This window comes from Pelophylax lessonae, assembly GCF_965119305.1.
Source record: "Pelophylax lessonae genome assembly, chromosome: 2".
Lineage (NCBI taxonomy): Eukaryota > Metazoa > Chordata > Amphibia > Anura > Ranidae > Pelophylax > Pelophylax lessonae.
This window is the reverse complement of record NC_138769.1, coordinates 115,824,531-115,959,923: the sequence shown is the minus strand read 5'-3', so window position 1 is coordinate 115,959,923 and position 135,393 is coordinate 115,824,531. Positions and strand designations below refer to the sequence as shown.

The window sequence follows — 135,393 nt, the reverse complement described above, 5'->3', positions numbered from 1 at the left end:
TTAGCTCTATCTCATCTTTACTCTGTTTCATCCCCCGCTTCTATATGTAGTGTGCGTGTGTGTGTGTATATATATATATATATATATATATATATATATTTTTTCTTTTTTTTTTTGTGTAGGGGGACTCATTTTTTTTATTAACATTAGGTGGGGGGTCTCCTCTAAGAATGCACGTGTATTCAGCAGTGATAATTTACCACTGCTTAATAAATGGGCACCAGTGATTTCTCTATCGTTCATTGACAGACGCAGCTCCATTTTCATTACTAGTAGGGTTATGCTCCTCCCATCAGGAATAGACACTAGGCAGGCAAAAAGCTTAACCACACCTAGTGGGGCTGTCCCTGCAGACATAACCCCTCACACTCTGCTATCATTAATCAATTTGTTCTGCCTAGTGTTAGGAATAGGACCTAGCCCTGGTGGGATTTCGGTCTTAGCTGTAACAGGCAGTTTGTGATTTTTTTGGATCAAGATCCAGAGGAACTACAAGCAACAGCCGGCTGTGGTTTTCGCACTGGATAATCTAGAGGTCTCCCAGCCTGGCCATTGAGCCTGAGCAGGTTATAGTCTAGAACTAGGCCTTGCCACGACAGTGCCCTGATGGATGGGGACGAGTCTGCGAGTGGACAGTCTCGCTGGGACGCTCACGACCTGGAACGCCCTGAGTCGCAAGTTCCCCTTGGCTGACTGCACCACCTGGTCAGGGACTTTTAGATGCCTATTGTTTTGGGACCCCTTTTGGGGGTCCTGGAGACCGCATGGCGCTCCATTTTGCTGGGGTTCATGACTTCTGTATTCCATTAGGATTGCATGGGCAGCCATTTTCTATAATTCCCCATTGAGAATGTATGAGGGGCCATTTTCTTGAGGTCCATGGGCTGGACAGGCATGCGGCATGGTGTTATACAGATAGAGGCAGATTTCTCTTCCTCCTCCTGTGCAGTTTCAGTTTCTTTTTTGCAGATCGTGCTGGCAGCTCCCCTCTGGTCTGGTAATGTTTTTTCTGGGGTTCCTGTTGGTTATCTCTTTCTGCTCTGCTATTATTATATATATTATCAGGATTTGAGAGCCTGCACTGTGATGTTGGGACCGCGGTTTTCGCTGTCTTAAAGGGACATACCCTGAAAAGTTGTATTACAGTAACATGGAGTCCCAGGACAGAATTTCACCTGCAGACCCCCTGGGAGCGACTGCAGGACCCTCCGGTTCCCAGTCTCAGCCAGAGATTGCGTTTTTTTTAGGTGCTGCCAGCCACAAACGCCCTCCACCCTCACCTCCATCATCAGGGTCTTAGGACTCTGAGATAGATATGGTTGCTGCGGACGCAGACCACCTTGAGGGGTCGGTGTCTTTGCATTCTGACGGTGAAGAGGACCTGTCCTTATTAAACTGCAGCACGGGAACGCGCATTGGGTGAAGGGCTGATAGTTTCGATGTGGGAAACTCTAAAATTGGCTGATGAACCTACAGCGTCAGGTGCGCAGGTGCTTTGGTTCCCGTAAATCCCCTAAGTCAGGGAAAGTGTTTCCTTGCCCAGAATTTTTTCACTCCATTGTAGATGAACAATAGAGATGCAAAAAGCACATGTTGGTGGTGCCTAAATGTTTTGCACGCCGTTACCCCTTTGTGGAGGTGGTGTCCAATAGGTGGACTGTTCCACCACAAGTAGATTCTCCGGTGGCCAGGTTGAATAAGGAGACTCTGGTACGGGTGGAAGAATCGCCAACTTTTCTTGATCCCGTGGATAGATGGGTGGAATCTTTGTCCCATCATTTACATGTGGTGGCAGGTCACATGTTAAAGACTACCTTTTGTGAATGTTCTGGTAGCGCAGACTGCTACTGAATGGGTGAAGTTACTTAAAAGTAACTTGGAAACTGCACGGCTTCCCCCTGTGGTGCTAGAATTACTCGACCAGTTGGCTCAAGCTCTGGTATTTGTGTGATACGTCCCTGGATTCAGCTCAGTTAGTGGCCAGGACTTCAGCAGTGGGGATTGCGATTAGGCGCTTGGTATGGCTGAAATGCTGGTCGGCTGACCAGGCCTCCAAAAAGGCTGCAGCTGATCTTCCGTTTACAGGGGAGAGGCTTTTTGGATCCTCTCTGGACGAGTTGATCAAAGGTATCACGGGGGATGGGTAAGAGCACTAATCTGCCCCAATCTTTTAAAGGTAAGGTGTCACATCCTAGGCGGGGGTCTTCCTTTAATGCTCATAAATTTATTTTCCGTGCCTCTGGGTCGCAAGAGAAAGAATGCGGGCCTGAGGTCTGATGCTATTGACCTTCGAGGCGGTCCCCCTCTAAGTCTTTGGATTCTATGATTCGGTTGAGCCACAGCACGAAGTCTGCTCTGTTGTGGTGGATTCAGTCTCCAGCTCTGTGCCAGGGCAAGGCCTTCCTTCTGTTGTTTTGGACAGTAATAACCACGGACGCCAGCCTTTCGGGCTGGGGCAGGGTGCTGGGGAAGTTCTGTGCCCACGATACCTGGACAATGAAAGAGTTAAGACTTCCGATAAATGTTTTGGAGCTCAGAGAAAAAAAGCTATGTCTGCGTCATTGCGACGACTCGTCTGCAAGATTGTCCGGTTCAGATTCAATCAGACAACGCAACAGCTGTGGCTTACATCAATCACCAGGGGGCACCAAGAGTGTCTTGGCAGCCAAGGAGGTGGCCGAGATTCTGCCCTGCGTGGAAAGCTTTGTTCCAGCCTTCTCTGCTGTACACATTTCACGTGTGGAAAACTGACGGGCAGATTACCTGAGTTGTCTGGTGTTGGATCAAGAGGAGTGGTCCCTGTACCCGGAGGTGTTTCATCTCCTGTGTGTTCGGTGGGGGACTCGTGAGGTCGATCTCTTTGCTTCTCGCCTCAACAAGAAGGTTCAGAGGTTCGTAGCCAGGTCTCGAGATCCTCTGGCCGACGCCACAGACGCACTGGTGGCTCCTTGGGGTAGGTATCGGCTGATTTATGCATTTCCCCCATTAAAAACTTCTGCCATGGCTTCTGCGCAGGATAGAGGTAGAATGCATTTCGGTCATTCTTGTGGCTCCGGACTGACTTCGCCGGTCTTGGAACGTGGACTTAATAAGGCTGGTTGCCTATACTCCTTGGAGAATCCCTCTCAGGGAAGATCTGCTGTCTCAAGGTCTGATCTTCCATCCTGCTTTACAGTCGCTGGCTTTAATGGCATGGCTGTTGAAAGCCAGGTGTTGAGGGATAGGGGTCTTTCTGACTCTGTGATTCCTACGCTCTTGAAAGCTAGGAAGTCGACTTCCAATAAGATTTATCATCGTACATGGAAGTCATACATCTCATGGTGTGAATCACTGAAGGTGCATCCTCGCTGGTTTTCTATAGCTTGGATTTTGGCCTTTCTGCAGAAAGGAGTTGAACAGCGATTGGCTTTGGGCACAATCAAAGGCCAAGCCTCGGCTTTGGCTATATATTTCCAACGCCAATTAGCTACGCATGCATTGATTCGTACTTTCATCCAGGGAGTGCGCCATATGGCTCCTTCGAGACAATCCCAGCTGACTCCGTGGGATCTCAATTTGGTATTATCTGTTCTTCAAAAGCCTCCTTTTGAAAAAATTTGGGAGATTTCTGCCTTTGTTGTATCAGAAGGTTTCCTTCTTGGTGGCTATCACTTCTGCTCGCAGAGTATCTGAATTGGCGGCTTTGCCTTGCCGCTCACCTTATCTGTTGGTACACAGAGATAAAGTGGTACTTCTTCCTAATCAGTAATTTCTCCCTAAGGTGGTTTCTGATTTTCATTTAAATTAAGACTGTGTTGCCTTCACTCTGTCCTAAGTCCATGCATCCTAAGGAATATGCTTTGCATTCTTTGGACGTGGTTTGGGCGGTCAAGGTTTATTTGGAGGCAACCAAATCTTTTTGAAAATCAGACGCTCTTTTTGTCCTTTCTGTTGGACCTCGTAAGGCATTGGCTGTGTCTGCTGTGACCATTTCCAGATGGATCAGGACGACGGTGGTACAAGCTTATTCACTAAAGGGTCAGGTTCCTCCTGAAGGCACATTCTACGAGAGCGCTGAGTGCCTTTTGGGCTTTTTGCCATCAGGCGTCGGTGCTGTAAGTGTGCAAGGCTGCAACTTGGTTGTCTGTGCATAAGTTTACAAAACTCTACAAAAAAGACATGTTGGCATCTGCGAATGCTTCTTTTGGCCGCAAGGTTTTGCAGGCTGCAGTTTGAAAGAGAACTCTTTTTTAGTTTCTATTTGAGGGTGTGATTTTGTTCTGGGAGAGCTCTGGTTGTTCCTGGTTGAGCTCCATGTTACTTGATTGGCTACGTTTAGCCTTTGGGGGACTTAGGTTCGTTCTTTGTGTTGTCTTCCCACCCCTCATATATATACTGCTTAGGGACATCTCTACTAGTAATAAAGATGGAGCTGCGTCTGTCCATGAACGATAGAGAAAACTGTATTTTTGTAGGAACTTACCATAAAATCCTTTTCTCTGAAGTTCATCAACAGACACAGCACCCACCCCTCTACTTCTGAATTGTATGGGTTTTTTTGTCTTCTAAACACTGCTTGCAACTAAACTATTTAATGATAGCAGAGTGTGAGGAGTTATGCCTGCAGGGATAGCCCCCATAGGTGTGGTTAAGCTTTTTGCCTGCCTAGTTCCTATTGGGAGGAGCATAACCCTACTAGTAATGAAGATAGAGCTGCGTCTGTCAATGAACTTCAGAGAAAAGGATTTTACAGTAAATTCTGTAAATCCAGTTTTTCTCGTACTGTAATCTTGCTATGTCTCACGAGATTACAGGCATCCCATTCACTTTTACACAGATCTTGGCTGTTTTCAGAGGAAAAACGTATTTCCCTGTTCTCCCTGTGAGGAGTGAAGTTCTCCACTTCATAAACAGGGTGCCAGAGGAGATCATTTTCCTCTGAGAACTGCCGAGAAGTGAACTGAGAAAAAATTCTCAGTTTCATAAACGTACAGTGAGCACTTCTCCTTTGCCAAGATAATCCATCCACCTCACAGGTGTGACATATCAAGATACTGATTAGACAGCATGATTATTGCACAGGGGTGCCTTAGGCTGGCCACAATAAAGGCCACTCTAAAACGTGCAGTTTTACTGTATGGGGGGGGGGGGGGGGGGTCCGAAAACCAGTCAGTATTTGGTGTTTCCACCGTTTGCCTCACGCAGTGCAACACATCTGCTTCACATAGAGTTGATCAGGTTGTTGATTGTGGCCTGTGGAATGTTGGTCCACACCTCTTCAATGGCTGTGCGAAGTTGCTGGATATTGGCAGTGTAAAGCTCTCCAGAGGTATAAAAAAGTTGTTAATGATAGGCAAGTTTGAAAGGTAATGATGGTTAAAATGCACAAGTTTATTTAAAAAAGCCTGTACAATGACAATAGTAGCTTTAGTAGAGACGACAGTATAGCCAACATACTGGTCACCCAATCACCAGGCATGTGTCAGTCACACAAAACAGACACAAAGAACACAAGATGAAAACAAGAAACAAAAAAAAGTCACTGTGTAGCATCCAGATGCAGTGGAATATGTGCAGTGGAATATGTGCAGTATAATAGTCAGCACGGGAAGACCGTGTTGTGGTTTAGAAAGATGAAATCTCTCAGATCTAGGCCGACTATATATTGCACTTAGCCCATGGATAACCTAAGGCTCCATGTACACGGGACGCTGAAAATGGCCGTTTAGGAGCAGTTGGGCGTTTTTTTTCAGAAGCCCCTGAACCCATCTACATTTTATCTTATCTGTCCATGTACACATGGTCATTTACAGTCATTTGCAGGCAGTTGCGTTCAGGGACTGTTTTTAGAACGCAATTATTTGCGTTCGAACGTGTGTTTCCCGGCGTTTCAAACGCACAAACGCGTCCGAACGCGTCTGAACGCGATGACCCGCGTTTAGCGTTCGCGGTTTTCCATTTTAAAGGGGAATAATTTTTATGACCTCTAGGAACGCTTCTAAACGCAAACGCCCGCAAACGCTGCTAAACGCCCGCTAAACGCGGGTACAAACGCGACTGAACGGACGTTTCAAACGTCCTAAAAATTCCAGCATTCAAAGGGACTTTTAACAACGTCCCGTGTACATGGAGCCTAACTGTTGAGCTGTTTGATGGTATCTGATCCTTATTGTCTAAAGCTTTCACTTTCACTCCCGTAGTCTATCAGGCTACTCCTCTCAATCCCAGCATGAAATTCCTATACAAATCCCTTCCCGCCAAGTTGCTGATCAACTCGGGCTTTCACTGACACAATCCATGATGCGTGGGTCATGTCAACTTGTTTTGCTACATGCTTGTGTAGCTTCTTCAGGATAACGTGTACTTATGTAAAATGGAAACACACAAAGAATGGAAGTGATTGGAATGAATCAACACTACGTATGAGTGATTGTACGTCCAGTCTATACAGAAAAGATTTTTGAGGCAATATTACTTTAAAAAGAATGGGTGGTCCCTTTTTGGGTAAAACGCTATTTAGGAGAGTAAGGAGGAGGACACGCTATCCTGAAGAAGCTACGCAAGCACATAGCAAAATTCGTTGATGTCACCCACGCATCATGGTCTTGTGTCAGTGGAAGCCCGAGCTGATCCGTGGCTTGGCGCGAAGGGATGTGTACAGGATTTCCATGCTGGAATTGAGAGGAGTAGCCTGACAGACTATGGGACGGCTGCGGACACTACAAGCGATTGAACCCCCCATGAAGAGTACGGTGTCTTGTTTACACCAAGGTGATTATTCAATAGCAATGGTCTGTGTGACCTGGAGCCTATGGACCATCAGTAACCTCTCATGTGGACAATTGGAATTACCCTGGTTCGGGTTGAGGTGTGGTAAGACTCTTCTGTTTGTTTTATATGGACTTCCACTACTACTTACATGCATGTTAGGTCCACCACACCTTTTTGGCTACATCCTTGAAGAATATAATTCCAACTTTTCCACAACCCCTATGTCACCCTTCACATGCAGAATGCTGTAGAATCAGCCTGCGACCCTGAGTATCAGCTACCTAGCTAGCGAGATGACTTGCAATGAACTTTTACATGATCACCAAGGAATTTACCTCCATAGATGAACTTCTACACCAGAGTTTCTCAACCAGTGTGCCGTGAAGAGTCCCCAGGTGTGTCGCGGCAAAATGATCCCCACGTAGCACCCATAGGAGTGACAGAGTTGTTGGTAAGCTGTCTAAGTTCACTTCCGGCTGCCACAAGTGTTTGGGAAGCTGTGCCAGCCTCCCGACCGTGTCTTGCCAACCAATGAAGTCATCGGTTGCTATGGTGGGCAGGTCGGGCATACGAAGAGCTTGCTGGGATGTGCGAGGTGCGAGTTGTGGGTCCCGGAAGGTGCTGGCTGGCGCGCTTTTGCCCGAGGGAGTGTGTGAGGAGAGGAGGAATACCGTAGGAGGCTCCTCTGAGCTCCATGAGGTACATGAACTATACATGTCATTTACCTGGTAAATGGTTATTGCATTTTTTTTTCTTAATGTGATTTAAGTATACATAAGATATGTGGGGTTTAATTGCTGAATTATTGATAATGGTAACTGCACTTCTTTTTTATATAGTATTCCGCTTGCACTTTTTTTTCTTTTTATATTGTATTCTGCTTGCACATCTGATGCAGTTTGGCCGCAGCGCAGCTGTAGCGCATGATACCCGCGGTTTTCATGTGTGTTTCCTGTGGTTTCCCATAGACTTCTATTATGTCCCTAATTTTTGGTGTGCTTTCATAAAATTCACCAAACATGTAGGACATAGTAGAAGTTTATGAGAAACCACAGGAAACGCATATGAAAACCGTGGGTATCCTGCGGCCAAACTGCAGCAGATGTGCAAGCAGAATACAATATAAAAAGAAAGAAATGTGCAAGCGAAATACAATATAAAAAAAAGAAGCACATTTACCTTTATCAATAATACAGTAAATAGAACCCACATATCTTAAGTATATTTATATTACATATTAAAAAAAAAAATAATAAATTGATGTTTTTTTTTTTGCTTTTAAAGGTAAAGGAGAGATTTGGGGTCTTTTTGACCCCAGATGTCTCCATAAAGAGGACCTGTCATCCTTATTTCTATTACATGGGATGTTTGGGGGACAGCTGGAGGCATAGCAGGCTTGCAACCACTCCTGGAGATTTCAGATGCACAGGCCACAGGGTCAGCTCCAAGTGAAGCCAGCATCAGCCATTCCAAGGTAAGGAGAAACCTTGGGTGCTGTTCCCTTACTTTCCCCTACTACCTCCATGGTGTAGTTCCCCCCTTGGTGGTCTGAAGGGGGAGGGGGGGGTGATCTTTGGCGGTGGTTCTGGGACCCTGGTGGTGGTCGGTCCTAGGCACACTCCTGGGGGGGCATGCTGTGCTTGCGTGTACTGGGGGGGGGGGGCAGTATGGGTGCTTTAGTCTTTGTCCATTTCTTTTGTGCTACAGGGTAAGGCCTCAGACAAGTTTAAATCACCACATAGCTCAAAGAGATGATGCCCATCATGCAAGGCTACTATGGGGGAATTCTGGACCAAGGTGCTTTGTAAAGAATGTGTTGGGGGCCTAGTTAGGGAACATTAGGCGGAGCAATGTACTGGTCTGACTGCATCTGTCAAGGAGCTATCCAGCACCTTTCAATCGTTTAAAGATTTTTTTTCGAAATTACAGTTTCCTCAGCCTCAGACCCCCCCCCCCCCCCCAGCCAGTACAGTTGGAGATTGCTCAACCCCCATCGGCGGTACCATCCACTAGTGGAGGAACAACAGGGAGGGGCACTGAAAAAGAGTTTGAAAAGCTCGATAGTACACTTTCAGGCTCCCAGGGGGAGTCAGAGGGAGAAGTGGTGGATGGTAAATACACTAGAGCTTCTAGGTACAAATTAACCCTGGAAGAGGTGGAGAATCTTTTGGGAGCTATGTACACCACTTTGGGAATCCAGCAAGAGAAGACAACTTTATCTCTTAATGACCAGATGTACCAGGGCCTGGGCGAATTAAAAAAGAGGGCCTTTTCAGTACATGGAGTCCTGGTGAAAGTGGTCAAAAAGGAATGGCAGGATTCAGGGAGAAAGCCTTTCTTTTCTAGGGCCCTAAAACAGAGATTTCCCTTTTCTGAGGAAGACGCATCAGTGTAGAACAAATCACTTAAATTGGACGCGGCCTTCCCTCAGGTCTCGATGCAGACAGACCTAGCCTTTGAGGATATGGGCTCTCTTTTTTATCCCATGGATAAAAGGATGGATTCTCTCCTAAAAAAAGACCTGGGATTCCTCTTTGGGGATTTTTAAACCCGCCATGGCTATGACGGTGGTTGCCCATAATCTGGAGTACTGGCTAACCCAGATTAAGGCACACTTTGAGGCTGGCACCTTGAAGGAAACAATTCTGTCTTCCTTTCCTACGCCTCTACGGGGCGTGGCTTATATTGCGGAAGCGTCAGCCGAATCTGTACGCATGTCCATTAGATCTTCAGCCCTGGCCAATTCGGCAAGGAGGGCTCTTTGACTTAAGACTTGGCAGGGTGATAGCGGGTCCAAGGCTAAATTTAGCGGTATTCCTCTTACAGGGGACCACCTGTTCGGGCCAGGCTTGGAAACTGTCCTGGATTGGACGACGGACAGGGAAAAATCCTTTCCTGCCAAGCGTGGATGCAATGAACAATCTAAACCCTCAGAAAAGTTTTCTGCCCGAGAACCGAGGGGCACAAGAAATATTTGGGCCAAAGGGGCAGTGGCCGAGGGGGAGCAATTTTTCACCCTCCTGAACAGCCCAAGAAAACTCAATGACGAGCTGACCACAGTGGGAGGAAGATTGGGGACATTCCTCCCACAGTGGGAAGCGGTCACCTCCAGTCAGTTCATTTTGGGGATCGTAAGGAGGGGTTATCATTGTTTTCCATCCCTTCTCCGCGCAGGATGTTCATCACGGAATTACCAAGATGCATGGAAAAGGCGTCAGCTTTACCTTCCTCCCTGGAAGAGCTGGAGGAGCAGAGGATCGTGGTAAAGATACCACCAAAGGAGATAGACGGAGGGTATTATTCCCACATTTTCTTCGTATGGAAACCTTCAGACAAGTTCAGGCTTATCCTGAACCTAAAACCCTTAAACACCTCAGTTGCTTACAAAATATTCAGGATGGATTTGATCTTCTTGATAAGGGCTATCCTTTCCCAAACTGCATCATGGCCTTAATAGTCCTGAGAGACGCCTACCTGCACATTCCAATATCAGAAGGTTGTCAGAAGTTTCTCAGGCTGGCCATAAGGACGGCAGAGGGTACATTACATCTGCAATTTTGGGCCTTTCTCTTCAGCCTGTCCTGTTCCCCTTGCATCTTCACCAAGGTCATGGCAGAGGCCTTGGTTTACTTGCGGCTCAGGGGCGTTTCGGTTATTGCCTACCTGGATGATCTGCTCCTGTTTGCCCCTTCTCAGGAACAGTTGTCCATGGACCTACTTGTTTCAAGATGATAGCCTGGGGTGGCTCCTGAATCTGGAAAAGTCCAGTCTAGTGCTCACACAAAAGGTCACCTTTCTGGGCTACGAGTTAGATTACACACTTCAGAAAGTCTTTCTTCTTTTGAGAGTCAGAAGATAGATAGAGCTATGAGCTTATATCAGAGCAGTCAGCCTATATCAGTAAGAAAGGCCATGTCGGCACTGGGGTTGCTAACGGCCGCAATTCCGGTGGTACAGTGGGCGGGACCTCACTTCCGCCCTCTACAACTGTTCATCTTGGGGGTGTGGGACCACACTCAGCGCTCTCTGAATTCCCTGGTGCATGTACCTGTGTGGATAAAAAGATCCCTCTGGTGGTGAAGGGTCTCAAACCTGTCTCAGGGTCTCTCATTGGTCCCGTCCGTGTCCAGAGTCATCAGTACGGACGCAAATGGCTCAGGTTGGGGAGTACACATGGACTCCCGACTGGTGCAAGGGTCCTGGAAGAACGAAGATTTAAGGTGATCTTCAAACTGGAGAGAACTGAGAGCATTCGAGCTGGCTCTCAGAGCCTTCCAGACAGAACTACAGGGACAACAATGTGCAGGTCTGCTCAGACAATTCTGCAGCAGTTGCTTATGTCAACCGACAAGGGGGGACAAGGAACAGGCCTCTGTGGGCTCTGGCAGAAGGAATTCTTCAGCGGGCAGAAGGAATTCTTCAGTGGGCCGAAGCACAGGTGCTCTCCCTTTCGACGGTTCACTTAAAATGAGAATTGAACCAAATGGCCTATTTCCTGAGCAGAAAAACCTTAAAGGAAGGGGACGGGACCCTCAACCAGGATGTCTTCAGGTTGATCACTCAGAGATATGGGTGCCGTGCGTGGATCTGTTTGCTCTCAGCAGAATATGAAAACGCGGCTCTTCTTCTCCCTGAACAGGTGGAGCGGAGCACTTGGAGTGGATGCGCTTGCTCAGAGCTGGTATTTCTCCAGATGGTATGCCTTTCCCCGTCTGTACTAATACCAGTGGTCCTGAGGAAGTTTCAGAAGGAAGCTTCTCCTCATTACGCAATGAAGATTTTTCGACCTTCACCAAGCACTACAGACTGAATCTGTTGCCTGCTAAAGATCGGGCTTTTGTGTGAAAAGTCCTTCAAGCGGTTGTCCCACCCTGGGGGAAAGTACTCGCTTATCCTCTCAGAGGTGGCTGTCCTGAAACACAAGGGGGGAAAACAGAGTTACGCTTACCAGTAACATCTTTTCTAGGAGTCCTTCAGGACAGCACCATTACTCACCCGAAGAAGTTCTGGACATAAGACGATCAGAAGAATGGAAGTTGGTATGATATGTCTTTGTGTCTCCCCAGCTGGCCGGAGGTACCCTTGTAGAACTGAAGGGCACTGGCTGACAGGGGCTTTAATTCTACATAGTTGCGTTTTTAATGCATTTTACAATGTACAGTACAGTCCAGTGCAGAAAAAATGCAGCATGTTCTACTTTTTTTGTGGAACTGGAATGCACTGGAACTTCAAGCACTGGTGTAAACTATGTCATTGGAAACCATACAGTATAACCTACTTTCCATGCTTTTTTGATGCAAAAAAAAAAAATGAATAAAATCAAGGGGGATATCCTGCGCTTAATGATGAATAAAAAAGTATATGATAAATTAACATAAAACAAGGTAGCAGCTAGAACACTGGATTCATAGTAATCCCATTCATATTGTGTGTCAAGTAGTGCAGCGCTATGAACAGCAAAATTAATTGTGCTTAAAAAGTTGATAAATTGATATACAATTGATAACAATGCAATATAATAAAATGAATCAATTGCGCTAAATCATAAGTCCATTCGGCATATATAGATGGTGGAGAGTCCACTAGAGGGTGAAGATCCCAAGATGTAAAAAGCAATGGAAATAAAACAGTCACCCGTGCGGATAGGCAAGATGGCAGCTTACCGCAATGAGTGGGCCTCCAAATTAATGGATGGGCCACTAAGAGCATAAAGTAATAACTCCTATGGACTGGGTTCTCTCCTCTGCGTGAACGGACCAAGTATCACTAGACTGCATCAAACCCTCACTCGCTCATAGATCCAGACACGACTCCGATATGTATGTATTTTGTGAGATACTGTATATATAATCCATGCTTGGCACACAATTGATACATTAACTATGGCATAGACTTTATACTTTTGGAATGTATGTGAGACCTGGGAAAGCTGAGCAATGTCCTCTAGGTCCAAGAAAGTCAGGAGGTAGAGTATCAATGACTCAGAAAGGCGCTCCAAGAAATCATACTGACCCCGGCATAGATTAATGATGTAACTCAAAACCTTCTGGCCAAATACCATGCCAATCTGAGCTTGCAGAGTTGGATCATCCACAAAGTCCTCATGAGACTCTTTTAGTTCTCCAGGTCTTGCTTCACGAAATTCAGTTCGGAGAGAGATTTTCCACCATCTCAAAATAACCTCGCTGCGAGTGACCTGCAGCTGATAGAAGTCCTTGCTCGGAGCCGGAGCTTGTCCGTCACACTGGAACGTGTGACGGACAAGCTCCGGCTCCGAGCAAGGACTTCTATCAGCTGCAGGTCACTCGCAGCGAGGTTATTTTGAGATGGTGGAAAATCTCTCTCCGAACTGAATTTCGTGAAGCAAGACCTGGAGAACTAAAAGAGTCTCATGAGGACTTTGTGGATGATCCAACTCTGCAAGCTCAGATTGGCATGGTATTTGGCCAGAAGGTTTTGAGTTACATCATTAATCTATGCCGGGGTCAGTATGATTTCTTGGAGCGCCTTTCTGAGTCATTGATACTCTACCTCCTGACTTTCTTGGACCTAGAGGACATTGCTCAGCTTTCCCAGGTCTCACATACATTCCAAAAGTATAAAGTCTATGCCATAGTTAATGTATCAATTGTGTGCCAAGCATGGATTATATATACAGTATCTCACAAAATACATACATATCGGAGTCGTGTCTGGATCTATGAGCGAGTGAGGGTTTGATGCAGTCTAGTGATACTTGGTCCGTTCACGCAGAGGAGAGAACCCAGTCCATAGGAGTTATTACTTTATGCTCTTAGTGGCCCATCCATTAATTTGGAGGCCCACTCATTGCGGTAAGCTGCCATCTTGCCTATCCGCACGGGTGACTGTTTTATTTCCATTGCTTTTTACATCTTGGGATCTTCACCCTCTAGTGGACTCTCCACCATCTATATATGCCGAATGGACTTATGATTTAGCGCAATTGATTCATTTTATTATATTGCATTGTTATCAATTGTATATCAATTTATCAACTTTTTAAGCACAATTAATTTTGCTGTTCATAGCGCTGCACTACTTGACACACAAAAAAAAAAAATGCACTTGACTGCATGTGGTGTGAACTGGCCCTTATGGTTAAGAGGGGGAAAAATGCACTGAACTGCATCAAAAACGCACCAAAAACACACAAACGCATCAAAAAATGCATCAAAAGTGCGCATGCAGAAAAGCACCTGGAACGCATCCGGACTGCGTTTCTTTGGTGTGAACTGGCCCTAAAAGATAAAGAAGCTGCATAGTCAGTATCAGTAAGTGATGGATGTTGTTTAAGATGCCTAAACTATGTGTAATATTCAGAGGTGGGGGACTCGAGTCACATGACTTGACTTAAATCAGACTTAAGTCACCAGTTTGAGGACTTGAGACTTGCTTGACTAAAATTAATAAAAGACTCGACTTGACTTTGACTTGGTATTCATGACTTGAGACTTGACTTTGACTTGAGACATATGACTCAAAATTACTTTACCTTTTTAAGTTATTAAATATTTGCATTTTCTCAAGATGTGTTAAAGCAAAATTAATGTGCCTGTTATGTTTCTGACACCACAGTCACTTAAAACACCTCAGTGTGTTCTGATTTTTAGGACACTGGTTGTTTAACAATGGAAATACTTAACATGTTTTTAGTGACTGTGGTGTTGAAACATGATCAGACGAAGGATTTTGAGCTGTTTGGGCATTCAAAAAAAAGCACTAAGCAGTTTTGTTAATGTTGAAAATAAAACAAAACCTTTCCTGACCACTGACTTAACTGATTTAAAGGTGAAAATTGGGGTAGATCAGTATTTTGACTTGATTTGTGACTTGACCAAAATAAATGACTTGACTTGCTTGACTTCTAGCAGGGACTCGACTTGACTTGCTTGCTTTTCGCCACAGTAACTTGGGACTTGCTTGAGACTTGAAGGTTAAGACGAGACTTGCTTGTGACTTGCACATGTGTGACTAAAGCTGGATACACACTATCCAACTAAAGGGGTTAGATTTCCTTCAGATTTACCTTTTCTATGTAGTGCAAGTGCCTGCCAGATTGCATACAAATTGTATACATATTATATGGTTTTGGTAAGTCTAAAGGAAAAAGTCTTCAGAAAATCTTATAGTGTGTATGGCCCATTACTCCTATGTCTGGTAATATTACTTTAACAATGGCAGCTCCCAATTTCTTTCTATACCATTTTCAAAGTATGAAATCCAGGAGAAAAAATGGAAAGGAGGTGAGACAAATCATAAACATCATCAAACAGCTGTCAATGTTTATTGCCCGTGGTTACACTAGTACAACACATACAGAAACACTAGTCATACTTTCAACACATTTACTGTGTAGTGTAAATGCTAAAGGTTTAAAAAAAAGAAAAATTTGCAATTATTTTGCAATAGAAAAAGGCAGACATAAATTCTAACCTATAGTTGATCTACGTAGGTAACATTTTTTGGCAAGTTTTGTCCACCTGCTTTCATGGCAGCTGTATAGCGTGCATCTGTTCGTCGTTTTATTACTTCGGATAGTCTCTTTGATATGTTTGTTCTTTTGGGTTCTTCTATGTAATCTAGCTCATTTAATTCTAGCTCACGGCCAAATAGTTCAATCTAAAATCAGAAAACATTGATTATTTCATTGCTTCGCTTAACATAAGAGGTGAAAACAAAGTAAACAAAATCAAACGTTTTATATCAGTAGACCTATCCTTAAATTTTAAAGTAACAGGTATTCATTACACAACCTAACGTGACAAAGCAATCGACAAAAAGACACCTTTCAGTGCCGGTTCACACTTCTGCGGATGCGCTGATCGCATGTAATTCGGAGCGCACTGCTCCTTCATTACATGCGAACTCCTGTGCAGATACGAATTCAGCCATACACTGTGGTTAAACTGCATTTTTGCCAAAGATGAGAATGTAAGGCAATTTGTTTCGGTGAGTTAATTTCCTATGGGGAAGAGGCGATTGGTGCACAAATGGTGTGGTGTGGTATGAAGAACTCTACATATTTGGAGGACTTTTTATTGCACTGTGGCATACTGTTTAGTTCTATCTATGTTCTATTTACTGTAGTTCTATAGATTTGTATTATACTACTTTTTTCCTTTTTTTCACCTTTTATGTTTATCATCACTTGCGTGATTTCATAACTTTTGTCACTTATCACACTATTACTGTGTATTTATCATTATTATCAGTGCTTGTGTGTATAGCATGCACTGAAATTTCTTGTGTTTTTTTTTTTTGTATATTGATTATGCACTTTAGCACCGCTGTTTACCTAGAGAGAACTGTATATTTCAGTTTTATAGCCTAAAAAAAGCAGTGGAGTTCACTTATCTTTATTGACCAAAACTTTATTCCAGTCTAGCAATATTTGACAAAACAATAGAATGGAAAAGAGGACTATCATGTCTATGCTTTAGTGAACTGCTGCCAACAACTAGTGGTAGGGCCACCACTTATACATCTAATTACGCGATCCAGATCGAATGCTTGTGTGTAACTACACATATTTATCCTCAGGTTTAGGACCCATTGTGGTAAAGATAAGCACAGGGAGCACGGATACAAAAACCCCTGAGAAGAGGCCCAGAGATGACAGCAGTTGATCACTCTACACGTGGCTTGAGCCAGGTGTATATAATAGAAAGGGTATATTACAAAAGTATCACAAATAGCTTTATTCACATATTATAATGAAAAAATTCCAAAATAATACAAATTATCCCCATCCCTCCCAATACATCAAACCCTTCACCATAGACCAATTAAAAAAAGAGACCACGTTCTCTTGCTTTAACAAACTGATCAGTGGTGAGTGCCCCATAACTGTTGGTGGTCAGTGGTATTTTTCTCCCATAACATTGGTGGTCAGGTTGCCCCCTGGCTGCTCTGTGTGCCCCCTTTATGGTCAATATGCCCCTTGCTGCTCTGTTCGCCCCCGTTTGATTGGTGGTCATTGAGAGCAGCATTACTTTCATTTCGGCAAAGAAGCAATAGGACACTAGGAGGAAGGTTTTGTTGATAATTTTTGGTTACATTTTTGATCACTGTGACTGGTTCACAGTGATCACAAGGTATGAAGCCACTCTCATTGGCTTGCACGCCAGGCACATGCACAAGCTGTAAAAAGAAGGCTGTTAATAAAATGCACTCCAGAAAAAAACTTCCCTCTACCCACCTTTTTTTTTTTTCAATACAGTGGTAGTAAAATAAGAACCTGCGGCTCTCCTGACTTTATCCCTCCTCCTCTAGGCAGATTAATAGCAGCAGGAGCCATTGGCTTGTGCTTCTATCAATCAAATCCAGTGACAAGGGAGCTGGGGGCGGGGCAGAGTCTTGCTGTCTGTGTAAATGTCTTGGGAGTGACCCCATGGGAATCCGCTTCCTATTGGGGGCACCAGTGAGAAAAGGAGGATCAGGGCTACTCTGTGCAATTCTTTTGCAACAGAGCAGGTAAGTATAGACATGTTTGGTATTAAAAACAAAAACATTTTTTATTTCCTTTACAACCAACTAAAGCCTCCAACTGCTATGTGGTCACAATGTCATAGTTGGACATAGGAGAAGTAACACAGTTAAAGTTGTTGTAAACCCCTTTCATGACATTTGATCTAGGTACTGTATATCTGTAGTGTTAACTTATCTCTCTTCAAAGCTCTAAGTGCCATGTCTTTCTGCTTCTCCTTTCCTCTGTTATCAGCAGAGTCACTTCTGACAAGTCCTCTGACACATGAGATAACAGCAGGTGAAAATTTGTGTCGGCGAGGGAACTTAGAGATAGATAAGCACACAGCTTGTCTATTCACAGTAAAGCTCTGCAAGTTCTTTCATTCCTCTGCCTATGTGGAAGGGGGGTTCCTTTCCTCCAATCAGCTCACACACAGTGTAAGCCCAGACTCCACACCCACTGCTAAAACAGGAAGAAAGATTTAACACGATGTGCACTTTCTAGAGAGCGTAGAAAGGGAAAGACAGCAGATATACTTAAAAAATAATATAGGAGTATTTGTTTAATCTCTTGATTGTAACCTTGTATAATCATTTCTAAAGTTAGTGGACAAGTCAAAAGCTAACAAAAAATGTGATTCTACAACTTTTTTTTTTTTTTTTTTTAATATTAAGCGTCATACTCCAGCCTTAGTCTGTAGGGTTCAATATTGAGTTGGGCCACCCTTTGCAGCTATAACAGCTTCAACTCTTCTGAGAAGGCTGTCCACAAGGTTTAGGAGTGTATCTATGGGAATGTTGGACCATTCTTCCAGAAGCGCATTTGTGAGGTCAGGCGCTGATGTGGACGAGAAGGCTTGACTCACAGCCTCTGCTCTAATTCATCCCAAAGGTGTTCTATCAGGTTGAGGTCAGGACTCTATGCAGGCCAGTCAAGTTCCTCCACCCCAAATTCGCTCATCCATGTCCTTATGGACCTTGCTTTGTGCACTTGTGTGGGGTTGTTTTTCAGGAGTTGGGCTTGGCCCCTTAGTTCCACTGAAGGGAACTCTTAAGGCATCAGCTTATCAAGACATTTTGGATAATTGCATACTCCCAACTATGTGGGAACAGTTTGGGGATAGCCCATTCCTGTTCCAACATGACTGTGCACCAGTGTACAAAGCAAGGTCCATAAAGACATGGATGAAGGAGTTTGGGGTGGAGGAACTTGACTGGCCTGCAGAGAGTCCTAATCTCAATCCAATAGAATACCTTTCTGATGAATTAGAGCAGAAACTGCAAGCCAGGCCTTCTCGTCCACATCAGTGCCTGACCTCACAAATGCGCTCCTGGAAGAATGGTCAAACACTCCCATAGACACACTCCTAAACCTCGTGGACAGCTGAGTTGAGGCTTTTATAGCTGCAAATGGTGGGCAAACTCAATATTGAACCCTACGGACTAAAGCCCCGTACACACGTAGCGATTGTCGGCCGAACGATCGGCCGTCTTTTGTTCGGTGCTGTCCTGTTGGTTAAAAAGTGCTAAAGACTGCACACGAATTTTGTCGGCCAACAACAGCCGACTGCAGAGGTGATGTCATGTGATGGTTAACTTTCCGTGTGTTTTTTCTTCTCTGAGCATGTCCAGTCTTGCTCATCTGCTGTTTGTTGGCCGAAATCTGTACTGACTGAGGAACAATCGGCCGTTCTGGTGTTGGCCAACAAAAATTTTAAAGCCTTCACATCAGATTCTGTTCGGCCGAAAAGTCGCAGTCGGTTGTCAGAAGCATCATACTAACAAGCCGACAATCGGCCGATTGGACGTTGGCCGAATATTTACGGCCGACAATCGCTACGTGTATACGGGCCTTAAGACTGGGATGCCATTAAAGTTCATGTGTGTGTAAAGGCAGGCGTCCCAATACAATTTACAATACAGTGTAGATCTGTTTGCATCCATGCGCCATAATCTCCACTCCTATATCCATTCACTTATGGCCTGTCTTTAGGTCGTCGCCACTTGGCCTCTCCTAAAGAGGACACCCTGAAAATTGTGACGCAACCAAACCCCAACTGTTTTGTGGTAATTGTGAAGGCAACTTACATTCTGGGTCTTGGTGAGAGACTGGTGAATGGCCTGAGCCAAACTATATTCTGTTGAACTCTGTATGTAGGCATACCTTGGTAAAAGGGATTCTCACAATGCTTTTTTTGGAGGTTGTGTGATTACAGTTGGATTGGTTTTTGGACAAAGTAGAAAAGCAGAAGGAAGGCTAGGCCTTACATTTGGCCAATTGAGCAAATAGGCACATCTGGGATGAATCTTGATTCTGGCAGACCAATTTTCTTTTCTTTATTTGGCACCTATACTATCATACCCCATATCTAACATGTACAGCAGTTTTTAGTATATGCATCAATTCAGTCCATAAACATAAATTACCTCTGCATTCTTAACATCCTCTTTGTAGTTCTTTTGGTGTTTTCTTGTAATTCCATTCAATGTATCTTTTTCTGCTACAGTTCGTCCATTAATGACTATGAAAATAAAATTAAAATTACAAAAAAAGTTTAAAATAATAAAAAAAAACTTTTTGGAAATAAACATTAAAATGTGAAGTATTTTTCCTAAATATTTGAAGGTGAGCCCCAACCAAGCAACTAATTACACAGATTAAATACATATAGGTTAGCTGTTTTACCTGTCAAAAGATTTGTATTTTTGTCCATTCAGTCCTTGGATTTACACAGCTCAGTTACACAGCAGAGTCCTGCCTAGGAGACCTAATTTTTTCTGCTGTAGTTTCAACACACACACACACACACACACACACACACACACACACACACACACACACACACACACACACACACACACACACACACACACACACACACACACACACACACACACACACACACACACACACACACACACACACACACACACACACACACACACACACACACACACACACACACACACACACACACACACACACACACACACACACACACACACACACACACACACACACACACACACACACACACACACACACACACACACACACACACACACACACACACACACACACACACACACACACACACACACACACACACACACACACACACACACACACACACACACACACACACACACACACACACACACACACACACACACACACACACACACACACACACACACACACACACACACACACACACACACACACACACACACACACACACACACACACACACACACACACACACACACACACACACACACACACACACACACACACACACACACACACACACACACACACACACACACACACACCGCTTGCTTTAAATTAATCTCTATAAAATGAATATACTAAACTTCATAAATCTATTACAAGTAAATTGTGTAGAATAATAAATTAGTAGATCATATCCCATATAACATTAATAAAATTTGTAAAAGTCCAAAAATGTCCAATAAATATGTATTATAAAGTGAATCTTTGTGCAGACTTCCAAAAATAAAATTCCAATAAATGTGCAAATATAAAGTGAGTCCGTTGTGCAATCTTCCAAACAAAAAGTGCAAGTGCTCAGTGCGCTGATTACTCTTCAGTAGTAATCCTAATACTTGTGATTTCACTGTGACAAAGGTAAGATTCAATCACTCACCAAACGTTGTGGGTCATGTGTGCCTTATAGCACCACGACCATTCAGGCTTGTGTAGCCGTCCAGGCTAAAAGGTCTTTTGGCTTGCTTCAGATGGATAAGGTGATAGGATCTCCCTCTGTCTCCTCTCCCCTCGTGCCAAAACAGATATGGAAAAAAAGGAGCTCCAGATAGTGTAATATCTTTTTAGTTGGCTTAGGTCAGCTCCTTATTACACTATCTGGAGCTCCTTTTTTTCCATATCTGTTTTGGCACGAGGGGAGAGGAGACAGAGGGAGATCCTATCACCTTATCCATCTGAAGCAAGCCAAAAGACCTTTTAGCCTGGACTGCTACACAAGCCTGAATGGTCGTGGTGCTATAAGGCACACATGACCCACAACGTTTGGTGAGTGATTGAATCTTACCTTTGTCACAGTGAAATCACAAGTATTAGGATTACTACTGAAGAGTAATCATCGCGCTGAGCACTTGCACTTTTTGTTTGGAAGATTGCACAACGGACTCACTTTATATTTGCACATTTATTGGAATTTTATTTTTGGAAGTCTGCACAAAGATTCACTTTATAATACATATTTATTGGACATTTTTGGACTTTTACAAATTTTATTAATGTTATATGGGATATGATCTACTAATTTATTATTCTACACAATTTACTTGTAATAGATTTATGAAGTTTAGTATATTCATTTTATAGAGATTAATTTAAAGCAAGCGCTATAGGTAGCCTTTTGACTACTTACCTACACATCACTTTCTAATTTCTATAACAGCTGCTTAAATTACACACATATTTATACATCTATTTATTCATTTATTTATTCACCAATTTTACTCACAAAAATATATATATATTATCTATTTCACATATTTAAAAATTAAACACGTGGCGCGGGGCATATACACCAGTATATTCCTTACACACACACATACACTGTGACTTGACAGTGAAAGGAATAGCAGCACACTAATAAGCTTACTCATCATTATGTTCTATTTTCCAATCAGCATGCATCTTGCACTGCAACATCTCTGGTATGTTCATTGTGCTGCTTCTCCCTTCTCCGATCACAGAATGCCTTGTATTCATTTAAAATAATTATTTTTAGGCATACTTCAGCTTTAAATTAAACAATAGGATGTTGCTGCATTTTTCCAGTTACCCCATTGTGAGAGGTATGTGTCTGTTGCATCCAATATATTCTAATTTTTAGATAATCATGTGCTTTTATTGTCTGTGTTTGTTATAATACCAAATGTACACTCTGTATATAAAGAAACTACACTTAGTCTGATTTAATGCCCTGTATAAACGCATAGGGTCGTATGCTGCATGCTACATATAATACAAAACACCATGAAGAATGCTGCTATACATTTACAGTTTACAGTAGACTGTCCTATTAGTTGTAGATCAAGGCCAGGATCAGAAATTCTCCTTAAAGCTAGAACAAATGCAACAAACACAATGACCACTAGGTGTCACTGTTTCTCCAAAGTCAGTTTTTCCTTCTAAAATAGATACTTATTTCTAGGTGGTAACAAGCTGCTTGTATCCTAATTGCTCCTGTAAAATGTGATAAAATTCAGTCTTACACATATCTGCAGAATCCATCATGTGCTTTAACAGATCAAGTACCACAGTGCTCGCTGTTTTCCCATCAACTTCTTTAATAGTGGGAAGTGTCCCTGGAAAAAAAAACAAAGCCGACATCATATATCACATCATGCGGACATCATATATCACAAAAGTCTCCATAAAAAAATGACTAGAGACAAATTGAATTAACATTTTCAACAAACCAGCGTCCTGTCCAGGAGACAATGGAGTGGCAGTTAACCTTCTCTCTGGAGGGGTCTGTGAACTCACTGACGGTGGCGGAGCCATTACACTGGAACAGAACACATTACAAAGGCGTATTACACCTATGAGTATTGGAACAGTTAGCACTCCAAATCCATACACACACTGCAAGTTTAGTTCTTCATACTTACCTTATTAATAAATTTAATAAACATGCAGTGCTACTAATTCACAAAGGTATTTGCATGTAGTGAAAAGTGTATCACAATTAATATACAGAATCAGTGTAACAATTTAATATTAAATCAATATTTAATAGTCCAACAAGAAAATAGTGTAACTGCTGTGACGTAAAACAATAAGTATCTTCCACTTTGATTATTCTTCAACCTCTTTCCAATCACCTCAGTGCTCACAGTACCATCACCTTATTGGTGGAATATACATGCATGTATAATACTACCCAGGTCGTTCTCTCACATCCGATTGGTATTCCAGGGTCCCAGGTAACTCTTTAGTATGGCCTCCTGTTCGCTAGGGTGCTCCTTTCCACCTAAAACATCCTCCTTGATAATGGGGTTGCGGTCCCTTTAAAAGCGTATGGCCCATGTGCTAGAACGTACTCGTATACCATGTGGGGATAGAGAGGCTAGCCCAATAGTGTAATAGGCTTTAAAACCACTTTATTAAATGTAGCACTACCCCCTAGAGGATTTCTGAGAATTACACTTTCTGGATTCCCCTGGGTTACCCTTAGCAACTGATAGCAGACAAACAGCATTGAAAGTCCTTGGCTCAGTCAATAATCAATCCAGGGGATTATTTTTTTTTTTTTTTGTGTTGTTATTGAGCACTGGGATAGGAAAAGGGATGAGTGGGATACTCCAACTGTGAACTATGCACAATCTTGAGGACAACTAGCTGTAGTGTGCAGCAAGGCCGCTGCTTCACCTTGCCACTGAAGTGAAGATAGTTTTAAAGGTTCCTGTTTTAGTTATTCTCTTCAGGGTTCTGTAACTGGCATCCCCTTTCCTCTCAACACCGGTGTGCTATCGCCTGTCCACTGACCCTAGCTTCTGGAGCGGTCCCCTTCTTAGCAGACCCCTGGGCAAGTTCCTCTGTACTCACGGACACTGTTTTTCCAGAGTCACCGTTGCCTCCAAACTCCACTTGTCAGCATCCACTGGACCTCTGTGTCCAGCAACACCTTTAGGGTCACCAGGCCGACTGCCTGTGACCACCTTTCCCAGTTGCAGAAGGAGAAACAGCCATACTCTCCCAAATACCCCCTGCCACATATGCCCTTGGCTTTTATATCCTATCCTAGGATGCACCACTGTCTGTGCCAACCCACTGAGACAGCCACAAAAGCCTGTGTGTCACTGGCTGGGTTTCCTCCACTGTCCAACAGGCCTCCCTATTGGATACAGTGGGGACATCCCTCAGCCCAGATGAATCACACCCTGGACACATGTTACAGGCCTGACTAGAAATCCTGCTCCCGGATAAGCAGAAAGAGCCACTAGTTTTTACCTGTCACTCTCCTGATAAGCAGGCAGAGCAAATATACACTACCTACCTAGCACCTATCTAGGAGGGTGTTTACATAGATAACATTTAAACAAGCACAATAGGGGTCATGTGACTTTATCATTCCCCTGATAAAGTCACGTGACGTGAGATGTAATGCGTAGGGCGGAGCGTGGACCAAAAGTGACCTCATACCAGGAAGATTGGTACCCTTGATATGCTTGTTTAATTTTTATCTATGTAAACAGCATTTCTCTATTGTCCATTGACAGATGCAGCTCCTATGCTTCTTATACCATAGGGTTATGCTGCCCCCTACAGGAGTAGTACTAGGCAGTGAAAAAATTCACTGACACGCCTACAGGGGCTGTCCTCCACGGCATAACCCCACACACACTCTGTAACAAGCCAGTTTTTTGCTGCCTAGTGAAGGAGTAGGTGTAATGTTCTGGTACCTTTGGGTACCCTAATTACTCTTTCATAAGTGTATGCGCCCCACCATTCTCTTTTGGTAAGGTGCGCATACACCTTTAAGACTGATTTATTTAGATGGCTATTTAGATCGCCGGCTCTCACTCACATGTGTTCGTTCAAACTGCTTTGTGCCTTGATGCTAACCTGTCTTGAAGCTCTCATGCTTGCAAGCATACCTCGCTGTCGGAACCACGCTGTGCTGATCCCTGTATCCCCCTACCGGATCATCCGCTCTTGCCGAACCTCTCCTCTGCTACATTGCTATTAGTGATAAGTACCCCACAGGGGAAACCTCTATAACCTTTATACTAAAGCTTACACTATCTAGCTCTGCATACTAAGGACTATTACTACATCTGCATTATCTAAGATTGCTAGCTCTTGAGCCTACTACCACCTGTTCTTGCACTGGGTTGATCTCTCTTGTATGTCCACCTGCTACTCTGTCATCTGCTACCATACATGATTGCTAAACCTATCTGCATCCCATCTGCTACTATCTTACTTTCAAGAACATTTCCTTTCAAGTGTCTGTCACCTACCATCTCTACCCAACCTGTCTCTTCAGCCTATCATCACTGTGTTACTATATACATAAGTCACTCTAGGAAACATCTTATTGAGTGTGTGTATTTACTTGCTGAATTGAGATCATCCACACATGATGAGTCATTGAGAGTTGGGATTGGTGTCTCAGCGTTTCTCTACATGACTACTGAAGTGGAATATTTCTGTAGCTGAAAATCCACATCATACGTAAAACGCAGGAGCGTTACAGATTGAACGAACACATGTGAGTGAGAGCCGGCGATCTAAATAGCCATCCAGTCCGGCGCTCAGTGATGACAGCATCAGTCTTAAAGGTGTATGCGCACCTTACCAAAAGAGAATGGTGGGGCGCATACACTTATGAAAGAGTAATTAGGGTACCCAAAGGTACCAGAACATTACAGTGGGACCAGAACAGGATTACTACTAAGGCCATGATTGACACAGGATCTTGTGGAAATTATATTGACATACGTTTTGCTGCTTTAAATAAAGTTCCTATTATTTCTAAACTTAAACCTGTCTCAGTGAGTCTTATTAACGGTGTTCCTTTATCCTCTGGTCCGATCACTGATCAGACACAGGCACTCCTAGTCACTACTAACGGGTCTCATATGGAGACCACTACCTTCGATCTAATACCTTCACCCCACTTTCCCATTGTTTTGGGACTTCCCTGGTTGCACACACATCAACCAACCATAGATTGGAAGGAACGGACCCTGACCTTCCTCTCTTGCTATTGCGAGGGTACGTGTAACCTCCCGTCTTTCGGGAAGATCCTGTCTGTGGTGACAGATGAGATTGCACCACTATGTTATCAGGATCTCTCTGAGGTTTTTCTTGAGAAAAATGCTCAAGCACTACCTCCCCATCGAGACTATGATTGTAGCATTGATCTACTCCCAAATAGCAAATTGCCGTTCGGTCATGTTTATCCTCTTTCACAGGATGAACTTTCCCATCTCAAAGACTATTTGGATGAGAATTTGGAAAAAGGTTTTATTAGACCTTCCACTTCTTCCACAGCAGCAGGACTCTTTTTTGTCCGCAATAAGGACTCAAGTCTCAGGCCTATCATCGACTATAGGCAATTGAATGCTATTACAATAAAAGATCGCTATCCTCTACCGCTTATCCCTGAGCTCATTGAGCAGGTGCGTGGAGCTATCCATTTTTCAAAATTGGACCTGAAAGGAGCATACAATCTCATTCGAATTCGTGATGGACACGAGTGGAAGACTGCATTCAGAACCAGATACGGATTGTTTGAATATCTTGTAATGCCATTCGGGCTATGCAACGCCCCTGCAGTTTTTCAACGATTTATAAACGATATTTTCAGAGACTTACTAGATGTCTGTGTTGTGGTATATCTGGGCGATATACTTATATATTCACGATCCCTGTCTGAACACATAAGACATGTAAGACTAGTATTATCGAGATTGCTTGCACACAACCTTTATGTGAAACTGGAAAAATGCTTGTTTCATAAAGAAGAGGTACTGTTTCTAGGCTACATCATATCCAAAACAGGAATCGAGATGGACATGAGTAAGATATCCTGCATTCAGGATTGGCCTACACCAACCACACGCAAGGCGCTACAGCGATTCCTTGGATTTTCGAATTTCTACAGGAAGTTCATTAGAAACTTCTCTGCCATTGTGAGACCCCTCACACAGCTCACTAGCATTAAAAAACCATTCAAATGGTCAGATGAAGCAAATAAAGCTTTTCACCTGTTAAAGACAAGGTTTACTTCTGCTCCCATACTACGCCATCCAGACCCATCCCTCCAATACATTCTGGAAGTAGATGCGTCAAACATGGCAGTAGGAGCAATACTCTCCCAACGACCAACTCACACTTCACCACTTCATCCAGTCGCCTTTTTTTTCTAAATCCCTAAGAAGTCCAGAGATAAATTACCCCGTGGGTGAAAAGGAACTGCTTGCTATAAAATTGGCTCTGGAGAATTGGCGACATCTACTCGAAGGCACCCAATTACCAATACTTATATAGACGGACCATAAAAATCTCCAATATCTTCAGACTAACAAAACTCTCTCGCACCGACAGGTACGATGGTCACTATTCTTTCTAAGGTTTAACTTCCTAGTGACCTACACACCTGCAGATAAGAACAAAAAGGCGGATGCACTATCATGACTAACTGAAGAAAACTACTTCGAAATCCCTTCCGTTCCTATAATACCTCACAAACGCATTATTGGAGTTGTCCGTTCCTTGAAGGAAGAGGTTTTGCATGGTATAAGTTTGGATTCACCCCCACCACAACTAAATACTGATGCAGAAGGCTTCCTCTACTACAACGACAAACTTTACATACCACCTACCATACGCACCAAGATCTTGGAATTATCGCATGATGTGCCTATGGCAGGACATATGGGTATGACAAAGACTCTTAATCTGATTACCAGGCAATTCTGGTGGCCTGACATGAAAACATCTATACAAAAATTCGTCTCTTCATGCAATGTCTGTGCCAGGTCCAAAATTGACACTACGAGACCATCCGGTCTACTATGCAGTCTACCAATACCCCAAACTCCATGGGAAGTTGTGTCCTTGGACTTTATAGTGGAATTGCCTCCTTCCAAAGGATTTAATACCATCTTAGTGTCAGTGGACCATCTGACAAAAATGGCACATTTCATTGCTATTCGCAGACTCCCTTCGTCCAAACAAACGGCAGAACTCTTGATGAAACATGTCTTTAAGTTACATGGTATCCCAAAAACTCTTCTGTCTGACCGTGGATCACAATTTATTTCCAAGTTCTGGCAAGAACTATGTCAGATACTACGGATCGAGCGGAAGCTCACTTCTCCTTACCATCCGCAGACCAACGGACAGACTAAAAGAGTCAACCAATGCATCGAGCAATATTTACGTTGTTACACTTCTTACCAACAGGATGATTGGGTGGATCTTCTCCCTCTGGCAGAATTTGCCTACAACAACGCAACCCACAGTACGACCAAGCAGAGTCCATTCTACTTGAACTATGGGTTTCATCCCTCTATTCTTCCACCACGCATCCTTCCTTCAAATAACCCAGTAGCTTCAGACTATCTTACCCAAATAAAGGACTCTCTGGGTTTGCTTAATACTACCATTGCACACGCTCATAGTCAACAAAAGAAGTACTATGATCTTCGCAGAAGACCTTCTCCTCAGTACGCTATCGGGGACCTCGTTTGGCTCTCAACAAAAAATTTAAGACTGAAAATCCCTAGCAATAAGCTTGGACCTCTGTTCTTGGGACCTTTCCCAATCAAGAAACTTATTGGAAAAGCAGCAGTACAGCTTACATTGCCAATAGACCTCAAAATACATCCCATTTTCCATGTGTCGCTACTGAAGCCCCATGTTCCTGACCAAGGAATAAGGCCTACTATCCCACCTCCTCCTCCTGTACAAGTTGAAGGTGGAGAAGAATATGAGATAAAAGAGATTCTGGATTCTCGTATCCACAGAGGAAGACTTCAGTACTTGGTTCGATGGAAGAACTATGGGCCCCAAGACGACACCTGGCTAAACACCTCTGACATACATGCCTCTAGATTAATTCGCAATTTTCATGCGAAGTACCCAGACAAACCAGCTCCAGAGGCCTTCAGGAGCCGGCCTTAAGGGGGGGGGGGTACTGTAATGTTCTGGTACCTTTGGGTACCCTAATTACTCTTTCATAACTGTATGCGCCCCACCATTCTCTTTTGGTAAGGTGCGCATACACCTTTAAGACTGATGCTGTCATCACTGAGCGCCGGACTGGATGGCTATTTAGATCGCTGGCTCTCACATGTGTTCGTTCAAACTGCTTTGTGCCTTGATGCTAACCTGTCTTGAAGCTCTCATGCTTGCAAGCATACCTCGCTGTCGGAACCACGCTGCGCTGATCCCTGTATCCCGCTACCGGATCATCCGCTCTTGCCGAACCTCTCCTCTGCTACATTGCTATTAGTGATAAGTACCCCACAGGGGAAACCTCTATAACCTTTATACTAAAGCTTACACTATCTAGCTCTGCATACTAAGGACTATTACTACATCTGCATTATCTAAGATTGCTAGCTCTTGAGCCTACTACCACCTGTTCTTGCACTGGGTTGATCTCTCTTGTATGTCCACCTGCTACTCTGTCATCTGCTACCATACATGATTGCTAAACCTATCTGCATCCCATCTGCTACTATCTTACTTTCAAGAACATTTCCTTTCAAGTGTCTGTCATCTACCATCTCTACCCAACCTGTCTCTTCAGCCTATCATCACTGTGTTACTATATACATAAGTCACTCTAGGAAACATCTTATTGAGTGTGTGTATTTACTTGCTGAATTGAGATCATCCACACATGATGAGTCATTGAGAGTTGGGATTGGTGTCTCAGCGTTTCTCTACATGACTACTGAAGTGGAATATTTCTGCAGCTGAAAATCCACATTATACGTAAAACGCAGGAGCGTTACAGTAGGTTTCCTTCTGGGACTTTGGTCTAACGTTTTTTGTTCTTTTAAGGATATTTCTGTTTATTTCTCTTTACTCACTAATGCTAGCTAGTGTCAGGGGGATCCTCCTGGTGAACTACAAGCGACAGCCAGCTGAGGTTTTGCACTGGATAATATAGATCCTTATGGTCTCCCATCCTGGCAGGTTATAGTCCCGCACTAGGCCTCGCCACGACAGAGCCTGTGAGTGGATGTCTCGCCGGGACGCAATGACCTGGAATGCCCCTAGTTGTAGCGTACCCCTCGGCTGGCAGCTCCCTCACTCAGGGTGGGAGGTGTTCTGTCTGGAGTGGAGCCCACCCGGTCCATGGTATGATGAGTAAACTGAGCCCCCCATGTCCCTAGTGGCCTCTGGGGGGGGATGTGGGCCCACTCCTGGAGATAATAGGTCCAGTTTTCCTAAAAGATCCCCCTGACCTATCAGGATTCTGGCCCTGCCCTCCCCTCCCCAAGGGGGCGCTACAATTGGCGCTACAATCGGCGCCTGGGGGGGTATACAGAGGTACCTTATCCTGTGGGGTCTTTTTAGGTAGATCCCTGGTGTGGCCTTGTACCTGGGTCCTGACCGCATGGCAGTGTTCTTAGGTGTGGGCATCAGCTCCCTGTGTGTGAGGTGATGTGGCCATTTTCCCTGGGCTTCCTATACAGTTGTATTGGCGCCATTTTTTTGTAGCATAGGAGCTACACGGGCAGTTCGGTCTCTTGTGGATTGATGTCACTTCCTGTGACGTTGCTTCCGGTGCTCAGTTCCTCTGTGAGGTGATACAGTATGGGGGTCATTTCTGAGCATTTCCTGTGCACTCTGCTACCTGCCGCTGTTTAAAGGGTAACTCCGAGTACAGCGTGATCGGGCGGTGCAGACCGCGATAGCAAATTTAAAGAGGCAGCACATTTTTTTTTCTCATATTGCAAAATGGAGTGCCAGGAGGTAAATTCTCCATCAGACCCCCTCAGTGCGATTGCCAACACATCCGGCTCGCAGTCCATGGTGTCTTTTTCTGCAGCATTGGAGTGTCTGGTATCAAAGGTTGATCTTGTCATGAAACATGTTGTTAACCAAAAACGGCCGCTGCCTTCTCTGTCTTCTGACTCAGAGACTGATATGGTCGCCACGGACAACCCCCTCCCTGAGGGATCCCTGTCCTTGCATTCAGATGGCGAAGAGGATCTGTCCTCCTCAGCCGCAGCGCAGAAACGCGCTATGGTGGAAGCACTGATTTGTTCAGTAAGGGAAACGCTACAATTGACTGATGAGCCCACACAGTCAGGAACTCGGGTCGTTTTGGCTCCCTCAAAGCCCAGAAATGGGGTCAGGTATTTCCTTGTCCTGAGGAATTTCACGATATAGTGAATAAACAACGGCGGGGTGCCTAAGCGCTTTGTACGCCGTTATCCCTTTGCTGACTCGAACCGCTGGAGGTGCCACCCAGGGTGGACCACCCTGTTTCCAGGTTTAACAAATCTACTGTGGTACCCGTGGAAGATTCCCCAGCCTTCAAGGCCCTGGCGGACAGACGGGTGGAATCCCTTTTCCGCCACCTCCATGTTTTGGCGGGTACGGTTCAAAAAAACGATCTTGGTGTCCGTTCTGGTTTCACAGACGGTAACGGTATGGGTTTAAGTGCTTAGGGGTAACTTGAACACTGGGATAGTTCCCCCAACCTTGATTGGACTCACGGACCAGATGGCCAGGCCCTGGTGTTTCTGTGTGATGCGTCCAGAGGCCTGCCAAGATAGGCTCCAAGTCTAATTTATGAAGGGGCGCCCCCACTCAGATGAGGGGAGGGGGGGGGTAGGCTTCTACAATTCTCAGAGGCTTTGGAAAAGGTAGTACAGGACAGGTGGGTCATATCCACAGTGGCTCAGGTCTACAAGATAGAGTTTCGGGAGTTCCTTCTCTCTCGGTTTCTAGGTTCAAATGTTCCCACAAGTCCAGTGAAAGGAAAATCCCTGTTCCAGGCCCTAGAAAGCTTGTGGGTACAGGGCGTGATTATGGAGGTTCCTGCCAGCGAAAGGTTCCCAGGTTTTTACCCAAATCTTTTTACAGTGCCAAAACCAAATGGCGAGGTGAGACCCATTCTGGATCTCAAAGCTCTGAACCAGTTCTTGAACGTTCAGTCCTTTCTTATGTAATCAATTTCTTTGGTGGTAGCTTCTCTGGAGGAAGGAGAATTCTTGGCATCTGTAGATATCAAGGATGCATACCTGCATGTGCCAATTGTCAGGCCTCATTAAAAGTTTCTGCGTTTCGCAGTGGGACATTGTCATTTTGAGTTTGTGGCCCTGCCATTCTGCCTAGCCACAGCCCCCGGTTGTTTACAAATGTCTTTCGAGGCAATCCCTTATGCGCAGTTTCATTCCAGGCCATTCCAGAACAGCATTCTGTCCACTTGGAACAAGAAGCTCCAAGCTTTGGATTATCCAATAGTTCTGGCCTCAAGGGTGAGGCTGGATCTCACGTGGTGGTTGATGCACAACAATTTAGGGAAAGGGAAGTCTTTGCTGCCAGTAATCTGGAAAGGTATGACCACGGACGCCAGCCTATCAGCCTGGGGTGCTATTCTGGAAGAAGCATCTGTCCAGGGAAAGTTGTCTTGGTTGGAAAAGCTCTTACCCATCAATATCTTGGAGATCCGGGCAGCTCGGTTAGCTCTAGTTTTCTGGACTACCAGGCTGCAGGATTGTCCTGTCATGATTCAGTCCGACAATGCCACTGTAGTGGCTTATATCAACCATCAGGGGGGCACCAGGAGCCAGGCAGGTCAGAAAGAGGTGAACTACAATAGATCATAATAAGTATCTCTAAAACTCAGGCTCACAAATATAAACTGGATGCATATATCGGTATAAATATATTAATAAATGCATAACAAATTAAAATAGAGTACTAATATAATGTATAAAAATTATGTATGAAAATTGTGTATATAAAAAGTGGAGAACGACTAAAAATGGATATTTAACAATTATTAATGTGGGCATCGATGTCTCATTCTATATTGAGACCTAATGGTCGGTAGCACTTAAGAAGATGTATACAAAAGGTCTCCCTTTTTGATATTGTTCTCCTAAGGTTACTGCCTCTCCAGTGTGGAGTATATTTTTCAATAGCAACCACTTGAATTTTGGCAGAATTACGATGGTGGAATTTAGCGTAATGTTGAGATACGCTATGACCTACAAAACCTTTTTTAATATTGGATATGTGTTCTCCGACCCAAATGCTCAAAGTGCGAATGGTCCTACCCACATATTGGAAACCGCAACTACAACTCAGAAGGTAAACTACGCCTTTCATGTGGCATGAGATGAAATCTTTATATGTATATAATAGGTTTTTCCAGTGATATTGGATGAGAACGTTTGGGTCCTGATTGTCTTAGACTCCATGCAAGTATTGCATTTTTTACAAGGAAAGAAACCTTTCATATTCCCAAACATTACCGAAACTGAAGGTTTTTCAATAGGGTTCTGTGCAACCAAATCCTTCAGATTCTGGGATCTTTTAAAGATTCAATCACTGACAACATAAAAGAGCAAATGGTGATGGTGCGGCTTACCCCCCAATCCCAGTGGACGCCTTCGTAAGGGGAAATGCGTCGGGTGGAGAAGCCGCGCTATCACTATTTGTGGACCGCGCTGCAGAGCGGCCGCGAACATCTGTCACTTGTCCAAATTTTTTCCATTCATGTAAGTGTGATTCCTTTAATAAATTCCTTATCAAGAAGATAATGCTCTATTGCCTGCTTATATTTTCTTGTCATATGGGGAGCTATCCTGCGGGCACCTTTGGGAGGCTATTCTAAGGAAGAGGTCCCTATGCTCAATATAAAGAGGCAGGATTGTTTAAGGAACACCAATTCCTGGACAGCGGGGGATTCTAGACGTCCATCTTTAACCCTTCATCCAAACGATTGTTCATGTGACATCTGGTAAGACTGCATTTACATTTCTTGCACTGGGTGAAGGATTTTGGTCTGAAGATTCCTTGCTGTATCCCATGGGTTCATCATGACATCTTTCATGCATGCTCAAACTGTCAGTTGGTAAGGGTACCTCTTCCTCCTTCATATTTGGGTGATATGAGAGATCTGTGTATTCAGCATCTGCGCCTTGGTTTATGAGCACTTCAACACTAAGAATATTTATCTGCACCAGTTTATTTGTGAGTCTTGCATTTGCCACTCTCCCTTTTTCACAAGAGACTTTTTATTTATGCCACTGTACATGTCACATCTGGTTATTTATTTGTGTTTATTTTTGTGGATAGTTACACATCTTTAGAGTGTACTTTAGTTACTACACACTTCATATCAAGCGCACCTTATTCTTTTTTCCATTTTAAATGATTTGCCAACGTTGGGGTGCCCAGGACATTGGTATCCAGGTTCAACAACAAGCTGGATAAGTTTGTATCCAGAACCAGGGATCCAATTGCTATCGGAACAGATGCGTTAGTGATTCCTTGGGATTGGTTCTCCCTGATCTATGCCTTTCCTCCGGTCCAACTTCTGCCATGGCTGCTGTGCAGAATACAGGAGGAGGGGATACTGATGATCCTGGTGGCTCTGGCCTGGCCCAGGAGACCTTGGTATGCAGAAATTGTGAAAATAGCAGTAGGGGAGCCATGGTCACTTCCATGCCGTCCAGATCTACTTTCCCAAGGTCCCATATTCCATCCTGCTTTGTGGTCACTGAATTTGGCTATCTAGTTAATGAGATCAGAATCTTGAAGGATGAAGGAATTTCGGGTCCAATTCTAGCTACGTTGAGTCTGGAAATCTTAGATCTCCTGGTGTGAGTCCAAAAGATGGCATCCTCGCAAGTATGTTATTGGAAGAATTCTTGCTTTTCTGCAATTAGGAGTGGAACTTAAGCTAGCAAGGGGCAGATCTCAGCCTTATCTATTTTCTTTCAGAGACTGGTAGAGACACACTGGTTGGTGCAAGCATTTTTTCAAGGGGTGATTTGCATGGTTTCGCCAGTCAAGCTGCCCTTATGCCCCTGGGACTTAAATCTTGTGCTCTCTGTCTTACAGAAGCAACCGTTTGAGCCTATCAGGCATATTCCTTTGATTATTTTGGTAAGGAAATTGGCTTTTTTGGTCGCCGTAACCTCGGCCAGAAGGGTGTCAGAATTAGCGGCCCTTTCTTGCAAGGAGCCATTTTTGGTCCTGCACCAGGACAGAGTAGTCTTCCCCATCCAGCCTTTTTGCCCAGAGTGGTTTCCAGTTTCCATCTACTGTAAACCAGGATATCACTTTGCCTTCCTTTTTCCCGAATCCTCGGACCACAGAAGAGAAATTATTCCATTCACTTGACGTAGTATGAGCAGTCAAGGTTTATTTGAAAATGTCAGCGTTAATTCGTAGCACTGATGCTTTTTTCGTCCTGCCAGAAGGGCCTAAGAGAGGCCAGACAGCGACAAGTCTGACTATTTCTAAGTGGATTCGTCAGGTCATTGTTCAGGCGTATGGTTTAAAGGGTAAGGTCCCACCCTATAGATTAAAGTCATACTCTAGCAGGAGGGTAAGTGCTTCATGGACAGTGCATCATCAAGTATCTATGGCTCAAATTTGCAAGGCTGCTACTTGGCCTTCAGTGCATACATTCACTAGGTTCTACCAGGTGGATGGTAGAGCTCGAGAGGGGGCTGCATTTGGATATAGAGTGCAGTCTTTGGATTACTGTGTTCCCTCCCCTCAAGGGCATTGCTTTAGGACATCCCAGATAGTCATTGTTGTGGCCTGCTCTGTGTCCCATAATGTAGGATAAAGAAAATTGGATTTCTCCTACAACTTACCTCTAAAATCCTTTTCTTGGAGTACATCATGGGACACAGAGGTCCCTCCCCTTTTTTCTGTGATCTTCATTGCTTGCTACAAAAACTGTGGTTCTTCATTTGTGGGAGGGGTTATACAGGGGTAACTTCCTGTCTATTGGTTTGCCAGTGTCTGTTCACTTATAGGTGGCGTATAACCCAGATAGTCATGATTATGGCCTGCTCTGTGTCCCATGGTGTTCTCCAAGATAAGGATTTTACAGGTAAATTGTAGGAAAAATTAAAATTTTCTATGTTCTGTTATCCGCAAGCTTGCTTTTGAAGACAAAGATCTCTGTAGTGATTATAACTAAGCAACAGATTAACAGTATGCTCTTTTCACTGATCATCACTGTCCATTATATGTCATTACCTTTCTATGGAGTGTCCACCAAAAGATATCTAAAACAGAAAGAGAAATATGTGAATTACCGTACTTTTTAGATAACCTAGGTCTATTCTGCACAGATACAATGATTAAAGACACATTAAAGTTAAAAGTTTAAACTTCTATCATGCAAAATCTAGTAAATGTGTGACATTTAAAAATATGCAGCACAGCTACAGTATATTGTATGACACTATGTAATAAGTCAGTAACTGAAAGGAGACATGTCTTTCATCTCAGAATATAATTATAATCAACTTTCATTTAAAGGGAACCCCCAGTTGTTTTTGTTGTTTTTTAAACATCACAAGGATTTTAGAAGCAGATTCTTACTTGCTCCTGTTTTGTAGATATTGAGACAGGCAATGCCAGGACACTTGACAAAAGCCAGCCTGCCTACCATAGTCACATGAACAGCAATCGTATATTGCAGTGGAACTTAAAATATGACATATAAAAACAAATCTTGATATATTTTTCCCATTAAAATTTGGAATAATAAAACAAACACCAGCAGTTTTGCTTTTTTGAGGCTCCCAATTGTGCTCAGGATTCCAAATTAAATAAGACATTGCTACCTCTAGGCCTCTGCGGGTGTTTGGAAGTTAAAGAAAATATTGAAAAGGGGAGAATAAGATTTAACCTTCACCGGGGGCTACAAATCCAAAAAGATCAGAGTAAGTTGTATTTAACTAGTAATTCTAAGGTTCAAAGGTTCTAAAAGTTCTCATAGTTCTCAAAATTCACTGTATTTCTTTACAGTTTTGTTTACTCCGGGTGTAGGCACTACATTAGATTATGCTTTTAATCACTTAGGGATTGGAAGGTTTTATCCCCTTAATGACCAGGCCATTTTTTGCGATACGGCACTGCGTTATCTTAACTGACAATTGCGCAGTCGTGCGACGCTGTAACCAAATAAAATTGATGTTCTTTCTGCTATAAAACATATCCGATAAAAAAAAATTAAAAATCTTGAATTTTTTTATCAATTTAGGCCAATTTGTATTCTGCTACATCTTTTGGTAAAAATAATCCCAATAAGTGTATATTGATTGGTTTGCGCAAATGTTATCTACAAACTAGGGGATAGATTAATGTAATTTTTATTGATTTATATATTTATTTTTACTAATAATGGCGACGATCAGCGATTTTTAGCCGGACCGTAATATTGCGGCGGACAGATCGGACATCTAACTGACACTTTTGAGGGGACCAGTGGCATTACTACAGTAATCAGTGCACAATATATGCACTGTTGCTGTACTAATGACACTGGCAAGAAAGGGGTTAACACCAGGGGCGATTAAAGGGTTTGGTATGCTTCTAGGGAGTGCTTTCTAACTGTGTGGAGGGTGGACTCACTAGATGAACACAGAGACCTGTGTTTCTAAATAGTAGGAACACAGGATCCCTGTGTTCATCTGTGACAGCGGTCTACCTTGTTTACATAGGCAGACAGCCTTTCTGTCTCCATGGGGAGCGATCGCAGGTGGCCAGTGGACATTTCATCTGCTGGAGCCACTGATTGGCTCCCCCACTGGCCAATCGGCACATGTGCGCACAACCGGCAGTACAGGTACGTTGTTTCGCATTATAGAGCTGACCTGCCGCAGTAAAACTTTGGTGGCTGGTTGGCAAGTGGTTAATTCTAGAATATGAATCTAGCATGGACTGAACGAGGGAGAGGATTAGGTGTGCTTCCAATGTAAAGCAATGAAGTTGCAGGATAACTCCAAATGTGGGTCAGTCTGCTGTTTTGGACAAGTCATTCAATGGTAAATCCAGCAGATACACTGTAGAGTGTAGAGGGATATCCATAAAACAAAATTAGACTTTATTTATTGTTTGGATAAGAGTTTTTAATTGGCATGACTAGTAAATATCCTCTTGACATCTCCAACAAATATTGGTATTCCTGGTATTTAACATGTAAATTCTCAACAAGATATTGAATTAATTTTCCTTGTAAAGTATTCATGTAGACCTCTTGCTTGTGTCCAGGAAGGTTGTCAGAAGATACAAGTGTGGGAGGGGGTGATCTTCCCTAGTAATTATTTCCCATGCCCATATGTAAGGGTGCTTAGTGAATGGATCAGAAGATAGTAGGGTTAAGGACTTGCTATATGTCAGAGGTAAGGTCCTTTTGAGTAGAACCCTGCCTACATAGCTCTTCAAAGGGGTGATTTAAAAGCCCAACTTCATGTTTCAGACTTTAAAGAAGGCCTTGAAAGAAGCAGAGACACCAACTTTAAATAAAAAATGTATCACTATAAAGCTAGCTATGATAAACTAGAACTTGTTTTTACAGTGCCTTCACTCATATTTAGTGATGATCATAGAATTTTGAATAGTTTCACTTGTGCTTTAAAGCACTGGGCTTGGATGGATGGATGAAGCAATCCAAATGTTCTCTACTCCAACAGTTAATGCTATAAAACAGGGATTTGCATTTGGATTTTTGTAACATCATTCAGGGGCCGTACAAAATGCATGCATAAATGTAATAGGCATTGCTTTGCGGCAAAAAACGCTGTAAAAAATTGCATGACTTTGAGGTCACAAAAGTGTGAAAGGGGCCTTCAGTAATCAAGGTATAGGGTGTCCCCTTTCAATGCAGACTGACTACAGCGTGCCCCCTTTTAATGCAGACTGACCACTGCGTGCCCCCTTTCAATGCAGACTGACCACTGCGTGCCCCCTTTCAATGCAGAGTGACCACAGCGTGCCCCCATCAATGCAGATTGACCACAGCGTGCTCCCATCAATGCAGAGTGACCACAGCGTGCTCCCATCAATGCAGAGTGACCACAGCGTGCCCCCTTTCAATGCAGACTGACCACAGCGTGCCCCCTTTTAATGCAGACTGACCACAGCGTGCCCAATTTTAATGCAGACTGACCACAGCGTGCCCCCTTTCAATGCGGGGAAACCACAGCGTGCCCCCTTTCAATGCGGAGAGACCATAGCGCGCCCCCTTTAAATGCGGAGAGACCACAGCGTGCCCCCTTTCAATGCGGAGTGACCACAGCGTGCCCCCATCAATGCAGAGTGACCACAGCGTGCCCCCATCAATGCAGAGTGACCACAGCGTGCCCCCATCAATGCAAAGTGACCACAGCGTGCCCCCATAAATGCAGACTGACCACAGCGTGCCCCCTTTCAATGCAGACTGACCACTGCGTGCCCCCTTTCAATGCAGGCTGACCACTGCGTGCCCCCTTTCAATGCAGGCTGACCACTGCGTGCCCCCTTTCAATGCAGACTGACCACTGCGTGCCCCCTTTCAATGCAGACTGACCACTGCCTGCCCCCTTTCAATGCAGACTGACCACTGCCTGCCCCCTTTCAATGCAGAGTGACCACAGCGTGCCCCCTTTCAATGCAGAGTGACCACAGCGTGCCCCCTTTCAATGCAGACTGACCACAGCGTGCCCCCTTTCAATGCAGACTGACCACAGCGTGCCCCCTTTCAATGCAGAGGGACCACAGCGTGCCCCCTATCAATGCAGACTGACCACAGCGTGCCCCCTTTCAATGCAGAGGGACCACAGCGTGCCCCCTTTCAATGCAGACTGACCACAGCGTGCCCCCTTTCAATGCAGACTGACCACAGCGTGCCCCCTTTCAATGCAGACTGACCACAGCGTGCCCCCTTTCAATGCAGACTGACCACAGTGTGCCCCCTTTCAATGCAGACTGACCACAGCGTGCCCCCTTTTAATGCAGACTGACCACAGCGTGCCCCCTTTCAATTTGGAGAGACCACAGCGTGCCCCCTTTCAATGCGGAAAGACCACAGCGTGCCCCCTTTTAATGCAGACTGACCACAGCGTGCCCCCTTTCAATGCAGACTGACCACAGTGTGCCCCCTTTCAATGCAGACTGACCACAGTGTGCCCCCTTTTAATGCAGACTGACCACAGCGTGCCCAATTTGAATGCAGACTGACCACAGTGTGCCCCCTTTCAATGCGGAGAGACCACAGCGTGCCCAATTTTAATGCAGACTGACCACAGCGTGCTCCCTTTCAATGCAGACTGACCACAGCGTGCCCCCTTTTAACTCAGACTGACCACAGCGTGCCCAATTTTAATGCAGACTGATTGACCACAATGCATAGTGAACAGCGTGCCAAGCCCCAGTGCACTTGACTTACCTGTTGTAGGGGCGGCTTCCTCTCTTCAGTCCCCACGTCTCTTCGAGTCCTCCCGCGTCCCACGTCCCGCCTCCTCCTCGGCCAATGGCATTGGCCAAGGAGGAGGAGGATCTGTGAGACAGTAGCGAATTTTCATTCACTATTGTCACACAAATGGGCGGGCTCGAGGCGCACTGCTCTGTGCCTCGGGTCCACCTTTTTCGGAGATTCACAGTGTCAGAACGGAGCCATCGGCTCCTTCTGACACAGCGGAACGGGGGGCATATCGCAACGATTGTGCGGGCCGGATAGAACGATCGTGTGGGCCGCATGCGGCCCTCGGGCCGGAGGTTCCCCACCCCTGCTATGAAAGCATAGAATGGGATTCTAGATGCCTAAAATAAGCTGTAATATAATACTTTGTACAGTCCAGGAAAGCTATTCCACCTTGGACGGGTTATACCAGGTCCAGCTGAGTGACTCATTAAGTGGTGAAGCAAAAATAACTTTGAAATCATAGGAGTGTGCACCTTTAACAGCAGGTGAACAATGGCAGCTTCCATATCTTTGCATTAATAGGTTCCCTTTGATTCAGTTAAATAAAGCATTCTTTGAAAAAACAAAATCTGATGTAACTTCAAAATGGGAATAGGAATGGGTTAATATTCCCTGAAAAATATATATGAAACACTTTTTCCCTTTCTTTCTTCTACAATTGGACCCATTTCCTGCGTTTATTGCAGTGTAGAGTGATTTAATAAGGATTGATTTTTTACCCTTCTTTGCTGTAACAGCCTTCTGATTTCACTTTGTAAGTCATTTATCTGCTTAGTTGCCCTCTTCTCTAATTCATAGTTCTGCTGCTGTTCCTGGTAGAAAAGAACAAAATGAACACAAAATGACATATAAAATAAAGAAAATTAGCATCTTCAGTTTTTATTAGGCACATCGCAAGTCATATTCACAACAGGAGTAGGTGTGAATGGGCCCTCTATAATTTCCCTTTAAAAACACAATAAACTCCAGTATATAGGTGTGAACAAACCACATAAGATGGAGTTTTTTTAAAAAAAATTTTTACATGCAGTAAAAATTAATTTACTACAGGAAAATGGACAAAAGCGCATAGGCACTAACAATGGTTCAAGAGAAAAAAATGCATGCCTTGTGTTCCTTTGTGGTTCTTTTAGCCACCTACAGAAGTAAGAGAATGTTAACCCAGTCCCAGTTCCTCTGTTTATGGTCGAAACAGGACATAATAGCAAATCTATGAGACTTTCTGATCATATGGGATGTATTTTTCTGACCAGTTGCTAGTTTTCTCTCCATAGATAAACTGGTTCTTGAGTGCTGTTGTGTCCCAGCTCCATTGGAACAAATGTGGACATATTTAAAGTGATAATTCATATTTGTACAACAATAATTTGTGAACAAATTTTACAGTGACCAAATAATGTATGCATGGGCATAATGTATGCATGGGCTTTTAAGTGTCTTTTAGCACCTTCAAACCTTCACCACTATTGCCTTTTAATCTTTCATTTCCCTCTGCTTATCTTTATTCAAATACTGGGATTCTCCATTCCTGCACAATGCGAGAATACATTGCACCTCATAATACTGGGCTGCTGACAGTGTCTGGTGAATGGACAGGCTGTCTTTACTGTATTAATCAAAAAACTCATTGCGTTCAACCCAAAACATCCCATTTAGACTGCAGAAGAAGTTGGCACTGCAGCTGAGGCTCCTGTAGCTAACAAAGTCCAGGTATATTTTGAAGCCCACTCTAGACCACAAGTAATTGTGGTAAAATAAAAGTTTATTAGCACACAGAGTAAAGGTCTATGAATGTAGCACTGCTAACGCGTTTTAACCTGGGGTGTTCCTAATCACATGAATAAAGCGTTTGTTACTCCAACACTTCATTTTCCTGATATATGCCTGCTGTACCATGTACTTGTGTAAGAAAGTATCCTGTTTTCTTTGAATTGCTTCCTTTATGTGAAGTCCCTGATGTTCCTGCCAGTCCCTCTGCTTTCCTAAAAAAAACCTGTCCACACCAAGCAGGAGAGCACACCGTGGTAGGTTCTCTAATGGCGCTTTTCCACTGCATGGAACCGAACGGTTCGGCTCGCTTTTGTGCTTTTTCACTGCTGGTACCGCATGGTACGGTGTAGGAACGGTTCGGTGCGGTACGGTACGGCGGCACTTTTCCACTGCATGGAACCGAACGGTACGGCTCTCTAAAACAGTATCACCTCGATTGTGGTTCCAAGAGGTACCATACCCGGTACCATATCCCACAATCCTTTGCATGCAGTCACTACTAGCCACTGATTGGTCAGAGAATCGTTGTTATCCCACCCACTTAACTTTAGTACTACTTTAGTGGAAAAGCAAACCATACCAAACTGTACCGAACCGTTCCAACACCGTACCATGCAGTACCAGCAGTGGAAAAGCAAACCGGGCCAAGCAGGGCCGAGTAGAGCCGAGGCGCTACTTGCAGTGTAAAAGTGCCATAGCTGTGCTGGGAACTCAGTGTACTCTCCTCTAATGATCAGACTTGTCCTGACAATCCCCTGCTGCACAGCCATTTACTGGCCAGCTCAGTGTGCTGCTGATTTCCTCCCCCCAGCTCTTATGAAGGTCAGAATAGAGGGAATGTGATCATTTATGAAAAAGGAAAAAAGGTTTTTTTTTTAATGTTTTTTTTTAATATCTATACAAAGATGTTTTGCTTTTCATTTCTGTTTTAAACTGAATGCGTTGTTTTAAAAGGTGATCGTTTCCAAACACTTTAAGGCCGCTCTACGATGAAACGCGTTGGGGTGCTACATTTATAGATTTTTTACCTGTATGCTACCAAACTTATATATATATATATATATTTTGAAACTTGAATTTTTTTCTTTTTTTTGTCAATTCAGTAGCATGTTACAACTGAGTATAACAAGTGGTCAACATGACCGCACAGAATAATCACATAGTATGTCCAACAAAGAACATGTACAACAACAATTGAGTAATGACATACAGTGGCAAATGTGTTACTTTAAACTAGAAAACAGAGAAAAAAAAAATGAATAATTATGGTCTCAGCGGTGGGTGTAATTGAGGAATCACTTATGAGTTCCATTCAAACATGTTAGAGCATTTCCAGATGGGGGTATCCTTTGCGTGTTATGAGTAAATCTTAGGCAGAAGCTTCGCTGCAAACTTGGGATATTCTCAGTACATTTGGTATCATCTACAGAGGGACGGTAGGTGGAATCGATTATTTCAGGTGCCTGCCGTTCATGGGACCGAGGAGGATAGCTGTAGAGTTCATGTGATATGTAGACTGCTATCGGTATTTCCAAGCCAATGTTTCCACAGTGTGAAGAATTTTGTTAGTCTGTAGTGAGCCTTTGCAAACATGTATTCCATATGCATGTTTTGGTTCGGAATGTTTATACATTGTCGAGAGGTAGGTGTGTCGGGATTTCCAGTTTCTGGCTATCGTTAATCGTGCCGCTATCAATTTGTGTGATGACAGAGTGGAATTCTACGTACCAATTGTGAAGCCCCACTCCCACCAAACTTTTATTTTACCACAAGTACTTGGTTGAGTGCTGGCTTTAATATACTATATATCTGTCTTCAAAGTATAGTGGCAGAGTAACAGCAATATGTTATTCATTCATTTATTTTATACTATTTTATAATCTCATTCATAATACTTGAGCGAGATCCATAAACGAACCTGTTTTTATGTAGGACTGACAAGTAGGTGATTTGCTATTTTTTTTTTCTATTCGTCTTTGTAAGCTATATTAGCTTCAGACATCCAATTAAGTGCAAAAAAAGTGCTATTCTTTTTTAAACTCCCAGTACAAACCATAAATGAAATAAACAACAATATCACACACCTAAACAAAAATATTTAGGAAATCAGCCTTAGTGCCGGTTCACACTAAGTCGCTCCGACTTCGGGGGCGACCTGTGAAGTCGCGTGCACCGCAACTTGCACGGACTTCATAAAATGAATGTCTATGCAAGTCACTACAGGTCGCCCCGAAGTAGTACAGGACCCTTTTTCTAAGTCGGAGCGACTTGTATCGCTCCTATTAGAACCGGTCCTGTACTACTCAATTGACCGCGACGGTGCGCGACTTGCCAGGCTGACCAAGTCGCCTGACAAGTCGTAATAGTGTGAACCGGCTCTTATAAAGTAAAACAAGATATTACTCAAACCTGTCTGAGTTGATTTTCAAGATCAGATTTCGTCTTTTCAGATTCCCTCCTGGCATCCTCCAGAAGTCTGTTCAACCTTTCTTCTGCTTGCCTATATTAAAAAAAAAAAAAGAAGTGTAATAATGACTCCAAAAATGCATCATAGTTGACCACATAATTATAATATTCTCATCCAAAGATGACCTCTTTAGATCATTCACTGTCATTTATTTAGTATTTTGTACTTACTAAAAGACTGGACTAGGGGTAGCATGGCGTTCTGCAACATTCTGCTTCTGTCTTCTCTCTCACTTCTGTTAGCCACATACATGGTAATTGTCATATACAATATAATACTGTATAATACTTTAAATCCCTATCAATAAAAATGTCACCAAAACTTGTCCATAAAGCTGTCATTTTCATAGAGCATTAAAAGACTTGAACACAAGAAGAAAGTGGAGAAAGTAAAAGCAGCAGTTGGCATTTAGGGTTGTTGAGTAAAGAAGCCTTTATTCTCCCCTCACCTAAAATAGTTATCTACAATGTAATAAACAAGGTTGAAATAAAGACTCCCAGTATGTGAATCAAATTCCACTTCTCACAACTTCTTTAATTTTGGTCCTAAGAAATGGAAAACAATGCTTGGAAGGGTATTTGCTGCGAGTTGTTCCATATAGGAGAACCCTGACCCTTCAAGGGCAGTCAGATATATTTCCATATTATTCTTTAGTAATTATATCCATGGACACTGAGCTGTAGGAAATCACCCAGCCCCCTTATAAAATAACAGTGTTTGGTCTGCTATTACTAGCTCATGGTAAAGTATTTCACAGCCTAACCACACTTCAGGCCTGTGTCAATGAGCAATGGTAACTTGCTTTCAGGCTGCATTTGGCATACATTTTGGATTGGTTTGAGACCCCTCTGAGATCATTCAGAGTTCATTGACAGGTGCATTTGACCTGCATCTAATTTTGGTTTAACCCCTTGCATAACACATATGCCCACATACCGCACATATGCATCCATGGCAGCTGAGAAGTTTCACCACAAGCTCCCGGGGCCTAGTTATTATCAGGAGGCAGTAGGACAGGCTGCAGATCATTTGCTCAATGCTCACTGTGACAGCCAATCACAGTGGGCACTTGATTGGGAAGTCCATTCTGCCCACTGGCCAGTGCTGTATTTTGGCCTAGGCCAACAAGGCCCAGGCCTAGGGCGGCACTTTGCAGGGGGCAGCAAAAAAGCTACCCCCCCTCCACCTGAGACTCTATTGGCTACTGGTTGCTAGAACCGCCTCTCTCATCCCCCCTCTCTCACCACCCCTCTCTCTCTCTCAACCCTCCCTCTCTCAGCCCCCCCTCTCTCTATTATCCCCCCTCTCCCTCTCATCCCCCTCTCTCCCTCTCATTCCCCTCTCTCCCTCTCATCCCCCTCTTCTCTCTCACCCCCCCTCTCTCTCATCCCCCCTCTCTCTCTCTCTCATCCCCCCTCTCTCTCTCTCATCCCCCCTCTCTCTCTCTCTCATCCCCCCTCTCATCTCCTCTCACCCACCCCCCTCTCTTCTCCTCTCACCCACCCCCCACCTTCTCGTGAGATCTCATGGGTTCATGCTGGGACTTGTAGTCCTTCAATTTTTAAGGGAGTCACATCCGTTAAAAAGGGAGTGGGGCAAATTTAAATAGGATGGGGGGGGGGGGCGCCCAATTTTAATCTTGCCTAGGGCAGCACAAAACCAAAATACACTACTGCCACTGGCGCGACATCGGACGTGACGAGACCACGCCCCCACTAGCCGGCTTTTCTCTAATGATAGCGTGCTGGGAGACGCCGCTGCACTGTTGCCATATACACGCTGTATGATGACTTCTAATATGTGAGTGCATCTGCTTTTGATTTTAATAAATTTAGTGTTTTTATGGAATCACACTATGTCCCTGTTACCATTTTTTATATGCCACAGATTGCTGTTTGATTGCTGAGTATCTATCGTTTAACATTGGAGGAGTGACATCTGGTGGATTTCTTTGGTTATTACATCAAGCCTGCATTGGTCTATCCATTAATTTGGGTGACCCATACATTCTGGTAAGCTGTCAACCTGCTTACTTGGTGACCCCCTTTTTCCCTGGTCTGGCTCCTTCTTCCGTCCACCTTACCCTGGGCTCTGGGATCTACCTGCTGGGACCTGCGGTTCCTTTGGAAATCCTCGGCACTTAATATTGTGTTTTTTTCATTTGTGTTGGACACTTTTGATTACTTATTCACATATATTCCTTCACATGGACTATACTTGTTTATCTCTGATTTTTTTGTGTACAATGATTTGAATCCTACATGATTATTTAATTATAGCACTTTAATTTTGTTAGCGCTACACATATTTTACTATTACTATCAGGAAGCAGTGGGACAGGCTGCAGATCATTTGCTCAATGCTCACTATGACAGCCAATCACAGTGGCCACTTGATTGGGAAGTCCATTCTGCCCACTTACCTTTAGACCCAATTAAAAGGCCATGGCGGGCAGGAAGGGTTTAGGCTGCATCAAGCTGCTCTTGCTTATATATAAAGGCAGTTTTAAAGTGAACAAAAAGCAACCACATCCCCTTATTGTGGGAAAATCTGCTTGCTTCTATATGCAACTGATTATTTATTTTTTACAGTCCTTAGGTTTAAAAGTGAGATTTTTTACACATGCTTTAGAAGACATATTTAAAATATCACTGCCACCTTGCTCATGCAGGACAAAGTGACGGTGTCTCTGCAAAATGACTCCCTTATACTCACCTTAACCTCCCTGGCGGTATGATTCTTTTGGATTTTAGGTGCTGAAAGCGGTAACATTATTTTGCATGTAATTCTTGTGAATGAGCAGCTCAAACCAACTGTATACATTTATTATATATATATATATATATATATATATATATATATATATATATATATACAGTATATAATATATATATATATATATATATATATATATATATATATATAATGTATACAGTTGATTTGGGCTGCTCATTCACAAGAATTATGTGTGTATATATACCGTATTTGCCTGCGTATAAGACGACTGGGCGTATAAGACGACCCCCAACTTTTCAAGTTAAAATATTGCTTTTGGGATATACTCGCCATATAAGACTACCCCCCTTCCGAAGCAAGGCAAACACCATTGAAAAACATTTTCTCAGATCTCTTGTATGTCTCCAAGGTACTGTAAGAAAGTGAGATAACCATTCAAACAGCACACTAGGTGCTGCATGGCTCTGTCACAGTGTTCCACATAGCTTTTGGGTACCGATTTTGTTATTGCTAAACTGTGTTATAGTCTATCATTCAGTACAGCTATAAATTAACAAAGTTAGCACCCAAAAGCCATGTAGCACACTGTGACAGAGTAATGCAACAGCTAGTGCTCTGTGTCCTAATGCTAATCATCGTAAGGCACTTTGAGGATTCTACAGTGCGGTACTTAAGACATTAGACATTACAATATCCATTTAGTCCCTACTCACTGTGTGCTGCCAGTGCCATGCTACCCGCCGCCATCGGGATTAGTTTTAAATCTCCCGCTCCCTGCGAGTCACCTCACATACCGTAGTCCGAGTATACCGAGTGCATGACAGTCAGATCACTCCGCCGCCAGACAGAACTTCCTGAACATGCGACGCGGCGCTGATAATGTACATGCGCCCGAAATAGAAAAAAAAGTCCCTGCATTGCTCCAATCTCCTCTCTTGAAGGTACCTTGAAAATAGTATACTCGGCGTATAAGACGACCCCCGACTTTTGAGAAGATTTTCCTGGGGTAAAAAGTCGTCTTATACGCCGGCAAATACGGTATATATATATATATATATATATATATTTACATAAAAAGTACAGTAAAACTGCAGGAAAGGGCACTGGGGGGCAAACTAATGTGATTTTTTTTATTTTGAATTGTATCAGTGTGTTTGGTGTATTTTTACATTTGAATTTGCCGCCGGTTCCACCCCCCTGCGAACGTCACGTCGCAGGAGACGGAAGCCGGGGCACGGAGACGATCGGGAGGAAGAACCGCCGCTAGACACCGCCGGACACATCGCTGGATCCCGGTGACAAGGTAAGAAACCTCTTTTACAGGATCCAGCGATGCTTCTGGCGGTACCCCGAGTGTGGCTCGGGGTTACCGCTTTTGGCTCTGAAATTTAACCCCAAGCCACGTTCGGGAATACCGCTAGGAAGGTTAACTATGCTCCCTCACCATTCTTTCTAGAGATACTGTCATTTTGCCCTACGTGAGTAGGTTTCCTTAAGTTGTCTCTAAGTATATCTTTCCAAAACGAACCTAGGTTTTTTTACAACATTAATGGTGGGTGGTAAGCTTCTGAAATGAAAAATGATCAAAGCATATCTTTCTATAGTGTGTACTTGCCTCTATCCAAAGCACTGATGCGGTTTTCAAAGTCTGTCTCCTTCCTCTGCTATCTGCATGAGTCTGACAGTCTATGCCAACACCAAGCAATCCCGAGAGAGTATCTCGTCCTTCCAGGACACAGCAGGTGTTTGACAGCTTCAGTTGTGCATGTTTCCCTATAAGAATGTGTAGAGGGGCATCTTTTCCTTCCTCACAGGCCTCAAATTACACTCAGCAATCTGCCTCCCTGCTCTAGTCTGTGCAGTGTGTGACATCCCCACCCTTTTTCTTCTGAAGCTCAGGAATGCTGGGTAAATTACGTACTTTGAATGAATGCAGAGAAGAATGCACTGCAGATAAACAGGTACAACTTTCATAGGAGGATTTGTTTAATCTCTGTGTATCACTTGAGGCTAGTTACTCCAGTGGGTTTATGTAAGGGTTTACAACCACTTTAACTGTAATTCAAATTTTCCATTTTATTTATTGAGTTGCCTACCTATGGCCTTTTTTCAGAGCTGCTATGTAATTTTTTTATTTTTTATTTATTTATTTTTTTTAAGTGTAGTGGCACAAATGTACGCCATATTCAATATGTGGACAAAGTAATTTATACAAACTGGTGTCCAGAACCTCAAAGTAAAGCCAAGGAGGTACAAAGTGTGGGGGTGATCTGTCTTGTTTAAAAATACTTTATAGCTCTAAAGCCCAGCCATTGAAATAGGCGACTGGCCTTCCTGATGTTCCTCTCCTGTATGCAGCTAATCACATTCAGCTATCTTCCTATGGCTTCATTGAGGCTCCAACTTTTCTACTGCGGCTATCGCTAAATGCTGTATCAGATAACAATAACAAAGTCAAGCACTTATTTGTTTAGACAGCCTCTTAGGGATATTAAACTGTCCTAAAGATTTTGTAACATTAGATATTTAAACACAAGCTGACACCTGCTCAGAATTTTTATTATACACACTATGCATTATAATATTATTTTGACTTGCCTTTATTTAAACTAACACTTGTCAGGTTTTATGCGCTCCCATTAGGAACATTCACCCTCTGTTTACTATTATCACTGATAGTGAAAGTAAAAGTAATTCTAAAATTTTGGGTTGTCCCCAGAAAAGTAGTAGAGGCAAAGTCTTCCAATGGGGACACTAGTTATGGTGACCCTGGTGACAAGGGATCCCCTTAATGTGGAGTTATTTCCACTAACTTCCAAATTTGGCTATGGAACAGGAAGTAAGAGGGAATATCCCCAATGGGACACAGTAGTCGGTGGTGATGTGGTCTCAATACAAAACCTGTATGCCCTTAAAGCATAGTCCAACATCCAGTGTAGAATTTTTACCAAATAGCTGTGTATCTCTGCTTTAAACTGCCAGAAGACAAACTGCATAACAGCAGAAATGACAAATTGTCCAATAGGAAAGTTATACAACCTTTTAAAAAAACTGTAAAAAAAAAAAAACATGAATTCAAAAACTCGTTACTCTTTTTTCTCTTAGCTTTTGTGTAATGATTGCCTCTGGCAAACATGATTTATAGAGAATCAGGTATGCTGTACTAACAGGTGTATTAAGTAACGCTCTCATTTTCCCTTAAAGATAATCTGTCACATAAGTCAATATCGGTCTTAATCGCATCTTTGATCTGCCTATAGCTGTGGGCACTCTCTGACTCACCATGAAATTGAATTTATACAAGTTCCGGAGGTAGAGGAATGGCTTTTGCTTAGATACATATTGGCTTAGATTTCCTATCGTTAAAGTACACCTGTCACCATAAGCTAATAAAACTAACAGCAGGACTAGATAGAAGCCTCCTACAGATGATTGGATGTACCTTTAGATTTATGATTAAATGCCCAGAAGCCCCTAAGCATGGACAGTTAGTTTCTTTCTATGATGGGTGTTTGTCCTCCCACTCCTTACAATAGGTCTCTCTGAGTGAAGGATGGCCTCGCTGACCAATAATTGTGCAAAAAGGTAAATCAGCGCAATTAAATATAAAGTGGTATAGTGTTAAGACCCAATAATTTGGGACACAGAAAGAAAATACAGCAGCTATATAGAACCTCCTTCACTAACGGGAGAAATTAACTATAGTCAAAAATGTATACAGCGCTATATAAAATCAAATAAAGTGACAATGTGCATCATATAAATCAATAAACTCGCTTACAGTGCAATATATATTCTCTTAGGTGCAATATATAATGTCCATAAAGTGCATTCAAAGTAAAGTGCATAAGAGTCCACTAAAATATAAATATAACCGTGGTTTAAAATTCAATAAAGCGCTTGATAGATGTTTCCATATAAAAGTGCAAGTGACACCACCACCGTTTAGCCACCAGATGGCCTCTCACCTCACTGAAGCATTAAACCAGCATTAAATCCTCAATAAAAAAATGCCACTTCCTGGATCGATATCTCACCATCCCATGGACATGATATGTGAATAAAGATAATGAGGCATCTAAGTGTACACTGCTATTATCCTTTAATTGATTCACATTCAAAGTAGAATTGCACTCACATGAATCGGCACAATGGGCTTGTGCGGACCGTACACTCCAAAAACAGTCGCCGCTCGTCCGTCCAGGTCTCCGTCCACTATACGCGTGGCGTCTTATGCTTTCGCATCACGACTTCCTCAGTAGGGGGTCGCTGACCAATAAGGATGTAAGGAATGGAGGAGCTATGTACAGGAAACTGTAGGTGTCTGCTATACATCCCAGTCTCTAGTTTAATTAGTTCATGGTGATGATTGGTTAACTTTTAAGTCAATCTGTCCTTTGCCTATGTTCTTTCCATGTAGGACATAAAAAGATGACTTCCAACTTGGCTCATCAATCTTTCCACTCCTCGCTAGAGGTCTCTATAAAAGATGGATGGCCTGGCTGACCAATAGGGAGGTATGGAATGCAGGAGATATGTACATGAACCTGTAGGTGCCCACTATACATCCATGTCCTTAGTTTAATTAGGTTATGGTAATGATTGGGTTACTTTAAAGCCAATATATGCTTTGCCTACGTGCTTTCTATGTAGATAAGATAAGCCCCAACTTGGCCCATCTGTCCCTTTCACTATAGGTATGTCTGAGTGATGGATGACTGCTCTGACCAACAGGGAGGTATGGAATGCAGGAGATATGTACAGGAACCTGTAGGTGCAAATACTGTACATCCCTGTCCTTAGGTTAATCAATTTATGGTGATGGTTGGTTTACTTTAAAGTCAATCTGTGCTTTGTAGGGCAATGCAGCATGGTCACTGAAAGGGTAACTCCACATTTGTAGGCAAAAAAAGCAAATAAAAAAATCAATATATCATATGCAAATGCTACATAAGTCGTATTGTAATTGAATGTTATTCAAAATGACCTTTAGTTTTTAATCTGCTGCCTTTTAATTTTCTGTAAAATGCAGTGCAATATGGCAACCTAGATCGTGTACAGAATGCCCCCTAGATATGTAATTTCCTGCTTGTATAATTGGCATACTAATTTTCCTGGAAGTCTGCACTAAGATGAATGTCATATTTTTGGCATCCCTGCAACAAAAATGTAATTTTTGGTGAGATACCACCAAAGAGAAATCACATCTAAAGGGATGCAGACCCTGTCATCCATTTTCTTCTGCAAGTGCAGCAGCTGATTGATAATTATAAAATTACTTCCACACTTTCCACATGGACACAAAAAACTATTTCTTCAGAATAATAAAAGGTAAGAATCTGCAACAAAGTTTGTTAAAATCCCTTCAATGTACAGAGATCACCCAGAGGGGAATGTTTTTTTCTCAGAAAAGTGGGTTTATTCTTTAAAGCCCAACTCCACTTTTGTTGAGAAAAAAACATTCCCCTCTGAGTGATCTCTGTACATTGAAGGGATTTTAACAACCTTTGTTCCAGATTCCTACCGTTCGTTATTCTGAAGAAATCATTGTTTGTTCCTCTGTGCCGAGTGGGTCAAATGGGAGTGGTTTCATAATTATTTATCAGCTGTGGCAGCTGCAGGGCTCTAATGAGGAAAGCTGCTGTGCCTGCATCTCTTCAGACGTGTTCCTATTGGGAGTATCTCACCAAAAATGACATTTTTGCTGTAGAGGATGCTTGAAATCTGACTTGTATCTTAGGCAGACTTCTAGGAAAATTGGTGAGCCAATCACACAAGCAGGAAATTATGTTTCTGGGGTGTGGTCAGTACATATTCTTTGTACAGAACAGCTCCAGGTAGCCATATTGCATTGCATTTTCAGAAAATTACAACAGCTGCAGATTGAAAAGGAAATGTAATTTTTAATAACATTCAATTACAATATTCAACCTTAATTATGAAGAGCGTCTGCAATCGCTTGATTTATTCTCCCTGGAGAAGAGACGCCTGAGAGGGGACATAATAGCAATTTATAAATATCTCAATGGTGATCTCAGCATAGAAAAAAAGCTATTCAGTCGAAAGAATTGCATGAGGACTCGAGGGCATACAATGCGATTAGAGGAGAAGCGTTTTAACCTCAGGCAACGTGGGGGGTTCTTTACTGTTAGGGCTACAAGATTGTGGAATTCTCTACCACAAGAGGTGGTTTCTGCGGGAAGTATGGTGGCTTTCAAAAGACTCTTAGACTTACATCGCATGGATCAGAACATTCAGGGGTATGAGAGATTATTACGACCACACACACCTACACAGGTTGAACTGGATGGACTATTGTCTTTATTCAACCTCACCTACTATGTAACTATGTATATATGCAATATGATTTGTGTCGCAATTCTTTACGCTATATTGTTTTTTATTTATTTGCTATTTTTTTTTCCCCCCATGAAAGTGGAGTTACACTTTACATGCCTTTATTCTGTGACAGTGCTGAATGGTTCACCACTGTCATGGTGGAAGCCATGCTCCTCCATATCTGGAAGTTCTTGGTATCTCCTCCAGCTCCTGGCACTGTTTGCAGGAACAGGGGAGTGAAAAAAAGGTGAGTATATGTTGCTGGAGAGGCGTGGGGAATAAAGTAAATGCTTTCTTTTTGTTTGCGCCTTGAAAGGGCAAATTAAATGTTTGCTTTAAGGAGCAGCGAAGGCTTTGGGCATAGCATTAAACCAGAGGTTTGCTTGGGAAAAACTTTACCTTCCCTTATAATCATTCTTTTGATTTAATTCAAATGTATTAATTCTCAGAGTATCTTTCTGTCAGTAGCTCTTTTGATTTACTTTTTAATGTAAATGTTTTTCACCTTCTTTGCTCTTCTTCATGCTGACGTCTTATCCGTTCCTCTATCTGTTCCTTCTCTTCAGCTTGTCTTCTCAATATTTCCCGTTCTTCTCTGCAATTTCACAAATAGTGAGAGACACAAAGTCAACAGCAATGACATTTATATGACTAATAGGCTGACTTATTGTTCAACCTTCATGTCTTTTGCCTGGCTTCGTTTTATGTATACTGATAACAAGGCTAAGATTATTTTATTTTCAGAAAACTTTCTTTATAGCTTTTCCTGTTTTTATTCTGAACACTTTAATGGAGGCATTCCATTGTGTAGATATAATTTCATTAGCTTCAGACACTTGGCTACAGAAAATTAAATTTACCTCGCTTTTCTACGATCTTGTGGCCTTGTCCTTAAAGGTGCCGTCACTTTTGAAATATAGTTCCACTGTGAAGTAGCTAAAAAAAAAAGAAAACATCTATTCATGCAGAAATTCAGGATTACAACGTGTGCACAATCTTAGCTGTAAACTTTATATAACCCATATTTGCTGTTGGTGGTTATTTTAGCTGTAAACAGTATATAACATGTATTTGCTATTGGTATAATAGATGTATACAGTACAGGTGCATATTATAAAATTAGAATATAATCAAAAAGATAATTTATTTCAGTAATGCAATTCAAAAAGTGAAACTCATATATTTTATATAGATGCATTGCACACAGAGTGATTCAAGCACTTCTTTCTTCTAATTTTCATGATTATGGCTTACAGCTACTGAAAACCCAAAATTCAGTATCTCAGAAAATTAGAATATTACATAAGACCAATAAAAAAAAAAACAGAAATGTTGGCTTACTGAAAAGTATGTCCATGTACAGTGTAGTATGCACTTGGTCGGGGCTCCTTTGCATTAATTACTGCATCAATGCGACGTGGCACTGCTGAGGTGTTATGGAAGCCCAAGTTGCTTTGATAGCGGCCTTCAGCTTGTCTGCATTGATGGGTCTGGTGTCTCTCATCCTCCTCTTGACAATACCACACAGATTTTCTATAGGGTTTAGGTCAGGCAAGTTTTCTGGCTATTCAAGCACAGTGATACCATGATCATTAAACCAGGTATTGGTACTTTGGGCAGTGTAGGCAGGTGTCAAGTCCTGCTGGAAAATTAAATCAGCATCTCCATAAAGCTGATCAGCAGTGGGAAGTATAAAGTGCTCTAGAATTTCCTAGTAGAGGGCTGCGCTGACTTTGGACTTGACACCAGCGGATGACATGGCTCCCCAAATCATCACGGACTGTGGAAACTTCAAACTGGACCTCATGCAACTTGGATTCTGTGCCTCTCCACTCTTCTTCCAGACCCTGGGACCTTGATTTCCAAATGAAATGCAACATTTTCCACAGTTAGTGATGATTTGAGGAACCATGTCATCTGCTGTTGGTCCAATGTGTTTTATCAAGTCCAAAGTCAGGTCAACCCTCTACCAGGAAATTCTAGAGCCCTTAATGCTTCCCTGTGCTGGCCAGCTTTATGGAAATGCTGATTTCATTTTACAGAAGGACTTGGCACCTGCCCACACTGCCAAAAGTACCAATACCTGGTTTATTGATAATGGTATCACTGTGTTTGATTGGTCAGCAAACAGGCCTGGCCTAAACCCTGTAGAGAATCTGTGGGTTATTGTCAAGAGGACGATGAGAGACACCAGACCCAACAATGCAGATGAGCTGAAGTCCACTATTAAAGCAACCTTGGCTTTTCTACCACCTCAGCAGTGCAAAAGGAGTTTCTAAGATTTAAATCTGCCAATACATTTAACACTACCCTTCTCCCCCAGACTGACAATGCTGCTTTCTGGTGTGCCTCCTGTGCTCATTCCTCCAAAGTAGTGTCTCACGTAATAGGAAGTGTGTTACTGCTACAAAAGCCAAAGAAAACAAAAACTGATGTAGCAACCATATCTAATAATTGATAACCTGCAATATAATACATTTTTAGTTTTGGGTTTATTATACTTTAACTAAAAGCCAGGGGCTTACATAGCCACCAGGCCACCACCACCTATAAATAAAATATATTTGGGTAGACTAAACCTTTTCCTATTGAAGCTCTACATATATTTAAATTTTAAATCTTGTATGTTTCTTCTGCATTTTTAGTGTCTCTACTCTTCATAGACCCTAAATGTTTGGTGGGACTTAGATGTTTAATAAAAAATCCAGCTCGCATAGCATTGATTGTGAATAGAACTCAGTTATACCTTGTGTTGGATCATGTACTGGAATCTTGCTGTTCCCTCCTTGGTTCAGTGCATTGAAGAGATCCTGGTAAAAATGTTTATTTATCACCATCTGAAAATCGTTGATAGATAAGGCCGGTCCATTGGCTTTGAGTACTGCTTCTATTTCACTGTGCTGGAATATAGAACACAAATATTCTGACTGATTAAATGACATGTCAGAGAAACCCATTTAATGCACTACTACAGAATGCAGGTATACACAATGATCATAATCATCTGACATCTTCTCTTGTTTGTGTTATTATAATAATACTACTGCAGTATGGGTACTTATGTTGTTATATAGTTTAATTTTCATCTGTCTCTGTTTAACTACTGTCAGTTCCAATGTCTGTATACCATTAGCATTCATGTTCTGTATATCTACGTATTAACTAATTGTCTCCAAATTTAATTCCAAAGTACCATAAACGGTTAAAGACGCTGCAGAAGCGAACTCCCCTTGTCGGTGGCTGGGCGAGTCAATCTAATTAAGATGGTGTGGGCTCCTCAACTTCTTTATGTCTTGCATAACTCTCTAATTTGGATACCCCGGAAATGGTTTTATAGGATAGAATCCCAGTTTCGAGAATTGATCTGGTGCAAAAAGGTGGCTAGGATTAAGCTTGCTACTCTTCAGATGGGCAAGGATAGTGGTGGGTTGGCAGTTCCTAACCCCAGAGTATATTTTCTGGCCTCCCAGGTTCAGCATATGGGGTGCTGGGGTCTTTTGGATCCCTTAGATCCTATCGGGTCCCTTTTGGTCCCTCCTGACTCTCCTCACCCTGTCCTTGTCCATCTTGAAGCGGGGTTCTCCAATATGGTGACGAAGTTACCAACACTCGCCTTGATTCGCATGGTGTGGCGCTGTGTCAAGGGGATGTTGAAGATCACGGCTTATCTTCCTCAGACTCCGATTTGGCATAACCGCAACTTTTCAGAACAATTGTTCCGAGCTGGGGTACTGAAATCCTTTCAAGATATACAGGGGGAGTTTGATGTTCCTAGGCACTGTTTCTTTCACTACCTACAATTGCGACGCGCGACTACGGCCCAGGCAGGTTTGTCTACCTTGATACCCGACACTCACCGCCTGATGGGTGAGGTATTTCAGGTCTCGGACAAAAAGGGTATGATCTCTCAGGTTTATGCACTTTTGTTGGGATCCTTGCAGGACTCCTCTTCCCTCCCTGCTCGTGCGGGGTGGGAGGGGGATCTTGGACCCATAGATGGGGAGACGTAGGATCTGTGCCTCTCATCGATCCCTATGTTGTCGGTGTCGGCCTCCCATAAGATATCTCACTTATTTCTGTTTCACAGAGCATACAGAACACCGGTACAGCTGTTCCGTTGGGGACGCAGATCTACCCCTTTGTGCCCCAAATGTGAGCAGGACCAGGGTGTTGTGGAGATGTCCCAAGCTCTATCGCTACTGGGGGGGGGGTCATCGACACGATCTCTAGAGTATACAATTTTCAGCTGCTCAGGGATCCTGTGGTCTGTTTGCTTGGTGCTCTGGAGGTGGACACTCTGACCCCAAATGCTCATGTTGCCGTGTTGAGATTGTTATACATTGCTCGCAAATTAATTGCTAGATTTTGGATCTCCTCCAGGGTACCGAGCAGGGGCCAGTGGATAACACAGGTCAATGCCTCTTTGATTAGAGAAAAGCTGACGTACTAGCATCGAAGGGCTCACAAGAAATTTGCTTCATTGTGGCAGCCTTGGCTGGATGATCCAGCCTTGGCTCCCTCCCAGCTGGTTATGGATCGGCTGCTCATGGGATAGGGTGACGTTTCTTGAGACGGTCTAGCATGCAGTGTCTTACCATCCTTTTCTTTCCTTTCCCCCCTCCCCCCCTTTTTTTTTTGTTTTCTTTCTCCTTTTCCCTTTAAGTTTTCTGCCACTGTTCTTTCCCTTCCCTTTTCCTTTGCACTTAGTACTACAGGTGGGTTTTTGCCAATATACGGAGGTATGTGCTATACCGCTGGATGTGCATGGTTCTATTACTAATATGTGGGAACGACTGAATGTTTTTGTTTATGCCTATCTTATGCACATATGCACATGCTCAGGATTGTTTACTTTGATGCACTATACACCTGAGTGCGATATTTTATAGATGACGTTTTCCTTTATTGTTGCTGTTATATCCTTTATACTTTTATATTTTTCCGAACACTGGTTCTGTAACTGGTTATGTCTACCATTAATGTTATTTATACAGTGTACTGTTTATACTCAATAAATAATATATTTTTCTTGAAAAAAAAAAAAAAAGACACTGCAGAAACAAAGCTTCTCCAAAACGGAGAAGCCAAGGTAGATTCACAAATGGTGGCCAATCTATTAGGACTGACTATCCATATTTAAATAACAACTCCAGCCAAAGGCATTGAACAGTTCTGGTAGGGTCATCCATGGGTTTATTACTGCCATTTGGGCTCCAGACTCAGCTCTGCAGGACTGAGCTTGGCCTGTCACTCACATAAGTCACCATTTTTCACTAATATAAGGAGGGAAAACAAAAAATGTTTTATTTCCCATGGTCTTGTAGATGCGTCATGAACATACAGTAGATGGAGAAGCCATACTTAAAAGAGTTAAACTGAAACAGAAAAATCAGTTTGTCACAGTCCTTGAGCAGAGATCTCAGATCATAAAAAGATGAATTATTCATTTAATATAGGCATTTACATACTGTACATTCATATCAGCCCTTGCCTTCAAGGATCTTACAATCTAAGTTTCTACCTCACGTATATACAGTACATGCACTTTAGGGGGAATTTAGACAGCAGCCAATCAATCATCGTGTCTTTAGAGTGTGGGAAAAAAGTATCCAGAGGCAACACATAGGCAGTTCCTACTGCGACGGAGGTGCCCATTCATCCTACCAGGACCGACTTAGTACAGAGCTGACTCAGGCCTAACAAACCAGTAATAATCACAGTCCACAGCCATGCAGAACGTCACTTCTGATGATGCACATGTGCATTTATACTGTGTCCCCTGAACACCCACTCACCATACTCCTGGTCACCCATAGCAATGATTCTCTTCTGGTAGATACACTTCTTGTGTCAGGCCTGAGGTCTTTCACATGGTCACAGCATAGAACTCCTACTCCCCTATCCATCACTGTCCCCAAGCCTGACCAAGTTTGCACTGAGTTATTGTGCCAGGGGATCCCATCTCCCAATGTGTGTTCTTCATGAGATTCACAGCCTAGCTTTAGCTTAATGGGGCGCTATCTCCCTTTACAGCCTCAAAAGTACCCAGGATTCACTTCATACAATTAAAGCAGCGACAGGCTCGGCCCAATTAAATTTTCTTGAGGTATTTAAAATTCACAGTTCAATAAAGGAATTTATCTTCACCCAGTCTTAAATGTTCTTCTCTATGTGTTAGTGTACCTTCAGTGCAAAGCAGTAGGAGAAGTGCCTATCCCTGGAGCAGCAAAGCAATAATTTAAAATTCTTATCTTATCAGTCATTCAGAACTCTCTCATCCGAGCTCCACCCCAAGTTTATATAAGATCCTTGCAGGAAGGATATGAACTCTTTCCCCTTCCTGGAAGGATTTAAAGAAGAATCCTTCCTGGAAGCATTTACAGTGGTTGTAAAAGGATATTTATTAATTAAAATAATAAACCTATATTACACTTACCTGTAGCACAGAGCAACCAGGAACCGCCTCTTCTGGGGTGCTATGCTGGCGCTCTTGGCTCCTCCCCTTCTGTGTGGCACCACAGAAGCCACTTCCTATGGTGGCACATCTGCAGGCTTGCTACCAAGCCAGGCTGTGTGTTCCCATTGTCCCACTGCCTCCTCACAAGATTTGATTGACCGGAGCAGGAGCTAATGGCTCCCGCTGCTGTCTCTGACCGTGAGGAGAGAGAGAGAGACCAGTGCCGCTGCAGATGGGAACAGAGCTGGATCAAGATAGGTCTCAGGGAATGCATTAAGGTAAAAAATGTCTAGCTTTTAGAACCCCTTTAAAGGGGCAATAAATATACCCCTGCCTACAAACGTAGGCAATAACAGATAAAACATGCAAACTGCGGATGCAGGGCAGAAATTCTAACCAATAGGCCACTGTGCTGCCCATTTAACACAGTGGCTTAGTAGGTTGAAGTTTTAGAAGTGTGCTTATTTTAAGCTAAAAATTGAACTTATAATCAGATAGAATGGAACTGAACACTGCAGCGAGGCAGACAGGCTTTACACCACTGGTTAGTAACCGCTGATCTATGTTTTGACAGCTTGTTGTTTGTAGTTTTATGAAATATACTACTATTTTACTCAAACATAACAAAGTGATATACAAGTTTTGAAATCATTTGGTTTGTTTGTAGTACTTACAGAGCTGCACCCAATAAGTTGACTTTGAAGAAGCAGGAGAAAGGCCAAGCCAAAAGCTGGCAGGCAGTTATAATTTGGCTCATCCAGTCCAAGAATGTACTGGTCCCACACGTACAGCAATGTACCAATGTCCAGATAACCTGCAACAATTTGTTCAAAAATAAAGTATGAGCTATTAGGATTTGCTTAATTAGTTATTAGGTATTTACATGCTCACAAACATACGAAACAGTAATTTTTCTTTTTAAACATGCATTATAAATAAACTAGACATATGGGAAAAAAGTACATGGCTTCACTTTTTATGTGCAAAATAATGTAGGCATTGCTGGTTTTTGCCTCTGGAGTTAATTTTAATGGCAAGGACAGGCAGATCAAGAGCAGTGCAATGTAATACCCTTACATTTTTTATTTTTACAGCAACATTCTTTTTTTTTGTCTAAGGATGAATGCATAAAGTGTGCTTCCTTTACAGGCATGTTTCACATTATAATTTCGAAGTTTGCATATGCATAGAAATCTGTAGATACATTCAGTAGCTACAGGTTTCATTTTTGACAAGGGGAAACTCAATTTCATTGCGGGCCGCATCAGCAGTATGGTTGCCCTCAAAGGGCCATTGTATCTGGGGTGCGCTACATAGAGTGCAGGGTTCAGGAGTGCGTTATGTACAGAGTGCAGAGCTCATGATTATGCTATGTACAGAGTGCAGGGTTCAGGAGTGCGCTGTGCACAAAGTGCAGGGTTCAGCAGTGTGTTACATACAGAGTTCAGGTGTGTGCTGGGTACAGAGTGGAGGGTTTAGGGTTGCTATGCACAGTGTGCATCCCCAACCCCCCTCCCTGAAGCTTCCTCGCATCTCTCTCTCCTACCTTACCTAGCTCTAGTACTTCCCTGTGCAGGAGGCTCTGCCTCACCTTGCAGGGAGCAGGAGCGGAGGGTGAGAGCTGGAAATGGTGGAATGGAGTTAAACCACGTTCCAGCTGCAAAACTGGATGGGAGGGCCACATGACAAGGCCTGGAGGGCCAAATTAGAAGCTCAGGCCTTGTGTTTGACATATGTGTTTTAGATGATATACACTATGAATTCTGATCTATAGGGGAAATACATTATAGAGAAAATGGGAAATCATTTTTTGCCTATTCTATGTAATGTCCACATTTAAAATACTTTGTGTAATCATCCTATGTCTAAGTATTAAAAGCCCAATGAAGCCTAGCAAAACTGTACAGAGGCCTCATAGTATAAGCAAGGACATCTTTGATTCTGTTCATTTATTGATAGCTGCCAAGATATCATAATGCCGATAATGATATCATCATCCCCTAGTGGATTATTTATACTGTAGTGATATATGAAAAATGCAATCCATGCATGGAGTTTGCATGTTCTATCTATCCTCCTCCTTCATACTATTTTATCCCCATGAACGCCCTGTCTGCGCCTTCATCTTTTTCCTGTCCTATACCTCCCCCTTCCCCTTTTGTTTTCTTTTTTTTATGTTCTGTTCTTTTTTTGTTTTCGAGTTTCTGTTTTTCTTTTTTTCTCCTTTTTTTAGTACTAATTGCCCTGCATTGATTGGCTTTGTAATTTATCCACTCCGTCCTTCTGTAGGGACAATTCTGTTTTACAATCTTTATATCTAATATGGGCATTAGAAAGGTTTATCTATGTTATCAATATTATATTGTTTATTCCATCTGCTTTCTTTCCTCCTTCTTTGCATTTTCTTATTTATACATGGTATTACATGTGACCTTCCCATGCTTCAGTTAAAGATATGATTCCTCCTATCTGCTGCAATAGGTTGCACTTGACATTTGTTAGATTATTGGCTTTATAACCTACTACAGTGCCTTGAAAAAGTATTCATTTTATGTGATAGACCAACAGAAAGTGGCACAAATTGTGAAGTACAAGGAAAAGGATAAATGTTTTTTAATTTTTTTTTTGCAAATAAATATCTGAAAAGCGTTGTGTGCATTTATATTCAGCCCCCCCTGAGTCAATACTTTGTAGAACCACCTTTCGCTGCAATTACAGCAGCAAATCTTTTGGGGATGTCTCTACCAGCTTTGCACATCTAGAGAGTGACATTTTTGCCAGTTCTTCTTTGCAAAATAGCTCAAGCTCTGTCAGATTGGATGGAGAGCGTCTGTGAACAGCAATTTTTAAGTCTTGTCGCAGATTCTCAGTGGATTTGGGTCTGGACTTTGACTGACTGGATATGCTTTGATCTAAACCATTCTATAGTAGCTCTGGCTGTATGTTTAGGGTCATTATCCTGCTGGAAGGTGAACCTCCGCTCCAGTCTCAAGTCTATGAAAGACTCTAACAGGTTTTCTTCTAAGGTTGCCCTGTGTTTGGCTCCATCTTTCCATCAACTCTGACCAGCTTTCCTGTATCCAGTCCCTGCTGAAGAAAAGCATCATCCTTACATGATGCTGCATCCACCATGTTTCACAGAGGGGATAGTGTATTCAGGGCGATGCACAGTGTTAGTTTTCTACCACACATAGCGTTTTGCTTTTAGGGCAAAAAGTTAAATTTTGGTCTCATTTGACCAGAGCACCTTCTTCCACATGTTTGCTGTGTCCCACACATGGCCTCTCGCAAACTGCAAACTTCTTCTTATGGTTTATGACTTCTTATGGCTTTCTTTCAACAATGGCTTTCTTATTGCCACTCTTTCATAAAGGCCAGATTTTGTGGAGTGCATGACTAATGGTTTTCCTGTAGACAGATTCTCCCACCTGAGCTGTGGATCTCTGCGGCTTCTCCAGATTTACCTTTTGGCTGCTTCTCTGATTAATGCTCTCCTTGCCCGGCCTGTCAGTTTAGGTGGATAGCCATGTCTTAGTAGGTTTGTAGTTCTGCCATACTCTTTCCATTTTCAGAAGATGGATTGAATAGTGCTTTGTGAGATGTTTAAAGCTTTAGATATTTTTTTTATAACCTAACCCTACTTCAAACTTCTCCGCAACTTTATCCCTGACCTGTCTGGTGTGTTCCTTGGCCTTCATGATGCAGTTTGTTCACTAAGGTTCTCTAACAAATTTCTGAAAGCTTCACAGAACAGCCGTGGACTCTATTTACTAATTATGTGACTTCTAAAGGCAATTGGTTCCACTAGATTTTAGTTAGGGGTATCAGAGTAAAGAGGGCTGAATACAAATGCAAGCCACACTCAGATATTTATTTGTTACTAATTTTGAAAAACATTTATAATTTTCCTTCCACTTCACAAATATGTGCCACTTTGTTTTGGTCTTTCACATAAAATCCCAATAAACTACATTTACATTTTTGGTTGTAACTTGACAAATTGTGGAACATTTTAAGGGATATGGATACTTTTTCAAGGCACTGAATATAGCAATAAACATTTTAAATAAAATCAGACTGTTCACCAAAGAAAAAGTTCAACACATAAAGGTAACCTGTTTCTCAAACTAGCATCAGGAATGGGAGCGATCTCTCTTCTGGGATCAAGAATAGCGTTGCAGACCCAAATGAAGATCAGCCTTACTTCACTCGACTGCTACACAGAGGGCTCAGCAGTATCTGTCTTGATTTATTATTTTAAATGATTTAAATTATTTGTTTAGGTATCAGCAGAGTTTGTCAGAGAATTATGGTTAAAAACATTGTACAGTGCCTTGCAAAAGTATTCGGCTCCCTTGAACTTTGCGACCTTTTGCCACATTTCAGGCTTCAAACATAAAGATATAAAACTGTAATTTTTTGTGAAGAATGAACAACAAGTGGGACACAATCATAAAGTGGAATGAAATTTATTGGATATTTCAAACTATTTTAACAAATAAAAAACTGAAAAATTGGGCGTGCAAAATTATTCAGCCCCCTTAAGTTAATACTTTGTAGCGCCACCTTTTGCTGCGATTACAGCTGTAAGTCGCTTGGGGTATGTCTCTATCAGTTTTTTGCACATCGAGAGACTGAAATTTTTGCCCATTCCTCCTTGCAAAACAGCTTGAGCTCAGTGAGGTCGGATGGAGAGCGTTTGTAAACAGCAGTTTTCAGTTCTTTCCACAGATTCTCTTGACTTTGACTTTGCCATTCTAACACCTGGATATGTTTATTTGTGAACCATTCCATTGTAGATTTTGCTTTATGTTTTGGATCATTGTCTTGTTGGAAGACAAATCTCCGTCCCAGTCTCAGGTCTTTTGCAGACTCCATCAGGTTTTCTTCCAGAATGGTCCTGTATTTGGCTCCATCCATCTTCCCATCAATTTTAACCATCTTACCTGTCCCTGCTGAAGAAAAGCAGGCCCAAACCATGATGCTGCCACCACCATGTTTGACAGTGGACATGGTGTGTTCAGGGTGATGAGCTGTGTTGCTTTTACGCCAAACATAAAGTTTTGCATTGTTGCCAAAAAGTTTGATTTTGGTTTCATCTGACCAGAGCACCTTCTTCCACATGTTTGGTCTGTCTCCCAGGTGGCTTGTGGCAAACTTTAAATGACATTTTTTATGGATATCTTTAAGAAATGGCTTTCTTCTTGCCACTCTTCCATAAAGGCCAGATTTGTGCAGTATACGACTGATTGTTGTCCTATGGACAGAGTCTCCCACCTCAGCTGTAGATCTCTGCAGTTCATCCAGAGTGATCATGGGCCTCTTGGCTGCATCTCTGATCAGTCTTCTCCTTGTATGAGCTGAAAGTTTAGAGGGACGGCCAGGTCTTCGTAGATTTGCAGTGGTCTAATACTCCTTCCATTTCAATATTATTGCTTGCACAGTGCTCCTTGGGATGTTTAAAGCTTGGGAAATCTTTTTGTATCCAAATCCGGCTTTAAACTTCTCCACAACAGTATCTCGGACCTGCCTGGTGTGTTCCTTGTTCTTCATGATGCTCTCTGCACTTTAAACGGACCTCTGAGACTATCACAGTGCAGGTGCATTTATGCGGAGACTTGATTACACACAGGTGGATTCTATTTATCATCATTAGTCATTTAGGTCAATATTGGATCATTCAGAGATCCTCACTGAACTTCTGGAGAGAGTTTGCTGCACTGAAAGTTAAGGGGGTGAATAATTTTGCACGCCCAATTTTTCAGTTTTTTATTTGTTAACAAAGTTTGATATATCCAATAAATTTCGTTCCACTTCATGATTGTGTCCCACTTGTTGTTGATTCTTCACAAAAAAATACAGTTTTATATCTTTATGTTTTAAGCCTGAAATGTGGCAAAAGGTCGCAAAGTTCAAGGGGGCCAAATACTTTCGCAAGGCACTGTATATAACAGATCAGAAACAACTTTAAATTGTCTATAAAAAAATTATAACTCTGCATTGTTGGCTATTGATTTAAGCTAACACAGCTCTTAGTAGTAGAATTCAATTGTTTTTATCTAATTTAGAGGATCTACGGTAAGTGGTTTAAAAAGATTTTCTATAAGGTCTACCCACATAGAATAACACCCCTGTATATAACATGTGAAATCTCAACTACTTTGTTCATTTTAAGATGTGGTCTCTGTTCAGACGTTAGGATAACACATGATTCAAGCTGAAATCTAATTCTGGCTTTTATCAATAGGATATTGATGGCTTCATACCGACAAAGAAAACTTGGAAGACAGGCTGTAATATCCTTTTCATAGCGAGTGTCAAGACATATTCTGGATCCTCAGCTGTATCACACAGAACAAAAACGTAATTACATTCAATGATAGTTTAACAGCTTGTCTGTTACGAGTGATTGATGCACAGAGAGCAACCAAACCTAAGAATATATATTTTCCTGGATTGCTGAAAAAAAAATATTAGAACAGTATTATACCACGTAAGAACAACTATCCAATAAATTCGAGTTTAGACAATGGAAGCTTACAAAAAAAAAGACAAAAAATTATATCAATACATCTAATATGATATTGAATCCTTTATAATGTAACAACTCGATTGACAGGTGATAAAAAAAAAAGCAGCTCTAAGAAATATATTACAGAGTTTTGAGATATATTTTCAGCATTTTTGAGATGTAGTGATCATGCTGGCTTTACATACTGTAGTTGTTGTGTTGAATTTGGTAAATGCATTCCAGTTGTATGGTGCACCTGGAATGTGTTTGCCAAACGCAATAGACTTAATGTTTACATTCACATGCAGGGGTGTAATTATGCATGCTGGGGGACCTTGTTCTCTACTCTCCACCCCTACTAATCAATACAGTATTCTGGTTGTCTTCTTAGCAATCTTGCAGAGGTTCCCAAAGTGCATATACTGTACATTTGGTTTATCCAAATTTATTTGCCAAGGGCTATTGCAGCCTCCATTAGTTATTGTTTAGGCAGACAATGTTGGGCCCCCACTGCTGCTGGGCTCCATAGCAGTTAAAAGGGTATTATAATATATGATTATTAAAATAATATATGGTATATTATATAGCTATTTCCTTGTCCAAGTACAATCAGGGTATACATCTGCAGCCCCCCCCCTGACCTCCAAAGGCGGTGTGATGACCCCCAGAGAGAAGGAGGGCTGCTAGCATGTACCCCAGGGCTGAGTCCATGGCTATAATGAGAAGTTTTGGACAAAAATTGGGCCCCTATCACTTTTGATCTTTTCAAAGCTTTAATGTAGAACTTTAAAGAAGATAGTAGGAGAGAGGGTTATGGGTCTCAGATACCAGCAGCAGATCACTTACAGACTCCTTGGATATAGAAAAAGAACAATTTCACAGTACCAGAATCTTTAGGCCGACCCCACGATACTGCAAACACTATTTTAGATGTAGAACAAGATCCAGCTTCACAGTGCCAGAAGCTTTAAGCCGACCTGGCAAAACTGTAAGCACGCTTTTGATGTCTAAACGAGTCACCAGGCCCTTCTGAGAGACCAGCCTTCATCCTGGCTCTATCCAGCAAGGATCCTCCCCTGGATCTTCTCAATTTGGCTTGGCTTCTTCCAGGCCGGGCAAGACAGCCTAAGGACCACTTTAGGATTAGTAGGCCCCAGACAGGCTTCTGGGCCTACTTGCATAGCTCACTTTAGCAGCACATGCCTAGGCCAGGAGGGCCTGAGGCAAGAGAGCGAGCATATGGCTCTGCCAAACATATATATCCTCTCCCAGAATGCACCAGTGGCCAAGAATCTTCTGGGCCGGCTGGAAGAAAAATAAATATTTATACCTTAACCTAGTCTACTATCTCATACCAGCCTGTGGTACCAGTGACACCTACTGGTGACATTGAGAAATGCACAACCTAACGGAGCTTAGGAAAAGACCAGATAAACAGTACAATCAATCTGGGCTGCATACAGCCCAGCCAAAAACGAAATTTGCATAGTAGCCCTAGTTTAGGACCAGGGTGCTACAAGTTGTGCCCTACATCACAAATAACCATAGATCAATAAGGGGTGTGTGTCCTCACCAGAATGGAGGTGATGTATTCACCACTCATATGGGTCGTGAAGTTATGTGAACATGGGTACATGACCTATGGCTAATTGTTTGAATGTATCTTCTATTACTCATTATAGAGAAAATGTGTTTCTGTAGAAAAATACATGTACAGTTTACAATACCTCACTGAACACCTAACATGCGCAAATGGAACATTCAACAGTCAGGTGCATTTAGCTCAAGTTGACACTGTACCCAGCCCAGTGAAGTTATATTTATATTTCTGTTGTCCGCTAATGCTGTAAAATGTATATATTACCTATGTTTTTTTTTGTATCTCATAGCAGTTCTTCCTATTGACAGTAGCAGGTGCAGAAAGATACCTGGGACCAATGTGTTTAAAAGGTCCTGTAAGTGAGAACAATGCATCCCTTTCCACACCCTCATCTATCATCTACAGCAATATACATTTACATATACTGGGAGTGTGTAGAGCATGTTTCCTGCACCCCCTTCCCCAACCTGATGCCATATTACCATTTTGCAGCGAGATGGCTTAACAGAAGCCAATTCCTGAAACTGAAGCTAGAATAAGTTAAAAATGTAACATGGGGGGGTGACATTTTCAGATTAAAAAACACTAGTACTAGTATATATTGTTATGTTTCATTTTCTAGATGCCTATAGTTCAGCATTAGATAGAGAAGAGAACTCCCTTGCTGAGGAATTATTTCCAGAGTGAGGGGAATTCCCATCTTAGACAGTTGTCATCAGAGCCTTTTTCCTCCCTCGGATATTTTCCTCTCACCTCCCGTTCTGGGGACAGCTTTTTGGCTTACCCATCATTTTATGTCACTGTCACAGTTACTAAAACAAATAGAGGTAGGGGCACAGACAGCAATTACAATCTGACAGGGTGTGCAACCCTTTTACACTACCTAAAACTTAAAAAAAAATGTTGACTTTAAATGCACTTTATCATTTATATTGGGAACAGAAAGAGCAAGTAGGACTTTAAATACCTCTCCAAAGTACACACAAATACAAAAGTATAATCCAAAAATCCAAAATATTTTATATGTTATTTGACAATAAAAATATGTTAAAACATACCACATTTGAAAAATGAGCTTGCATATTGATTCTACCAAACTTAGCCACCATTGAGTTGCATAGTATATGATCTAGATATAGGATAGAGGTCTATGCACTTCATGGAAGAACTGTTTTTTCGGGACCACCTAACTCTCGAGAAACCATAGAGATTGTTTCTAAAGGTAGAAGAACATATCAGTGTGGTTCATAACATAATGTAATCATATTTATTTACAAAAAAACATTATGAAAACTTCACTGAAAAGACAGAAAAAAAATACATCCATACGACAATACTATCCCCTCAGAGATTGAGATGGAAGAGAGAAGAGAGAGACAAAAAAAAAACGATCTCGATCTCTGAGGGATAGTATTGTCATATTGATGTATAAAATTTTTTGTTCTGTCTTTTCAGTAAAGTTTTCATAATGATTTTTTGTGAATAAATATATGAAAATATTTTTTATATATATATATATATATATATATATATATATATATATATATATATATACATACATACACAATTTTGTACTTGTGTCTACTTTGGAGTGATATTTAAAGTCCTACTTGCTCTTTTTGTTCCCACTATATTTGAAACAGGGATGATACCCTCCAACTGTACACAACTTTGATCTTTACCTTCCACCACACACATTCAATCAATTTTTATATACACTTTATCAGTAACTAGGCTTTTAATGATGGTCATAGAACACTTATATTTATGACAAACACTAAAACTATACACTGTAAATATATACTGCGTCACCCACCTTGTGAAGTGTACATATTCTGCACTGCATGTGCCAAATTTGGGTCTGTTTTTTCTAATGAAAATGCAATGGACTTAAAAACTTCATTTTCATTAGTTCCATCCTGGATGGGAGTAGAAATTAAAGCATATGTCAAGACAAAATAGGAAAAAACACATTTTTTACAACTCAAAAGTACATGCATTTTCCCCATGTTTTACCCCTTTAACCACTTCAGCTCCTGAAAGTTTACCCCCCTTCATGACCAGGCCATTTTTTTGCGATACGGCACTGCGTAATTATAACTGACAATTGTGCAGGCTTGCAATGCTGTATTTAAAGTGTAACTCCAATTTTGTTGAGAAAAAAACATTCCATTCTGGGTGATCTATGTACATTGCAAGGATTATAACAACCTTTGCTGCACATTCCACATTCAAACCTTTTGTTATTCCGCCGTAATATTGTAAGACTGAGATATTAAGGCGGACAGTCGGGACACTAACTGAGACTTTTGACACTTTTAGGGGAGCAGTGACACTAATACAGTAATCAGTGCTAAAAAATATGCACTGTCACCATACTAATGACACTGGCAGGGAAGGGACTAACATCAGGGGCGATCAGAGGGTTAACTGTGTGCCTGACCAGTGCTTTATTACTGTGGGGAGGTTTTTGTACTGGGAGAAGGCATGGATCGGTGCCCCTGTTTAGCAGAGACACAGGATCCATGTCTACTGTAGTGACAGAATGGCAATCTCATTTACATAGGCAGATCGCCATTCTGTCAGTCTACTGAAGCATTGGCGGGTGCCGGCGGACATGGAGTGCGCTGTACCTGCCAAACAGCTCCCGCTGTGTCTAATCACAGCGGGAGCGGGCCAACAGTGGCGTGCGCATTTCCCAAACCAAGAAGTGCAGGATCACGTACTAGGTACACGTTCCTGTGCAGGAGAGCAGCCATGCCATCGTATATCTACAGCTTTACGGTCAGCAAGCAATTAAACAAACTGCAATTGGATTAAGATAACTGTCAATGTACTAAAAATGTAATACGCTCCTACCTTCCTCTTTGGCATGACAACACAGCTCTTAATTTCTAAGCAGGTGGTGTCAGCCCTGCCTACTTCATATTTAAAGGATTATGAAAATCACAAAACACTCTCATTACTTACACTTTAAAGTGAAATAATTTAAATAAATATGTGTAGTATATGGAGACATTTTATTCATGTTCTTGTGCTTAGAGATGGTCTGACAAATTTATACACAAGATAAGAGGAGAACAGTTACTTTGGAGATAAAGAGAGCAGGGGTGTTCAGGGATGGTGTGGAGACATTGAAAACTTTGATAAGAAACAGCATAGGGTGCAGAACAGAAGCGCAGTGACAGTAAGATAGAGAAAGGGGTGCTAAGGGATGTATCTCTCTCTTTACAGTATACATAATGAAGGTGGTATAGCATGGATCTATACTGTTCACAAATTGATAACACCCTGTTTAATACTCTAACACCACTAACTTTAGTGAAAACAACTCCAAGTCTGTTATATTATCTTACATCTTACAATCGATTATTTCAGGATTCCTACCAGCTTTTATTCTGGAGATATTACCAACAAAATATTAGTAAATTATTGAAGACATTTTCAGAATACTGTATACGGTTCTACAGAAGGATGAGGTTATTTCAGAGCTTTTCAAGCAATGTACAGTAGCAACCAACCACATACAGGTTAAAATCAGTAATAACAAGGGCACAAGGAAGAGACATTGTGGCTGGTAGGTAATTTTGTTACATAACTATGTAATTATGTATGCTCAGACTATGTACAATAAAATATGAATATACTGTATATATAAAAAACAAAAAAACAAAAGCACTTTAAAACAAGCCCCCACTTACTTCTATAGCTATAAGTATTATGGAGAAATAAACACAAATGTTATGCTTATAAAAAAATTAATTAATAGTTTTTTTAAATAACATGTTTTATTGGTATGAATTCATTTTTATTTTAGCAATAGAATGAGCCCAGAGTGATACGTCTTCTTTTTCTGATTTTAGATATTATGGTTTGTGCCATTAGAGGGCTTTTATTAAATGTAAGAAATTTGCGGTATTATGCTATGTGAAGTTTTCCTTTACTTTTAATGTTGCTACTTATGATTGGATGCTGTAGAGCCAATTGTTAAAGAGTTTGGTGGGGATTTGCCACTTGTCTTTACCCATTATTTGGGGCAGCGCATGAGGCCTCCTATAACAAAGAGGTCTCAATTTATGGTAAGAGGTGTGTTAACTATGGTGGTGGAGGAAATTGACACTTACACTTGGCTTGCTGGATCCCAGAAAGTGGACATTTTGCACTATTGAATACCTATGGAAGTTTATTATGAACTTTACAATGGTCACGTTTTTCTTTGGGATCAATTTGCACATGTGTTATGAATTGCATGATATACTTTTTTATGTTGTAAATTGACATGTTGATGTTTAAAGACATATTTATATAATTTTGTTTGTTAAAATGTTTTACACACATGACACATTATATATATATATATATATATATATATATATATATATATATATATGATATTTTTTTATTAAAGGGATAGCACCACGCTTTTTAGTGAGCACCTAATCTAACTAACCTATGTAAAAGATGCATATACTTATTTACTTTCATCCCACTCTGGTAAGGTCACATGACCCCCCTATATCAGTTAGCAGTGGCTGCAGGGAAATGGAGAGTGCGCTCCAACAATGGCTGTGAAAGCCGGGAACGATGATGTCACCCATAGGCACCCATGGTGCAGCCATTGTCAGTGGTCCCTCCTCTACCTTGCAGCCGCTGCTGGCTGGCACAGGGGAGCTGGATCACATGACAGGACTGGAGCAGGCTAAAAATAGATTAGTATGTACATCTTTTTTTACACAGATTAGTAAATATAGGTGTTGGGGTGTGTGTGAGGGGATCTTTTTTAAGACTAGATAGGATTTAGCTGGAATTCTACTTTAAGACCATGTTACATGTTATACTCATATTTAGGATTTTAAATACAATTTAAATGAAAAAATAGTAATATTATACAAATAAAAGTAGGTTTGGTGATTTATTCATGTTGATTGTGGTTTTAATCTTTTTACACACAACATAGAATTACCCTTTAAAGACTTTGCTCTGGACCAATCTATATCTTAAAGTGGCTTAGAATATTTTCATAGTTAAATCTACTTTAACCTAAAATATTTTTTCAATTTTTATTCATTTGTTTAAAAACATTATAACTTTGTTGCTTGGACATTATGATACTTCATTAAATATTGAACCAGGGATTATGAATTGGGTTTTGCCAGCATGCTTTTTACTATTAGATTAGCTCTGCAATTAGTCTGTGCCAGCTGGCAGTGAAGAAATTGGTAAATCATTGCCGCACCACCGAAACAGTTTCTGAGGGAATTGAAAAAGATTTCATTAGTTTAACTGGGTTACACATTTGTATTATATAGATTGAAGCTGACATTATTTCTTTTGAACAAATAGATAATGTGCAGTCAGCGCTTTTCTTTTCAAGTTTTATACATAATGCATCAAATTATTTATTTAGCTTGCTAAAAAAAAGATTGTTTTTTTTGTAGTTATTTAATTGTAGTTAAAGTGACCCTGTTGCTATAGGAACATTTTTAAATTAAAGTGGTTGTATAGGGTTAAGGTTTTTTTACCTTCATGCATTCTATGCATGAAGGTAAAACACCCTCTGTTTGCAGCATCCCCCCCCCCCCCAGCCACCGCAAAACTTACCTGAGCCCCATCTCGTTCCAGTGATGTGCATGAGAGCCTTGGCTCTCCAGGGTTTCTACCTCCTCAATGGCTGAGACAGCCGTTTGTCCCAGCTACTGTCAATTACAGCCATTTAGCTTATGTGGAGAGAGCGGGGATGAGGCCAAACAGCGCTTCCTGTTTGAAGGAGGGAGGGGCCTAAAGCACTGGTGGGGGACCTGGGAAGAGGAGGATCAGGGCTGCTCTGTGCAAAACCATTGCACAGAGCAGGTAAGTAGGACATGCTTGCTCTTTAAAAAAACCCTTAATATCACTTTAAGCCATACCTGTAAGAGTATATATACCTGTTGTAAAAGTCTGTACATAGTTTTCTTTCCTGCTGCCCACATTGTTAAATTCTGCTCTGATGCTGAGAAATTGGAGAATCATGTGCGCAGCCTTGCACAAAGATATACGTGTGTACATAACACAGTTTTGTGCACCCCCACACAAAGTGAGAGCTATAGGTGTGTCAACGTGCACACAAAAATACAAATGCATGATGAGGATGATTGTGTGCGTTGGGCACTGACATTCCTAGTGGCCTATTTACAGAGTACAGGAATTCAGACTATGACCTGTGACCAGGTTCTGTGCTTATATCTGTAAACTGATGTAATCTGTATTCTGATCTGTGGCTCTGCTTTATCCTGATATTCTGTTATTGACTCTGGTTTGTGACACGACTTTGTCTTCTGTCTGCTGATTGGGTACCTACTTCACTCATCTGATACTGACCTTGGCCTGGCCCCCAACTCTGTCTCTGCTTTCGGATTCTGCACTGCTGCCACCTCGTTGTTGCTAACTCCTGCCTGCCCAACTACGTTGCCAGATCTTGCATGTGCAAGCTTCTAGTTTACCTTCTCAATGGATTCCAGGCCTGCGCTCACTGCACTCTGGTGCCCATAGCATTTACTGGGCAGGATCTTCTACAAACACCCATGCCACTCTGTACTCTATTACACCCTGTCACTAACTCCAGGGTAAATGGGACAGGAAGTGTAAGAGAAGCCCTCTCATCAACTTGGCCTTGACTAGGTACGGGACATAAATCTTCCGCTGAAGTCACCAATGAAGCCAACACTTTCTGGAGTGTCAATCTCCTAGGTCCCCCACAGCTTTCATTGGTTCCCCATGCTGGCCTGCTCCTCACTACTTTATCCTGTAAATGGGTGGAAGAGGTCAATGGGAGGAACCAATTAGAGTTGCAGGGAACCCAGGAGATCAACACTTCTGAAAATATCAGTTTCAGTAACCAGATATCTAATGCCACTCACAAAACACTGAACATTTGTTAAGGTTCATTTAATTTACCAGATTTAAATGTCTTCTCATGGGGCTTCTGAAATAGATTATTGCCCTTTGACTTTTTGATTCTTTGTAGAAAAGCTTTCTCTTTCCAATGCATGTGGGTGGTGATGCAACCTCCTACTCGTGTTTTTGTGTATTTTGCTTTAGAGCAAGGATGGTGCTCAGTAAGAAGGAACATATCTGCCTAAATTCAGAGTGTTGAGGTTTCAGAAATTATAGGACTGTATAGTATAGGACTGTATTGTACAGCTAGCATTGCAGCTCTCTGTACAAAAGAATTGATACAATTAAATTGATAGTTACCTCATTTTTCTGATTCTGACACATAATAGTTGGTCTTAAATCCATGAAAGCAATATACTGCTCCACCAGTAGTGTGGTCATTGACTCCAGTGAGGTGCTGGGATTAGATGAGGCCATCACAACCTGGGCCAGAGGTACAAGCAAAAGATAGTCTTCTTTTAAGAGGCTAACTTGGCTGCGCTTGTGATAATAGGACAATACATTCCGCATACATCTTCCTGCATCTAAGTATCCACAAAGAAACAAATAAGCATCTATGGTCCTTAAGCAAAGAACATAACACTATACTCAAAAATGTCCTAAACATATAAAAGAATGAAAGAATGGGTATACAGAGTAAAATATTTCATATCAGGAAGAACTATATCCCATTTTGCCTGTTTTTTTCTTAGGCTGGGATTCATGTTAATGAATGTTGATTGACAAACCAGTCAGATAACAAGAACACTCCAGCCTTGCAATTAACCAAGCCAAGAAAAACACTGCTTGTAAATCAACCACAGTAAACTGGAGTATAAAATGTGATATATAATCCAAGTCTAGGACATCCAAAGTAATGATTCTTTCCTGAAAGTTTCATACTGAATATCACACTTCATCTAAAGTTTCCATCTGTCTCAAGATGACTTTACTTATAGCTTTAAAGTTTTATGTAAAATACTAAAAAACTACAACTGGGAGAGGGGGACCAGGACCCCAGGTCTTGCCATTGGATTTACTAAAAGATATGAGAAACGAAGGGATGATTTTAGTGTGGGATGAATATAGTATCAATCTATAACCAAATACTGGTAATGAGTGGAATTACCCTTTAGGTCACTCAGGGTTCTGTATCATTCAGATCTGCTCACAAAGACAAGGCCTGAAGTTCAGGCAAAGACCAACCAGGTTTCTCTTGTCAGAAGACGTTCAGCTTCTATTTGTATATCTGTTCAGTCAAAAGCTTGATCCCTAGTCTGGTAAGGTTGACTGATCTGACTTTATATGGAATATGATGTTGCTTATATTTTAGTTTCCTATTTTTTAACCCCAAAGAAAAAAGGGGAAAAGGACTTTTACCTGTGCCACATCTCAATATATTGGTATATGTGCAAAACATTTGCAGGACATATACATACAAAGAACACAAATAAAAATGTGATAGCAATATCCTTGTGAGGATTTTTGTGCAACACTTATATACGATCAATCCATTGATTGAGGTATGTGTATCCTTTTCACAAAGTGCTTGCTCAGGACCAACAGCAGGTGTATAACATTCTGGTAATCTTAAATAGATAATATTAACCCATATGTACTATTTTATAAAGGTATTTTACCTGGTCTATGGGGAATGAGAATCCAATATATATTGAAAGAGTGTAGTTACAATGGGCGCAAGGTCAGCTTCATTTTAGTTTGTGTATACCTATAGAGAGGGGGGGTTGGTTTACTCAAGATTAGATTCATATAGCCCAAATTTCTCTATTATTATTATATATATATATATATATATATATATATATATATATATATATATATATAAAGACTAGTTAAACACACCTTAATGCTTTGCTGGATAGAAAACGCTGCCCTGCAGATCCGCCTAAGCAAGAAAAATGACACATCGTAGACTTATATCAGGTTCTAAGGTCTGAAGCAACACGCGTGTAGTCCTGTGGGACAAGCATAATTACAGATCATAAGTTGTAAGATCTCCCTCATAATTTTAAGGTCCCATTTGTTGATGAAGAAGCCTTCTTACCCTTTGATATCCGCAAAGACAAAGTATGTGTGTCATCTGCCTCCACGGGCAGAGTACACACTGCAAGATACTTTTATCCCCTATTTCTCATGTAATAAATGCCAAACCCGCCCAATTGAGCTTTAGGTGTATGGACAAACATAAAAGCCTGATTTCTCATAGGAGGATTATCAGGATAGATGGAATATAGAGATGCCAACCGCTCTCCTGTTGCAGAAAATGATACGGTGAACATGTGCCCACCCATCAGAGAGAAGACAATATGTAATGCCTCATGTATGCATGATGACTATGAAAAAAGGCAAAAAAGGAAAAGCAGAAACGGACCATACTTCTATAGACATATTAGATCTATATCCATATGCATCATATATTCCAAAATTGTATACATTCAAATTAAGTAATCAAATTGATTACTCACCAATATCTATAACAGAGAGTTGAGCGGTATATTGAAAAGCACTACAATATATGAGGGTCATTATATTGCTTGCAATGTCAGTAATATGTCAATGTCAGTCTCTGATAAATATCTATATTCGCCTTTCAATTCTAATGTTGTATAGGAGGAGATATTTCTCAAGAGGGGAAGGCATATACTATGGCGGATGACTTTAATAAAGATCAATGGCCCAATAGTTATAATAATGTCTTGAAATTAATAGCTTTGTTTAAGCCAGGCGGCTTTGTAGCTTGTAAAAGATATATCCACTTGGTTTCACGTTGCAGAATCCTCTTATCAAAGTCCCCTTCTCTTGGGTCTGGTATTATATGTTCAAGGCAGTGCTGTATTTTGGCCTAGGCCAACAAGGCCCAGGCCTAGGGCAGCACTTTGCAGGGGGGCAGCAAAAAAAGCCCCCCCCCTCCACCTGAGAATCTTTTTGGCCAGTGGTTGCTAGAGCTGCCTCTCGCACCCCCCTCCTCTCTTTCTCACCCCCCTTCCCTCTCTCTCATTCCCCCTCTCTCTCTCCCATCCCCCTCTCTCTCTCTCTCATCCCCCCTTCTCTCTCTCTCTCATCCCCCATCTCTCTCCAATCCCCCCCTCTCTCTCTCTCGCTCTCATCCCCCCTCTCTCACCCCCCCTCTCCCTCTCATCCCCCCTCTCTCTTTCCCATCCCCCTCTATCTCTCTCTCTCTCACCCCCCCCTCTCTCTCTCCTTCACCCCCTCTCTCTCTCTCTCTCATCCCCCTCTCTCTCTCTCTCATCCCCCCTCTCTCTCTCTGTCTCTCATCCCCCCTCTATCTCTCCCCCTCTCTCTCTCACCCCCCTCTCTCTCTCTCATCCCCCCTCTCTCTCTGTCACACCTCCCTCCCTCACCCACCCCCCTCTCTCTCCCACCCCCCCTCTGGTGAGATCTCAAGGGTTTATGCTGGGACCTGTAGTCCTTAAATTTTGGAGGGAGTCACATCCGTTAAAAAGGAAGGAGTGGGGCAAATTTACATAGGAGGGGGCGCCCAATTTTAGTCTTGCCTAGGGCAGCACAAAACCAAAATACACCACTGGTTCAAGGGCAGCAAATTTGATGACACTGGTGTTTCATCTATGGTATAATGCAGCATGTTTGCCAATGGGTGTATCCAACTAATTACTTGTAATATAGTATATGTGGTCTTTTATTCTGCGTCAAAAGTTGCGCTTGGTTTTGTCTATAAAGTAGGCTCCGCATTCACAGAACATAATATATACAATACCGAATAGTTTGGCAATTCACATTATATGATAATGTGTGTAAATTTCCATTTAGAAGGTAAATGGTTTGGATTTCAAACACTCATTGGCAGAAGTTGCAAACGCCGCATTTCCAAGTTCCCCGGATATCACATTCCCGGGTTTGGTTCTGTGTATCCTCAGAATGACTCCTATTTATCCTATCTTTAATGGACTTAGATTTCCTATATGTAATCTCTGGATAGTCTTTTACGTATTTCTTCAAAATAGGGTCATTTTTGAGAGGATACCAGTGTTTTTGAAAAATACGATGAACACTGTCATGCTGCCTGTTAAAGGAGGTGATTAATCTGGTTGTCTCAGTTTGTTTTTGATCCTTTTTTTTGTAAAGGACTTCTCCTCTAGGTTAATATTTTTGCTTTGTTGAAAGCTTTTTTTAGACAGTTACATGAATACAGTGGCGGCTGGTGCTCAAAATTTTTTGGGGGGGGGCGCAAAAAGAAAAATGTAATAGGTATTGCTTCGCGTCAAAAAACGCAGTAAAAAATTGTGTGACTTTGAAGTCATGGTACAGGCATGGCACAGGTGATGGTATAGGCATGGCATAGGTGATGGTACAGGCATGGCACAGGTGATGGTATAGGCATGGCATAGGTGATGGTACAGGCATGGCATAGGTGAGGGTACAGGCATGGTATAGGTGATGGTACAGGCATGGCACAGGTGATGGTACATGAGATGGTATAGGCATGTCACAGGTCATGGTACAGGAGATGGTATATGCCCCCTTTCAATGCAGAGACCAGCGTACATGCCCCCTTTCAATGCAGTGACCAGCGTACATGCCCCCTTTCAATGCAGTGACCAGCGTACATGCCCCCTTTCAATGCAGAGACCAGCATACATGCCCCCTTTCAATGCAGAGACCAGCGTACGTGCCCCCTTTCAATGCAGAGACCAGCGTGCGTGCCACCTTTAATGCAGAGATCAGCGTGCGTGCCCCTTTCAATGCAATGAATATTGTGCTGTGCCCCCTTCAATGCAATGAACACTGTGCTATGCCCCCTTCAATGCAATAAACACTGTGCTGTGCCCCCTTCAATGCAATAAACACTGTGCTGTGCCCCCTTCAATGCAATAAACACTGTGCCACCTTCAATGCAATGAACACTGTGCTGTGCCCCCACAATGCAAAGTTCAGCGTGCATGCCCCCTTCATAGCAACTGTGCTGTACCCCCTTCAATGCAATGAACAATGTGCTGTGCCCCCTTCAATGCAATAAACACTGTGCTGTGACCCCTTCAATGCAATGAACACTGTGCTGTGCCCCCTTCAATGCAATAAACACTGTGTCACCTTCAATGCAATGAACACTGTGCTGTGCCCCCACAATGCAGAGTTCAGTGTGCATGCCCCCTTCAATGCAACTGTGCTGTGCCCCCTTCAATGCAATGAACAATGTGCTGTGCCCCCTTCAATGCAATAAACACTGTGCTGTGCCCCCTTCAATGCAATAAACACTGTTCTGTGCCCCCTTCAATGCAATGAACACTGTGCTGTGCCCCCACGATGCAGAGTTCAGCACGCAAGCCCCTTTCAATGCAGGGCGCCACAGCATTGTCCCCAATCACTGCAGAGCACCACAGCATTGTCCCCAATCACTGCAGAGCGCCACAGCATTGTCCCCAATCACTACAGAGTGCCCACAGCATTGTACCCCAATGATTGCAGAGTGCCGCAGCATTGTACCCCAATGATTGCAGAGTGCCACAGCATTGTCCCCCAATGATTGCAGAGTGCCCCAGCATTGTCCCCCAATGATTGCAGAGTGCCCCAGCATTGTCCCCCAATGATTGCAGAGTGCCACAGCATTGTACCCCAATGATTGCAGAGTGCCCACAGCATTGTACCCCAATGATTGCAGAGTGCCCACAGCATTGTACCCCAATGATTGCAGAGTGCCACAGCATTGTACCCCAATGATTGCAGAGTGCCCACAGCATTGTACCCCAATGATTGCAGAGTGCCCACAGCATTGTCCCCAATCACTGCAGAGTGCCCACAGCATTGTACCCCAATGATTGCAGAGTGCCACAGCATTGTACCCCAATGATTGCAGAGTGCCACAGCATTGTCCCCCAATGATTGCAGAGTGCCACAGCATTGTACCCCAATGATTGCAGAGTGCCCACAGCATTGTACCCCAATGATTGCAGAGCGCCCACAGCATTGTACCCCAATGATTGCAGAGTGCCCACAGCATTGTACCCCAATGATTGCAGAGTGCCACAGCATTGTACCCCAATGATTGCAGAGTGCCCACAGCATTGTACCCCAATGATTGCAGAGTGCCCACAGCATAGTACCCCAATGATTGCAGAGTGCCCACAGCATTGTACCCCAATGATTGCAGAGTGCCACAACATTGTACCCCAATGATTGCAGAGTGCCCACAGCATTGTACCCCAATGATTGCAGAGTGCCCACAGCATTGTACCCCAATGATTGCAGAGTGCCCACAGCATTGTACCCCAATGATTGCAGAGTGCCACAGCATTGTACCCCAATGATTGCAGAGTGCCACAGCATTGTCCCCCAATCAATGCAGAGACCAGCGTGCGTGCTCCCTTCAACCCAATGCACTTATCTGGCGGCGGCGGCTCGGCTATCGGCGGCGGCGGGAAGGTGAGCGGCTTCTCCCTCGTCCTCTTCTGCGGTGGGAACCGGCAGGCGGCCTCTCCTCTTCTCTGTGGCGGGAACCGGCGGGAAGATGAGTGGCGGTGACGGTGAGTGACTGACGCACGCACCGGCACCGCCCCCATTGCGACGTCAGCGATCGGATGTCCTGGATGATGATTGGTCTAGGCTGGAGACAGGACCAATCACAGCCAGGACATCATGAAGGTGGGGGTGGCCAAGCGCTCTTTCCTGCGCCCAGGTTACGCCCCCAGAAGGCAGCCAATCGGCGCATTTCTGGGTCGTAAACCCCACCCCCCCCTTTAGCCACCACATAGGCCGGCGAACCGTTTTTTTTTATAACTTTATTGTTCTTTTTTGTCATTTTTTTTCCTTTTTTTAAGGGGGCAGCGCCCTGGCGCCCCCTATGCACGGGCCGCCACTGCATGAATATCCTCTTTGTAGCAATCTATTTCTTAATGCGTTTTCCTGGTTCTGAAAGTCTAGATCACTTGAACATATTCGGCAAAGCCGAAGATATTGGCTGTAGGGAATGCTGCGTAATAGTGGTTTAGGGTGGAAACTTTCTGCATGTAGCAGAGTATTACCTGCTGTAGGCTTTCTATTTAAGGTTGTACCTATATAGCCATCATCCTGTCTTAAAACTTGAACATCCAAAATTGTAATCACATGCGGGTCATATTCCATCATGAATTTCAGGTTGAATGCATTATGTTGAGGAGTCTGCATGAATTCTTCCAACAGGGAAGGTGTACCAGTCCAAAACATTATCACGTCATCAATGTATCAATACCAAATTAGTATCGAATTCAATAATTTAGTGTATCTCTCTTCTGAAAACAAGGAGGGCAAAGTAAGTATGCCCATGAATCACAATCCCGTTCTCTCAGAAATTCACTGATAACTTGTATCCCCTTATTGTGTAGTATACTACTATACAATGCTCAATATCAATAGCCACCATAATGGTGTTTGCCGGTGTCATAATTCCCTCCAGACGTTTGTGTAGGTCTCTGGTATATGAAGGTAGGGATGTGACATGGGGACGCAGGTAATTGTCTATAAGACGACTCACCAATGCCATGTGGGATCCAATTCCTGATATTATTGGTCTGCCTGGAGGGTGAGTAAAGTTATTATCGGCTTTGGTAAGGCATAAAATGTGGGTGTTTTTGGATGTTTAACCAAAATAGACTCATAGGTCTCTTTATTTATGATATTCTGATGGTATGCCTCCATCATAGGTAATTTAAATTCAGCCCTGAACCTCTCGACCATATTCTTAGGGATTTCCCTATACCACTGCCTGTTTTTTAGTATATTTAAACACATAGTTCTATATTGATCTTTACCCATCAAGACCACGTTTCCACCTTTATCTGACGGTTTTATCACCAAATCATTGTTTACACTTAGTGAGTGGAGGGCTTCCTTTTGTATTTTAGTTAAATTGCCTGTAGAGTAGCCTTGTTTCCTATTTTCATTTATTTCCCTACATACTTGTGTAACGAAAGCCCAAATGTTGGGATTTGTTTGTAATGGTGGGAATTTATACGATATTTTAGTTACTGCTGGTTTATCTGAAGGTATAGGTAGAGTGTTTGGAGGTTCAATCTCTCTATTCGATGCATTCTGTGGGCCTTCATTCTTGTCTAGGAGATCCATCAGATCTCGCAAAGCCCTAAAGTCCTTAACAGTAAAGCCTTATTGGTTTTCTTTTTATTGCAATCCTTATCAAATAAAATGTATAGGTTAGCTTATGTACAAAGAGGTGAACGTCTGTTACAGTCTCAAAGCAATCTATTTCCTGTACAGGGCAAAATGTGTGACCAAGGATTAAATCCTAAATGTTTGAGGTTAGTTTAATCACAAAGCAATATATATTCTCTTGTCTTTTTGACTTTCTGTGTATTGACTGGTGTCGTGGATGTGTTTTAAAAAATCCCCTCATTATCGTCCTGTGAAGATTGAGTCGTGTGTGTGCCGATACCTGATCCAGATGGGTTGGAAGGTAGATTGGAAGATAGTGTATTAGCCAATGCCTGCGAGAAAAGAGATTTGAATGACCCATCGCCTTTTTAAAAGGGGCCACCACCCCCATTAAACGTATAATACCAGACCCCAGAGGAGGGGACTTTAATAAGCGGATTTTGCAACGTGAAACGAGGTGGATATGTCTTTTACAAGCTACAAAGCTACCTGGTTTAAATAAAGCTATTAGTTTCAAACCATTTTTATAACTATTGGGCCATTGAACCTAATTAAAATCATCGGCCATAGTAATATGCCTTCCCCTCTTGAAAAATATCTCCTCCTATACAACATAAGAATTAATGGGCGAATATAGATGTTCATTCAGAGACATTTATTTTACTGACTTAGCAAGCAATATAATGACCCTCATATATTGTAGTGCTTTTCAATATAACCACTCAACTCTCTGTTATAGATAGTGAGTAATCAGTTAGATTACCTAACCACTTCTGGACCGGAAGGATTTGCCCCCTTAATGACCAGGCCATTTTTCGCGATTTGGCACTTCGTTACTTTAACTGAAAATTGCATGGTCTTGTGACGCTGTACCTAAATAAAATTGATGTCCTTTTTTCCCACAAATAGAGCTTTTTTTTGGTGGTATTTGATCACCTGTGAATTTTGTTTTTTTTTGCGCTATAAACAAGAAAAGAGCGTCAATTCTGAAAAATAACCAATATTTTTCACATTCTGCAATATAACATTCCCAAAAAAAAAAAAAAAATTAAAAATCAAATTTTTTTTAACATTTTAGGCTAATTTGTTTTCTGCCACATATTTTTGGTAAAAAAAAAAAAAAATAGCAATAAGCATATTTTGATTGGTTTGCGCAAAATTTATCATGTCTACTAACTGCGGGAAAGATTTATGTCATTTTTATGGTTTTATTTTTTTTTTTACTAGTAATGGCGGCCATCTGCGATTTTTAGCAGGACTGCGACATTGCAGCAGACAGGTCGAACCCCTAACTGACATTTTTGACACTTTTGGGGGGACCAGTGACATTACTACAGTAATCAGTGCTAAAAATATGCACTGTTACTGTAAAAATGACACTGGCAAGGAAGAGGTTAACACAGGGGTGATCAAGGGGTTAAATGTAGGCCTAGGAAAGTGTTTCTAACTGTGGGGGGGATGGGCTTTTGAAATGATCACAGAGACCTGTAATCCTATATAGAAGGATCACAGGCGCTCTGTGATCATTCCAGAGAGAAAAACGGTCAGCTGTGTTTACAATAGCTGACCATACTTCTCTCTCAGCGGGGAGCGATCGCGGGTGGGCGGCGGCAATCAGAGTCCCCACTGCCGAGTGGGCCCCCCTAGCAGCAGGCGCGCGACCGACGTAGGGCTACGTCGGTTCACGCAGGAGGGGCTGCCTGCCGCAGTATATCTGCGGCGGGCGGTCTGGAAGAAGTTATTTAAATGTATACCATTTTGCAATAAATGATGCATATGGATATAGATCTAAAATGTCTATAGAAGTATAGTCCGTTTCTGCTTTTCCTTTTTTGCCTTTTTTCAAAGTCATCATGCACACATAAGGCATTACATATCGTCTTCTCTCTGATGGGCGGGCACATGTTCCCCATATCGTTTCCTGCAACAGGAGAGCGACTGGCATCACTCTATTCCATCTATCCTGATAATCCTCCCATGAGAAATCAGGCTTCTATGTTTGCCCACACACCCAACCCTCAATTGGGCAGGTTTGGCATTCATTACATGAGAAATGCCTCACAGCGGTCAGCGCCATTTTGCGTCCCGGCAACGTCATCAGCTGGCTCCAGTGACGGAGCTGGACGGTGTCTGCAACGTTCAATGGGGATAAAAGCATCTTCCAGTGTGTACTCTGCCCGCGGAGACAGATGACACACATACTTTGTCTTTAACAAATGAGACCTTAAAATTATGAGGGAGTTCTTAGAACTTATGATCTGACTGTAATTATGCTTGTCCCACAGGAGTACATGCGTGTTGCTTCAGACCTTAGAACCTGATATAAATCAATGATGGGACGTTTTTCTTGCTTAGGCTGATCTGCAGGGCAGCGTTTTCTATCGTGGAAAGCATTAAGGTGTGCTTAACCAGTTTTTAGATATATATAATAATAGAGACATTTGGGCTATATGAAGCTAATCTTGAGTAAACCAACCCCCCTCTCTATAGGTATAAACTAACTAAAATGCGGCTGACCTAGCGCCCATTGTAACTACACTCTTTCAATATATATTTTTCAACCTGATTTACTATGTAACTATATATTGGATTCTCATTCCCCATAGACCAGGTAAAATACCTTTATAATAGTACATATGGGTTGATATAGATTGTGGATGAAAATCACAGACTTCTCATATACATATAAACATATGTTTTTAAAGGGGAAATGAGTAAGAATATACTGATACAATGAACAGACTCCAATGAGATGCTGGTCCCCTGTGTCCACCCAGAGATATGTGTGACATAAGTATGCCTCTTACTATAATGTATGTAAGTAATGACTTTGATAAATTTTTTACAAATATTTCTGTAAAATAATGTAAACTGTTGTTTCTCTACGTATATGAAACTCATAATAATATCTATTTAAGATTGCCAGAATGTGATACACCTGCTGTTGGTCCTGAGGAAGCACTTTACGAAATGCGTCGACCAGTAAAAGGATACACATACCTCAATCAATAGACTGATCGTGTATAAGTGTTTGCACAAAAATCCTCAAATGATATTTCTATCACATTTTTATTTGTGTTCTTTGTATGTATAGTCGCCTTGGGCATGTGTCTTTTTAACAATGTATAATAAACAACTAATTTATTTAATATAATAGATCTGTCTCATGTTAGTGCCATTAAAAGCCACCACAAGCAGGACTATGTCCTGCAAACATTTTGCACATATTTTTTACCCCTTCCAGCCAGTGGGAGTCTACCTCCATTGGGTGGAGGAAGCAGACTTACCAATCATGTGACCACTGTGTTTGGCTTTCATAATGACCACATGGTTGGGAGTTCATCCCTGGCTCTATTTCGTACACAGTGACTTGAAGCTGTTTGTGACCGTGCAGTTACTGTGCTGGGAGCATCATGTGAGCACACTGCCAACATTAAGCAGTGTCTCCAGCTGCACGTATATATCTGTGGCACCCTGGCATTAAAGCCCACCACTTTGCCACCACATATATGCATACAGCAGACCTTAGGAGGTTAAAGTTGAACTCCATACACGTATAAAATGCACAGTTTCATATCAGGTCAAATTGAGATGCTAGTGAATTAACAAATACAGAGCTGCATTAGCCTTTTGCACTACCTTTACAGCAGAGCTTAGACTGGCAGAAGCAGCACTAGAAGCCAGACAGTTATGCTGCAGTGCTCAAGTGTTAACAAGGAACATATTGATAGGGGGAGAGAGCAGCATGACACAGAGAGGAGCTCATCAAGGTGCTGTTTCTTTTTTCACTGTCCACAAACAGGCTGAGGGAGGGACAAAACCGGTAAGTGGTAATTAACTGCAGCAAAGAAACTGTGTTGTGTTTCAGAGTTGCGTAAGGCATAAGGCCGGCCATACACAGAGCAAATTTCTTTCCTGCAACCCAATTCCCTCATGAACACAGACAGTGTTACTGCGGGAATCCCTCCTGCTGGGTCATTGTGTTCTCCTGGTGGGAGGGCGGGGTAAGCCAAGACAGTGATAATCGCTAGCGGCTATAGCAGCCACTAGCGATAATCACAAGAGATTCCGGCAGGCTGGTTGTACCCAAGTTGATAGGTCGATCAACTTGGTACATTCAGCCTGCCCATTAACTGTTCTAATCTCGGCCGGTTCCTGCTGAACTGGCTGAGATTCGAACCATGTATGGCAGGCCTAAATCTCAGGATTGAATGGACTGAAATACGAATTTCTTGGCAGGTGCAACTGCTCACTTATACATATTTTTTTGCCTTGAGTAAGTCTTTAGGTAACCAGTGTGGTCTTCCTGGCATATACTGTGGTGTACATTATTATCTAGTACTACCTGTTATCTTTTAGTCTTCCAGCAATTCGGATGTTAGTACAAGCTGCAATACTTACTCTTGTTGTCTTTCAGGTGTTGTAGAGTTTGCTCTTGGTTTAGTAGAGCATCACAGTGCAGTGCTATGTCCCTTTCCAGGACAGAGCGGACCTTGTTCAAAGACACTTGTGTTAGATATTCCATGCGGGCTATGATAAGAACCCAAGGAACAAAAAAAGTTAGACATGGAAAACATTTTGGTGAAATAACACAAGCAATAGCAGTTATTGGTACTAATAATTAAACATTTGGGGCTGTTTCATAATGTATGTGTCTACTGGTCTTATTACAGTAGACCCAAAGTCTTGCAGTCTTCATTAAAGTAATTTATATTAACTTTATGCTAAAAGTCCTATCATAAGGTCCTCAAAATGCTGTAACCTAAGTATGAAACTAATAAGCCAAGACTACTCATGCTGTTCTAACATGTAGAGTAGTATGCGCTCCTTGTGTTCCGGACATTAATTTCTGGGCGCATATTACACCTAAAGATAGTAACACTTGGTGCACCGTCTGGCCACAACAGCTTTCAGCCTCTCATAGAGTTTTACAGGTTGCTGGCAGGGGGGGCTTGATGGTGCGCCTGTGCCTTCCATCCCCATCTAAATGCTGGAGTCTCATGCACGAAGGCTAAACACCCCATGTGCAAGAGGCCTAACTGATACTGTTACATGTAAAAATGCATCCCTGTATCCCTCTGGATGTAAATTTCCCACTTTCTGCACCAATGTATCATGTGCTGCACAAAGTAGTTGCCTTCTAGCTTTTTATTTTGTGTATTAAATTTAACTTGAAAGAAGACCTTTCCTTACCATTATGACTGTATGTTAATGGTGATAACACCAGAAAAAGTAACTATAAAGAGATCCTTACAATACTGTAATGGTGCATGAAAAAAAAATACTTTTTCTTATATTAGCTATATTTTAATTCCTTCGCTGCTAGTATGATGATCTCTAAATTCAGGCCTCGAGTATTACTTTGTGAAATCCTTTTTCTCCATTTCTTGGACAACTCACCCTTTGTGTTGGACAATTGCAGCTTCCAAGATAATGCTCTTAAGGCTGCTGGTATAGGCTGATTGAAGAGGACATGTAGTTTTACTTTCAGGGTGGGTCTTTTTTCAAGAATACTGACCTACAAAAAAAAAAAAAAAATAAAAAAAAAAATGGCATCTGAGAAGCTAAATATATAACTCCATATATAAGTTCTTTGTTACTCCGAAAAACGAAAAAAAAAAAAGCCCTGTGGGAACTTAAGCGACTCCAACCTTTCCTTCCGCGTGTCCTATTCTTCCCCCCGAACCCTGTTCCCTATTCCTTGTTTAATTTCTTTCACACTCTCCCCATACACATTCTCCCCTGTCTTTGCCTCTTTCTTCTGCCCCCCCCCCCCCCCACTAGTAAGATGAAACTGTAATGCTGGCCATACACTAGCCAAAATTCTTTTAGAAAAAATGTCATTTGGTCCGTTTGTCATTTTTCGTCCAGTTAATGGGCACAACCAGAAAATCGGTTTTAACTTTTCAGAGCAAAAAATCGAAGGAACAGTTTGTAAAATTCTGCCGAACGAACAATAAATTGAAAAGGTTAATGTGTTTCTCGCCCGAACTGTTTGCATTAGGCATATCTATCAAACTGAATGAAAAATGGATTCATTTATGTCCATTGAACGATTTATCGTTCGAAATTCGGTCATTACATAAAGGCACAATCGTCTGCTCTCACGCCCGACTTTTTTGTTTTTCAAAAATGAGTTTGAACGATTTTTACCAAGAAAAAAAAAGTAAACACATTTGTGTTGTGCTCCAGTGTGTATTTATTGATGCAGGTAATGGAGATAGGAGACCACCAAACGATTATTTTATATCTTTTTTAGTAAGTTGGAAAAATAAGGGGTCTTAATAATTTGAATGTTTTTAAATTGATCCTTTTACTAACTAACTTTTACTTTTCATTTTGTTTAGTAGTTCACCAGGGCAGGTAAGTGCCAGTGCCCAGTACTTGGTATGCTAGACTTGAATCTCCTTGAATGTGAGGATGTGGATTTTGTAAAAAAAAAGGCAAATATTACGTTTCTAACCGGAGCAGTATTTTTGGTTAAAGACATCATTGTATATAGACATTTTGTTTTTCCCCCAATCTGACCAACCATGCAAAATGTCGAGCTTCAGTGCAGAATCGTTTGAAAAAGTGAACTGAGTGAAGTGAACAGGCAGAAAACAATAACATTTCACCAACCACTCCATCCTGAATATGGGAAGCCACCAAATCAGACTGACTCCTCGCAGTGCTAACATCTTGTAGTTCTTGAGCAACATCACTGTATAAATTTTCTTCCAGACAAGAACTGATGTGTCCAGCTAATTTATTGTAAGTGACACCTGGAAGACAAAATGTTAGATGATGAAGCAGTACCAACAAAAGGAATACATCAAATATACATAAATAAAGTGAAAAAAAAAAAAAAAAAAGCAACAAAGTGTTCCTTTAAGTATTTTTATTTTGAACTCGATGGAAACCTAGGTGTTTTCCCAGAGGATCTCTGTCTGATACCACATAGTGTATTTTGAACACCATTTCCATTATATAATCCTTACTTCTCTCAATAATGTCATTATCTGTCATAAGTATAATGTTGTAGGGATGCTGGAAGTGGCCGCACCCAACAGGGATGATTTGGACATGAAGAGTTTTGCTTCAGACCCTTTTATTGAGATTTAGAGTAGGATAAAAAGATAAAAACCCCCATTGCTAAAGTAATAAAGGGGTCAGAGTTAACTGACATTTGAAAATTGTTGGCCTTCCAAATGTCCTACCTCAAACATTCATTCCCATCTTCTGATAGAACAGTGTGTGAGGTCAGGCAATTCACAGGCAATATGATTTTAGGTGACCTCTGACCCCAGCTAAGGTGTCAGTATTACACAATATGAAATAAGCTAAACAAGAGGGATTTAGCCACTTGCCGACCGCCCCATAGTAGATTTACTGCTACAGGGCAGCCTCGCTGCGCAGGATCGCGTATGTATACATACAAGGGCAGAGTTCTGCCCACTGGGGCAATGCCTCTTAGGCATCTAAAGTCCCAATAAGGATGGAGGCGCCTCGCAGGGTACTACCAACCATATTTTGTTCCTTAACAAATGTATTTGTGATCCTGCATTTCCAGGTATCGGGGGTGAATGCGCACACAGTGAGAGCCGATCAGCAGGTCCGGTGGACTCGATGCCCACCAGCACCCAGTGATCGCTCGTTACACAGGTGGAATGGCAGTCTGCCTATATAAACAAGGCAGATTGCCATTCTGTCAGTATGGAAGGCATTGATCCTGTGTTTCTGCAAAGCACTAACATGGATCAATGCCTTTCATTAGTAAAAGGACCCCCCCGCCATAGTAAAACACTGGTCAGGCACACAGTTAACTCTTTGATCGCCCCAGATTTACTCCTTCCCAGCCAGTGTCATTAGTACAGTGACAGTGCATATTTTAAGCACTGATCATTGTAATGGTGTCATTGGTTCCCAAAAAAGTGTCAGAAATGTCACTCAGTGTCCAAATTGTCTGCCACAATATCACAGTCCTGCTATAAGTCACTGATTGCCGCCATTACTAGTAAAAAAATAAATAAATAAAAATTCCATAATTTTATTTCATAGTTTGTAGACACTATAAGTTTTGCATAAATCAAGAAATATATGCTTACTGGGATGATTTTTTTTTTTTTTTACCAAATACATGTAGCAGAATACATATAGTATTGGCCAAAATTGCTCAAGATATTTGATTTTTTTTTACATTTTTTTATTGGATATGTTTTATAGCAGAAAGTAAAAAAAAAATATTGTTTTTCTTTCCAAAATTGACAGCCTTTTTTGTTTAAATAAAAACCGCTGAAGTGATCGAATACCACCAAAAGAAAGCTCTATTTGTGGGAAAAAAGGACATACATTTTATTTGGGTACAGTGTCGCATGACTGCGCAATTGTCAGTTAACTGTTCGCCAAACAGCCGCTGTAGTTTTACTGCAGCAGGTCGGCTCTGTCTCGCAAAAGGATGTACCCGTACAGCGCTTCGCGGGGCGCTAGTGGGGGAGTGCGCGCCCCCATTTGCCACAGAGGAATCTAATCAGCGGGTCCGATGGCCATGATTGCCACCGGGCACCCCCGATCACTTTATGATATGCATAATGATTATTACAAAATTACATAATATTAATAGAATGAGAGGAAAAAACACCTATGATGTATATAATAATAATGTAAACTATACTGAGTGACATGTGAGTAAAAAGGAAAAATGAAAAATTCTTAACAAATACAAAAATAAAAAATAATCCTTAGGAGCGGTATAAATTATATTGCCGAAAGTGGAAGTGATGTCTTTGATAATGCCCCTTGCAGGTGGGCGAAACGCGTCAACGCACTTCCGGCAGATAGCAACCACACAATGTCACTTCCTGTATCTCGTGTAACACAGGCCGGCTGCGTTCCCAGAAGAGGACTGTGATCATATACTCTGATGTGGTTTTTATGTCTTCTACACGCTTTTGTTCTTTATTATTTGTGAGTATTTTTACCCCTTATTTAAATTAAAGATACTTTGCGGGCTTCACTATTTTGGTCCATTCCTTTCTTTTTGAGTAACACCGGAGGGATTTACAGCATTGGAGATCTATTGGCCCACCTGTTTCAGAGGCTCATCTACCCCTTGGGCAACCCCAGAAGGGGGCATACTGTGCTGGAGAATCATTGGTTTACCCATTTTCAAGGCCCCTTAACCAATTAGTTCCGGTGAGTGGATCCCCAAAAGGGTTTTTGAAGCACCTTTCCACTGCGTGGAGCACCATAGCGCCTTTTTTGGCTTCAGCACCTTATTGAGCTGCATTTAGAGTGGGACTGTTTACCTAATTTTGGACATTTTTTATAATACTTTCTGCACCTGAGCACTAGTTATTGCATTTTGCTGTTTATTGTATTTTGCATCAAGCACTATTGCACTTTATGCACATAATTGTTATTATTTAGTCCTGGCAGCATTGCACTTTAATTTTTCCATAAATTTATGTCATTTATCTGTTAATGTTTGGTCCAGCATGATTGCACTTTACACTATACGCATATTTACTTCTTATTAATTGACGTTTTTTACACTTACCCATTTTTGATATTTACACTATTGCAAGCACTGTTTTTTGGCATCTTTTATTTACTCAAACAGGGGGGGTGTTCAGCCCAACTCTACTGATGACCTGGGGGCCCCAAAGGGATTCCCTACATTTTCTGGGATTTCCACTCACTTCCTGCTTTGGCTATGGGACAGGAAGTGAAGGTAAATTGGCCCCAATGGAACACAGATAGCAAAGAAAAAAAACGGACAGTTATTATAATCCTCCTAATTTAAAGTCTGTTTATTTGGTTTTCTCTTAAATTCAGTGGAGCTGTGGTTTCTCCCTTCTTTCAGAAGGTGTCACTCGTACCTCTGGTATTGGTATAAGAAACTACAGTAAAATGGACTTATGAATATTCATACTTCCTCTAGCAACCAGTAAGAGGATTATGGCCACTGGCGCATGCTAGGGAAGAGTATACATATCTGGGGAGGGCCAAGTAATTACTCTCTTTCATCCAGGCTCTGGCCTGGGGTGGGTATATACATGCAATTAAGCCTGATGCCTGAGGTCTATACATGTGCTTGAGACCTGGAGTTGGGGCCTAGCTAGAAGAGCCATGGAGGACCTTCAGATGCCATTCGGGGCCAGAAAAAGCTTGAGAGTGGAGCTTGAACTTCACTGGAGCATTAGCTGGTGGCTGATTTTATTTGTGAGGACTGTAAGTACTTTGTGCTATTTTGTGTAGTCTGGACATTTACTAGTTCATGGGTGTCCTATTGCCCTTGAGTTTTTAGTGTGAGCAACAGTTCACCTGAAATGTCAGCCCACCCTGTTTCTGGGGGTCCCACAATGCCTCTGGGCATCAGGAGGGTGTTACACAAAAAAAAAAAAAACAAGGAGAAGGGGGAAGGGTATGGGGTTACAGCCAATGGAACTGTGTAAGGGAAGCTGTATGGGAGGGAGAGGGTTGATAACATAAAACTCCTCCTTTCATATAAATATACCCAAAGATATGTGAAGATTTAAAATCAGTCAGCGAATAATACAACAGGTAGGTTAAGTGCAGAGAGTGGGTAGGTTGTCCGTATTTTGGCTTTTTTTAAGTTTCATTACTGGGATAGTAAGGATATGGGCTAATTTACACCTTCACAATACAAGCTCTATTACTTACAAGTCCTCTGGTGGATCTAACCTATATGTAACAGTTTTGGGACTTGGCCTACAAATTAAGCCCTCCAAAAAATGTAGATCAGCCTTTATTTACCAGATAGGTTGGTGTGTCTGAGTATTACATACAGAATACAGAATACTTTATTAATCCCAAAGGAAAATTGGGAAATACACAGGGGTTGATGCCAGCAGTAGAGGGTTGCTTAGTCTCTGTCTATTATTTCAATAAAATGACATTTACTGCACTTAGCCCTATATATTTTCAGCAGATGTGCCAATATGTAAAATGTTTATTCATGTAAGATTATTCATATATATTTCATATATATTTTTCATTGCGGTCTGGCACTTTTTTCTCTGCCTCCTCCCATTTTATAAGCATATTTACTCCACTGTGAAAACTCATCTATAGCTGACTGTGCATTGATAAATGTGATTACAAGAATTCCATAGCAACTCCTATTTTACAGTACCTGATTGTAGAGCTTTGGCTGCTTTTTCCAGGACAAAAACCTTTTCAGATTCTGACAGGTCATTAAAGAACTTAATATTATTCTCATTCATCTGCTGCTGTACAGCATCGTATAATTTGCTAGTGAACACCTTCCACTCCTGTTCCACCAGAAAGAATGTAATAATTAAAGCTGAACTCTGACAGTTATACAGTATACACAGGATAAATATACACATGAACATCTCATCTGCCACCAGACTTGCAATTCTGTCTAGACAGTGACACTACCAGGATTCATACATCTCTGCCAGACAGCACAGGCAAAAGGGTAACACCACCTTCTCTGTTAGTTAAAGGGTAACCACACTTTCATTGGGAAAAAATAGCAAATAAAGAAAAAACAATATAGCGTATACAATTGTGACACAAATCATATTGTAATTGAATGTTATTAAAAATTACCCCCGACACTCTTGCACAAATTTTTCCCTTCTGTCCCTTCCACTTGCTGGAGGTGTCTGTCTGATACTGGCTCCCTTCTACATGTTCTGTGGTCCTGCCCAAAACTGTCCCCTTTTTGGCAGGAAGTACACAGGATAACCACACAGGTGACCACATACGCTCTGGAATTCTCACCGGCTCAACTTCTTCTGCACCACACCCCAGCGTCACACGCTTCCTACACGAAGTCTCTGGCGATCCATATGATCAATGCGGCCCGAAAATGTCTACCAGTGCTATGGAACTCTACGCAACCCCCGACGATCAAACAGTGGCTCCGTAGGGTATCCGCTATTGCGGAGATGGAAGAACTCGTCCACATTGCTCAAGACACCCCCGCTACATATAATAAAAAGTGGGCGTGCTGGCTTCATTTTGTTACCACGACGGAATTTTCAACACTCAGCTGTTAAGATGGCAAGCGATCGCCTAAACGATCTGGTCGGTGAATCTTGGATGCTGTTCGTTCAGTTTGGCTCCTTATGGCTTATCTCTGTTAACCACTTACCCCCCCCCCCCCCCGGTGTTGTGGTGTGTATCTGTCAAGTGTTTTTTCTTTTCTTTTAGCCCCCCCTCTCCCCTCCCCCCTTCCCCCCCCTTTTCCTTCCTCCCCCCCCTTTTCGCCCTCCCTCTCTCCCCCTCCCTCCCAGTCCCTCCTATGCATTATCCTTCCCTCCCTTCTGGCTTATGTGCTCTTGCTGGTTGGCTGAGCCGAGTAGCGAGCACCTCTTCCCCTTCCCTGAACGCCCACCTACGGTACTAGGTCTTCTAGAACCCCCCCTCCCCTCCTCCTCCCTTTCCCGGGTCCGGGTCATCGGAATCCTGGGCAGGGGAGGACGCTGTGTCGGGTCCCCCCATGGCACATTAGGCCCCTTGTGGCCTCCACGACTGTATTCCTGAAAACCTTTTCGGTGTCCATGGATGCACTCTGACTTTGCTGGGTTACTGTTGGTTTATGTTTACTTTGTTGTATACTATGTTGGGTTTCTACACCATTGACCCTCACACTGGCTCTGCCTGATGGGGAGGTCCTCTCTTCTTATGCTACTTGTAGGCTGACATGTAATGTAATGCAACGTACTGGTTTTTGCTTGTACTGAATTCTGATTACTGTTATGCATGGCGTTCATTTTCTGTAATGCTCCTTGTCTTTTCTTAATAAATTGTTTTGAAAAAAAAAAAAATTACCTTTCCTTTTCAATCTGCAGCTGTTGTAATTTTCTGCAAATGCAATGCAATATGGCTACCTGGAGGTGTTCTGTACACAGAATGTGTACTGACCACACCCCAGAAACATAATTTCCTGTGTTATTGGCTCACCAATTTTCCCAGAAGTCTGCCTAAGATACAAGTCAGATTTCTGCCATCCCTGCAACAAAAATGCCATTTTTGGTGAGATACTCCCAATAGGAATACGTCTAAAAGGGATGCAGGCCCAGCAGCTTTCCTCATTAAAGCCCTGCAGCTATCACAGCTGATTGATAACTAGGAAACCACTCCTTTTTGACTCACTCAGAACAGAGGCACAGAGGAACAAACAATGATTTCTTCAGAATAACAAAAGGTAGGAATCTGCAACAAAGTTTGTTAAAATCCTTGTAATGTCCCCACCCAGAGGGGAATGTTTTTTTCTCAACAAAAGTGGAGTTACGCTTTAAAGAATACAGGGATGGGGTCACCTACTTATCTGAATCATACTGATTGGACAATGAAGGAAAGTAACATACAGATGAGTTCTTTCGTCTTGTCTGCACATGTGCATACAGGGAAGCTTGTCCTTGATCTAGTGTTGCCACTCCATCTCCCAGTATAAGCGCTGCTGTACAAGAGGTGCCAGTGGGCTAATATCAAGACATTTTGTTCCATTGAGAACTGTATATTTTTAGATTTCTCATCACCTTCTCTCCTGGTGACAACAGTTATCAGAACAAATAACGAGGGTGATTTACTCTATATGAATAGACACATAGACATGTAGCACCCTACAGGTAGGTGCTAGATAAATGCATAGTGGGCCTTGTCTGCCTAACAGCAGGGCCACAATTGTTTTTTTGGCTAGGGTGTCATGGCTTCCAGGTGTGTCTGCTGAGAAGGAAGTCTCTCCACTGGCTCTGTGAGAAGCTTCTCATAGGGCAGTGGAGGAAACCCAATCCGGGACACATTCAGGCTTGTAACTACCCCAGAAGGCAAATTCTGCTGCAAAGGATTCTGGGAGTGGGTATAAATCTGAGGGGAGTGCGTGACTGAGCGTCTTTGGCAGGAAGCAGAGTCCCAGGAGGTAGAGGACGGCTGTCTCTCCTCCTGTCAGAGGAAGCGGGTGTCTCAGGTGCTGCCTGAGAATCCAGAGGGTCGAGCTGAGGGGGATCTGGTGTGCCAAGAACCAGCGGAGAGCGAGAGGGGTCCAGTCACAGGAAAGCCTACACAGGTCATGAGTACTGAGGATTGCCCCTGGGGGTCTGTCTAGAGTCAGTGGGGACCACTCCAGAGAAGGTTCTAGGTTCCAAGTATCAGCTAGCTGTAAAGGGGGTACCTGGTCAGAGGACCCTGAAGTGATAGAGGGGGTACCTAGGTTGAGGACCCTGAAGTGTAAAAGAGGGCGCCTGAAGTGTAAAAGAGGGCGCCTGCAGTTTGGGCCCTGAAGAGTTAGTGCACAGTGTGAGTTCATCAGTTGAGAGTTGCAGCCATACAGGAATTCACAACAAGCTACCTCAAGCCAGTGGGAGTAGTCAGTGACTTGTGAGTGCCAGTAGCGTCAGAAGTTCAATATTCTACAGTCCTGGACCTTCTGGACTTAAGTCGGAATTCCAGCACAGCTTTCAGAGATACAGTGTGTTCAAAGCATCAGTAAGAGTTGGCTATCGTTGGCTGGCGTCAAGACAGCGCTAACGGACATTTTTGTTATAATAGTCCCAGAATTGTACATAGTCGAGCCAAAGGAGTATCCCACTCATTCCTTTCTCCCATCCCCTAAAAATTCAATAAAACAACCAAACAAAGATGCCGGAGTTGTCAATGTCTCAGTTCTCACACCCAGGGTCACAGCTCACATGGGCTGGAGAGGTAACTATTAACAATTGCAGACCCACATCAGGCCCAATGCCTGGAAAACCTGCTACAGACAGAAATGTAAAAATGTTTGGGTTATTATTACATTTTATCGTATGGTATAGGTGACATTTTCATATTCCAGTAATGTGCAGTAAAACGTAAAATGCGCAAACCACTGTGGTTGATTTATAAAGGCAGACAGATTGTACACTTTGCAAGTGCAGTTGCTTCAGAGCTTAGAAAATGAGGTGAAGCTTTACTTTAGAAGAAATATCCAATCACATGCAAAGAAAATTTAAATAAAAACAGCATTTTTGCTTGTATATGATTGAACGATGGAAGTCAGCAGAGTTTTCCCTCATTACTATTCTCTGAATCAACTGCAATTGCAGAGTGCACAGTCTATTTGCCTTTAGTAAATCACCCTCATTGTGTAGTGCATTGTAATTCAATTTTGAGGGCAATGCCAATCATTTTTAATGGAACCTCAATGTCCTACAAATGACTTGTTTCAACATTGACATCACACTGATGTGAACCATCTGGTTTTGTGCATGGTGTGCTGGAAAAAAAGTGCTGGTGTACTAAAGGTATGTTGGGTAATGTTTGCAGCCCATACAAAATGAATTGGCTGCCTTACTGTAATGCACAGTAACATGCGTGCGGTAATATTAGATTTGTGTCAATTCATATAGGGTAATTCACCCTCATTATTTGATTTGGTAACTGTTATTACTGAGACAGAAGGTGATGGGAAATTTAAAAATGTACAGTGGTCAATGGAACACAACGTCTGGATATTAGCCCACTGGCATCTCTTGTACAGCAGCACTTATACTGGGAGATGGAGTGGCAACACTGCAAAGGTGTGAACTGAGCCTAAGGGGCCAATTTATGGAGCAACAGTTTGGCTTAACTGCCCCCATCCCACTGCCAATTTATCCAGTGGCGTCACTAGGGTTGGTGTCACCTGGTGCGATAAAACATGGGGTCACCCCCCCATAATTTTTTCCCATATAACACTGCACCTCCATTGCAACCCCTGACACTACGCAAGTGTTGGAGTCCCTTTATGTCACCCAGGGGTTCCCTTGCTGCCTGCACACTACAAGTCCCAGCCTGTTCAGGACCCACTTTTGCCAAAGCTGGCTCCTGTCACTTCCCCACACATGGGACATCCCCAGAACAGGGGAAGTCCAGGGAGGTCTCATTCCCTCTTAATGTTTAGAAGTCCCCCAGTCCTGTGTCCTGGACTGTAGAGTGCTCTCAGTCCCACCACATCTCCCCCTCTTCCCCCCATGCTTCGCTCTTACCTTGTTTTACTTGATCCATCACCAGATGGAGAGCATGTACCCCCAACCAGGCTCTCGCCATGACTAAGGGCAGATTCGGGGGGGGGGGGGCAACAAGAAAAGAAGGAGGTGAGGCAAGATCAGTGGGGAGTGACCTGGAGGGAGGGGTGGGGGAGGAGACAAGGGAGAAGAGAGTGGGAGAGTGGGACCTGCTCACAGAGGGGCAGGACAGGGAGGAAACAGGGATAGGGCGATTCGTATACCACTCGCAACTGTGCACTACTCAGTAATTATTCCAACTGTGACATGTGAGAGGGAGGCTACACGGGCACTGTGAAATGTGAGAGGGAGGCTACACGGGCACTGTGACATGTGAGAGGGAGGCTACACGGGCACTGTGACATGTGAGAGGGAGGCTGCATGGGCACTGTGACATGTGAGAGGGAGGCTACACGGAAACTGTGACATGTGAGACAAAGGCTACGTGGGCACTGTGACATGTGAGAGGGAGGCTGCATGGGCACTGTGACATGTGAGAGGGAGGCTACATGGGCATTGTGACATTTGAGAGGGAAGTTACATGGTCACTGTGACATGTGAGAGGGAGATTACATTGTCACTGTGACATTTGAGAGGCAGGCTACATAGGCATTGTGACATGTGAGAGGGAGGCTACATGGGCACTGTGACCAGGGCCAGTGCTTCCACTAGGCAAACTAGGCAGTCGCCTAGGGCGCATCGCCACCTAGGGGCGCATCGCCACCTAGGGGCGCAGCCACGAGTCAGCACTCACGCTCCATCATGAATGATCCTTGTGAGCTGAGGAAAGGGGCGGCAGTGGGGGAGGAAGAAGGAACAGAAGAAGATGCCAGGTGTCTGGGGCAGTGGCAGAACTACCAGGCCCTGGCTTTCCACCATTGTTGGGGGAGCCCCAAGGGGCAGGAAAGGAGCCCACCAGAGTGCTAGCTGCATAATGATCCTCTTCGTCTGGAGCTAAGTGGCCTAATCCCTGGGCAGAAAGTGACTCTCTAATCTGAGCTGGTAGGCAGCCGTTCATTTCCCTGGGTCGGTATTAAGCAGGGAGTGGAGGAGAGCTGAACCTGAGCCGGATCTCGGCACTGGAGGGTGGCACCTTTACTGGAGCAGAAGCGACGAGGCAACGGAATTGTCTGAGAATGTTGGAGATGAAGGAGGTGCGGAGCTCTCTGACTGCTGCTTCTCCCTCCACCAGGAGTCGGTTGGAGCTGTGGTGAGCACTGTGGTCCAGGAGAGGAGCGTCCTGGGAGAAGGAATAAGCAGGATCATGGTGAAGGAGGGCAGAGTGCGGGCCACTCTCTTCATACCGCCCAGTAAGTGTCCACAGAACAGGGAATCAGGGTCCCTGGGTGTGACATGGAGTATCCCTGGTGTGAAAGAGAATTGCGGTCACCAGGTAAGCCGTGGGGAATCTGAGTCATCAGGTGTGACATGGGGGAGAGGGGTTACAAGTGTAACAGGGGTTTGGGGTCACCAGGTGTGCCATGAAGAATTGATAACCCTGGGTCTGCCATGGGGGATTGAGGTCCCCAGGTGTGACATGGAGGAACATCAGGGTCCCCAGGTGTGACATGGAGGAACATCAGGGTCCCCAGGTGTGACATGGAAAAACATCAGGGTCTCCGGGCATGACATGGAGGAACATCAGGGACCCCTGATGTGACATAGAGGAACATTGGGATCACTGGGTATGACAGCATTACATGGAGGAACCATCAGATCAGGGTCACTGGATATGACATAGAGCAGTTTTTAACCCCTTCCCTTCTTATCTATTAATTTTTTTGGGGGGGGGGGCGCAAGTAGCTGATCTTGCCTAGGGCGTAAAACAGTCTAGCACCGGCCCTGACTGTGACATGTGAGAGGGAGGCTACATGGGCACTGTCACATGTGAGAGGGAGGCTACATGGACACTGTGACATGTGAGAGGGATGCTACACGGGCACTGTGACATGTGAGAGAGAGGCTACACGGGCACTGTGACATGTGAGAGGGAGGCTACACGGGCACTGTGACATGTGAGAGGGAGGTTGCACGGGCACTGTGACATGTGAGAGGGAGGTTGCACGGGCACTGTGACATGTGAGAGGGAGGCTACACGGGCACTGTGACATGTGAGAGGGAGGTTGCATGGGCACTGTGACATTTGAGAGGGAGGTTGCACGGGCACTGTGACATGTGAGAGGGAGGCTACACGGGCACTGTGACATGTGAGAGGGAGGCTACACTGGCACTGTGACATGTGAGAGGGAGGCTACACGGGCACTGTGACATGTGAGAGGGAGGCTACACGGGTCTACTGATGCTACGCCTATGATGTATTCCCTCTGGTGGTTGTAACCCAGGTGCGTCTGCCTGCTTAGGGAAGTCTAAAGCCAGTGAGCCATATTCATTTGAATGAAAAGGAAAACACATTTAAAGGAGGTTGAGAACACTGCAGTACACAGCAGGCTTTACACCACTCTCTGCATTTTATAATTGAAACATAAATGACAGGTGCAGGGTGGAGTAATCACAGTATTCATTCTCTATTTTAAAGGGCCACAACAGATTGCATTTTTTATTTTTAATATATTTCTAATATACAGTGCGCTGGCATGGAGGTCTCACTCCCAGAATCACAGCTCAGTCCCAAATTCAAAAATGGAAATACATTCAGCCTATTTACCTATACTAAGTACATGACTTGTAAATGCTGTATACAAACGCAGTGTATGGTATGCAATTGTTACAAAACTGGAGACATGCATTCTGTACTAGTTACTTTATATTATAGGGTAAAAGATTGGAGGATGCATGTGATTTAAAGATCTCAAAGCCTTTCTCTTTTGACAGTGTCACCTTATTAGGACAGATGTAGAAATGTTTTTTTTTGGTATACCTGAAATGATTTACCTGCAGGTTCTGAATCTGTAACCTGGTTTTCTCCAGCCATGGGAGACTTGCTGAGCTTCCTGCCATGTCTGTCCCTGATTTGTGTATTCATAAGACAGAAGCCATAGTTGCTACAACAAACTATGCAAATACACACCGAGGAGAGTGTAACACAGGACAGTGCACAGGATTCCTAAACTGGAAGGACGCACAATGGGTTAACCCTTTACACACCAAGAGACAAGAAAGGGGAAAGGAAGTGTTTAAAATGTGTTTTGTGATTATATCGCTACTAAAAAAAAAAAAAAGTAATCTTTCACAAAATGGATTATTTCAATCACTGTCAATACCTTTTCCTGGACAAGCTGTTGTTCATAAATAGACAACTCTGTGGAAGCACACGCACGCACGCACACACACACACGTCTATTGAAGTGTGGGAGTCATTTACTGATACTTTAAAAACTTTACCTAAGCAAGAGGCTAAACAAAGCTTTGCCCTGAAATCTTGGCTCATTCGTAGGACACTTTCCAATGACTCTCCAGTCCATCTCCAAGATTAGCTAAATGAATGCAGCAAAAATTCACTTTTTAACCACTTAAGCCCCGGAAGATTTTACCCCCTTCCTTACCAGGGGGTATTTTGCGATTCGGCACTGCGTGACTTTAACGGACAATTGCGCGGTCATGCGACGCTGTACCTAAACAAATTTGATGTCCTTTTTTTCCCACAAACAGAGCTTTCTTTTCGTGGTATTTGATCACCTGTGCGATTTTTTGATCATGCGCTATAAGGCCCCATGCACACGGGACGTTTTTAACGCCGCTGTAAGCAGCGTCAGGCGTTTTCTTTTTGCAGCCTAAAAACGCCCCTCCATGTTATTCTATGGCCTCATGCACACTCAGACGTTTTTGAGCTGTAAGTGGCTTAGACGTTTTTAGGCTGCAACAAGAACCCACCACCTGCGCGTTCTGAGGACCAGCGTTACAGCGTTAAAAACGCCTGACGCTGCTAAAAGCTGAATAACTTTGCTATAACGTTGCTTAACGTGCGTTAAGCCACGTTATACCTTTTTTTTTCTTCCATTCAAAATCAATGGTTCCCTATGGGATCCTATTGATTTGAATGGAGGTCGCACCGCAACACCGCAAGTCGGATCCGACTTGCGGGGTGACTTGCGCTGTGGGAATCTTGAGGGGGAACGCCACGCCAAAATGGGAAAAAAACGGCGTGGGGTCCCCCCCAGGGTTCCAAACCAGGCCCTTCGGGTCTGTTATGGAATTTGAGGGTAGCCCCATGCCGAAAAAACGGCATGGGGTCCCCCCCAAAATCCATACCAAACCCTTATCCGAGCATGCAGCCCGGCAGGCCAGGAAAGGGGAGGGGACGAGCGAGCGGCCCCACCCCCCCTGGACCACACCAGGCCACATGCCCTCAACATGGGGGGGTGTTGGTGCTTTGGGGCAGGGGGAGCGCTGCACCCCCCACCTCAAAGCACCTTGCCCCCATGTTGATGAGGACAAGGGCCTCATCCCCACAACCCTGGCCGGTGGTTGTGGGGGTCTGCGGGCAGGGGGCTCATCGGAATCTGGAAGCCCCCTTTAACAAGGGGGCACCCCAGATGCCGGACCCCCTCCCTATGTGAATGGGTATGGGGTACACTGTACCCCTACCCATTCACCCCATAAAAGGCAGTGTATGGAAATAACGACAAGAGACGTTTTGGAAAGTTTATTAAAAATCTTCATCCGACTCTTCTTGTCTTCTCCTCTCCGGGGTCTTCTGCTCTTTTGCTGTCCCCCTCTTCTTGTGTTCTTGTCTCCGGGGTCTTCTGCTGTCCCCTCTTCTGCTGTCCTCTCTTCTTTTCTTCTCCTCTCCGGTCTTCTGCTCTTTTGCTGTCGGCTGTCGGCTGTCTTCTTCCTCCGGTCCTCCTCCGACGACGTCTCCGCTGATTATGCCTATCTCCGGTCTCTTCAGCTTATTATATAGCCATTAGGGGCGTGGCCCCGATGACGTCATCTGGAGGCCCCGCCCCCTCATGTCACAGATGACGTCATCTGTGACATGAGGGGGCGGGGCCTCCAGATGACGTCATCGGGGCCACGCCCCTAATGGCTATATAATAAGCTGAAGAGACCGGAGATAGGCATAATCAGCGGAGACGTCGTCGGAGGAGGACCGGAGGAAGAAGACAGCCGACAGCCGACAGCCGACAGCAAAAGAGCAGAAGACCGGAGAGGAGAAGAAAAGAAGAGAGGACAGCAGAAGAGGGGACAGCAGAAGACCCCGGAGACAAGAACACAAGAAGAGGGGGACAGCAAAAGAGCAGAAGACCCCGGAGAGGAGAAGACAAGAAGGGCGGACAGCAAAAGAGCAGAAGACCCCGGAGAGGAGAAGACAAGAAGAGTCGGATGAAGATTTTTAATAAACTTTCCAAAACGTCTCTTGTCGTTATTTCCATACACTGCCTTTTATGGGGTGAATGGGTAGGGGTACAGTGTACCCCATACCCATTCACATAGGGAGGGGGTCCGGGATCTGGGGTGCCCCCTTGTTAAAGGGGGCTTCCAGATTCCGATGAGCCCCCTGCCCGCAGACCCCCACAACCACCGGCCAGGGTTGTGGGGATGAGGCTCTTGTCCTCATCAACATGGGGGCAAGGTGCTTTGAGGTGGGGGGTGCAGCGCTCCCCCTGCCCCAAAGCACCAACACCCCCCCATGTTGAGGGCATGTGGCCTGGTGTGGTCCAGGGGGGGGTGGGGCCGCTCGCTCGTCCCCTCCCCTTTCCTGGCCTGCAGGGCTGCATGCTCGGATAAGGGTTTGGTATGGATTTTGGGGGGGACCCCATGCCGTTTTTTCAGCATGGGGCTACCCTCAAATTCCATAACAGACCCGAAGGGCCTGGTTTGGAACCCTGGGGGGGACCCCCACGCCGTTTTTTTCCCATTTTGGCGTGGAGTTCCCCCTCAAGATTCTCACAGCGCAAGTCGCCCCGCAAGTCGGATCCGACTTGCGGTGTTGCGGTGCGACCTCCATTCAAATCAATAGGCTCCCATAGGGAACCATTGATTTTGAATGGAAGAAAAAAAAACGCTGCTAAAAGCAACGTGGCAAAACGTGCAATAACGCCAATGGAAAAAGCTACTGAAAGCACGTTTTTACAGCTGCTTTTTCCGGCGTCAGAACTAACTTTGACGTACGTTTTTTCTAACGCCCCGTGTGCATGGGGCCTAAACAGAAAAAAGAGCGTCAATTTTGCAAAAATAACAATATTTTTCACATTTTTTTATATGAAATTCCCCCCAAAAAAATGTAAAAATCAAAATTTTTTAACATTTTCGGCCAATTTGTTTTATGCTACATATGTTTGGTAAAAGAAATCGCAAAAAGCGTATTTTGATTGGTTTGCACAAAAGTTATCGCGTTTACTAACAAAGGGAAAGATTTTTTGTTGTTTTTTTTTAACGCGTAATGGCGGCGATCTGCGATTTTTTTTGCGGTACTGCGACATTGCGGCGGACAGATCGGACCCTTGACTGACATTTTTGACACTTTTGGGGTTACCAGTGACATTACTGCAGTAATCAGTGCTATATATATATGCACTTTTACTGTAAAAATACACCGGTAGTGAAGGGGTTAACTTTATTTGAGAGGGAGTGGCTGTGTGTGTCCCTAGGGGCGTGATTCTAACTGTGATTGGCTGTGGCTTGAAGTGTAGGAACAATGATCAACGGTCCTACATAGTAGAACCGTATGATCACTGTTTCTACACAGAGGAGAATGACAGGTGGCTTGTTTACACCAGCCGCCTGCCTTTCTCCCGCTGTCACGGATGATCGTGAGTGAGCGGTGGACATCGGGTCCGCCGCTCACACTCACGGGGGGGGGGGGGGCCGTGACCGCACGGGAGCGGGAGCGCACCTCCGGCGGCGCACGCTCACTCCCCAGAGCCTCACAGGCTAGTGACGTACCGATACGTCACTTTGCCTGTGAGGGGCTGACCGCCGCAGTATATGTACTTGCGGCAGTCGGCAAGTGGTTAAAGAACACCCAATCATGTGTGTAGCAGGATTCCCAGCCATTTGCTGGATGTGGGTCCGCCTGGGTTACCGCTAACAACAACAGCACATTTAAGCATGTTCTCCAAGTGTGAGCACTGAGACAATGATCAGTCCAGTATCTTTGGGTTTTTATATTTATTGAGAACTTGGATGGGAGAAGGGATTAGTAGGAGACACCTTTGGCTCAACTATGCACAATTTGCTGGAGACAACTGAAAAATGCTTGCTAGCGCTGACTTGATGCTGGCTTGATGCTGGTTAACGCTGTTTAACGCTGGCCTGCTGCCTGTTAACACTGAACTGACTTCTGATCACCTCCTTGTGACTCAAAGTCCTTTTGAAGCTCCCTTTGGCACTCCTTGCTGAGGTAGCTACTTCATCACTGCTGCACTGCTGAACACTTGTATGCTTCAGGGCCCGCACCGACACCCTTTCTCACATACTTATCTTCAGGGCTTAGACACTGGCATCCCCTTTTCTAAGCCCTCTCTACTGGTTAGCTGGCTCCCGGATCCCTCTGACCTTCTGGAGTCGTCCCCTATCCTAGGAAGACACCTGGGCAGTTTACAGTACTCACGACACTGCTTTCCTGGAAATCTCTGCCCAGCAGCTCCACTCGGTCGTCAGCACACCGGATACTTCTCTGTAGCTCAGCTCAACCTTCCGTCCACTAGGCCGACTGCCCAGGACACTTTCCTCACGCTGACAGAAGGAGAGACAGCTGTCACCCTCCTCCTGGGACTCTGCTTCCCGCCAAAGACGCTCTATCATGTGCACGCCTCAGACTTATACCCCCTCCCAGGAGGCATTGCAGCAGATTCTGCCTTCTGGGATAGATACAAGCCCTGGTGTGCTATTGGCCAGGTTTCCTCCACTGTCCAATAAGAGCCCTCATTGGACACAGTGGGGAGACTCCCCCAAGCTCAATAGGCACACCTGGAAACACATGACAGCCTAGCTGAACAATCAGACCCCCCTGATAAGCAGACAGGGCCTCCTTTATGTTTTTCCTAACACCTACCTAGGAGGGTGCTACATGTGCAAGGAAAAAAAATGTATTTTTCCTTGCACATGATTGGATGATGGAAGTCAGCAGAGCTTTACCTAATTTACTGTGCTATGGGAAAAGGGAACAGCAGGTGCAATCTGCTTTCTCCACTGCAGGTGGTGCTCAACTGCAGCGGCAATGCAGAGGAAGAGGAAGTTATGAAGTACAGGGTTCCTCTATGGTTCCCTGAGTCACTGGGGCAAAAATCCAATTGGATGGATGTGGTGACTGGGTGTGGCACAGTTTATTTAAGATCCTGGTCCCTGTGTGTTTGGCGAGCTTTATGCGAGTGGGTAAAGCAAGGAAAGGTATCCCGCGGGACAGCAGTAGTGATAGGGAAGGGTCACTGCTCTTCTGGACATCTTCCCGATTGGGCATTAAACGGCCAGGCCATACTCCCCCCTCTTAAATGGCTGTCATTTTGGCTGGTAACCGCCCTGTCTTCTGTTTGAAGTCATTAGTGCACTCGGTTGTGCAACTTTCCCACATTACTTTAATACAAGTTTCTCTTGTACCTGTCTGAGTCAATTTCTGCCTCCGGACCACATTGCACTCCACCTACAAAAAGTCCTTAAGTTAATGGACGGTTGTCAAGCCTGCCACCTTGCTTGGTAGTGCAATCCCACTAGGTCCACAATGCTTTTGTCCCTGCACTGGTTGTGTGTTTTTGTTGGTGGAGTGGTGTACATTTCACCCGAACTGGGTTCTCATTCTTGTTTACATTCTCAGTACTTTCATACCTGTACTGAAAATAAATGTACTTGGAATGTGAACAAGGAGGGGTTATGAACATGAGGAGAGTAGTATTTCTGTAGTCCAGCAGGGCTAACAATAGTGGTTGGGATTTCAGGATAGCAGAGGAAGTGTTGTCAGGTCACTTTAGAAAATTAGCCCATTGGATTTCTGTAAGGACCAACAGTTTTTTTTACTATGTTTGCAGAACATTCAAAGAGACAGAACATGCGGTGCGGAAATGTGCGTGTATTGCAGAGATGTAGTAAGTATTTTAAAATATATACTTTTTTTTTTGTTGACAGACATACACTTTAACCACTTGCCGACCAGGTCATAGCCGAATGACGGCTACAGCGTGGTCGGCTAGCTCTGGGACGGCGCACCAATGACAGCGCGCCTTTACCACGTGATCGCTCTGTCAGTTGTCAACAAATTGGCCCATGTCCAGTTCAGTTCTCTCCTCACACACTGTACACAGTGATCGGTATAGTGTGTGAGTAGAGGAGAGAGACTGCAGCACCGCTCACCCCTACCTGATCAATGCCTCATTTATGCCTCAATCATACCTCAATGGTGCCTTAGCCATGCCTCAATCATGCTTTAATTGTGCCTCAGCCCTGCCTCAATCATGTCTCAATCGTACCTCAATCATGCCTCAGTCATATTTCAATCATGCCCATATATGCCTCATTAGTGCCTCAGTTATGCCCATCCGTGCCTCAATCATGCCAATCTGTGCCCTAATCATGCCAATCTGTGCCTCATCCATGCCCCAATCATGCCCAATCATGCCTCATCCATGCCTCAGTCATGCCTCATTCATGCCAATCTGTGCCACATCTGTGCTCATCTGTGCCACATCCATGCTACATTCATGCCACATCAGTCCTCATCAATGCCTCATCCATGCCACATCAGTGTTCATCCGTGCCACATCCATGCCACATCAGTGCTCATCCGTGCCACATCAGTGCCACTACTGTGCTTTTCAGTGCCCTACAGTGCCTCACAAAAGGGTAATGGGTAGTCTGTAAATAAATGTGTTATTTTTTTGTCCCTAGAGCACCTGACGGTGCTCTCTACATATCGGGCCTCTGTATGTGGCCAGGCTGTGTAAAAGTCTCACACATGTGGTATCATCATACTAAGGAGGAGTAGCAAAATATATTTTGGGGTGTAATTTTTGCTATGTACATGCTATGTGTTAGAAATATCTTATGAATGGACAACTTTGTGCAAAAAAAAAAAAAAATGGGTTTTCATTTTCTTTCCACATTTTCCAAAACTTATGGAACAAAATGATGTGTTCATAAGACTCATAATGCCTCCTAGATTATGTGTTGGAGTGTTTGCTTTCCAAAATGGGGTCATTTTGTGGCCGTTTACATTGTTCTGGTGCTCCAGGGCCTTCAAATATGTGAGAGGTTGTCAGGAAATTATATGTGTAATTTATGGTCCTAGAACTCCTAGAGTAGTTACTTGTACGTTGGGCCTCTGTATGTGGCTAGGCTGTATAAGTCACACATGTGTGGTATTCAGGAGCAGTAGCAGAATGTATTTTGTAGTGTTGTTGCAAGTATGCCTACACAGTGTGTGATAAAAAACTTGGTAATATGAAATGTTTGTGAAAAAAATAACAAAAATAAAAAATCTACATTTTGCAAAGAATTGGGGGAAAAAATTACAACTTCAAAAAACTCACCATGCCTCTTACTAAATACCTTGGAATGTCTACTTTCCAAAAAGTGGTCATTTGGGGTATATTTGTACTTTCCTGGCTTGTTAGTGTCTCAAGAAATGAGATAGGCCCTTAGTACATCGGTTGTGATCAATTTTCAATGATTGGCACCATAGCGTGTAGACTCTATAACCTTCACAAAGACCAAATAATATATACTTATTTGGGTTATTTTTACCAAAGATATGTAGCAGTATAACTTTTGGCCAAAATTTATGAAGAAAAATTACTAAATTTTAATTTATAGCACAAAAAATAAAAAAAACCCAGTGACCGAAAGAAAGCTCTATTTGTGCGAAAAAAAAAAGGACACAGATTTCATATGGGTACAGTGTTGCATGACTGAGTAATTGTCATTCAAAATGTGAAAGTATTGCAAGCTGAAAATTGGTCTGGTTATGAAGGGGGTATACGTTCCCAGTGGGCAAGTGGTTAAAATACTTCCAGTGTAAACCTTGAAAGATTGGGACTGTCCAGACACACATAAACAATTCCTTGCGGTATGGGCTTCTTAGATACAGTAGGCTATCCTTCGATACCCATAGCAAGTTATTCATCTTTGTAGGTGCTAAGCCTTAGGGTCCTGGCTTAGGTGTCTTCAATGTCCTCCTTCCGTGCCCCCCTTCCCCCCTTCACCATTTTTCCTTTCTACCCCAATCTAATACTTTTTTACACCTCCAGCTTGTCTACTTTTTCTTTTATCTCCATATTGCAGCAAACTCAACTTTCCAACTGGATTCACCAGCGTATCCTTACTTATCTTGCTGGCCATCTGGACTTTTACAGGTCAACTACAGACTTGTTTTGCATCACTAGCTTATCATTCAAAGCGTTTACAGACTTTTATTATTGATAAGATAGAAAGAGGCCAGAGATAGACAACAAAAATGGTGAAAGGTCTGAGGAATAAAACATCAGGAGTGACGTCAGGAACTTAATATGTACAGTCTGGAGAAATGAAGGCAAAGGAGAGACATGACTGAAATCTTTAAATATATAAAGGGGGTGAAAAAGGTTTACGAGGGCAGTATTTTCATTATAAAGCCAAGATCAAGAACATGGAGACATGACTTCAAACAAGCAGGAGGAAAGTTCAAAAATAATCTTTGAAAGTAATATTTTACATAAAGGGTAGTTGATGCTTGGAATAGACTTCCAGCAGAGGTAGTGAGTCAGCAAACAGTAAGTGGATTCAAACATGCTTGGGACAAACATAGATCTATATTCGGACAAAAAAGTATAAATTAAAAAAAAAAATGGGGCAGACTCCATTGACCGCTTAGTCTTTTTTTGCTGCCGTCGCTCTTCTACATTTCTATGTTATGGTCCAATGCAGACTCAGGCTATTGACAGCTACAGTTCTAGAAACCAATAGTGCATTGCTTAAAGTGATTGTAAAGTCTCTCTCTTTTTTTTTTTTCTAATAAAATAACAAACATGTTATACTTACCTTCTCTGTGAAGTGGTTTTGCACAGAGAAGCCCAGATCCTCCTCTTCTCGGGTCCCTGGCTGGAGCTCCTGGCCCCTCCCTCCTGTTGAGTGTCCCCACAGCAAGCAGCTTGCTATGGGGGCACCCATTCCGAGCTTCAGCTCCGTGTGTCCATTCAGACATGGAGCTGCTGTTTGGCCCGACCCCATCTCTCTCCTGATTGGCTAACTGTGTTTGATTGAGATTGAGTGTTTGGTACCAATGGCGCCACTGCTATGTCTCAGCCAAACAGGAGAGAGAGTCTCGGATATCGCTGGATAGATAGGGGGCTCAGGTAAGTATTAGGGGGGCTGGGGGGCTGCTACACACAGGAGGCTTTTTATCTCAATGCATATAATGCATTAAGATAAAGAACCTTCTGACTTTACAACGCCTTTAAATCCACATGATTCTCTATGTTAAAACTTGCATTTTGAAATACGGTACTACAAAAAAATTCACTAAAATTGAAACATTCGGACTATTTTTGGAAATCTAAGGCAGTCAGCAACCATGGAAAAGTCTTGCTATAAATACCATGGGATTTTGGAAAGCCCTTTAGCACTGGTCAGTTTTCTGTTGAGAGTGGAAAACCCTTTAAAACAAATGTAGCACTCTAAAACATGATATTAATCAGTCTAAGCAACTAATACAATTTCTTACTCCAGATTAAAGGGAATAAAATCTTTAACTGGCAACAGTTTTGCTAAACTCATTACCAGACTGCACACGTAACAGGTTTTTATGATTGCTGAGAGCGATAACGGTCAGCAGAACAGAGAAAAATGATCAGTAAACTAACAGTTGTTCCAAGTTTTAGCAGCGCTGTTGTGCAGATTAAATCTATCCACGTACTTGTGTTTGTCAATGCTGAGAGCAAAAATATGCTAGAGCTACCCAAATTTGACAGAACATTAATATTTTCTGCCTGCAGGGCTGGTTATAAATTATACATGAAATCTGAATATGAGGCAGATATATATGTAGACCCTGGGAACCTGGAATGAAAACTATCGCAGTTCACTTATTACCTTCCAGCAGACCTACAGACAATAATTTCTTTTACATCTACTGAACACAGTCTGACACTGTGTATGAGGCCAAATGCTAATTGCAGGAAAAAATATAGATTTAAAAGAGTGTAAGGGTAAACCCAAAACTCATGGGTTTCAGTAACATTTTGACTGTTGAAGCCAGATTGAAAATTATATTTATTTAGACAAACATGTAGATAGGAAGCCATGTTTGGAGAGCAAGTCAATCACATTACATTCTGTTGGCTTAATTAACATTGCTCTATCTGACTAGGGTTCCTAATAGAATTTATACTTTCTATAGTGGGTGGAACCTAGCTATCTAGTTTTCTGTAAAGTCACATATGAGTCTTTAATAACGTCCATTGATATGCGGATGGACATTTTAACATTGACGTGTCACTTCCAAGTTCGTTAATTGAACAGATCTTCAAAGACTTGTTACTTCCAGTAACCAACTGGACAGGTCTTCAAAAGCCTAGATAGCAATCTTAACAGCTGGAGCTGTAAATGGCTTTTGAATACAATATAAATCCAATATATCTGCTTAATCATAAATCCATGTTTAATAATCATAAGTAAATATTTGATAAATAAAGTGGCTGCTTCCCTTTTCCTCATCAAGAGCGTCTACCATCTGACAGCAATATTAAAGGTCAATTTACATTTAGGCATTGCGACAACGCCGGAATTAACTTATTGCAACATGTGTTACATATATTGGTGTATTGCAGTGCCATTCATTGTGAATAGCTACCAAACACACTAAGACAACATATATTATACGCATTACAACATCAAAGCATGGCAATGCAAAATAATGCATTGCGGCAAAAATTATGAGACATTTCCCATAATTGGGCTGTTTTTGACTTCAATGGGCTGCCTTAACCACTTGCCGACTGAGTACGGTAATAGTACTGCGGCAAAGTGGTTCGTTATCGTCTGACGACGTAGTATTAACGTCGTCAGATACTCCCCCTTCTGGGCGGCGCTTGAGCGCCGCCGGAGGCTCGCTCCCGCTGTTTTCATTCACAGCGGGAGTCGGGCCAGCGGAGGAGCAGCGGCGATCGCCGCTGCTCTGCCCCGATCGCCGGGGATCTAGTGTGGAGATCCGCCCGCCTGTGTAAACACAAGCGGGCGGATCTCCATAGTGACAGGGAGTGACAGATCGGACTGTTCAGCATAGCTGGACATCCGATCTGTCCATGACTCACTCAGTCACCTCCCCCCCTACACGTCAGTAAGCACCAGGCATACATTAACCCCTCCCTCTCCAATAAAATTAACCCCTTCCCTGCCAGTGTCATTTTTACAGTAACAGTGCATATATATAGCACTGATTACTGCAGTAATGTCACTGGTAACCCCAAAAGTGTCAAAAATGTCAGTCAAGGGTCCGATCTGTCCGCCGCAATGTCGCAGTCCCACAAAAAAAATCGCAGATCGCCGCCATTACGCGTTAAAAAAAAAAACACCAAAAATGACAGAAATCTTTCCCTTTGTTAGTAAACGCAATAACTTTTGCGCAAACCAATCAAAATACGCTTATTGTGATTTTTTTTACCAAACATAGGTAGCAGAAAACAAATTGGCCAAAAATTTTTTAAAAAATTGGTTTTTACACCTTTTTTGGGGGGAATTTCATATAAAAAATGTTAAAAATATTGTTATTTTTTCAAAATAAACGCTCTTTTTTTGTTTATAGCGCAAAAAGTAAAAATCGCACAGGTGATCAAATACCACCAAAAGAAAGTTCTGTTTGTAGGAAAAAAAGGACGTAAATTTCGTTTGGGTACGGCGTCGCGCGACCGCGCAATTGTCAGTTGAAGTCGCACAGCGCCGAATCGCAAAAAGTGGCCTGGACGGAAGACAGCAAAATCCTCCGGTGGTAAAGTGGTTAATGCAATGCACGTTAACATATGCAATTCCATGTGTTAATGCACATGCATTAATGCACTGCATACATTTAAATGGGCCCTAAAGTAAATCAATCACAAATGTTTTCGCAAATCGAACTGAACAAGGAGCATGTGACGATTCTCATGATTCACATGCAAATACTGCCATTTGTTTTCTGATTTGGGCAATGCATCCAACATGGCTTCCATTGTTATTGCTGTAGGAGTAAACTCTGTGCTGTGGGACAGAGAAGGAGCCATAACTTGGAGGAAACGGCAGAGAAAATGTTCCTCCTAGGAAGTGTTTGAGAGACCCAGGTAATAAAGTGAGGAGATATCTTCCTAATATGGACACCAAGGGCAAAAAAAAAAAAAAATCTCCAACCTTTTACTCTCTATCCAAAATGAAATAAAAGTCTAAGCTGGAGTTGGTCATTATACAAAAAACATAGAAGCGGCTCGAAGTATATTACTTTATTATACAGGGAAAACAGCAGTGACAATTGGCAACTCATGAGATGAGAGTAGATAAAAAGCCCATCAGATAGAATGGAAGGATCTCCTACAGGTGAAGAGTGCAGCCACGCTGATCCAAATATGCAGAGACTGCGGGCAGGACAGGAAGAGATGCCGGCAACATTCTAATTGTTCCGGGTTCTGTGTTGTCGCAGGGTGGAATGCAGCGTGGGAGGAGCGAGTGACGTCACCGAGAATCCAGGACACAACGCGTTTCTGAGCATGCGCGCTCCTTTATCAAGTCCTTTATCATAGACTTCTCATAAACTTTTTATGAACTCATATTCTGCTGATTATTATTAACTATTTGTGTAACACTAGATCTCCCTGAGCGCTTGTTATCTACATTTTTTATTAGAGTTGGTCGTTAGGCACTGTTGTTTATAAAAATCTTTGGAATTTGGGGATTTTAACGTATTAGATGGTTACACCAAAACAATTTTTTATTTTATAACCTCTATAAAACAGTCTTAAAGTGACACTAAATTATATCCTTATACTCCAAAAATAATCTATACACACCCACTATTTAATGACCCTGTTATCTATTTTTTCATTCCCTTGTAACTTCCTCCATCGGCTTCCAAACCTCTCCTTTTGTCCCTTACTTCTCTTTGTTTGATACAAGCAGGGTGCATTAGTCACGATCGTGTGCACTGCTCTATGCACACTATAGTCCATAGTCCCTAGTCCATCTCAGGAGCGAGAAAGAGAAAGTACCTAAATTCCTACATACAGTGGGACTATGAAAAGTGATTATAGCGACCCTCTACGAGGAAATTGAATCACAGCAGCAAAAAAAAAAAAAAAGAAGGAATTTAGAGATTTGGAGGAGGCTGAGAGTAATAGAAGGCGTTTTTTTAAAATTTTAGGCCCCTTTCACATGAGCTTATCAATCAGGTCCGCTAGTTTATTTAGCTGGACTTGATTGAAAATCTCATGCATCTATGAGCAAGCGGGATGTAAATGACTCGTGTGCTTTTCCATTTTTTTGGACCTAAAAATGTCGATCTGTGTAAGGAGACAGAAGTCCTCTTACATCCGGTGGCCCAGAGAGTCATCATGTGTCTGCCACAGTCCACTGTCAAAAATGCAAACAAAAAGTGAACAGGCATGGATATAATAAAACTGACATCTAGTTCATTCTGCACGGATTCATTATGAAATCTGCTCATAAATTCCCTGCTTAACAAAGCAGAGTGACCCTGTGTGAAAGGACCCCAAAGAGAACATACTCAAAAATATATATATATTTTTGTGTCATTTTAACCACTTAAGGACCGCCTGCCGCAGTTATACTGTGGCAGGCTGGCCGTCCTGCCCAAACCACCGTAGGTATACGCAGAGGCGTAACTAGAACCTTCAGGGCCCCGGTGCAAGAAACCATGAAGGGCCCCCTGGACCCCTGGCACCCTTTACTCTAGTTGCGGGGCCCTTTATTACGGTGAGGGAAGGAAGAATTCTGAAGGGGGGGCAGCACAGAAGGGGGGGGACCAGGGGAGCACACAGGGGCCCAGAGACACCAGAGACAGCAGAACACAAGTATACTGGATAGGAGAAGTGTACAAAGGGCAGCGTACAGAGGAACCAATCTCCTCCATTTTCCTCCTGCAGCTAGAGAAGGAAAAAGGAGGACAGTGATTTCTCTACATGCTGCCCCCACCGCCCTTCCTATTCAGGTGTACAGGGGAGCCACATGGGCCCCCTGGAGCATGGGGCCCGGTTGCGATTGCAACCCCTGCAACCCCTGTAGTTACGCCCCTGGGTATACGTCAGTCGCACGTCGGCAGCTAGTGGGTGAGCGTGTGCTGCCGCCGGCGCGCTCACGCGCCCACTTGGCAGTGGGGACTCCGATGCATGGGGCAGGCGACTCCGATTGCTGCCTGACACCCCCGATCGCTCCCCGCTGAGAGAGAAGAACAGGCAGCTGTTGTAAACACAGCTGACCGTTCTTCTCTCTGGAATGATCACAGAGCGCCTGTGATCCTTCTATTAAGGATCGCAGGTCTCTGTGATCATTTCCCAAGCACCGCCCCCCCACAGTTAGAATCATCCCCCTAGGCTCACATTTAACCCCTTGATCACCCACAGTGTTAACCCCTTCCCTGCCAGTGTCATTATTACAGTAACAGTGCATATTTTTAGCACTGATTACTTTAGTAATGTCACTGGTCCCCCCAAAAGTGTCAAAAATGTCTGTTAGGGGTCCCGCTAAAAATCGCAGATCGCCGCCATTACTAGTAAAAAAAACAATAAGAATTACATAAATCTTTCCCGTAGTTAGTAGACGCGATAACATTTTTTTACTAAAAATATGTAGAGGAAAACAAATTGGCCTAAAATGTTAAACAATTTTGATTTTTACTTTTTTTTTTGGGGGAATGTTATGTAGCAGAATGTGAAAAATATTGTTTTTTTTTTTCAGAATTGTCGCTCTTTTTTTTGTTTATAGCACAAAAAATAAAAATCGCACAGGTGATCAAATACCACCAAAAGAAAGCTCTATTTGTGGGGAGAAAAAAGAACATCAATTTTATTTAGGTACAGCGTGGCATGATTGCGCAATTGTCCGTTAAAATAACACAACGCCGAATCGCAAAAAATGCAAATCCTTCCTGTCCAGAAGTGGTTAAATACCAAAAGACAGTCTAATTTAACTAATTATGAGCACTGCCATTAGGGACCATTCACACCCAGACTAGTCTACTGAGTTGCATTAAACTTATGTAATAGTACATACGTCCAATGTACAAACAGGTAGTATCAACAAAGGACCCAACAGGAGTGCACATACAATATGTATATCCAGGTATATATATTAATTAACAAAGACACCTTCAGTTGAATGTTTCAGCAAAGTTCGGTTGCAGAGGCCCCTGAGAATGATCAGGACGCAGAGTTCGCCTTGGTGTCGAAGACCTGAAGACGGAATCAATAAAGATAGGGAGATCCTCCAACCGTTGTCCAACTGGCCTAAAGTACAGCTTCTCACCAGCAGAAATTATACTGGAATTCAGAGTCAGCCTATCTGCTCTGCGCCTTGTTCCCTGTTAGCTTCCAATGCTCCATACAACTGAACCTCTAACTACCTGTGGGCCTTGGGATGCCTAACCTGGCTTTAGCTTATGTTAGTTATTGAGCCATGAGCTAAAACTAGCTATAGATTTCAAGACCAGAAGGGACAGGGTTAACTAGAATACCAGGAGCTGCATATAAACTCTATTACAATAAACATGTTCACCTACCAACATACAGCAAGATGACCATTACTCATGCACACTGTGTCACTGACTGAACTAACCGGTATAGTGCACATGAGATGACAACAAGGGAACATATATACTCCTGTCACCAGTCTTTAAATATATACATATATACACCCATAAGCTATGAGCAACAATAGTAAACTACAGTACCTTAAAAAAGTATTTATACCCCTTGAAATGTTCCACATTTTGTCATGTTACAACCAAAAATGTAAACGTATTTTATTGGCATTTTATGTGATAGACCAACACAAAGTGGCACATAATAATATAATATAATTGTGAAGTGGAAGGAAAATTATAAATGGTTTTCAAAATGTTTTAAAAAATAAACATGTGAAAAGTGTGGCGTGCATTTGTTATTCAGCCCCCCTGAGTCAGTACTTTGTAGAGCCACCTTTGCTGCAATTACAGCTGTAAGGCCCCTTTCACACAGGGAGTCCGTCAGGCGGACTCAGTTTTTCTCAGCGGGGGATGGATCCGCCAATCCCCCACTGAGCAGGAGGATGGCAGCTCTGTCTCTGCGCTGTGTGCGGAGACAGAGCTGTCAGGTCCCCAGTCATCTCTATGGGGGAATCGGATGAGAACGGACCGCCTGTCCATTCTCATCCGATCCAATCCGCCAGACGGATGGAAAAATAGGGTTTCCATCCGTCCAGTTTTGACGGATTGTATAGGATTGGACATCCAATGCCCCGTAGAGATGCATTAGGCAGCCGTTCAGATCCGCCTTTAAAAATGGACAGGCAGTTTTGAACGGACTCCCTGTGTGAAAGGGGCCTTAGTCTTTTTGGGTATGTCTCCACCAGCTTTGCTCATCTACAAAGTGAAATGTTTGCCCATTCTTCTTTACAAAATAATTTTCAAGTCGTGCCACAGATTCTCAATTGGATTTAGGTCTGGACTGTGACTGGGCCATTCTAACACATGAATATGCTTTAATCTAAACCATTCCATTGTAGTTCTGGCTGTATGTTTAGGGTCGTTGTTCTGCTGGAAGGTGAACCTCTGCCCCAGTCTCAAGTCTTTTGCAGACTCTAACAGGTTTTCATCTAAGCTTGCCCTGAATTTGTCTCCATCCATCTTTCCATCAACTCTGCCACTGCTGCCACCACCATATTTCACGGTGGGGATGGTGTGTTCAGGGTGATGTGCAGTGTTAGTTTTCTACCACACATAACATTTTGCTTTTAGGCCAAAAAGTTTAATTTTGGTCTCATTTGAACAAATAACTTTCTTCAACATGTTTGCTGTGTCCCCCACCTGGCTTCTCGCAAACTCCATAAGGGACTTTTTATGGCTTTTTTCAACAGTGGCTTTCGTCTTGCCTCTTCCATAAAGGCCAGATTTGTGGAGTGCATAACTAATAGTTGTCCTGTGGACAGATTCTTCCACCTGGCCTTTGGATCTCTGCAGCTCCTCCAGAGTTACCATGGGCCTCTTGGCTGCTTCTCTGATAGATGCTCTCCTTGCCCGGCCTCTCAGTCTACGTGGACGGCCATGTCTTGGTAGGTTTGCAGTTGTGCCATACTTTTTACATTTTCAAATGATGGATTAAACAGCACTCCGTGAGATGTTTAAAGCTTGTGATTTTTTTTATAATCTAACCCTGCTTTAAACTTCTCCACAACTTTTTCCCTGACATGTCTGGTGTTTTCCTTGGCCTTCACGATGCTGTTTGTTCACTAAGGTTCTCTAACAAATGTTTGAGGGCTTCACAGAACAGCTGTATTTATAATGAGATTAAATTACACACAGGTGGACTCTATTTACCAATTAGGTTACTTCTAAAGGCAACTGTTTTCACTAGATTTTAGTTAGGGGTATCAGAGTAAAGGGGGCTGAATACAAATGCACACCACACTTTTCAGATATTTATTTGTAAAACATTTTGAAAACCATTTATCATTTTCCTTCCACTTCACAATTTTGTGCCACTTTGTGTCGGTCTATCACATAAAATTCCAATAAAATACATTTACATTTTTGGTTGTAACATGACAAAATGTGTAATATTTAAAATGGGGTATGAATACTTTTTCATGGCACTGTATTAAACATAGAAACACTTGCCTGATAATCCCTGCTTTTGGAATGAATTCCAAATAGGACATGTGGTTTCAGATCTTCTTTATATATTTCCTCCCTCTGGGGTTTCAAACTAAGGCATACAGAGAAGGGAAGTTATGTACATAAATAACCCTGTGACAAAAAGCAGCAAAGCCAATTACAAATGCAGACAGCAGAGGGCAGCAGATCCGTACATATATCTAAAGGTGTTTTTTTAGTTTCTAGTAGAGTGGAGAAGGATTAAAACACCTCTCAGGTTTTTATTGCTGTATCTGTCCCCATTAGGAAGATTCACTCTATTTGTCCTGGGATGATTATCACTGAAAGTAAAATAATCCCAAATTTTGAGTTGTTAATAAAGGGGAAATCTTCCAATGGGGACACTAGTTCTGGTGGCAACCAGGAATTCCATCGCTTTGGAGGGATTTTATCTCACTTCCTGTTTTGGTTATGGGACAGGAAGTGAAGGAAGAAGCTTTAAACAGGCACAGTACTGGACCAAGATCGAGCTCCAGACACAGAGGGCAAAAAAAAAAAACTGATGGGGGTTAGAATCCTCCCTTATTTTATCCAAAAATGAAAAAATAAAAGGTTTTCCTTCAGTTCTTCTTGAAGTATATATTTAACAACTCAAACTATAACAACATGAAGTGGTTACAAAGGCAAACTGTTATTTACCTTAATGCATTCTCTGCATTAGGTAAAAAAAAACTTTCAAAAGCTGGTCCCCCAGCCCCCCACTTACCTGTGCTTAAAAAACTTACCTGAGCTTGATCTCAATCCAGCACCGTGCCTAATTGGCTCCTGCTGTTGTCAGTAAAACTTAGGAGGAAGTAGTGTGTGTGCGTGTGTGATTGCGCCTACACAACTGCTCCCATATCAAGCAGCTTGCTATAGGGGCACTCAGGGAAGAGGAAGAGCCAAGATCTCTGGTGAGGGAACCCCAGAAGAGGGGGTTTGGGGACCATTCTCTGCAAAACCATTACACAGAGCGGGTAAGTATAAAATGTTTTTTTAATTTTCAGAGAAAAAAGAAGCTTTACAACCACTTTAAAAGCAGCTAGTACACATAACTGGATTTGCTGGGATCTCAGTCTCATGTAATCCCCTGTGCAACAATAATCAGGCTGGGAGAAGGAGGGACATTACTTGTGGCCAGTTCGGTGTTCTCCATTCACATGTGTTGACAAGGAATGTGCTGATAGGAGAAGAGAGCAGAGAGATTATCTTATCACTCTTGCTGCTCTTCCTCTATCCAATCACAGGCTCGGGGTAGGTAGGTGACCTAGCTGTGTTGCCTAAACGCACCATAGAAAAGACAGATCACTAGGCTGGTTGTGCTGTGCTATAGAACCGTGTAAACCATAAAACTGGATGGACAAAAATACAAATCCTTCTGCCAGTAAAACAGTTCCCTTAAATTTATTTTATTTATTTGTCTGTTTGGAATTCAGCTTTAAGAATGTTGTTTGTTTCACTCTCCAGCATGTTACAAAGTTTAGAAATGGTTTATATTTTATAGAGAAAACTCAATACCATCAGCAAAAAAAAAAGGCCTCCAGATTTATATTCATGTGGGAAGAGTACACCAGAATAGACCCTGACATTTTCTTTTAAAACCACAATCCCTGGAAGCAGACCTCTTCTTCCATAACCTAATACACAAGAAATGTTTGAAGGCAATGTGTGTTGGTTCTGCACATATTTTCTTCTTTATTTATTAAAAACAGCACAAAAAATTCCTTTTTTAAAAATATTTTTTTCAATCAGGTAAATATAAAATATTGCATATTAAAATTCTGTTTTCCACTTTTCAGCCTACAGGTCAGGTGAGGCTTTAGACTTTTTTGAAGGTTCTGTCTCATCCTATTATCCCAGTATTCCAAACAGAATTAGGAGACCTCATGTATTAAAAGGTGTGTTATTCTTCTTGTTGTTGTAGTAATGGTAATAGCAAACTGGATACAAAAATATATTCAAACAGATGTAGAAACTGAGGTCTAAAAAGACCCCTGATGTCTCATTAAACCTGTCACAATAAAACCGTATCACATTTTGGTTCCGTATGTGATAACAAATAAAGTTTAGTGAAAAAAAAAAGGTTAGAAAAATAAAGTTACAGCACTCTAACCCGATGATCTGTAGGGACTTTTAAAGTGTCACCTATGGAAAATTTAGGGTACTGAAGTTCCACACTGTTTAACAATTTTTAATATAACTAATGGCAAAACATTTATTTTGTTTTGGATAGAGTGGAGAGGGAGTAGAACCCCTGGCAATTTTTATTGCTGTCTGTGTCCCGGTTAAGGAGATTCACCCTCTCTATTTTACAAATTTTGCCGATATCATTGAAAGTGAAAGTAAAAGAAAATCGCAAGAAAAGTAATCGAGGGGAAATCTTCCAATGGGAACACTAGTTCTGGTGACCTGGGGGTCTCCAGGAAATTCCCTTAATTTGCAGGAATTTCCTCTCACTTCCTCTTTGGCTATGGGACAGGAACTGAAGGAAAAAACCTCCCCTATGGGACACAGATGGCGAAAAAAAAATTTGACAGGGTTTATAACCCTCCCTTGCTCTATCCAAAATTAAAAAAAGTTTTGCCTATAGTTCTATTTTAAAGCTTAACACATTGGCTATCTATTTAATCGGCACAACCTCATATTATATTTGACCAAAAAATAGGTCATTTATTGCATTTGTGTGCCCTAAAATCTACTTTAGTGTATTTTTCACAGAAATTTTGCGCCTGATAAACCATTGCACCAATAACTTAAAAAAACTGGAGCTACCACCATTTTATTCTTTAGGGTATCTGCTTTCAGAAAATGTATAATGCTTGGAGAGTTTCTAGTAATTTCAGGCCTAAAATGTTTTTTTTGCAAATGTGTGCAGAACATGCAAAAATGACTCTGGCAGTGAAAGGGTTAAGGAATGGTCAGCAGCCCTTCAGAGGTTTGTACCAGAGGGACCATATGGGCATAGCAAGTATGTCTATACATTGAGTGAAAGAATGAAAATTGCCCCATGAATATCTGGATGTTTGTGTTTTGAACAGAGGAACATATCTTCTGGTTCACCATTACAACTCTACAGAATATGTTATACATGAAACCCATAAGATATTGCCAGCAAACTATGATGTCTGTATTGGCCCTTCTCCTTTTTCTTTATGTGTAACACAGAGGGTGTGACTGTATATATAATTGGCATTGTCTACCAAGGTAATTACTTGAACAAATGCTGTAATCTTTTATGAGTGAGCTCAGCTGAATATAAAGTGCTGAGAAATTGAAATACTGTGCAAGGCCCTTCTGTCTGGCAAGGGCAACTGTTTCCCACAGCAAATGAGTAACAGCCAGGTCTGCATGTAGTAATAAAATTCATAGTTAATTATTAAAACCTGTGCTCTGTTCATGCATGTTGTGGTAAAGCTACCAGCATGACCAATATTACCCAGGGCATAATAATATCCTGCTTATGTTTTGCCACTTGAATTTATGACTCATTCTGGGCCTGGTTGTCACCTCTTTGGGTTCCAGCCAGACAGCAAAGTGATTTATTTATTTCTTTTCTTTCATGGGTCTCCATGGAGCAAAAGAGCTTCTGGGACCTGTGAGGAAGGCAGAAGCCACCGAGTGTCCCCAGAGCTGGGGGGAGAGGAAGGGACCTAGGGGACACGTGACTGCTGCTTAACAAAGTGGTTGTAAACCCTTACATATAACCAGTGAAGTGACTGGCCTTAGGTGATACACAGAGATGAAACAAATCCTCCTGTCTATCTGCAACCCTCTCTCCTCTACAGCCATTCAAAGTGCTAAATTATAAAGCTTATCTGAGAGTTCAGAAAAAAGGGGGCTGAGAGCTGAAGCTACACTCTACAGAGCCCAGTGAGGAGAGCTCTGACAGCTGATTGGAGTGAAGGGACACACCCTTTGTCAGGAAAAGGTGTGACCAGAATTGTGCGGACTGCCGCAGAGTATATCAGGCTCAAGGAAAGTGTAAAATAATATAAATAATTTAAAAATAAGTGAATAACACAAATATAAACACACCTCTAATATACCAAAACTGTGTAAAGCAAAACCAGATAACCAAACAATAGTGACACACAATGAACAACCGTCCACACCAAGTATAAACAGGAAACAGGATAAACAAATTGTAGTCGTAACAGAGCCAGGGTTATACACGGTAGATCATGCAGAGGGAGCTGGGAACAAGACAGGACAGGGAGAGGGAAACAGGAGACAGAGCGAGCAGGCAGGAAGGCATCAGGCTGCAGGGTCGGCATCAGGCTGCAGGATTAGGAACGCAGGTCAGGGCCCAGGGCACACGGAGACAGAACACCAAGACAGGAATGAAGAACATGAACAGGGTTTAAATACACTTCCTGCAACCAGGATCAGGTGATGACTGATTGTATGACATTATTTGAGCTTCTGGCTGCTGAGGGACACCCACTGTTGGACACCGGAACTGTAGCCTATAGATCTGGGAGCTACAGTGCCACCACCCGGTGAAACCTTTCCTAACGGTTTCCCCCCCCCTATGGAGCGACCTCCAGATGCTCCAACCAGCCATAGCTGTGGGAGTCCATTAACCTCCCTGGCGGTATGATTCTTTCGGATTTTAGGTGCTGAAAGCGGTACCATTATTTTGCATGTGATTCTTGAGAATGAGCAGCCCAAACCAACTATTTATATATGATTTCTTTTTACTGTGTGTTCTTCTTTATAACACCCCGAGTATGATAAAGTTTGAAACACAAAATCCTAAATTATAATATAATAAATAACTATAAAATAATAATATAATAATAACACTTTTTTTTCCAAAAAATAACACTTTTTATTCAATAAATTATAGTAAATCATGTAATCAAAAACACTGACATTTTTTTTTTGTCAAACAAGGATGCAATATATATTTTTTTTTCCCAAAAAGGATGCAATATTACTGGTCATACTGCTTCAATAAACGTCCCGGGTGTGGAAAATTTTGAAACAGGTTACAGCGCAAAGTCCAACATCACAGTCTGGACAGTAGTACCGCGTTTCCTTTCTGATTTTCCGCCCGGTGTCATCGCGCTTGGAACAGCAAACCACACACATTCTTGTGGGTGCAGTCTTCTTCTCCGTCGGCGGAATGTGGTCCATAAAATGATGACCAGTCAGTCGTTCGGGGGTTCACAACACCAGCAGCACGGCGTCTGGATCTGCTTACTGTTGGTGTTTGGTGCCTGAGAAATATGAGCTCAGCAAATTTTCACACAAAGTCCGCATGGAGCACAGGCCTGTCACTCTTCTTTTTTAGCAGAATGAAGGCATTCCACAAACACTGCTCCAGGAGGTGCCTGAATATTTTTTTATAATATTTTTTCTGCTGTTTCCGCATTGCCGGATAGAAAGTCATGGCCTGGTCAGCTCTGTCCACACCTCCCATGGTGTTGTTATAATCCAGGACCAGTTGCGGTTTCAGAATATCTTTTCCCCCTTTTGTATGTACCATGACAGTGGCGGTGTTATGGATGGTACTCATCAGGCAGACATCTTTTTTGTCACGCCATCTCAGTGCCAACATTTTTCCTTTCTGCCAGGCAACTAATTCTCCGGGCTTCAGCTTTTTGTTGGCAAAGCTGGGGGGCATGTCACGCCGGTTTGCTCTGACGGTCCCATACGCATCTGTTTTATGTTGTAGGAGGAACTCAAACGGTTCTGGGGACGTATAGATGTATATATTGTCTGTGGTGACACAGTACCCCTGATTCAGCAGAGGCTCAATCAGCGTCAGAACTGAAGCAGTTGCCATCCCATAGCTGCTGAAGCTTTGGTTGAACTTGGTTCCTCTCCCTGTGTATAGGACCGAATTCCAAATATATCCAGAGCTGGATTCACACAGCATAAATGATTTTATTCCAAAGCGTGTCCGCTTGGACGCAATATATTGTATCCAGCTGAGTCTCCCTTTATAGGCCATTAGACTTTCGTCTATGCAAATGTCTCTTTCTGGGACATAGGACTCCTGGAAATTTTTCAAAATAAGTTGGTAAATGTCCCAGATCTTTTTGAGCTTCGGAGCCGGATGAGAAGTCTCATCAAAATCGTCATTATTGGTAAAGTGCAAATACCTCATAATGAGGGAAAATTTGTACTCCGACATAACGGTGCCAAAAAAAGGAGTGGCCAATAATTTGTTTGTGGTCCAATACCACTTCTGCAGGGGTTTCCCCACCACTCCCTGCAGAATAATTAGGCCCAGGAATTTCCAGATATCCGCACTGGTAACGGGTTCCCACATCCTGCTCCTTGAAAACCGCTGATGCGCTGCGGCTTGTTGCTCCTGGTACCGATTGGTCTCCACAACAATTTTTTTCGATAACCTCATTGGTCAAAAAAAGTTGCAGATACGCCAAGGGGTTGTCCTCCTCAACATTGACTTTGATACCAAGTGCTCCGGTAAACGGGAACCTTTGGGGCGCTACGTGCTCCGTACCGCAGTCGATCACGCACCAAGTACGCACATCGCTCGGCACAGTCACAGCATCATCACTGAACTCACTTTCTGCGTCGGATGACAAAGTTCCCCATGAATCGCTGTCACTCCACTCTGCAAGCGATTCAGGATCGCTGTCGCTCTCGCCCAGCAGGTCATATGCCGCTTTTGAGGTTGCGGCGCACTTGTTTGAGGCCATGGTCGCTCTGCAATGTCCAGATACAATGTATAGGAAAAATGCAGGAAGTGCAAAGGAGAAAGCACTGGGGGGCAATCAAAGATCAATTTATTTTATTTACGGAATGTAATCCAATAGGATTACAGTGTATCAGTGTGTTTGTGCATATACTTTTTGAATTTGCCGCCGGTTCCACCCCCCCTGCGGACGTCACGTCGCAGGAGACGGAAGCCGAGGCTGACAGACGATCGGGAGGAAGCTCCGCCGCCGCATACTGCCCGCATACATCGCTGGATCCCGGTAACAAGGTAAGTAAAACCTCTACCAGGATCCGGCGATCTTCCTAGCGCTACCCCGAGTGTGGCTCGGGGTTACCGCTTTTGGCTCTAAAATGTAACCCCGAGTCACGCTCGGGAATACCGCTAGGAAGGTTAAAGATACCCAGTTGCTGCATAAATCTAGAGGGAAAATGTCTCATAGGCCAAATAAGATGCCCTGCTGCTGGGATACAACCATAAGCTGGGTGTCCCACTGCCTGGGTCTGGTGACTGGCTAGGTACCCTACTGCTGGGGTTAGGCAAGGCAACTGGCTAGGTACACTGGTACTGACACCGGAATGTTTGGTTACAACCGTGTAGCTTGCCTGGTTTCCAGGACTTGTTCCACACATCAACGGCCATCTAGGTTTCCCAAGCCACTGTTAACCCGTGATTCTCATTGTATCCAGAATCGTGCAATTCTAGTCTCTACTAGCTGGCCCCACGGTGGGTTACTCCTCACATGTAAATGTGGGAAGATAAATGACAGAGGGAAACCTCATAGGGTAAACATTTTAAACATTAAAGCAATAGACGTTAGTACACTCACATGGTATGGTGCCTATATGCTGGCACAAGATGTATAGAGCATGTGTAAATCGGGATATCCCTGCCGGAGGAATTAGAGCTTCCTGATGATGGCCCTCTGATTGGATGAAAGGAGCCAAGGCTTGATCGTATCATCACAATAACACTTGCGCCTACGCCACTTATGGGAACCATGCCAAGCCATGATTCGCGGCAACTACTACACACCGGCCAGGATATCCCGATTTACACATGCTGTATACACCGGGTGCCAAAATATAGGTACCATACCATGTGAGTGTACCAGTGTCTATTGTTTTAACGTTTAATAAATCATACGGTTTTATGCTATGAGGTTTCCCTCTGCTTTTTATCTTCCCCCATTTACATCTGAGCAGTAACCCACTGTGAGGCCAGCTAGCAGCCACCTAGGGGACATTTTTCCAACAAGTGCAAGTGACCACACTAGAGATAGATGGTCAATGTCCAGTAGTCACACCTTTGACAACGTTCCTGTGATGACGAAACGCGTCAGACATGCCCACGCGTAAACACGCCCATGCCGCAGCCATCCTGTACTTTTATGTCTGTATCCTCTGCTGACATGTGAGTTGCCCATTTGTTGTTATTTTATGTCAATAAACTGTACATACTATACCATTGGAGTCTCCCTTTGTTTCAGAGGTGTATTTTTTGGCTTACTCAGTGGATTTTGGAGGCATCACTAACCGGAGCTTGGTGGTGTGCTGCTAATCCTTTGAGTTTACCCTTCGAACACATGCCTTTTTGACCACTCTTAACCGAGGGTCAAACGATCCGGTAAGCAGATACCCCCTACTGAGCACGTGGTGATGCAGTGTTTTTGGATCTGATCTAATTTCTTGGTGCTGGACTCTCCTCAATCTCCTATATTTATTTGTTCAACTGAGGGAAGATTGAATCATTTTCCTGTGGGACTTATGGACTGACCTTTGGGCTGACCTTTGGCTTTCTATTAGCACAGATGCATGATCCTTCTCTTTCTAATCATTATTGATATTTTGAGTTTATTTACCTATGTGGTGCTGTACTCCTATTGTTATATCTATTTTGGGGTCTGATCTTACCTTTGTACCGGCTGCCTTTTCAGTATTTACAGTGTAACCAAGCGAGGTTATTTTTGTTTTTTATTTACAAGTCAAGTAGAGCATTGTTTTAAGAGCCGGTTCACATACAGGCGACCCGACTTGCCGGGGCGACCTGTGACGTTGCGGTGCACAGCGCGCACCGCGACCTCAGAGCGTCATGCATGGACTTCATATCATTGAAGTCAATGCAGGTCGCTCCAGGTCGCCCCAAAGTAGTACAGGACCCTTGTTCTAATTCGGAGCGACATGTGTCGCTCCTATTAGAATGGGTCCTGTGCTAATCTATGGCAGGCGACTTGTCAGGCGACCAAGTTGCCTGACAAGTCGCCCCAGTGTGAACCGGCTCTTAAACCATAGGAGCATGAGCACTTTATGAATTACAACACTATAGGACCTTTGGTTTATTCATTATAAGCTTTTATAAAGATTGGTGTTGATATATTATTATTATTATTTGTTAATAAATTATAATTTTGATGTTTAAGCATTATCGGGTTGTATTTTTACATATGCGTTTTGTAGTATTGCTATTGAGCTTACGTTAGCACCGCAGCTGGTGGAATGATATTTGCACATTCATTTATAAACTGTTTACTTTTTTCTGTGGGGCTAAGTTACAATTTTATATTTACTTAGTGCTCTTAATTGAGACAAGTAGACACTATAAAAGGATATGCTTTTTTTCATATTTCATGTCTGAGGTTCACAACCTCAGAATTTCAGGCTAAACCTAACTATTCTTAAACATACTCCCTCCAACACCAATGCTGACTAACCTGTGTAGGAAAGATGTATATGCCTACCTTTTATCAGCTCCCCTGTGTCAGTCAGCAGTGGCTGCAGGGGAGAGGAGGGAGCGCTGACAACAGCTGGGAAATGAGAACCTATGGGTGATGTCTCTAGTGCCATGCATAAACAGCCGTTGTTGAGCTCCCCTGCTCCTGTTGCTGGCTGACACAGAGATTACATGACCAGGCTGAAAGTTAATGTTATGAAGGTGGAGAGAGAATTTAAAGACCCTCTCTAAAAGTGGATGTAAACCCGATTCATGAAATTTGACCTGGGGACATATATCTGTATAGTTTACTTATCTCTCTCCAAAGCCCTAAGTCCCATGTCTGTTTGCTGCTCGGGGAGGTTGCTATAAATAGATTAGCAGAGAGCTGGTCTATTCACAGCACAGCTCTGCAAGTTTCTTTCTTCATCTGCCTATGTGGAGGAGGGTGCTTGCCTTTCCTCCAATCAGCTGTCACACAGTGTATGCAAAGACCCCCCCCTTATGTAGGGAGATTTATCTTATCTCTGTGTATCATCTGAGGCTGTTCACTTTACTGGGTATAGAAGAGGGTTTACATCCACTTTAAAAGGTAAATCCTCTTTTGTTGAGAAAAAAACATTCCCCTCTGGGTGATCTATGTACATTGCAAGGATTATAACAACCTTTGTTGCAGATTCTTACCTTTTGTTATTCTGAAGAAATCATTGTTTGTTCCTCTGTGCAGAGTGGGTCTAGTGGGAGTGGTTTTATATTTATCAACCAGCTGTGTGGCTGCAGAGCACTAATGAGTAAATCTGCTGGGCCTGCATCCCTTTAGATGTGTTCCTATTGGAAGTATCTCACCAAAAATGACATTTGTCATTTGTCATTTGCCAGAAATCTGACCTGTATCTTAGGCAGACTTCTGGGAAAACTGGTGAGCCAATCACACAAGCAGGAAATGATGTTTCTGGGGTGTAGTCAGTATACAGTCTGTGTACAGAACATCTCCAGGTAGCCATATTGCATTGCATTTTCAGAAAATTACAATGACTGCACATTGAAAAGGAAAGGTCATTTTTAATAACATTCAATTACAATATGATTTGTGCCGCAATTGTAAATGCTACAGTATATTGTTTTATCTTTATTTGCTATTTTTTTCCCCACAAAAGTGGAGTTACCCTTTAGGTATGGAATTCTTTCTTAAAATGAGGCACTTTAATTACTTGTAAAAATTTCAAGCAGAAGACATGTTATAAGATGGTTTAAAGCTTGCAACAGTGGATTTCCTATGCATGGTTTCCCATATACAGTACAGTATGCACACTTGCCATGACTATTAGGAGGGGTCTAACCCTTCCTTTGGGATTTTTAATTTAGTTTTTATTATGGATCGTCATCAACAGGAGATTTCACCTGTTGGGTGAATTGACTCTTTAGTCATTTAAACTGTTGAATCATACTGACAAATCATTTAAAAATGTTCTTGCTTATTTTTCAGGTTGGTATAAAGCAAACATGAAAACAGTGAGTGTAGATCCTCGGATCCTGTTGCTTTACAATAGTTTACTTGTTTCAGGAGGAGTTGTGTGACCAGGATGTTTTTACAGTTTCTACAGGATGTAGGCAGGAAAAAAGGAGACAGGTAACTGAAGGAAATCTATTTTTCACTATGTGACTTAACAGGTATGCCTCTGTTTCAGTGGAAAACGGAAAACATCAGCTATCTGCAAAACAACAACGATTTCTACAACTGTTTTTTTTTTAATTTTCTGTTTTTAAAAACAGAAAATTTGTACTGACAACTGTTTTTTTCTAATTCTTTATTTTTAGGCATCACAAGGTGAGTACAGAAACCATAGAACAGACATGTAAAAAAAAAAATCATATGTTCATACAGAGGATTATGCAGCATGCCATCCCAGATACAGAGTAACCCCGAGTCTCACATGGTAACCATTACCTGGCATGAAGAGCAGATGTATGATGGGAGAATGCCCCGAGGGACTGGGCACTAGGATGTCTCTGTACCCCGTGTTACATTTTACACTAAAACACCTTAAAAAGGAGAAAGTAAAGAAGGTGGCGCAAGGGGAGGAAGACAAGAAACCTAAGAAAAAATGGAAGAAGTGTGACAACCGTTTATGTCCACTGTAATATTTTACAGAGCTACTGTGCAGCTTTATCTTGAGCCCATAGCCGAATATAGTAGTTTTATCAGATATTTTAGTTAGAAGATACATACATAACCTTTTTTCTGCTTGGAATTTATACAATGGACGTTTACTCATACACCATTCTCATATCAAATGCTTTAGATGTCGAAACAGAGAGGAAGTCACATTCTCTATATACAGTAGTTTATAGTATGCACCTTTAACCTCTTGCTGACCGCCCCAAAGTAGATTTACTGCTACAGGGCGGCCGCGCTGTGCAGTATCATATATATATATATATATATATATATATATATATATATATATATATACATGATTCTGGACTTCCGTGTTTCGAGCGCGAGTAGGTGCCGCCGACTGCTCACTCCTGCTGTGATTTTACATAGGGGGAGCTGATCACAGGTCCCAATGTAAGAAGCAGAGAGGAAGTCACATTCGATGCCTGCCCGTACCCGCTGATCGTTTGGTACACTGAGAGAATGCCAGTCTGCCGATGTAAACAAGGCAGATTGTTATTCTGTTAGTACAGAAGACATGGATCCACCAATCCAAACCAATCAATGTACATTTATTGATATTTTGTTTTACCAAAAATATGTAGCAGAAATAATATTGTCCTAAATTTATGAAGAAATTCGATTTTTTACATCTTTTTTATTGAATTTATTTTTAGAGCAGAAAGTAAAAAATATTGTTTTTTTGTTTTTTTCAAAATTGTCAATGGTTCTTTATTTCTAGCGCAAAAAAAAAAAAAAAATGCATAGGTGATCAAATACCACCAAAAGAAAGCTTAATTTGTGAGGAAAAAAAGGACATAAATTTTATTTGGGTACTGTGTTGCACAACCAGTTAAAGTAACGCCAGTGCCGTATCGCGAAAAATGACCTGGTCAGGAATGGGCGTTAGCAGATGTGGACACTGTCATTGCTGTTGCGCACTAATAAAAAAAGGGCAAAGATTACTGCGCTAACAACACACAATGAAAAAGCTGCTTGCACTAATCACTAGACAAAAAAGTGACCAAAAACATAAAAAACAGAAAAATGTGCAGCGCTGATATCAATAAATGTGATTAAGCAAATAACACATATAAATAAACTGTAAAATTTCCAATCATATAAGCCAAATGGAAATTAATAAAAAAAGTCCATCAGGAAATGAAAGTCCCAAGTGAGTAGTGTGATGAAATGAATCCAACATAAGAAAACGTGATCACAATGTGCAGCAAATCCCAACACCGATAAAGTTTAGTAGATTGCGCTCACCAGATGTATAGGACCCAGATACCATATAGCATATGGGTCATATAAGCTGTTGGAATATTTGATGGATGTCCCAGCTGGATAAAACGACCTCAATGGAATCCATATGGATCAGCAACAAACATGGATACACCAGATCCCAGCTCCAACACGGATATAGGTAAAAACTTCTTGTTCTTGCATCTATCTCCCTGGTGCTCCCAGTCAAATGTGGCGGGCTCACGTACTCCTGGCTTTTATGGACACTATCGCAGGAAACAGGTAATCTGGGTGGTTTTGCTGTTCTCTCAATCACTCGTTTTTATTCATTCACTTTTTTACTTTCTCGGATTATACTTTTCAAAGGCACTTTCCTGACAGACTCCATGGCAGCATACGTATCGGGTTTGGCCCCGCCTCCAAACCTACCCATAGGACCTCACTCCCATAAATCTTTGCTCCTGTTCAGCACACGTGTTCTTTTTTTTGTCCTCCAAAGGGATTACCTGATATCCTACCTGAAGATGGATTCCGGGTGATGGATTGCTCTACCAGTCGGGTATGGAGCTCTCCAATAAGCCCCAGCTGCTGAGGGGTATGGAGTAGGGGCGAAGATGTATGCAGCCTTGGCCAAAAAGCTCAGCTGCTGCGGGTGGCCGGTACCCTAGAGTGAGATAAGTCCGGTGGTGCATCCATCCCTGGTGATCTGCGGTTCGTGAGTACAAAGTCCTCCATGGCAGCTATTTTTTATATATAATATGCTTATATAATTGCCTTGTCTGTATTACCTGGTTTTTCCTGCTTTCCCTGGTGGCTAGTGGCCCGGGGCCGGTCAGCGAGTTACTTCCTGACCGGCCGCCGATGCGGGACGCTACTGGGCACGTGCGGCGCCTCGGGAACGAGGCTTGGTTCTCGCGCATGCGCAGTATGAGTACGGCGCATGCGCAGTAAGCTAGCGTCGGTGGCGATTGCTGATGACGTCACCAGGCGCCATATTTAAACCCCAGAGCTGTCAGCAGTGTTGTGTTTATACACACTGCTGATACTGGGTGTTCTTTATACCAAAATCGATCAGATTTTTGGACGTTTGCTGTGCGCTGCCGCTCTGCCTGCTAACCTTTGGTTTGGTGAGTACTGGCCCCAGTTTGGGAGCGCCCCCCCCCCCCCCCCCCTCTTTATGCTGGTTTTTCTGACATTGCTGTCCGGCTCATTCTTGTAGGTCAGCATCAGAATGGAAGCCACTTTGCCCTCCGGTGGTCAGCCCGCCCCTGACAGGTATTGGGGGCTTCTTGCTGGGGATGTGGATTATAGGGGGTGGGGGTAGGAACTCAAGTGTTCCTAGCTTCCTGTCTGTTTTTTCTTTGTTTTCTTTTGTTTACAGCCCTCCTCGTTCAGAGACTAGGCACTCTTCTCAAAGAAGTGAAAGGCGTTCAAGCTCTCGCCACCGGCACTCTACAGGGAAGTCCCGTTCGGGCTCCCATCATTGTAAAGCGTCCACTTCAGCCAGCCACGCACGGAGACCTGAGAAAGCAGGTTGCAGGGGCTGTGGCGCTAGTGTCCCGGAGAAGAAGCTTTTCTGTGACAGATGTTTCTCCCAGGCTGCGGGAGAGAGGGATACTTCCGATCAACGCATTGAGGCTTTGGTCAAGAGAGTAGTAAAAGACTCTTTGGCAGAGATGGGTGTCAGTCGTTCTCAAGACACTGCAACGGCTTCCCCAAGCCCTTCCCCTGTAACACTTCAAGTACAGGAAGATTTCGAGTCGGCCCATACAAGCCATCAGTCGGTGCTCTTGTCAGGTAGCGACTCTGAAGATGAGGATCCCTGTCTGGGTTTCGAATATGCTTTGGTGCCTTCCCTGGTTAGAGCGGTCAGAGAGACCCTAAATTGGGAGGAATCATCTGTTCCCCCTCCCAAGCAAAAGAAGTACTTTAAACAGCTCAACAAGGAGCGTGTTAATTTTCCCTTCCTGGGAGAGTTGGGAGAAATTATTTCGGAGGAGTGGAGAAAGGTGGAAAGTAAAAATTCTTTAGTATCCAAGATGGCAAAACTTTACCCCTTCAAAGAGGATGATGTGAAACAACTTGAGTCTCCTCCTCTAGTTGACGCAGCAGTCATGAGACTGGTCAAGCATGTGACCCTTCCCTTAGAGGATACGGTCTCATTTAAAGACCCATTAGACCGGAGAATGGACTCCGATTTGAAAAGGATCTACCTCACGGCAGGTATGGCCTGCAAACCGGTCCTAGCTTTAGCTGCTCTATCCAAGGCCATGGAATCTTGGGCTGATGTGGTAGACGAATCGGTCAGATCGGTGTCAGAAGAGGTGGCCAGAAGTGCTCGAATCCAGGAGCTTAGGCTGGGCTCGTCGTTCCTTGGGGAGGCTTCCATAGACCTGATCCGTCTATTGGCAAGAGTTATGCTGTCCTCGGTCACAGCGAAGAGAGCCCTTTGGCTCCGCCCTTGGGTTGCGGATGCGGCATCCAAGCAAGTTTGGTGCCGTATTCCCTTTGAGGGGTCCTCCCTTTTTGGGAATAAACTTGACAAGGCCATAGCTCGGGCTACGGGCGGTAAGTCTGGGTTTCTTCCCCAGGATCGGCGCCAGTTCAACATGAAGAAAGGACAGCCTACTAGGAAATTCGTTCCTGACCGGGCCAGGGAAGCTCGTTCTTATAGACCTGGTCGTGAGTTCAACCAAAACTGGAGATC

The 135,393-nt window shown here is 42.8% G+C and overlaps 1 protein-coding gene across 3 annotated transcripts; it reads right to left on the bottom strand.

The window, feature by feature from the left end:
* Positions 1–14,967: 14,967 nt before the first annotated feature.
* Positions 14,968–102,127, bottom strand: LOC309545328 (uncharacterized protein). 3 transcript variants are annotated; one of them, XM_082244483.1, is made up of 19 exons: positions 102,031–102,117; positions 94,292–94,430; positions 89,776–89,918; positions 88,555–88,672; positions 87,556–87,684; positions 75,334–75,557; positions 69,917–70,019; positions 66,256–66,330; positions 60,664–60,803; positions 56,279–56,432; positions 54,393–54,468; positions 54,038–54,127; positions 44,400–44,490; positions 40,940–41,032; positions 36,008–36,036; positions 22,717–22,805; positions 22,510–22,602; positions 19,666–19,760; positions 14,968–15,390 (listed from the first exon to the last, which is right to left on the bottom strand). In XM_082244483.1, the coding sequence occupies exons 1-19, from the start codon at positions 102,082–102,084 to the stop codon at positions 15,205–15,207; spliced, it is 2,121 nt and encodes a 706-aa protein (XP_082100609.1). In that variant the 5' UTR covers positions 102,085–102,117; the 3' UTR covers positions 14,968–15,204. The 3 variants fall into 3 exon arrangements, with proteins under 3 accessions (XP_082100609.1, XP_082100608.1, XP_082100610.1); XM_082244482.1 differs by having other exon boundaries at positions 102,045–102,115; XM_082244484.1 differs by lacking the exon at positions 94,292–94,430 and having other exon boundaries at positions 102,045–102,127.
* Positions 102,128–135,393: the final 33,266 nt, after the last annotated feature.

What these genes read in the sequence shown, in the direction of transcription:
- LOC309545328 (XM_082244482.1), bottom strand. Translation starts at nt 102,110, where the DNA reads ATGGCAGGAAGCTCAGCAAGTCTCCCATGGCTGGAGAAAACCAGGTTA. An exon ending in CTTCCAAGTTTTCTTTGTCG is followed by an intron (nt 60,804 to 66,255) that starts GTATGAAGCCAT and finishes AAATTGTTGCAG; the next exon opens with GTTATCTGGACATTGGTACA. An exon ending in AGGATGTTAAGAATGCAGAG is followed by an intron (nt 15,391 to 19,665) that starts GTAATTTATGTT and finishes TTCTGATTTTAG; the next exon opens with ATTGAACTATTTGGCCGTGA.